The sequence below is a fragment of the Ricinus communis genome, chromosome 10, assembly GCF_019578655.1.
Source record: "Ricinus communis isolate WT05 ecotype wild-type chromosome 10, ASM1957865v1, whole genome shotgun sequence".
Taxonomy (NCBI): domain Eukaryota; kingdom Viridiplantae; phylum Streptophyta; class Magnoliopsida; order Malpighiales; family Euphorbiaceae; genus Ricinus; species Ricinus communis.
The window spans coordinates 17,053,385-17,196,757 of NC_063265.1; the positions used below are offsets into that span (position 1 = coordinate 17,053,385).

Consider the following 143,373-nt stretch of genomic DNA (forward strand, 5'->3'; position numbering starts at 1 on the left):
TTCTAAAAATAATTATTTTTAGAACACTTAATACTTTTTTCTTTCTTCTCTTATAGTTTTAAGGTGAAAGAATATATTTTATTTTTAATTTTTAAGATAGATGCAAGAAAATAAGAAAAATAAATAAATGCAATTTAATTTTTCAATTTTTGTTTGAATGAATGAGAAAAAAAATAATCTTTTGAGAAACAAATAAAAAATTTTAAAAAAGAAAGTAGTACAGAAAATAGATAAAAATAAGGCTAAAAATAAAAAAAATGATATTATTTTATAAAAATGGTATTTAAATTAATATATTATTTAAAATAAGTCTAATAAGTATTTTATTATATTAGAGACAATATATTAAATATTTTTAACAGGTCTAACTACTTAATTGAAAAAAAAAATTATATACTAAAATAAAAAAAAATGAAAAAGTTAAACCACCAAATCCATAATTTTTATTTTTTTAGTTTTATATACGCATTATCATAGATCAATATATTTAGTTTCTAAAAAGAAAAATATTAAATATATTCTATTAATAGAATTGTTACAGTATTATTAATTTTACTAACACAATACAGTTTTGTTGATGTGGTATTTTTATTTATACTGATATTGACTACCTTTCGCTTTTGAATAGAATAGATTATAGCAAATAGTATTATGAATTATATGGATTATTACGAGAATTATAACTATATTAATTTTTGATTCTTGAGTTTAAAAAAAATCTCGATTGAGCTGCATATGACATCTACGTCCCTTGATCAAAGAAGAAAATTATGTTCTTTTTTTATATAATAAATTCTTTTATTAACTATTAATTAAAAATGAGGAAAAATATAATACCGCAAATCAAACTACAAATGCTAACAGGCTTACCTAATATCAAAGCCAACAGGCTTACCTAATTACGTCACATAATATTATGCGAACAAACCCCAAAATCTCTTTACACAATTGATAATATAAAACTAAGTTTTAATAAAAATATCTAGCCACAACATAAAAATTAGGTTCTTTACCTACTCAGAGGATTATGTGGAATTTAAAAAGAAAGATCATGATGGATAAAATAAGTTTAAGTTAATTATATTACTAATAGATATTTGATTAATGTTGATGCATTTAAAATCTTCGCAATGATATCAGATTAATCTTGTTCGGAAATTCTACCATGTCCCAAGAATTCATTTCTCATTAATTCTACTTCACCAGTCTCTTATGTAAGAATATCCCAATTTCTGATCTTTTCAACTTAGGAAAAAAAATTCTAAAGAAGAAATACTAATGAATTCCCTAAAACCACTCTCCCATGCTACTGATATAAGCCTTTGCCTCTGCCCATTCCACCTCAAGCATCTCAGGTATTCTTTTTGTAGCCAAAACCATCACCTGTCTTTATGAGTTTCGAATTATAATTCTTAATCAAGTTTTCCCAACGCAAGAGCAAAATATAGTTTCATTATCTCATTAGTAGAACCTTTCCTATAACAGCCTGGTCCGGAGAAACATAGATGATGAAAGAAAGTGGATGCCAAAATAAAAATAGAATGCTTGAACAATGAGCCGTTTCAGGCAAATTTCTAAAATAGCAACACTCTAGAATATATGAGTGTATAAATAAAATGAATTGCACACTAAAACAAGATAAAGAATAAATATAAAGTTGAAATTAATCATATAAGGTGTCTTTTTATTGTTTGACTATAGAATTATAGAAACTTTAAAGTTAAATATGTTGGATTCAAATAAATTTCAAGATGGATAATCTTCTGAAAAGTTTTTGAATCCACTAAAAGAATAAAACTGTGAGACTAATAGAAACTAATAAAGCGAGTAATCACATTGTTGAATAGACCAAACCAATTAATTTCAATTTTACAAAGTAGCCTTTCAATCAAGATAATTTTTCAATTCCATAAGCTTATTAATGAAATTCTTTCATGGAAATCTTTATCAAATATCATGCCATGCTTGGTTTGCCATCAAAGCCAATGTTTATGATTGAAGCAAAACAGTCCTTATAGTTCTTGAATGTCTTAATAAACATAAGTTCATCATGTTTTAGAAAATAATGTTTGCAAAGAAACCGATAAGTAAGGAAGGAAGATCATGAGACATGCAATATGTTTGCTCTCAAAATTTATTACAAGATTAGATACTTATAAAATGTAACTTCGACCTGTTTTTCGCTAATGAGGTTTGTCCAATCCTTCTTCACAAATGGGTGTTTTTTGGGTTTTGCTTGCTAAACTAACTATTTCTTAGGCTATAATATCATAATCTCCTCTTCAAAATAATCTTTATGCCCTAAATTTAATGTCAAATTGCAAGGCACTAAGAACTTTTTTTCTTTCTTGTTCTTTAATTTTTTTTTTTTTTTGTCTGATTTCATCATTGGAGTGGAGAGGATATAAAAAGAGGAATCCATAATTCACTCTTTAGGGATAGTTTTAGCCTTATAATCAATTAGTTAAAAGAAAATATAGAAAAGAACTTCACAATAAAATGAATAGATAGTGTGTGTATATATATGTTTGTGTGTGTGTGTGTGTGTGTGTGTGTGTGTCTCCCACATGAAACACATAGTTGAAAAAGGAATCTCTGGTGTTAAGGCCCTCTTTTAGTTGGTATGACGGCCCGTATAAGTAGATAACTTTTGGCAAACAGTTTACAGGAGTGGAGCCCCTTGGCCTTGTCGAGGTGAAGAAGACGTCAAGTTATAATTCTTCAATTCAAGCATTGTCTCAACTCTCAGCAAAAGGTCTATACGTCATTTATGGGGCCTATAACTTGAGTCACAAGCTTGATGGAATAACAGACATACTCATTAGGGCAACCATATCGTTTCATTTCTTTATTCAACCCAATGCCTTAGCTTTTCTTCTTCTTCTTCCTTTTCTTTTTTTTGGGTATTTTCCATATTCTTTTCCTTTCTTTTATCCTTTCTTTAATTTTCTTTTCCTTTTCCCTTTCTTTAAGAGCCATTTTGTTTTAACTTTGGAAACCTTTTGTATCCAAAAATTGAAATACCTAAATAACTTTTTGCCAACTCTCTAATCATATATCTTTCTCAAGATATGGGTTTTTATTCTTTTCTATTCTTTTCCAGTAATGGTGCTCTTTTCTTGCTTTTATGTTTTATCTGATCTAGAGCCCTTTCTTTCTTTGTGAAGCTTTTTCAATCTTCTTCTTGGACTATGAAGCATTTTCGCTTAATTAGGCACAATTTCTTTTCATTGAAAATTTTGAGGAATAAAATAATAAAATATAATTTAATTTTGTCTGATAAATGTGTTTAATTATCTGGCTACCTTTAATATATCTCCATGAATAACATTTATCTTATAGGATTCGACTATAAAAGTTTAATTCAAGATAAAATAAATTATATTCTGTTAAAAAACGCATAATTTGCAAAGCTTAATGGCCATAGGCTACACAATAGGGGTCACTTTTTACCTTCATTGTAAAAGTGAAAATTTACTTAGTACAGAAGTGAATACTTGAACTCAAAATCTTCACTCTCAAAAACATACGTTTTTGCTACTTGATTTAGATCTCAAGTGTATAGAAATTATCTTTGATGATATTAAGAATTGTGCAAATTGAGATCCTTTCATATTCAACTCACTCACATGATAGATTGTATTTGTAATCTTTACTTTTAATATTAAATCAAATGGCTGAATTTTTATTAAAATTTAATTTTAATTTTAAAAAGTGGATAGTTATTAATTGATAAATAAATTTAAACCATTGATTTTGAAATGATCAAGATTTATAAACATATTTTATGAATTTTAATCCGAATTTTGGCTAAAGTAAAACCAAGTTAGATAACGCAAATGAAAGGTAATAAGTTCGATAGTGCTTGCCTTTCTTGACAGTGTCCACTGATCCAACGCCATGAAAAGGATGCTTCCAAATTCAAATCCTTTACCAAATTAAAATCAAAATAATGAAAAGGACTAGAAACTACTTGTTGTACAATTTTTATACTAATTGCCTGTTATTGGTTTTCTGGGTGGCCATATATATATATATGCCTTTGCTCCTCCAAATGCTGCTTCAAAAATATTTCGTAGCTTCTCATTGTGATATATCATTCTAAAATAGCTGGATTTATTTGATTTTATTTTTACATATAAAAGCTTTAACGTTCAAAAGTTATGAAATAAATGTTTGAGCAAAATTGAACTACTAGAAAAATTAATATCTATTCTATTATAATATCAATATCGAATAACAAAAGATATGGATGCAAAGAATGGAGTCTTGTATATCACACTATGAGATTGATAGAACAAAACAAAAACATGAAAAGAAACTTACGAAATTCTTTTCAGTTTCTAATCAGTGTTCAAAGAATTATAAGTTAGTACACCAAGTTCACATCCTTTTGTTGCTTTCTTCCTTTTTTTTTTTTCTTTTTTTTTTTTTTTTGAGGTTTTGTTGAATGCACAAGACAAAAGTAATTAGCTAGAGACATAAATCTTTCACTTACCTTGATCACGTCCTCCAAAAAGACCCACCAAAAAAGAAGGATATATATATATATACATATGGCATCTACGAAAGACAGCATAAGCATGAAGACAAAGTTTCCACACACCTTAACCTCCTTTTGCAGACTTTAAGAAAAGGGCAGCTAACAAATGGTTCTTTTCCATAAGGTCACTGTCTATTCTTTTTCTTTTTTGATCTTTTCTTTAGTTCTGCTTGTGAATGAATAATATTATTAGATTGTTTTTCCTCTTCTTCTTTTTTTTTCTTTTCTAGGATGTTGCATGAAAGTAAGGGAAATATGCTGGGATCATGAAAGGTAAGGTATTCACATTACAATCTATATAGATAGATGTTGTGGTCTATATATAAAAATCAATTCCAGTTATTGAAGATTGAATCATAACCCTCTTTTTGAGGTTTGTGTGTATACATATATATGTACACGCTGCTTTTTATGGATTTATATCATTTGAAAGTGATGACTGATAGAGTGAAGGATCCAAGGAGAGAATAATAGAGAGAGAGAGAGGGAGAGTACTTTCATGTGCTGCTGTTTCAGTTATTTGAGAAAGAAAGAAGAAGAGAAAAAAAAAAGAGAAAGAAAAAAAAGAGAAAGAGAGAAAGGGATAGGAGATGGTACCCACCAAGCAGTCCACACTGTACTGTTTTATGAATCTTTGGTATATAAGTATATAATAATAAGGAGGAGGAGAAGGAATATTATGTATATGTAGAATAGATGGGAAGACCTGGTCAAAAAGAGAGGTGGGAGAGAAGAGCACACGCGAATAAACCAGCAGAAAAACGTTAGTGATGATTTGATTTTTGGGAGATCGGATTGATGCTGCTTTTGATGATTGATGCGTCATTTTCCTGTAATACCCAATTCTTGTTTTTTGAGTGATGGAGAAGTGAGAATGGAGAGACTCCACCTCCACCACTTTTCCAACACCAATTTCCATAAAATTCTTACTTATTACTCTACCCTTATCATCCCCCTCCATCGCCGAAGGGACGAAACACCACTGTATACTAAAACACAAAAATAATTTATACATATTTATTATTTTTAAATAATTAAATATATATATTAATTTTTTTCTATTATCATATATCTATTAAATTTAAATAAAAATATTTAATATAAATATTACTGGTCTACTGCCTAAAGTGAAGACATGTAAAAAAGAAAAAAAGAAGTAATAGAGTATATAGAGAGATGAAATGTTATTATCCTGAATCAAACTCAGATTGGACAATCATTCATACTTAACCCAACTATCTATTTTTAATTTTGAAATACCATTAGCAACTCTTAATATATTAATCCACTGGTAATTGCAAAATTTACCATCTGGAAAGCACTAACTGCGAAGCTTAATCCTTTTGTAAGAAAGGGAGGTGCTAAAGACAGGAAGGAAAAGAGACGATCGTGGTTTCTCTATTTAGGATCTCTTGCAGGGGCACCACCTTTGTGTTTTTTGTTTTGTTTTTTGACTTGAGGTGAAGTGGTAATTCGATGTCTTGGCGGTTGTGGTGGGTTGATTCATCGGATTGCAGCCTCCCTTATTGGTGGTGCTTTCAAAGAGAAAGGCGGATGCTTTTAGCAGCAAGGGTAACAGGAAGGACTTATTTTTGGAAACTTTTTAAGAATATTTTAGAACTAATAGAAAATATTATTTTTACTGATAATTTTTTAACATTTTTATTTTAAATTTACAGTATGATATTTTCAGTTTTTATTTTATTTTATTGAAAAATTAATCGAAAAGTGTAAATAAAAAATACTATAAGTTTAATAAAAATATAAGTAAAGATAGATATTTCTGATTTTTATTTTTTTTTCATATGATGGTGTAAGGCGATTTTATCTTGAGCTTTCATTCAGCCCGGTCCTTTGGATAGAAACCCCTCGTTTTTAAACCCGTTCCATAAGTACTGTCTTTTTGGGCCTTTGACCCTCGTATCTGAACTCCTTTTTCTAATTTCTTTCAGCTTTTGGACTCTTTAATTCAGCATTCTCTTTTAAAATAATAATTTCATTATTATTATTATTAAAGTTCTGCATCTCTTTTGGTGCAATTAGAACTTGAAATTTGAAAATGAAGTTGTTGTTTGTATGAGCCCAATAGAGACTGTGACTTGGGATCAGGCAGTGTATTGGCCCTGAAATCATGGACCAAGCGGCGTGTTCAGTGTTTTCTATCCGTTTTTCTTTTATTAATTTGAACATGTTTCAAAGGCCGCATCGCCGAAGTTACTGACGAGAAGAGTAAAACAATTCCTTTTCCAAAAATAGTTCCATATATATATATACGACGCTGGCACGTATCTAATTTATTTTAGTGAGAACCTTGCTAATGTGTCATAAAACTAGTTTCTATTCATATATAAAATAATTATTATAATAGCATATGTATTATATTTTTTAATATTAATTTTTTATAAAATATAGCTAGTATTTATATAAACTGAAATATAATGAAATTCTTATATGTACTAATAATATTTTTATACATAAGCATAGTGATTTTTATATATATTACTAATTTTGAAATATTGACAACCGTGATAATGTATAAATTTGTATGTTTATTGTAAGACATTATAAATAATAAATATATTAACTGGTACATATTTTTAAAATAATTACTATACTTATTATATTAACTGAAATTTAAGATTTTAAAATTTTACTAATAAAAACATTTAAAATTATCTTAAATAATTATTATTTTATAAAATATAAAAAATAATTTTAGAATATACAAATTATTTTTATGTTTTTATTTATAATCAAAACATAACAATAACATTTGAACCGGTAAATAGCTAGTTAATATATTAATTAATATATTTAATTAAATAGTGAAATCTAATTTTAAAAATGAAATATAAAATTATTTTTAGAATTATTTATATAAAAATATACATTAAAATAAATTATCAAAATCTATTTTAAATTATTATTTGAACAAACTAGATCTATATTTCTATATAACACTGATTTTTGAGGTTCTATTTGATGATAAATAATTATTCTATATATACTTTTATTTTTAATGCTATAAAATAGATAAAGAGTATTATATTTTTTAAAAATAAAATATTAAAAAAATCATTTTTTACTTTTTTAATTTCTAAAACGTTTATTGAAAAAAATTTCAAATAAAAAATTAAATCAATGCATAACTATTATTTTATTTATCAATTGATATCATCTGTTATCACATATTTCCTGTTAACTACTTCAACAAATATAAAGATTAACTCTTTCCTTGATATTATTTTCTAAATAAAGTAAAAATGTTATGCTTTTTAAAAATTGTAAAAATCATTTTTCACATAATTTTCTTTTTATTAGCATTCATTTGGATCGCAACTAAAAATAAAAACAGCCATTCTATATATTTCATCATAAGATTCAATAAATTACTAATTACATATTAAAAGTAATTATTATATTAAATCCGACATAAAAGAATAATAAATACTTATAGACTCAAATCAAAAGGTTGTGTTTGATCAAAAAGATAGGCACAAGTGTTTTCTCGGAAAATAAGTGGAAGGTCTACACTAGAAAACGACAAGAGATGAGATTTAAGGTAACATTCACGAGATGAAACGAGTTTTACAGAGACATTCAACCTAATTGACGTGGACCCTTTACTTTTCCCGTGGATCCCTTCTCTCGTTATCTGACTCAAATTCCTAAGCTAAGCTATCAAATAACCTCATCCTTTTCCAAACAGATTTATTATTAGGAATTAAAGGCGAATTTAAGCCCTCAACTTATCGTTAAAATCCAAATAGACCATTTTAACTTTTTTTTTAGACATTTTAGCACTGTAATTGATCATTTTAGAACCATTTAACTCCTCATTTGCAAGTGCAGTGCCTGAATTACAACATTTATACATGAATAAATGAATTATTTTAATAGTAAAGTTTTTCTTCAATTCTTTTTAAAGAAAACATTATAATCATTTAAACAATAAATATTTTTTCTCCTAATAATTGAAAACCAAGCATAATACGCCAAATAGACTATGTCAAAATAAATTGAACTTGACTAAGCTCACATTCTACTATAATTATATATCTAAACTGAAGACTAATCCTAGTTAAATTTCGGAAAGGAAATCATATTGTAAAATATCTCTGGAATAAAATCATATTGGTAAATCTGATTTTTATATGATTTAGAGTTCCTTATATATATTATCCCACTATGTTTAGGATTATAAATATTATTATAAGACTCACATATATATAATATTTTTATAACTTAAAATCCTCTTAGATTTTTTTACTCATTTAATCGTCGAAGTAATATCTAATATCTTATAGGAATTCAGTATAGTTTATGTGAATGGACAATGACCCGTTATCAATAATATATACAGAAACTTATTTCCACATTCACTGCTTTCATTTTCTCTAACGCATGCCCAACTTCTAAAACCAGCACTGCCACCAATAAATTTCTGGCCAAACACTACTCTTCCAATGCACGACTAACTCAAGAGCCTATATATCAGATCAATATTCGACTTAGCAGCCCAACAACTTATTAGAAAAAGTGAACAGAATCAATTTCTGTAGTTCTATGTTAATGAGCAGGTTGGGAATAACTAAGAATTTCTATGAGCTGTTGAACTAAATACGAAGTTGAGAGTTAAATTAAATTGAATCGCCTAAAGTAATAAATCGCCAAACAACCTTAATCCAATATTTTTATAAATTTTGCTGACTTAGTTTTTTATTTTTTTTTATTTTTTAAATAATATTGGCCGAATGAGTATTAGCATTTGTTGAGCTGATCTGGGGGATAGTTTGACTCCTTTCTCATTAGAGACTGGAGATTTTGGGTCCTTCAAGCACCAATTCTTCTGTACCATCTCGACAGTATCAACAAATGGGCTGCGAAACAGAATAAATGAATGGTTTTGGATCGGTTGAAATTCAATTTATAAAACAAACTTTTTTTAATTATTAACCATAATTTAAATATTTCCTTAAAAATAAAAGATAAATTATATATATGTTTATTTATTTATTTTGAGTTAAGTCAAAATATATATATATATTAGAAATGAACTTTGATTATTCAGTGAGACAACTAAAAGAGATTTTAAATATTGCATCCAAACAACCTTAACTAGTTCAGACATCTACATCAACTGAATGAGATGAAATTATAAAGGTGAAGTGGGGCTAATTGCCCCCCACATAAATATCATTACCATAAATACTTATTCTATTAAATGCCATTAAGAGTAATTTTCTCGTTTTTAAAAGTTTGTTTTATAAGAGCACCAACTACTGAAGTTTAGACAGAGATTAGATGGTCCCCAAGAAAAACATGACTTAGATTGTGGGATGGGATCCATATGTTGTATCTGAACCAAGGAAATGTACAACCAAATCTGCCACTAACATATTCACTTCTCTAAGATTCTTTCATGCGATACATTCCACAATTTTATTTATGCAATATAATCAACACAATTTGTTTTCTTCCATTAACCTTTTTTTTTTATATATATAAAAAAAGAAAAAGAAAAAACAAGATACAAATTTCACCCAACCTTACTATTAAATTATTTTTAAAATGTATTTATGTCATCTACTTTTACCAACCTGTTATATCAAGAATATTCTTTTCCCCTTTCATCTCTGTTTTATGCCAATTTTAAACGTTAACTCAAGACATATTAACTTCTAAGTGAAATTCATCTATGGTTTCAACTTCAAATGATTGATATTTTATTTCTTCAAAGTTTTGCTTATATTTCCCTTTAAAGCAATTAGAATAAGTGGATGATGTAACAACAATGTTTTATTAGTCTAAAGTTTCAAACATTTTTATCAATTCCAGTATAGTATCCACCATTGCTTTTTTTTTTTTTCTTTTGGCCTATTATAAATTCATAATTAATGTCAGATAATAACATTTTGAGATTGTATATAATTATTCTATCCCTTGCAATTATGGATTCATTGAATACTTTCAGCCTTTTTTCAATAATGGCAAAGTATCTACTATCTAATAAATATTTATGTCGATTGTGAAATTCATTAATAATGGCAAAGTTTCTTTCAAAATTATAATTTATTTATTTTATTTTTTTGTAATACCACTTTAGCACCTACCTTTTATTTTAATTTTTATTTAATGTATAGATACTTTTATTAATAATTAAAATTGTATCTATGATCTCTAAGTGTTTACACAAGTTCTAGCTAACCCTAGAAGTAAATTTCTACAGAATAGCTTTAATAATGAATAATTAGAATCATAACAATGAGAGGACATGTGTAATACAGCAAAAAGGAACAAAGTAAAGATGCCAAGCCTGAAAAAACAAAATTCAACATATAACATTGAAAACGGACAACAAACAAGAATTATAACGATGATAAATATAGAAGAGAAAGCAAGTCCACACGCTACTTCTATCCTCTTCATTTGGATCAGTTGGCATTTAGTAACACTCTATTGTCTAAATTTACCATCGAAAAGTTTTTAAATGAACACAACATATTTATAATTGTTCATTTAATAATTAAATATCAACACAGTAATATCAAATACAATTAATTTTTTTACATTTTATATTTTAAAATGATACCTTTTATTGAAAAGTTTAATAAGAATATTTTTAAAAATATTAATAAAAATTGATGATATTAATTAAAAATTTAATTTCTTAATCTACTAATAAATTCAAAGTAACGGAATGAGTAATATAGTCAATATTTAGGGGTCTTGTGATTTCATTAAACAATGGTTCACATAAAAATAAAAAAACAAAAAAAATTCCGTATACTCCATTCTTAAGGTGGATTTACCAAATGGTCATTTTAATCTTGCTTACCACAACGAGACAGCAACTTCTCATCCGCCTAACTAATTCAAATTTTAAATTAAAGCAAGTCCACGTCACCTTCTCTCTCGACATCCACGTCGTATCACCCCCTCGCTCACTCACTCATCTTCTTCCTTTTCTTTTCTTTTCCTTCTACATTCACGTTTCCAAGAAACCAAGCAACAAAATTCATCTCTTCTCTAAATTTATTTTCATAGAGAACCAAACACTGATACCTTTTTCATTTATTTACGTTTTTCTTAATAAATTTCCTTATCATGTGATAACAAGCTTATTATTGCTGTGATTTTGTTATTAGTCATGAACACCTTAAACAAGATATGTACAGCACTTACAATTATCTTCGCCGTTTCTCTAGTAGTTCTCATAGCCGAAGTTCTCTACGTTTTATATCGCCGAAGAAGATTTCACAACCGAACTGGTGACTTGGAATTCAGTAGCGAGACGTCGTCGTTCTATCCAACAACTCCGTCGAAAGAACTGCTCTACTTCTTCTGCTGGAAAAACCAGACCAGTACTCGCATCGAACCTGACGCAGAAACAGCAGCATCAGATGCTGCTGCTACCGCCGCTCCCCCAACGACGACATCGGATGATGCTGACGTGGACGAGATGTTAAAACGGCACGTACTGTACGGACCGTCTAGGGCTTTGTTTACGATAAGAGAAGAAGAGAGAGAAGAGATAGAGACGGATTTATCTTCTGTAGAGAGAGAAGAGAATAATAAGAAAAAGAACAGGAAAAAGAAGCTGATAAGGAGTCTTTCTTCAGAAGAGGTTTCATCTATTGCTATTGCTACTGCTACTGCTACTGATGTGATGATTGCTGTTGATGATACGACGCCATTTTCTACTCCTTGTGCTTCTCCTCCTTATTACACTCCGTCGCCTTCTCCTCCTCGTGAAAGAAATTAATTTTAACGGTGTCGTTTACACAGTGCATATTAAATTTATGCAGTGATGATTCGCCGGCGCTTTCATCGACGGTTTTGGTCATGTACGTATGTATATTTTTTTTAACTTTTAACTTTTTTTCTTTTTTCTTTTTTGGCATTTGAAATTTGATTTGACTTTAGGAAGTGAGGAGGTTTCGTTAACGAGTTGTGATGTTGCCACGTTAGCGTCAGACAACTAATTTGGTGGGTTCGAGGGGACGTGGCAAGATCAGACTGTCCTGTTACAGTGAAATAGGAATTGGAAATTACCATTTAACTTGGATGGAACAATAGATGGCTGTAACTGTACGGAAGTAGTAGTAAATTCTAATGGCCGTTGGCGTAACGTAACTGTAATAAATTCTCACAACCATTACTATAATTTTCGTTCTTCATTATTGGGATTAGGATTTAGGAGTATTAATGGGGCCTGATTATTGTCCCTATTTTATGGGTCCTTTCTGCTAGTTATTGCTTCAGTGTATCTTTCATTTTTTTTTTCTTACAATGAGTGGACAGCAGAGTTAGTTAGATAAAGGTACTTTAAATCTAAACATATAGAGGTCACTTTGTTTTTACCAAACTGATACTCCCAACAAAGTGATTTAAAAAAAAATAAAGTGAAAATAAATATAAGAGAAATAATAATATAATATATTTTTAAAAATAAAATAAAAAAGAAAGAAAACAATTAGTGATAGCAATTACTATTTTAAACATAAAATACGGATTGTATTTCATTGTGAAATGTTTAGAAAGTTATAACTTAATTTGAAATGGATTCTCCGTATATCACCACAGTACTAATCTTGGAGTCAAATAGAAGATACTCAATCAACAGGTGCCGCGAATGGTCTTGTAAGAGGACCCCAAAAAACAGTAAAGGCCTCAGTAACAAGAAAATTCCTTAGAAACTGTGATGACTCTGGAGCATTTTTTCATGAGCTTTCCAACATGATCACGCCCCACTAAGCAATAGCACCAAGGTCTTTAACCGCATCAGTATTACATTTGATCAGAACAGACACAAAAAGAGACCGGGAAACCTCTGGGATTCCGCCCTAGGACAATTCCTAGTAGCTTCAAAATGTTTCGGAGAAACCTTAAAGTTAGTAGCCCTACAAACAGTCATTATTAGGAATCCCCTTCAAACATATAACTATTCCTCGATTTCCAAATGCTCCGACCGACGGAGGCAACCAACACAAACAGCAAAACTAATTCTAAAGCAGACCATTCATGTTCAACCACCATGACACAGACTCAACAGATTTTTTTCTTTTTATCCTTATTCTTACAAGAGAGAAATTTTGATTTTAAGATGCAAAGAGAGTTTCTGATTGAAATGTGAATGCGTCCATCCCAAACTGAATTAACTGAAGTGTGCATAAAATAGACCTTAACACCATTTGAACATTGGTTTCAAAAATTAAAAATAAAACAAAAAGCTTCTAGCCTGCATGAGCTTTAAGTTGGGCCTGCCCTCCACTTATTAGTTGGACCAGTACTTCTGTCTGCTCATTAAAGAGTTAAAGCCATAGTATAAGAAACTTTACCTCTAACCGCTTAGCTTTCAAAATTAAGGATTAATTAAGGGCTTAGGCTAGATAGCAATCAAATTTAAGAAGAAGGTAAAGTTTGCAGTCTTACATTGAAAAAAAAATGAAGCTTAGATTTGAATTTGCATTTGCTTTGAATATAAGGATTTCAATTAATATATGGTTAGAGTTGTCTTAGTTTCTCCTTATACAATCCATGGGGTTATAAGATAAAGATTTATTATTTTCTGAAGTATGGCTTTTAACGGGGCTGATTTAATTCTATTTCCCAAATTTGAAAAGCCAATCAACCATTCTTATATGCATCTAATAGAAGGTCTTTGCGCGGTCGTGGGTTTCTTGGACCAATGTGTCCTAATTCAATATTCATTATTCCAAAGCTAGCCCAATCAGAACATTGTTTTTCTTGACAAATCATATACTCCTGCAAATTTTCTGGGTACAAAAGTCTCCACATCTCTTTTTTACTAAAAATCTGAGTGTAATTTGGTTCGTACTAAGTCGTTTTTAATGTTATATAAATTTTAAACTTATCAATAAAGTAATTTTTGCAGCTTTAAGCATTCAAAGTTGTGCGATTTGAAAAAAAGAAAAGAAAAGAAAAGAAACAAGCAGAGAATTTCTATGATAGCATGAACCTTGAAATGTTTCGTTTAAGTATAGAATTGATAATGGAAAAATTATAGATGAAGGTTTAAAAAATTGAAAGATTAGCTTTTAGTACGTAACTATATCGCCCAATTGTTGAAAAAAGATAATAAAAAGGATGGCTTTTGACTCGATCAAAGGTCTATGGCAAAGGAAGTTTCCATCTTGAAAGGAGCCAACAATGTCATTTTCATATTCTCAAAAGCAGGCCACATATGCTGAAATTGGCGAGCTTTTACACTGTTTTTATATAATATATGTCTACCAATTCAACTCTTCCTTATTATTCAATCAATTCCTTATCCATCATTAAGCTTTCTTTTTTCCTATAATGACACTTCAATGCCTAATTAATAAAAGAATTGTTCAACACAACCTAAGGCCAATTCAAAAGCCGTACTTTGATAATAATAATAATAATAATATCATTCTTCATGGCCAATTTGATCAAGTTGCTTCCACAGAAACAACTCCATTTAGCAGTGGGCGAACAATAGTAATCAAACAGTAGATAATTATCTAAATAACACGTACATTAAAGAAGACTAAAAAAGTAACATGTTAGTTATTTATATGCATCAATAACATAACTCCATAGCAGGAAGTAATAATAATAATAATAATAATAATAATAATAAATGTGTACATGTAAGAAGTAAAATCAAGAAGGCAGAGGAAAAAAAAAACTAAAGAATAACCATAAAAATAAAGAAATGATCAACTGATGGAAGACTCAAAAATCCAACAAGAAAAAGAATAGAAGTGTATAGAGACAATGATCAATAATCCCAATCACACTCGGTTCTCTGAAAAGGCACAGCACTGGAATTGGAAGGAACCTTCAACTCGCACTGAATCTTGGGCTTGAACTTGCCAATCTTAAGGTCACCAATCTTGAATCTAATCTTCAAATACAACGTGACATCAATACTGTAAACCCCAGAAACCCTTTCTTCATTAAAGTCAGTCAATTCATCACCAGAAAGAAGCATCAGTTGCTGTCCTTGAAATGCAGGCGTCAAGATACTAGTGTTCTTGTGTCCTTGATAAAATGGAGTCAAGAATTGAGAGCCAAACCTTTGGTCCTCATACTTCCCTCTTGCCTCTATCCTGTCATAGTAGATGCCAATCTTCTTGTTAGGGTTACGTACTGTGATGTTGAGAGCCAGGTTATAGTGGAGAGTGTTGTTGTTGATGTTGAACTCGGAGAGATTAGCCTCTGTGACGTGGAACTTGACTTTGTTAGGACGAACTACGAGCCAGAAAATGAGCACGGCAAGGCCAAGAACCACTGCGATGGTGATGATAATTTTGAGGAGGCAACTCAAGAGGCAACAGCCACATCCACAGCCTGATCGGCCGGGACGATGGTAGCTTTGTGGCGGTGGGATTGCTGGGCCGTAATAGGCTCCATTCAGCTGAGCTTGTTTTTCTGCCATGAGAGAGGAGATGTTCGAAGAATCAAGAATCAAGAAAGCTAAAAGAAAAAGAAAGTGTGATATGGAAGAAGAGAGGGCAGTGAATTGGGTTTTATAGAAGGAGAGGGGGTGTGTGAAGAATTTAAGCGAGGAAGAGAAGAAAACACGGGAATTGGCCGCGTCAATACACGCGGTTACTTTGTGGGATTGGCTTGTGTTTTAAGTTTGCAATGAAAATGAAATGGAAATGGGATGGAAGGCTGTATTTTCCCATGGATACGTAGGGATTAGTTGCCATTGTTGATAGAGATAGACCGATGGTAACTTCTATTCACTGCCATTGACTTATTATGCCATGCTTTCCTTTTCAATTTTGTACTTATACTTTTCTTGATTATATTACATATTGTTTTTCTTTTGTGACATATTTAAATATTACATAAGAGCTAATTATTATTATTATTTTTTTTATATTATAATGATTATTTTTAATATTAAGAAATTATAATATTTTATTTTTTTATTTTATATTTTCAAATAAAATTTTATTTTTATCCGAGTTTTTATTAAATAATCATTAACTAGTTTTGGTTTTATATTATTTGTCTCGTGATCTTTGTAGTAATATATAACTTGCTCTTGATAATTTATTTATTACACTTTTACCCTTTGTACAAAATTAATTAACTAGTGTTTTTAATTACTCTAAATTTCAGCACAATTAAATTCTAGTAAATTTAAGTATCTTAAAAGTACTTAAATTTATCAGAATATTAAAAAATTATATAATTTAACTTTAAATTATTAAAATAAAATAGATATTATTTTTATTATTCATTTTGTTATACTAGAATTGTAATTTTGATAAAAAGTTTGAAGATCAAATTATATTTTCTTATCAATTTAATCCTTTAATTGCATTGACTTTCAAAGCGTAAGAAAATTTTAGTGCAATAAAAAAGAGCAATTCTTATATATTACACTAAAACTAAGGGATAAATAGTATAAAATTAAATATAATTAATATTTTTTTAATGAAAATTTTGATGAAATAAATTTTTAGTATAAAATTATAAAATAGAAGAATGAAAAAATAGTCTTTAAATATTAAGAGGCGATAGTATAATATAAAAAAAAAAACATGAGATATATAGAAATTATGAAAAAAATAAATAAATTTATCAGTTATTTATTTATGTTTTATTTTGTGAAAGATATTGATGCTATAAAAATACTATATGCTAATCAGTAAATAGTGTAAAACACTAATATAACTGTAAAGTTTACTACAAGATTACACTCTAATCAATATGTAGACTCGTAAAAGAAAATTGTGAAATGAAAAAGAAATTGGAAATTCTTATCTGTATGGCATCTAATAATTAAACAAGTTATATAAAAAATTAAAATTATGTAATAAACTTAGTTACTTATTTTAGCGGTGGATTGCCAGCTTAAGTTAACGGAAGACACATAATATCATGGGAATAGGAGTTTAAGATAAGGAAATAATTAGTAGTTTATCGTTTCCTTACTTCTGTTGATTATATAAATGGATTGGAAACTGAAAAGGTTTATTGTTAAATGCTCAGCTTTCAACTTATTCAGAATTTCTTGGGTTTATTTACTTCTAAGAAGTTTTCTTCCTTGTGTTTGCTTTCCACTATATGATCGATTCTTCCCTGTGTTTGGCTTGATTATTTTGGCTTTAAGCACTTTAATATATTGTCGATGGCGATCTTTCGAAAGATCAACAGGGTTTAATTGAAAAAAAGAACACTACATTTTTGTCTTTTTTCTCTATTATATTTATAATTATGTTAATCAAACATAACCTACTGACTTGAGTGCAAAGGAAAGAATTAAGACAAGTTTAGTACGCCGTACGAACCAAATGAAAAATCAATCAATAAAAGTTGCGGAAAGCGCGTGGGTGATGTACGTTTGGTAGCTTTTTCTTATTGGTTCAGAAGAATATATAATTTTGCATACTTACTAAAAATGTTAATATTTTGATAATTTTAAAATTAGCTAACGTATATCATGTGATATTACATATGATGGAATTAGTATTTAATATGTAAGGAGTTCACTTCTGTCACCTCTGTCACAAAAAATAGTTATTTAAATAAAAATTTACATCTATAAACCATTCTTAATCTATTTGTAAGTAACGGTTTTAGATTTAATAAATTAGTGTATTGACATAATTGTTATAATTAAATTAAAAAAATTAAACCAATTTGATTAAGATTTAATTGATATGGTAAATGAGGTGTCATACAAATTCCATATATTTTAAATACTAATGCTAATAGATGTTTCGTGTCATATTATAAGAATTACGACAACTAATTTGGGTCAATTAATTTTGACCAGTCTAATAAAATGATATATATATATATCAGAAGAATTAAAGAATTAAAAAAGATAAACTATATTTTAAGACAAATGAGAAAAGAAAAAAGAATTATTAATTTAGGATGGAGGGAATAATAAATTTTAATTGCAATAAATTCAAATTATTAAAATATAAGAATCCAATAAAGAAAAAACAAAGAATTGATGTCTTTGTCAACTAAATAGAAAATTGTAATATAATTTCTGCCGGAATACTATTTATCACTTCTGAAACGTATCAAGAGTACCCTTAATTCATCCACACAGTTTCACATTTTTGGTTCGACTATAATTATTTATTTCCAACCGAAGTTAGTCATTTTGTGTGCATACGTGACAACAATTGTCAATGCATACAGAATTGGATCTGTTAATAAGAAGGAAGTTCAAAGCCAGACTTCTTAAGTGTTTAGACCTGATTTTTAGTTTTGGTATGGGTTAGGTGAAATGTTGAATTGGTCCAACAAAAGAACAAATTGAACTTTTGCCCTTTTTTCTGAAGAAGATAATATTGAAAATGTGATTGAAGTTGTGCTTGTGATGTAGTTATGAGGAATTATTTTGTAAATTGCCTAGGATATCCATCTTCTTTAGCTAAGATGTGCAGCCAGCAACCCTAGAACATACAAGCTATCTAAAATAATTAATCATTCTTTCAAATGAAATTTAGATAAATCAAAATCCACTTATACATTTTCTTTTTCCATAAAACACATCTTTAAATTAAAATTCTCTCAAATCATTAATATGATTCTTAATGAGTTAATTATTCTCTCTTTAGTTGTTCTAGGATTGTACTTTAGGCGATTGTTGAGGGCTCATGCTACTAAGAGTCTCTCTAGTGGCCTTATTGGGCTTTCTTTAATAAAGTTTATATCAATTATCTTTATTTGAGTTTTAGTTTTAATATTAGTCTAAATTGTTAAGATTGTTTATTTTTTCTTTATAAGATTACTCTTTCTGTTTTTTTGCATGGTTTGAAAGTGAGTTATCGTCTGCCTTTCAAGCACGCCAATGTCCGGTAGGAGTTCGTTGTTTAGTGGATATGGATAAAGGAGAAGGAAAGTTGTTGGATCTTTTACAAAATTTGGGTAATTGTCGATCATTTCCATATTGATATTTACTCTGATTCATCATAATTAGAAGGTTTGAGAGGACTAAATCATCAATAGTGTGTTAGATTATTTCTGTCGATTCCATTAGGTTATAGGGGTTGTGCATCAATGGTTTAATCCTTATGATTTTGGCGTTATGGTTGGGGGCTAGTGGTGTTTAAGTGCTAGGGTGTTATAGGAGGATTGGAGTCGTGGTTCTAGTTTACTATGTTGGTAGTGCTTCGTGCTTATGAGGAAGAAGAAAGGCACATTCCGATACAAGGGATTAAGTCAGGGACCAATTAACATTTTTTCAAAAATTTGTAGGCATCTGAGCCAATTTGGTAGAGGGCTTTAGCCTCTGTTTAATGGGTTATATCCCTTTTCTTTAAACCCGTTCAATTGTGAATTGTATTTGAGCCTTTTTCCTTTGTAGGTTAGGGTGGTGTAAATCATTCTTATGCACTCAATTACCACTTGTATTATCTCTAGGCTCTTGAGCCTTTCAATCGAGCAAGTTATTTAATTGTTAAAAAACATTTAAACTCCTCTTGTCAAACAAAGAGAAGTTTTAGAAATTCATGAATTTTGGTGTAATTAACAATTTAAATGTTATAGTAATTCATGATTCTTAGTCTTCAATTTTTTAATAATTATTTATTCTTTGATCCAACTCTTAAAAATAATGCAACTTCAACTCAGGTTAGTTGTAATAATATTTTTACTGATAATATTAACAATAATAGTACCCCTCAAGACAACTAACCGTGATAATATGAGACTACCTGAAAAGTGGACATTAGATTTAAATCTCATTTTCTTGGAGGATAATTATTAAATTGATAATTAAAATAAATTTTGTTAGAAGAGGTCTAAACCCTGTCCCTGACCAAGTGTGACCCAAGTAGACAATTTGCAAAGCCCAAGATGACCAAAGTGAAAACTCTTAACCCCAACTGGTTCGGGTTTGGGTTCGGATTCAGATGATGGTGCTGGCTTTGCATGTCTTTTCCTTTTTCCTGAGATAGGATGTATTTTCTTTAATAACTGGGTTATCGTATCACTAGCTATAATATATTTGGAAAAATAGGTAATCTTTTTTTTCATTGTTTACTGTATGAAAATATTAAAAATATGATTTTTCATTTTTTATTAAGTTTTACAGTATTGGTGAAAAACAATCAAAAAATAACCACACCATAATTAAAAAAAATTAAAAATAATATTTCTAATGAATTTACACAGTAAAAATAATATATTTCGTTAATTTTAGAATATTTCTGAAAAGCTGCCAATATATTTATCTTATTTTTAAAAAAAAATTATTTTACTGTGAACTCATTTATGATTCATATGTGCTATTTTTTCTCATATTTTTTGGCCTGGTGATATTTGGATCTAGTATTATATTTTTCTGATTGTTTTAAATTAGCAGTGATTATCGATCATTAGTAATAATAGAAAAAGAATCCATATGATTATCTCCAATTAATATAAGATGGGTAAGTTGTCTGAATTAATCGTTAGGAATTAGTTAATAGTTGTTTGTCTTCTAACAATCAGCTTTCTCCATATTTGGTAAATAAATAAAAATCAATAGTCAGTAGTTGATTAGTTACCTATCAGCGTATTTATTCCTGTTAAACCTTTTTTTCCATCGATTGACAGTTTATTCAATCTTTTAATTATATTAAATTTTTATTATAAATAATTTATCTAAAATTAATTTTTATAATTAATTTCTTATAATTCATATAATAAATATCATTTAAAATTGTAATTTCTATTTCTTTAATTAGAATAATATTTAAAAGAAATTTTATATCGATAAAAAATTTAAATTTTATTGAACAGTTTATATTTATCAGTGACTAACAATAATTATTAATTGTCGAATACAATGACAGCTAAGCTCTAAGAATTAGTTGAGGTTTTCTTTGTTTTTTGTTTTTTTTAACTGAAGAATTAGTTTGAGGTCGGGTAGTGCTTGGTAACCACTTTTGAATTTAGGGTCACATCTGGACCAACACAAGCTGAGGAGTTTGATTATAATGGTATAGATCAGGCCAAGTAAAAACAGGCCCAAATATAAAGGTCAGTCCAACCAGTAAAAGAAACATTATAAATAGTTTAGACCAATTGCCAAAACTTGACAAAGAAAAAAGTGAAATAGTTCTTAGGCTCAATCGACCAGAATCCCCTAATTCTTGACTTGTTGGAGGATGCCATTCCACCTACCATAATCAGCAATGCATCCTCATTTGCATGTACGAATCATATCATCTTAATCAAACCTTATTATCAATTATATATCAGTCGGCTACAAATCTAAAATATCGATAAACCAACCAAATCAATGCACATGTCTATACGTATAAGTATATTTAGTAGATACTGAGAACCTTCTCTCGGAGTAATGAGCAAGAAGTAGACGGCCTCATATCACTACTGCTACTATTTTAAGTAATTAATTAATCTTATCAATACATGTGGTGGTAGAAATGCTTCTTTTTAAGAATTGAGGCTTTAGATATAAGTTCTTTTCTCTCTTTTAGATGAATTATTATTTTACTTACTGTGAAATTTTTGATTTGTTTAATTTTCTAAACAAAATAAAAATAAAAAATATTTATACGAATAAAAATAAATATTTTCTTGAATTTGTTGAGCTTTGTGATATATTGCTATAGACTATTATGATGATAATTAAATAAAAAGGAAGATAAGGACCATTTTTATAGAATAGACATGATCAAAGTCCCTTCCTATCACGACATTATCATTAATTAGTAGGTGAAGGCTGGTGAGGAATGAAAAGGACTGCCACTATACTGTCAACTGTGTGCTACATTTTACAATACCAAAAACCATCAAAACTCTAGATTAAACTTCTACTGGTAAGTGAGCTCTTTCTAAGTAAATGTTAGGTAGCCTCTTTTTCTTCTTTTTTCTTTCTCTCTCTTTCGTTTTTAAATTTTTTAACAATTCTAACATCGACTGCAGGACCAGATAATTGGATATTTTTCCCTTTGTGCAAGTCCATATACATATGTGTTTACACATGGCTGGTGTGGCGGGCCAACTCAAAGAAGAGGGAGTTTCGTCTCCATGCAATATAGCTAACCTAGGGTGTGCATTTTACTTCTTGGTTAGATGGCTGTTAGGTCATGGCTCTGTATGTTACAAGGGTTTTAACCTTTTCTATCTGTTTCTTGTATTCATATTGCAAAATGGTCGTGTCATGGATATGGATACTTCTTACCACAAAAACAAACAAACAAACCAAACCCTCCCCAGTTATGTACTACTCGATGAAAAGGCAAATCATATCCAATTCACTCTCCACAAATTAAGTACAATATAATAATTTCTTTATCCACATATAAAAATATTGGCACAATAATTTCTTTATATACCACTAAAACCCCGATGAAAGGTATCATCACTAATTATATAGTTGACTAAATATATATATCTTATTAACATGTAGACGTTTAAAGATCCAAGAAAAAGAAAAAAGAAAAGTGTAAAGAATAAGTAAACATCAATAGAATAATGTGTGTATGCGAGTGAGTGTATACAAAATGAACGACAATGACTCCACAACCTCCGCTATACACTCATTTGTTATCTTTCAATCACAATTATTAGTCCATATTTTAATTAATTACTAGTAAATAACCCCATAAATAAAATTAATTAGATGTATCTCATATTTAAAATTATAAAATATTGAGTTTTTTCTTTTTGAAAATGAAATTTTGAATTTTAATTCTAATTAGAACCCATTAACTTAAGAAAAAAATGAAAGAAAGAATTCAAATTTAAAGCCAACAGGAATCATTAACCAAAAATAAAATTGTAGGTAATCGATCTGTCTCGTTATCTTTCTTCTGCGGTTTATTTACTTTAGAAAAATGTACACTTGAAAGCCTTTATAACATAATATATATTTAAATCTAAAACAGACGGCCATCAATTTCATATAATAACATAAAAATTTTAAGGGGGAAAAGAAAAAGAAAAACTTAAACGGCGTTACATGTCATAAATAATCTTTCTTTCTTTCTATGCATCTTCAAAGACTTACACTGCAGCTGACTAGAAGTGAATACTTAACGGAGTTTTCACCGACAATAATTCCGGCAGTTCTGCTACCGAATTGGATATAAGCAGGACATTTAACATACAGATGATATCGTCCAGAAACAAAAGTACCAACTTTAAATCTCACCCGTCCATCCATTTTAATCATCATAAGAACAGCACCCGCGTTCTGATCTTGTGCTAGAGAGGCAGCGTTGTACGGTGCAACAGGAACAGCAGTACCATAGATGTTAGGAGACCAGACATTGATTTCCTCGTGTCCTTGATAATTTGTAGGGATTGCTGATCGGAGAGTGATCTGTTGGTTACGATAAGTAGCGTACACATCCAGCTTGTCGTAGTAGATACCCACTTTGTCGTTTGGGTTTCGTGTAGAGAATGTGATTTGGAAGTTGGAAGTTAGGTAATTGGGAGTGGAAGCGTTGAAGGCGAAAACGGTGACGTCCTGGAGGACAAATTTTGGTTTGCTTGGACGGAGTACGGCCCAGACTATGAGGATTGTGACGAGGACTAAGAAGAGGAAGATTAGTATGCCGGCGAATATTCTCCTGAAGAGTTTTCGCCGCTTGTGGCCGTGGTTTCCACAGTCTTTGGCAGACATGGTTGTGGAGACGGTGGTGAAGAAGAAGAAGAAGAACAGAAGAGTTTAATTGTGATAAAAGAGAGATAGAGTTGAGGCTTGGTATATAGCGAGAGAGAGAGAGAGAGAGGGAGAGAGAGAGAGAGGTGGGTAGGGTGAGTGTGGAGCCCTTTGCTTTTTGGAATACAACTGTGTGGAAACGCTGCCGTGTAATGGACGCCTTATTTTGTAGCTCGGACTCTTAAACACATGATTGCCCTTTTCAAAAAGCCTGATAACTAAATTACTGATCCGCAATATAAATCCTGTATTTCAACAAGCACACGCTCATGGTGAATTTCGTTAATTACAAAATTGACAATAAAATCAAATAATCTTTCTATATATAAAATTAAGCTAGAGTTAATATGAGATGCATATTCCATATCAAAAATTGCCCGACATTTTAATTTTAATTTTAATTTTACTTAATTTAATTAGATTTCAATAGATAACGAACGATCACTTATTATTTTTATTTACTAATAAAATTACGATACTGAAATATATTATATAAAAAAATTTAAATTTAATATTTTATTAATTTTTATAAATAAAAATACCGATCGGATCATTTCTTATTCATCTTTTTAAGTCTATTTTTTAGGTGATTATCTCCAAATTTACAAAGTTGTGGCAATAATGCAAGAAAGGAAAAAGAAAAAAGGCATAAGAAGCTTTTTGTCTAGTCAAGAAAGGGCAGTGGCCTTTTTAGTAGTTAATCAAAAACCATATAAAAAGATTGAAAAATAGACTAATGTAAGCGAATACAATTAAACAAATAAAGCAAAATCCCAAACAGTTAGAATTTGGTAAACATTAACAACTTTCATGTAATTATCGTCATATCCTAAATCCTTAAATACATAGAAAGTACTACTGTATATACCAAATAATTCAGTTGCTTTATTGATCACCACTGGATGTTGATTGGAGATGAAGAGATGTATGGACACGTGTACATGTATATACTTGGGCCCACTTATCATGGCAGGAAAGAGTATACCAGCTCATCCATATGGCCGGCCGACCTTTTTGAAGTTGTGGAATATATATACTACGATACACCCAAAAAAGCAAACGTGGCGCAAGCGAAGATTATATGCTACAAATGTTTATTTATTTATTTTCTCTTTTCTATTACAGATTAAAAAGCTCAAAACCTTTTTCAAAATGAAAAAATAAAATAAAATAAAAATCTCAAAACCTTTTCCATTCTTTCTTGACTAAGTTTATTACAACTTTTATCATTATGCTATTATCTAGCATAAATGGAAAAAAATAATTAATATTCATAAATAAGTATATGTGATATAATATCAGTAAATTTTATGATGTTAATTAAAAATTATCTATTAAAGTAATTTTTAAAATTATAAAATCTCAAATTCAAACTTTAAAAACGATAAAATTTGGAAGCAAATTATAATATAAGACAAATTTTAATTTATTGACTTTAGACTTTGGTGAAATTGGGTTAATCAATAACCCCACCACACACACACACACACACAAAGAAAAACAAAATAAAAGGAATAGAGATAGTTGCCCACCATCCTATGTTCTTAACATAAACTTGGATATTTCGTTTTTTTTTTTTCTTTTTTCGTAAATAACTATTTTTAATATCATATTTTTTATCCTAAAGAAGACTTATAGACGGTAAACTACATAATAAAAAAACAATCAATTTCTTATACTATGCAAAAAAGAAATTTTGAATATAAACTATAATTCCTTGTATAGATGATACCCTTTACTTATTACATCTTAATTAGTGAAAAGAGAAGTGGAATTGGTTGGTTGCTAAAAGTTACAGGTTTAAAATATAAGAAATTAACTAATCGCAAGTGCCATTATCATAGTCCAAAATGAAAACAACTTTTCTATAACTTTCTCAATCTTGATTGTACCTTTAACTTGTTGATGTTCTACCTACCAATATTTCCACATACCACACACACTTCATACTTCTCCTCTTTCATTTCTTTGTGTTTTTTTTTTCCCTCTTTTAAATTAATATTTTCTTATTATGATAGCTCCATGATTGATTGATAGGTGGTCTCCTATTTAAAAAATAAAATAAAATTAGACACACTCGAGTTTTATGACCCTTTTTGTTATAATTATTTTAGGAGCATTAAGAGAAAGGAAAACAACTAGGCTCCGGTTATTTTGAGGAAACAAAAATATTTAATTCTTTTATATATTATTAGGTGTGTACAAAATATATATAAGAAAGTAAGTTTATGATGTCTGAAGTATGGTAGAAAAATACTAGTTAAAAAACTCCTTAAATCTTATAAAGAGTAATTTAAATTAAACTAAAATGTTTGTAGAAGAACTATAGAGAAAATAATGGTTGACAAATGCAGAGAGCTCTCCTCCTCTCTAAAATTAAGTTTTTGCAGAGAAATATATATAGAGAAGAGTTATCTTCTAAATAAGTCTCCCTAGAAATGTATACCTAATATAAATATATCTAATAGATAAAATTTTAAGTATTTTTATATCCACCAAATATTATTTTATAAATAACTCTTAATATAAATTCTAATAATTATATAAAATGACTAAAAAATTCTTTGGGCTTTATAATCTTTGGTCAGGTCTTGCAAATAGTAGTCCATGCGTCTTAATCTTGGGCCTTACACAAAAGTGTCCAATTAAATTTTTTTTTGAGTATTTGGCTCAATTTTTTTTTCTTTTAGCCAATATTATCTGAAAATAGACAATTAAATTTAAGTGAAGTAAAAACACATATTTTTACTATATTATATACATAAATATATCATTGAATTCTAAAATATCTTTATATAATTTAGACCGACTAGTTGTACTAAGGTGATGATCAAATCAGCATACATTTAGCTAACTTTGTATAAATTCTTTTCTTTATCATAAGTGTGTAAATATTTGAAATTCAACCTAATTAATTTTTTTCCTAAGAGAATATTTTCCATAAACTTATTTTTCTCGAATGCACCAAACCCAGAACAAAAAGCAGAAAATAATATTTCTATAAAATGAAAGGAGCCTTAAGTTAAGTGACTAGCTAGGTAACTATATATATATATATGTTTAATATTGCACTGAATTTGTACACATGTTTAGGTACACACAGTACTTGCAATACTATTCAAAGGAGTCAATAAATTGTTGCGTGGAATTTTCAAAATGTATGCACCCATGTGAACTATAATATTTTACTCTTACTCATTATTAATCTTCATATCTTGTCTCTTCTAATCATCCAATATATCCAGCAAACTGTCCATTGCAATTAATTTCAAAATTCAGATTAAAAATTATGGTTAGGAACCAGTAGTCTTAGGCTAAGCATTTAATTGTTTTAACTGTTTAATAAAATATTAGGGTGCAAACAGTTTGTATTTTATGTTTATATTCATTAATGGTGTAATTTATAATAACTTTTCTTTAAAAAAAAAAAAACTCTAACAGCTGCAATTAAAGGAGAATTAATAAGAAACAGTGGCAACATATATAAAAACAAATGTCAGTATAGAAGATCTCCCCAAGACTTTGGTTTATTAATACTTTTATTCAATTAGATATTTTTTTTGGTTACTGCATGTGATGCTTTGACCCTTCATATATGGTTTTGCCAAATTGAAGATTTGTTAACTTGAAAGGAAAAGATATAGAAAAATTAATCCTTGGAGAGCAGCTACAGGGCCAGTAGATATCATATAATGTTATATCTTTTATAGATTGATTCTTATGTTATGGTTGATCGAAGTTTAATAAGAAATTTATTCCATTTGATAATAAAATATGATAGAGAAAGTAAAATAGAAATAATAAAAATGAAAAAAATATTTTTGTATTATGAAATACATTAACTTACAAAAGGCGTAGGCAAAAGGCATCGTTGCACCATTTTACCGACAGATTTTTGCCGCCGGTAAACTTTATCATATTTATTTTTTTTATATTAGGAGGTTATCGCTAATCTGTCACTATTTTTCAATATTATAAATTATTTATTTATAGCCATCACTAATCCATTATTGAACGCATGAAATACTTTTCTAAAAAATAATTAGTATTTTTAAATTGTAAATTAATTAACATATTTGAAAATTTAAAATAGAAATAAGAAATTAAAATTAGAAAATAAAAATAATAATATACAAAAAATGCAAAGTCAAAATATTGTACAAAACAATAATAAAGTAAAGTATAAACGGAAAAGTCTCTAATCGGAAGCAGTTGACGAGAAGGAGGAGTCCTTGAGCCAAAGGAGGAGTTGTGGTCTTGAGCCGAAGGATCCGGGGTAGTATTCGCAGATGCACCGGCTGGAGTAGGTGCAACTGGTGGAACAAAGTCAGCACCAAACATGTGAACCATGTGTTGCATCGTCCGCTCGAGATCTGCTATGCAGGTGTTGTACTCCTGATCTAGCTTCGCTCGTATATCACATCTGAGTGCCTCCTCCGAGCGATCAGAGGCAGTGTTGTTGGAGCTGCAGGGTTGGGTGAAGGTGGGCGCCTCTGAGCCCAGGCAGTATATGTGTTGTTTCTTCTCCCCGTTGACGACGTCGACAAACAGCTGCGACATGTCAATCGGTGGAGGATTGAAAGAACCCTCCCCGGGCTGAGATACAATAGCTGGTCATGCCTCAACAGTATCTTTTAATAGACAAACATTAATTAACTATCATATTAAATTGAAACGATAGGAATATTAATTGAAATTTTTTAATATGTTATAAGTAACTTACAACGATATGTTGAGACTTGTTGTCGATGAACTGGTTGTCGATCTTGTTGTGCAACCGGCGAAACAACTCAAAGGCGGTAGGCTCGCAGCCCAACTCCCTAGTGTGAACAAAAGAAGATGGTTAGATTAAACATCATTATTATCTGTTATAAATTTAATTAACTCTTGTAAATAAAGTACATAATTTCCATTCTTACCAGTGCCCTCGGTGGTCAATGACCGTCCTAGATCCAGCAGTGTGACGAGCAGGGCTTGTACCAGGGCTGACAACCTCGTTGAGACGTTATTGCTGTGTGTCTTAGTGGCTGCCTTCACCTAGGACCTCTTCTAGTAGCCTGTTAAGTGGGCCCAGGTGTCCTCCATGACACATCGAGGCCGTTTCCTACTCCTTTTCTAGTGGATACCATATCACGGTATCTCTCGGCTACCTGCCTATCTCATATAGGTTGGAGCTGGTCCTCGTACCTTCAGTTCCAGGTGAAAATTTCTAAAAAAAAAAAAATATTAATATTAATCACTTAAAAATAAAAGAATAAATAATCATAATATTTATTACCTTCAACTCTGTGAAGTACGAGTACTTTGTCTCCTTAGGCACGAATCACCATGCATAGCCCCCACGCTCTATGACGTTCTTGAAGATCTCGCCGAGCAATAATGAGAGTATACCAGCCTGTTTACAAGGAATTTAATGCAGTTAGTTTAGATAAGAAATTTGAATGTAGTTACAGTAATTATCAATATTAAAAAAATAATAAATTTTATTACCTATCATTCTCAATCTACATTTAGGGCTTTGAACTCTTCAATGATGATCCGACAAGTGAGGTCTCCTCAGGTGTTGGCACGAATGTAGTGGGAGGTGGAGCAGCAGTGGATGGTAAAGTTATGGCGGGTGGTGGAATACTAATAAAAGGTGTATAAATAGGTGTAGTGGAGAGTAGTAAAGGCAACAGAGGCCTCGATGAGGGTGTATAGGTAGGTGTAAAGGTAGGTGTAGAAGAATGTGTCTAAGATGTCTCCATAATAGGGGGTAAGGGTGGTGGTGTAGGCGTCCACGATGGTCCTTACGAGGATATTTGTCTGCCATCTTAATAATTTTATACAGATGAAACTATTTGTAAGAAGATTACTTTATAAAATAAAATAAAAACTATTAAGTATTATTTTCTATTTCTTTAGATATAAAATAAAATATTAGTTTGACTTTCTATATTTACTTGTCTGATCTTTTTTTTTCTCCATTCTAATTTTGATTAATATATTTAACATTATTAATTGTAGTTCTATTGAATTAAGTCTTACAAATTAAAATAATTAATTTTTAAATAAAATTAGAATAAAAAGGAAATATACAATAAATTTTGTTAAGTTTATGTGCTTTTTTACTATTTAAATTTTAACTAAAAAGGTATTTATTATGTTACTATTATGGTGATGTTCTCAAATGATTTATATTTATAATTTTGTGAAAAATGCAATCGTAAAGGACATTAATCAATAATTAAAAAAAAAAAAAAGCAAAGCCAGAGAAGACGACTTGCATAGCTAGTGGTTCTGTAACTAAAGCTAGCTATAATTTTCATTTGTCAGAAATAAAAAAAAGATTTAAAAGAATTTTTCTAAAAAAAAAGAAAAAATTACTAAGTTAGTTATTAATTATAGTCTTATACAAACTTTAATTTTTAATTTTTGAAATATTCTTTTACCCTTAAAGTTCTACCAAAATTTTGATAAAATCTCCCCTATAATATGGATATATCCCTGTAAATGGGTCCAATTTCTAAGTAAAAAATATTCCAAATATAGTAACAAACACAATACATAAACATAATAAATTTAACATGTCCATCACTAGTTAAACATACATATAAACTTTAATTATATAGCCACAAACACAATAAAAAAATTTCAATTGAGCATACTAATTTATTTATTAACTTATTGGATAAATTAAAAAAAATGAATATACATAATGCTTGCTAATTTTCGTACTCATCTTTTATCGAAAAAATCCGAAAAAAATAAATAAATACATTTGTATATAAAAAAATTAAAACTAAAAAATTATAATTAAAACTAATAAAATATAATATTAATATAAACATAAAATTAAAAATTTACCTTCACCTAATATTTTTGATCTAATATTTAAATTAAATTATACAGAGATTAATATAATTTTTTTATATTTCATTTTTAACTTTACAATTAAATAATTAAAATTTAACTAAAATTACATAATTAAAATAATAAAAAAATATAACGATTTAATAGAAAAAATTAAAGCTTATCTCTCACTGGAGAAAGAGGAGAGGACGCTGGCGACGGAGGGGCTGGGAAAGCGGCAGCGGAGCTGGGATAGCAGCAATGCTGAACGCAAAAATAATTTTAAAAAATAAGGAAAAAACCTACCCAGGCGAGGGCGTCGGCCCTAGGGGAGGGAGAATAGGAGGATGAGGATGGCCACAGAAGAGGGAGAGAGGGAGGAAGAGAGAAAAGAGAGAAAGGGCTGAGGTTGTGCTGTTTTAAAATCTTTAAACTTAGCGATGGGTGCTATCCGTCACTAAATTTTAGGTTTTAACAAAAACCATAACAAAATGCCAACGTTTCGTTAAACATAATTTCCGACGGAAGCTATCGGTCGCTAAAAGTTAGCATAACGGAAAACATGGTCATTTAGGATTAGTGACGATCGCCAGCCGTCACTATCTTATAAGGTGGCAATTAAGAATTCTAAGATATTGTTAGTGACGGCAACAATTGTCATTATTTGCTGCTTATAATGACGGGTAGAAAGATCGTCGCTATCTCTACTAGCTTAGCGACGGCTCCGTCGCTAACTAAAAGGAGGGGCGCGCCAAACTTTTGTGCCAGTTTAGCACTAATATCTTAGCGACAACACGCCCTTCATCGTTATACTTTGTCGCAGAGTCGTTGCCAAATTATGCACCAAAATTTGGCTCCATCTCCAGTGACGGCATAATTTTCGTCGCTAAATAATCGTCCTTAAGTCGTCACTAAGTTGTCACCAAATTGATATCTACACACCATGTCACTAATATGCTGTTATCTTGTCGCTAATATCCGTCACTAAATGTAGAAATTCTTGTTGTGCATTTTATGGTACAAGTCCTATGATAAATAGAAGTCATTATTATTATTTTTATTAATGAAAGAAATATACATATTCCTTATATGAAAAATTAAGAAAAATTCAAAATAACAAAAAGAAAAGGGAAGAACTCAAACCAACTAAATATAATAGAAAAAGTTCAAAATATAAGCGTCAAGGTATTGTGAATAAATTTGATGTTTTATTTTATTTCTTCATACAAATTGAGGACTTGTTTGGTATTAATTTTTCGTCTGATTTTTTTATCCTTATTCTTTAGGTTTCAAAATAAAATAAAAACTTAGTCCTTTTAATTTTTAAGATAAAATAGATTTCAAAGGAAAACCATTGAAAAAAAAAGTGATTGTTCTAGTTTTTACAACTTATGTTTCCAAAATAGATATTTGGAATTTGAAAGAAAAAAACTAAATTTTTTTTATTTAAAAAAGATGGCAAAATACCCGAATTTTGTTGTTTCTTTTTGTGTCAGATATAGATGGAAAAGAATCCTCTTTGAGTAAATAGTACATGGCAACTGCAAAAGAGCCCTATCCAAAAATTAAAAAATAAAATAAAATAAATTATTGATTCTAAGAAAAGAAAAAGAAAAGGTTAAGAAGAATAAAAGAGAAGAAAGAAGGGAAGGACATTCCTTCTATATTCATTTAGATTTGGTGGGGTGATCTCATTTGTCCCTAAGGTTAGAATCTCTTACAGAAAGAGAAAGGGAACACTTTTTTACTTTCTTGCACTGACATTTAAGATGATTCCTATCCCCACTTCATTACTTATTGTTCCTCTTGTAAAAGTCCCTGCACCATATCTTCTTCGAACCTCTAAATTTTACAATAACAAACTACATTAAATTAATTTATGCCCCATTTTCACCAGCCCCTTCATTATAAATTTTCGAAGTTTTCTAGACAATGTTGACACTAGTGTAAGCACTTGATTTGTGCGTGGAATACACTTGCTTTGATTTTCAGGTTCTTGACTAGTTGTAGGGTATGGCATGACCTTAGCTTAGCTTTGTTTGTCTACAATGGCTACTTGACTAGTGAAATAGACAAGAAAATAAACCAAAAAGGCCATTGAAGAATAAAGGGCCATGTAATGTGGGGAAGGGAAGAGAGAACACTTGATCGGTGGGGAATTCTCATGGCAGAAAACTCCAAACTAGAAAAGTTTAAGAAAAGATTGAAGATTAAAGAAAGGAATTTTGAGGAATTATTTATTTTTGTTTATTTATTTACTATTAGGGTTCTTAAATCTAAGTGAAAGTAATAAAATTCTTATGTCATGCTTTGATTTGATAACTTCTTGACCCTTAAATTTAATAAAGTGAGGCAGAATAGTGGTGTGTAGTAGGAGAGATGTAGAATCATTGGATGTCTCATTATCCTTTTGATTATATAAATGGAAAAGTAGCTAATGAGATATTAAAAAAATTTATTTATATAAATTTTACTAAATTATTTACAAACATACTTAATAAAATGGAGTTACATAATTATTTATTTTCGCTGATTATGTCTATGAATGATAAAATAGGTATTATCTATTTAAATTTTTTTTATTTAAATTTTTTTCTTAGACGGCTGAAAATTTATGAGAGTTTTTAAGAAAAAAAATATATAAAAGAATAAGATAATTTTCTTCTCCTTTTACCATAAACTTTCCCTGAGCTAAAGGAGAAAATAAGAGAAATTGTAGGTGACTACATTTTATTCTTGGCTTCTTGCATGGGCCAATAGACTTAGAATTTGTGAAATAGACAAAGAAATTATAGACATAAAGCATGTGCAACGGTCTCTCTCTAGCCAACCCATATTTATTTTTTTGCCTTTTCTCAAGTCTCGTATTCTCTCATTGTACACACTTTGCTTGTGTCTTTTGGCCATAAGATTTTATGATTACTTGTCCTTCGAATGACATTTTCTCCCCCAAACATGTTTTAAGACCCCATCACTTATTAGATTTGAAGTAGAAGTCATGGCAGACTTCCCATCTCTCTCTCTCTCTCTCTCTCTCTCTCTCTTTTATTCCTTGTTAACTCTTTCATGTGTGAACATGGTTGGTGTGCATTTCCCTACAGAAAACTTTGAACCATGAGCTTCGTAGGCCCCGTTTGGACTATAGGGATGATGCTACTTTTGTATCACAGGTAGAATTTTGTTTAAGATAACTTATAATTATTTCCTTCCAATTGGAAAACGAAATTTAATTAGAAACATTTATATTTATTCAAAAGACAAAAAAACATTTAAATTTGCAGTCGGGTTGCTGTGTTCTCATGATTTTAAACTTTTCCAGGATATTCTGGAATCAGGGGCTGTTTCGTGTAGTTTCTTCTAATGTCTTTTGGTTCCAATTTGCATAATTATTGGTGTACTATATATTGAAATCCACTTAGAAAGAGTTGGAAGTTTCCTAACAAACACTCATCGTAGTAGAATCAAATGGTCAAAAAACAACAAAGAAATTTAGTGTTAAACCTCTCACATACGCACACAGACCAAAATTAAAATAAATAAATAAATAAAAGACCCAACAAAGTCTTAATCATTTGTCCATCTGAGTGGATGTTGATGCGGTCCCTCGGACCGGTGATGGGAATCTTATAATGTTTAATTTAAATATGGATTTAGAAGAACTAACAAGCCAGATCAATTAGGTTAGGCAAGCCAAGACAGGATCCCACTACTCACCAGAGTTGCTGCTGCCTACTCTTAGTTGCTAATTTCTTATTGCCGGATTTTTTTAATTTTTTGTTTCTGGACGTTCAGCTTCTAATATCACAATTTATAAGAATTAATATTTGGATGTTAAGTTTCTAATATAGTATCAGAAATAAAAACAATAAATAAGAGCTAACGTTGAATCAATTAAAAAAATAATTAGTTTTAATTATTTTGATATTAACTGAATTGAAATTCAAATTTTATTAATATCTATATTTCATTCATCCACCTAACCGGCACATTAATCAATTAATTCGGGACCAAATATGCGAAACCTTAAAAAAAAGTGAGGATAGAATTGAGAAGTATGGATTAGAATCTAATAAACTGAACTCCCAAACAACCTTGAATCTTTGAACACCAGAAAATTTCACAGTGAGCTTGATATGAGATGCAGGAAGTCTGTTTATAAATCATATATACATGTTGTGTTCGTGTCATTCATTAAAAACTCATATTATGTTAGGGTTGAAATAAATTAACACGATTACTAAATGGATAGTGTTTTTGTTGACTCTAATCGTATCACATGAATAAGGCAATTTGACACAAATGCGACCCACGCACCCATAGCCAAGACTGAGTTAACCAACCAAGAAAATACCATTTCTTCTTGGCTTGTCCTGTAACGGGGGGCATCCAGTTGAGTAATGTGCGCTAGTACATCGATGCAAAGAACGCAAATGGATAAGAGGGAGAACAATGTATGGCCATTTTCTTGAAAATTGTAAAATTGCAGCTTTATGAACCAGGGAATTCCACATTGTTCAAGGGTATAAAACCTCAAAATAAAAAGAATTCTTACTGGTTTCCAACATGATTTACAGATAATAAGGCTATAATCACATGTCACAATGCAGTATCTGAATAGCATTATTTATAAATAAGAATTTTAAGAAATGTTTAAATATAAAAGTAAAAGAAATTATTTAAATCTGTGTATTTTTAATATAATTTAAATCTCCAAATATAAAATATCAAATCAACTTTCTATTTTATATTTAAAGATTAAAAAAATTAATAGAAATCTTATTTTATAGAATATTTTTTTATAACATATATAACAAATTCAACTTTACATCATGGTACTTTATACTATATTGTAAATTATTTTTTAGAAATTAATACGATATTGTTAATAAGGGAAGGATTTGGATAGTTAATTGTAATAATAAATTTATTTTTGAGAAAAATAGAACTATTAATGCTAATCAGCTATGGTTAGCTAGTCTGGCGGAAGCCCATTTTACGCCATGAAATTCTCTGATGGTAAACTTGTGCAAAATACGAGATTGATATCGGTTGAGAAATTTGGGCCTAAGCCCATGTTTAGTTTGATGCAATTTTTAAACCTCCTCTCACCAAATAAAAATTACTTCATAATTTTCATAAGCAGCTTATTAATTATTTTCGAGCCGAGCCTTAGAAAAATCATATCTTTAGATCCCTCGAGACATTACTCAGGTCTTTTTAAGTTTAGACTCGAGCTAGAAAGAAAAAAAAAAAAAAAGGCATGATTCTAATACCGAGGTGCTTGAGAAAGTCTAATGTGTAAAAACACATTATCAAGATATATTGTGTATATATATAAATAAACTACTTTTACTTTTATTTTTAAGTATTTTGCACTTCGAAAAAAATAAATTAATATAAATACTATATGCAAACTTTAGTGATAACCATTAAGAATACAATCCATTACAAATAACATTTACTAAAAAGAAAAGGGTTCACTGGGCAAAAAAGGTTCCTATCTTGGCATGACACATGGACCTCAAATGTTTTTTCATTAGGGGGTTCATTAAGGACTCCCCACACTATAACATCACAAGAAAAAGATTAAAAGAAAAAAGTTTTATGGATGCTCTACTAAAATAAATCAGCCTGATGAATTAAAAGGTAATTATACTAAGCAAAAACTAAGCAATCTTTAGACTTGCCATTGGCAAAATTTGCAGTACCTGAATTACCCATAAAAGAAACCACCAAGTCTTCACAATAAACTCTTATAGTAACATGCCTTGCCCACCATGATCCTGATTTAAACGTACTCCAAAGAGCCATCCTTATATCAAATGTTACATTTCCTGTAGTGCTTTTATCTTTAGCCATCTTATCCACCACCCAACTCCCTACACCTGCCTGTTTCCGATCAGCATTATTCGCCTCTAATTTCGCCTGCACTACACTATTTCCCCCCGTCTCCAAGAAAAATGGATTGGAGAAAGATGTTGCAAGAAGATCATCTTCGTTATAGTATATGAATACCTCTATCTGATCAAAATATACTTTAAGTTTCGTATTAGGGTTCCCAACTGTTATGTTAGCATCCCAGTTAGCGTGAAAAGTAGGGCTTGATGATAGGTTAAAGTTTGAGACAGATAAGTTGTTAACATGGAAAACAGGAATTACAGGACGCAAGATTATCCACATGAATATGCTGATTGCACATGTAAGGATAAGCAAGAAAACTAACCCTCCAATAATTCCACGTAGAAAACCATTGATCCGACATTCTGGTTGTGTTTGATACATTTGAGTGTTGTAATAGGCGGTTGGTGGTGCTTGTGCATAAGGGTAGTTGTTGTTGTATCCATTGTTGTAGTTAGGGTACCCTACTGGTTGCCCAGCTGGAGGAGGGTATGGATATTGCCCTGGTGGTGGATACATCATAGGAGGTGCATACCCCATTGGTGGAGGATAACCCGTTGCTCGAGATGGACCACCAGGCGGCGGAGAGTCACTGCCGTCGGAGGAGGATTGACCTGGTTCTTTCTTGGGTTGGTGATGATCATGAGTATAATCATCAGATTGTGACGAAGCCATATTGCTTGGTGATGAATGATGATGATGATCTCTCTCTCTCAATAACCCGACAAAAAGAGAGAGAGAGAGATTTTGTTTCTTTGTTTGGAAAAGAAGAAGAATTAACAGAAAGGAAAGATGGAAAAGGAAAAAGAAAAAAGGGTTGGGAAAAGACAGGTAAAGGCTAGTGAATTAGCTATAGATTTGAGACAATTGAGAAAAAAGAAAAAGTTATTTGTCGGATGCTAAATTTAGAGACAAGTAGATGAATGGAATAGGTTGTCTTGTTGTCTTGGCTGGTTGATGGTATTTAATCATTTTGACCATAATAAGTCAATGAATCCAATGGTCTTTACTAAGTAATAAAAATCAGGGTATTGAATTGCCTCTAGTATCTGGAATAATAATGGGTTATAATTTGTATAAAGAGAAGATTTAAGATCTCAGCTCATCATGCTTGTTTTCAAATTTAATTTTTTTTTAAAAGCAAAGAGGTAATAATGGCATATGTAAAGTTGCTTCCATATGACAAGTAGAGATGGGTGAGATAAATACTTTTCTTGGAAGGAAGGGACTATGGAGTAGCAATAGCAACTACCTTTGCGGAAGTTAGTAGTTACCAAAATTCACAAGGCTGACAATAGAACCATGTGCCCATCTTGAATTGTTCAATTTTAGAAGTTGTCTTGTCTAGTCCTTCTGCCATTTGGGCTTTATTTTGTAATGGATAGGTTTATTGGACTTGGACCCTTTATAGGCTTTCTAAACAATCTTAATTTACGTCAGTGTATTGCTTGGCAACAACATATGCCTCGTGCAAAAATTATAGACAAAATTCTGTTTTCATTTTCAAATTTACCTAGTGTTGTTTTTAATCCGATTATGTTTTGTTTATTCCATTTTTACTTTTTTTTTAGTTTTTAACCATCTTTCTTCATTTTCTTCGTTGGTTCTTAGATCAAACAACAACGGCAAGTGCTACCGTGGTTTCCCAAAAAGATTTAGGGATGAAAAATAGGCTGGCAAATAGCTAAACGAACGGTGGTAGCGAGAGATAAAGAAGGGTTGAATCTCTGCATCGTCGATTCACTAAATCTAGGCTATTTTCGGTGAAACAAAAGACGGAAGGAAACTGGCGACGTCGGGAAGACTTGATGGTAGGAGTTTTAGAGGCTAAGATAGCCAAACGAGAAATAAGATAAGATAGAGAAATGACAACGAGAAAAGAGAAAAATAAAGAGAGAAAGGTATATACAGGAAATAAAATGCAATTTTCTGCGTAAAGTGAAAATTAATTTTAAATACTTTACAAGTATCTAATGTATACCATATTTTAGTAAACATATACCTTTTGTTATTGAACGTTACATTCTTTTTCATTTTAAAAACTTTAGATACTTAAGATATACTATTATTTGAAAAACATATATATTTTGTTATTGAATTTTATTTAGTTTGCATTATGTTTTATTTGAAAAAGTTTGAAATACCTAACATATACGTTTTGTTGTTATTTGTTTTTTTCTATATTTTTTAAATGTTTTTATTCACGTTCTTTTTAGCTTTTTATAAAATCTTTGCATATACAGTAAATATTAACTAAATTATTCATTTAAAATTTTAATATTGAAAAAAATTGATATTTCATGTCATTAATATTTAAACATACATATAATTAAAGATTAATATATATTTTATTTAGTTTCTATTAAAAATATATCATATTTTTTTTCTTCAATATATACTCAACATATAATTTCTTTTCACCTTGTAACGATTTGTCCACTTTTTTAGATTTGATATTCTTAACACATCTCAAAATCTTTAAATTAGCAAAATAACTTTTAGATTTATTTATTTATTCATAACTAATATCATGAAATTAACAAAAATGCAACAATATTTTATAAAAGGTAATGTGATTTAGATTCAAATTTTCTTAAAGTTATACCAAACATATACTTTTCTTCACTTTGTTGCGATTTTTTTCTTTTAGATGTGATATTAAAAGCATATCTCTAAATTCTTAAATTAGTAAAATAATATCTAAATTTATATTTATTCATCAATTGTATCTCAAAATCAATCAAAACGCAATAATATTTTACAAAAACTAAATCTATAGCGTTTGAGTCTAGAGATTATTTAGATATAAAGTTTACCTATATTTTTTATATTTCTTTTCTGTCAATAATGTTGATATTGAATCACTTTTGAAATCAATGTTGTCGGCTTCTTGAGTTAATTGATTTTTACAACTAATTTTCAGTATTTAATATGAGAATCTTACATTTTATACTTAATTTTGGTTGTTTTTGTTTTTTGTTCTTGGTTTCCTTTGAGAAAACTAAATCTGTGTATCTTTGTAAATAAAACAAATTATGTTTTGAGGTACTTTTTATGTCAACAATTTTTACAGATATTTTTGTAAATATTTGATGTTTTTTAAGCATTTATGAAAAGACTCAAAACTATAAGACCAATCTGTATTCTCTCATCATCTCATATTGTTTTCTATGACTCATATGAAACAAGAGAATAATGTCTGAGTACAAAACGAAATAGTTGTTCTTTTTCTTCTTAGTAAATGAAAAATGGAAGAGCAGTAACAATAAAAAGGATTTTTCCTTTCTTAGTTTCTTATTTTATATTTTTATCGACTTTGACATACTTCATCTTAGTGTTTGATTCGCTCTTCTTCTCGAAGTTGTGTCGTGCTACTATATATAAAGAGAGTCGGTTATTGCCGCATATAAAAATATTTGGTTTGTAATTTTATTAGATATATGCCACATTATCAAATGAATTAAAAATATAAAAAATTTACATATACAGTATGCAATTTCATCATTTTGGTAGTTTTTGATTGGATATTTTGACTAAAGTTATGAATTTCGTTTTAGTTGTTATTGGAATGAGATATTTCGATATCGGATAATTTCGACATCTCCCGTTTTAAACTGTTTCAAATTATATATATGATATAATATATTATATTATATATTAATTTTAAACCATTGAAATAAAACATATCAAATTCACTAATAGTATTTTTTTATCCTTAATTTCTTATCTTTATAGCAAAGTAACGAAAGGTTTGTGCTGATAGATTTGCTAAATTATTATCGATAATCTATGACATTTGGAGCCCTTTCGTTGGCGCATCGGACAGGCTTCAGCTGGGGGTTTAGTTCGGAAATCTAACGGAGAATGGGTGGGTGGTTCTGTTGCTAATATTTGATATGTGTAGAGTGATGATGGTTGAGTTTTGGTGTTCTGCATGGCTTCAGACTTGCTTGGCATATGGGACGTTATAGTGGAAGCTAATAATAAAGGGATGATTGAGCTGCTGCTGATACTATTATTAAGAATTCTATGCTGGCGAAGGATATTAGGAGGTTAGTTCATCATGCTTGGGAAGTGGTGTTCTTGCATATCACCGGGAAGGGGAGCAGGTGTCCTGACTACCTGGTGGATTTTCTTTTACAGCTAGACGGAATTTTTCTTAATTTAAGGTCTTTTTAAATAAAAAAAAATTATTCTCATTTTATGGCGAAATTTTACATAATTCCAACTTTAGAATAATTCTTTATAATCAAAATGTGTGTGTTGAATATATAATTTTGCAAGCTCTGTCCACCACTCTTTTAGGCATACAGAGTGCTCAATATATAGTTTTGCTTTTTTATTTTATTTTTTTTTTATCTTTTTTGTATTTCTTTTAGTGTTGATTTATTTGTTTTAAATTTTTTACAATTGTAAAAAATTTTAAAAATTAATTTGATTGTATGATAAATACACATGTCAAAATAAAAATCAACAGTTAATCATTTTAGCTGATAAAGAAAATTATGACTTTTGATATTTTTGAGATGAATTAGTATTATATAGACTCAATTGGTTCATAGGATTCCATATTCAATAAGGATTGAATTTTACATGCTTGATGGAGCTGTAATTAAGGTCCATAGTTCATACTCCAATATGTAATATGAATATTATTTTTGGGACGAATTACATCTATAAATTAGTTATTAAACTTGAAATATTGATAGCTCTCATTTTTATTGAAGTACTCGGCTACATTTTATACATCCAATGATTTGGTGAAAAGACGAAACTGTTGCTTTAACAAGATAAACTCAGGCTTTGAGTTTATTAACATTCTCAAGTAAAGTGGAATCGAAAAGGGACCCAAAGAGATGAGCAAAAAGAAACAGAATTTCCAAAATTAATAATTATTGAACCGTTGTATTTATACATTGAACTCTAGTTGCCAGTTAAAAAAATATATATATATAATTTATTATAATATATTACAGATTCTTCAGGTGTTTATCGTTTTGGTTCATTCCATGTCTTACCCTCAAAGAATTCATTCATCATTCTATCAAGATCCTCAGGAGAGTATCTGATGTACTTTTGAGGGTTTTTGCCACCCTCAATCATAGGCCTGTGACATGTTAGACATGTATCAGCATAAGAAAGAAGAAGCAAAAACAAGACTGGGATACAAGGATGAGAAAGTGTACCCAAAGCGTTTCAAGAAGGATCTGTACGCAGGCAAGAGGACTTCAGCAACAGCCAGCCTCAAAGATTCACGCAATTCGCTGTCAGGTACTGTCCACTGAGATTGTCTTTGATGGATCTCCTCAAATTGCACATTGAAAGTCTTGAACCTATCTTTTACCGCTGCTCTTGAGATGTTGCTGGCAGTACTGCCACCATCCATCATTCCACCGCTACTACCTGAAGGACCCATGCCTTGAACAGACAGACACTGCAGAATCTGCACTTATAAGATGCAATCCGATTCAGTATGATCTGTAACTGATCTAACAAAAGAAAAATGTAAAGAGTGAATAATCAAATCAAAATTTGGATGACTGCTACCAAATGCAACAAAACAAAATTGGCAATCCTAAGCAAGTGCAGCCCTGAACCATCCAATTGGAAGTGAGTTTCAGAATGTACATCTGATCTCTCCAAGGCCACAATGCTAGAAACCTCAAGCATTAGGACACCTTTAGTTTGTCTTAAATAATGATTAAGCAAATAAGAAACAGATATTACATTCTGGAGTCTAGGCCATTCCATTTTAGATTAGCCATGGATCTTTAACGGTTACCAAACTTTTCAAGAATATGAAAATGTCTACAAGCAAGGGCTACTGTGAACCTTCCATATGTCAACATAGGCTGTAAACCACTGGCAGAGCATGTAGCAAGTTTATTGCTCCGTGTGACAGTAATCCAAATTCTTGGAAAGAATTGATAATGGTTTATACTTGGGCACAAACTAAAATTTGTAAGAGTAATCCTGATTTCTCACCACTAGACAAAGATTTAAAAGGAAAACAATGGCACATTGAAGAAATAATTTCAAGCATCCTCATCACCGGGAAAAATTAAAAAGAATGGTGTAGAAAGTACAGGTCATGGAAGATCACCTTTGCCCAAGAAACTCTCTTATACTGATTAGCATGCTGTTGTACAATCCTCCGGTGTATTTGCACCCAGTCATCTCCCAACAAATCCTTTGCTTCTGACCTGTAGTCAACGTAATAGAAGTTGAAATTAGCAAGAATAGAGCACAAGTCTTCAAAATAACACACTAAATTTGCAACAAACCTCCTCACAGATCTCACAATATAGTGAATGTTGTTCATAAGAAATAATTGAGTGAGTGCAGGGTCTTTATACTGCTTGGATTTTCCATCTAAGTTATTTTGAAGAGCCATCATAATCCTTGTAGTTACAGATGCTAACTGATCATCTGGATCACTTGCATCAAACTCTTGAAAGAGTTGCTTCAATGTGGATTGGTAACTGTGTATTGAAGGAAAAGTAATCAGATGCATGTTTTTAAAGAGAGAAGAAACTGCAATAGAATCAAGGAAGGTAGAGGAGCATGAGCATTGAAAGGAAATTCCAGTTATCCAAACTTAAGAACATAAAGTAGTTGGGATTGAACAAAGTTCAGATAAGTTGGCAGACAATTAAAGCATAACACAATGCTACTTAAAAGCAGTAATCAAACCTTCAATTTAGCAATAGAGAGACACCATCATATCATAGTAGTAACAAACAAACTAATACTATGAAATACTCGGCCTATTATCTCAGCAAACTAGTCAGAGCTTATGAAAGTGAGATTCAGAACCACATATAATTTCATAAAGCTTCTATCCTCAAAAAAGAAGGAAAACCCAAAATTATTACTTACTCAAACAGAAACTTCACGTAATTTATCACATAGCTGGTCAAAGGATGGACAGTTCCATCAAGAACAGCAGTTTTGGTAGCATCTTTTTCAACTGCTTCTTCAAAATCACCAAAAGTCTCTTGAGCTGTCTGAGCTAGCCGCTTTGTCAAACTCGTTGCAGCTTCCCGCATTTCAGTGCAAGCTTTACTACCAAAAAGTAATTCAATCTGCACTCCAGGAAAAAAAAAATTATAATAATAATTGAACTATAATAAAATTCAACAATTATAGACCAAATCAACTGAGGGAAGCACAGCTGAGGCTCCATTCTAAAGATTACAAATGTTTCAGAACTCTTAACTTACAGAAGAATTACTTTTATCTTTCCTACCTCCCATCCCCAATCCCATGAATAGTTCAAATAATGTCTCATTCATATATCAAAAGCAACAAAGTAAGGACGTGCCAGATGATTTTAGTAATAAGAACTTCTGCAGAATTAATAATATTTATCATACCTCAGAGTGAAGTTCCCTCATTATCTCATACATGTCCAATAAAACAAACAACTTCTCGGGCGATCTCTTGCTTTTTGCTATAGCCTCTCCAAAACTAAGAAGCACAGATACACTGTTTACAGTGACTTCAGAAAAACATTGATCCCTGAGAGAATCGACACCGTCAAGAATTTGGTCACAAATTTTCTTTTCTCCGGCAAATAGAAGCTTCACCTGTTCCAAGCATTAAAACTTAGTTGAGAAATCAAAAGAAAGAAGATAGAATATACACGCATACACAAAGAAAGAAAAGTATCCCATTTCATTTAAATACTAACAGCAATCCGCATATAATGTATCCAATTCCCAATCTTGGCCTCCAGAACCTCCCATTGCATTTTCTGAACATCATCTTTGCTGAGCCTTTCAACACCCAATTTCCTGATGCTCTGTTCTAAAACTGAAGCCCGAGTGTCCCTAGCATTTATAAGCAGCACGATTGGCCATTAAATCTTTCCCAAGTACAAGGAAAATAAATTACACACGAACATAAAGACCATAATGAGATTTTTCTTGTCATCCTTTCATAAAACCAGCATACTCTGCTTTCTGTAATTTACAAGATCATATCTGATAGACTTTGTGAAAAGCTAAAAATCCACTTTGCTTTTAAGGTTTTGCATTAAACTATTTCCACCAAATGAAGCACAAATCCAGAGGGGATCTTCCTAAATTATATGCATAAACAACTTCATCAATTGCATTGAAGGTTATCACAACTCAACACTAATGAAATTTTATCCATTAAAGAATCACCAACTACGAAATTGTTTCCAACTTTGTTGCCTTCAACTCAAATATTAGTTATTCACATTTGCATTGCAGATTCTTTTTCATGTATTTCATGCTTCCAACTTATTCTAATAGTACTGAGTTTGGAAAGTCTAAACTAGGCCTAAAAGACAATTAGAGAAGGGAACATAAGAAGGCATGTTCCGTTATATATTTTGCAAACACAAAAGAACTTGTAAGATCGAACATGACTTGTATTACTATTAGATAAGATGATGGCAACAAAGAAAAAAAAAAAAACACCTGTAAATTCTAAAGAGTTGCTGTTGGTGGCCAGCTAGAACCATTTGTTGAGCTAAATCATGCAATAAAGGAAGAACCCTAGGTGGAATAAGAGTTGGAATAGTGTAAATAGCAGCTTCCAAGCTCTTAGTAGGACTCTTTGCATTATTATTAGTAGTATCACCATGTAGCTTAGGTGATCCTGTTGCTCCTGCTGATGGTCGTAATGCATTCGGAAGGCATTCAAATAGACGATCAGGTTCCACAGGCTTACTGCATTCCAAAATTGTTATTAAAAAAGAAATGAATAAATAAAAAAAAAAAGTCACATTGTTACTAAATTGAAATAGACCAACCTGTAGTTGGTTAGTAGCTGTCTAAATTCATCTTCTAACTTAGAAATAGCTTTAGCAAGCAATTGATTAGCATGATTAAGCACACCATCACTACTCTTAAAGTTTTTATTGCTGCTAAAAAACTTCACATTGCTTCTCAGCTGATCAATTGCTTCTAAATAGCTCTCTAAATCCTCATGTGGTCCTCTCAATATCTTAGCCTCCGCCTAAACAATTAAAATCAATTAGAAAACATGTCTGCTTGGATTTTCTCAAAATTTTAATCAGAACAAATGGAAAAATAAACAACCTTTCGGGTGAGGTCGAATTGAGCCAAAATAACCTCAGCAGCTTTCAGGGACTTATCAATATTTTCATGTGCTCTCCTAATGGAATGTGTTCTTATCTACAAATAAAGAACATCGTTTGTCATTCAGCGTTAATTGATTTAATATGATACAATCAGGCAATTTTCAATTGATATTAAATAATAAACCTGAGTAGGACGCATGGCGGTTTCGAGAGCGGAGAGACGTTGATCGAAAGAACCGAGAATGGATACCATGCTGTCGGTTATTGTTTGGCTCTTTTGTAATGATTCTTTCATGAATGCTGCTCTTTCTTGCAGCGCTATCATCGTCTGTGGTACTCCCATTTCTTTTTCTCTATGGTGGATTGAATTTTGATTACAGAGAATGTGAGAAGGAGAGATGATGATCTTGTGTTTTAACCATTTGTTTTTGTGAGCTGCAGGTGGGGACAAAATATGAAGTAGTTATGAAGGAATATGGATTTCTTTTGGTAGGTCCATTTATAGCCGTTCAGTTGGTGGGCCCCGGTTCTCTTTGACTACTGTATCTCTTTTTTATTTTATTTTATTTTAAATTAAAATCTGAAAAAGTATTTTATCGAGATGTAGAGATTTTTTTTTTTATATTTTTTTTTACAAAATAATTCGCTTGTGAAGAGATTTTGAGCTTTTGCAAAACTATATTGAAACAATAAGAAATTGAAAACTCTTTTAAGGATTATTGGAAATAAGAATATATATCAAATCTGATGCTCTAATTTAATTTTTTTGACACCGTTATATTGATATTGTAACTCATTCATTTAATATAAATTTAGTTTTTATTTAAAATTAGTTATGTTAAATATGTGAAATTTAAAAAAAAAACAATTAATTCTTTTTAAATTTTAATCAATTCTAGCAAAAATTTTGGTTTGCTTCGTGACAGAACCGATTTTTCAGCAAAGTTTTATCAACTAAAATTGTTATCCCATGACTTCTTTTATCAACGTTTTAATAAATCTGTGAGAGTCCGAAACCTAACTTCTTAATGGTTTTATTTTTCTAACAAAAGATATTTTATGTTAATTAATATTTTTAGATGCACCAAATAATATGAAGAAAAGTTTTAGCAAAACAAACAGATCCCTAGTTGGTTGCTAGAGAGGACCACACCGCCGTGTTGTCTGCTGGGCGCAAGGATGCCAGGTCGCCATCCTCAGGATTCAGGAGCTACAAAGACTGGAAACTTCAACAAATAATTTCAAAAAGTAAAAACTAATGTCAAATTCTTTTGAATATGGTTTTATAACTGTACGTATTCTTGAGGATTTTTCTTTTATATTATAACACATGCACTAAAATTTTCACCAAATCTTAGTAAATTAATTAATTTAAATTGATTGATTTTTAATTTTTATTTTACATACAGTTTGAAAAAAATATATCAAAATACCTACTGGAAAAAAACTTTTTAACATGCTTTTTTTACAATAAACATAATTAAGTTAAAATATAAAATTTTGTGACTGCATTCTTCAAAATAATAAATTTGACTAACAATTGTAAAATAATAAGCTTTTCAGTTTTCTACTTTTTTTTTTTCACAAAAAATAACTTTTGGGTTTCGATATTTTCTTAATATTACTTTTTATTGTTATAGACTAAAATATCTACCTTCTATTTGTAAAAAGGAATTCTAGTAAAGTTAATTTAGTGCATAGTAGTCCAAAAACCAATTTTACGGTATTTAAAACTAGATCCCTTTTAGGAGAATTAAGATCCAAATCTAAAATAAATGAAAGTTAGAAACCTCAATTTGTGCTTAGACCCACTAATATATTCAATATTTTCCATTTTATATAGCAAATAACAGGTCATATTTAGTCTTCAAAATACTCAACAATAACACCAAATTCGAAGAGCTAAAAAATGCTATCACATAATTAAAAAGAATAAGAAATAAATGAAGTAATAAATTTTGCATGCAATCATGATTCCTGTGATAACATAGGATTCTAAATGGAACTTGGGAAGAAATTCAACCAGAGGGATAGAAGTAGTATGATATTGTACAAAAGCATGTGAACTAAGAAGAAAAGAAAAGGTATTTTTCTTATGGCAGAGAGGGGTCATAAATGTTTTCCTGTTTTGTCTTGCACCAAAGACTGGAAAAACCAACAGAAAAGGCAAAAGTGCTTTGAGGTATGCTGCCACATCCAGTCACAAAGCATTAAATGCTTCACAAAAGAAAAACCACCACAACCAAACAAAGTAAGTGTCTTCCAAGAAACTTAATAGAAAATATTATTCTTCTATCCATTTTTAATATAATAATAGTCTAGTCATTTTGGTAATTGATTTCAACCCAAAAACTTACACAAAATAACACTTTTATTTATTTCCATAAACCATATAATAAGCTAATTTGGTAGCTCAGACAGACACATAATTCTAAGCACGGCTATCTCCCTACCTAACTACTATTTTCTCTCTAGTCCCACTGCACAAAACCCTAAAAGATTATGAACTTGTATTTAGTCTTCTCCTATAGGTCTTATTCTATTACTATCATCACCTTACTTGGACCACTTGTACAACTAAAATTAGAGTCTGGAGAAGAGAGGAGCTCAATAAGTCCAGTCTTGAGGCAAACCCATTTCTGGAGGAAGATGATAGTAGCAATCTTCCTGATTGTTAACAACTACCTTTCTCATGGTGGAATTCCTCAGTGGAGTCACCTGATCAATCTCAGGGTGTTGTCTGCTTCTCCCACCTGCAAAAATGATAATAATGAAGGAGGTACACAGGAGTGAAAAGAGAAATTCAAAAAAAAAGGGAGGATTAAAGAACTAACACAGGATAATCATAAAATGATCAGAATCACTTAATACAAATGGTCTTGTATTCTCTTTTCTTCTCCTTTTATTATTTTTAATGTATGTATGCCCTTTTCAATTGCCTGGTGACCAAACAGGGCATTCTGCATTATGCAACTGACAACTACCAAAAAAGCAACATAACTTTTACAATTTTTTTCCATTTATGTTTTTAGACAATGCCATAAAATAGACCTCATAAAATATTAAGGCCACATTTTTTTATTTTATTTCGGTCTATCCATGAACAGAACATTTGATTAGAGAAAGAGCAAGATTATACATCAAATCCCAAAATTGAAAACCACCATAACCTAAGTCAGTATTTTATCATTCAAAAAGTTTACTACCACCAATCTTTGGTTTTACTACCAAATCCAGACAAAAGAACCTCATGAACTCATATCAGTAAAAAAAAATGCAAACTTTGATAATGACAAACAACACAAATTGCGAGAAAAATGTGAAAAAAACACAGGTAATTAGTCAAGTTATAATAACATTAACAAATGTAAAAGGTAAAGTATATCATCAAAAATTACATCTCCCAAGTATCCTTGAATCTCTACTGGAATACATAATTTCTTCAAACAAAAACAAAAAGTTGCTGGTGTATTTATAATATCTTGTCCGAAAACTATTTTAGTACTACACTTGGCCCCAGTTGAAGAAAAGCAAATGAAAGAACGAAATACCCATATCAAGAAACTTATATTAAGAGAAGAAAAAAAAGCACCAAGATTATCAAGAAATGGTGATAAAAGCCAACTCACTTTGCTTTCTTTTAACATCAGCACCACCAGAAGAAGCAATTCTGGGGTTCACAATGCGAGGATGAAAAACACCAGTACCTGCTGACTCTCTCAAACCACCGCCACCAAACCCACTTCCCTGAAATGGGTAAACCCGATCCTGAAGATAGTGTCTTTGCCTTTGCAAAAACCTAGACCTTGTTTTTTCCAGGTAGCTGTCAACCTAAAACAAGACACAATGTTCTAGACCGCTGTAAATACCATCATGATCATTATTATTAAGGCTGCCACAAAGTGGAGACCTTTGATAGGACATCCCATTAAAAAAAAAAAAAACAGGTTTTCTTCTTTTACCTGCTGTGGTTGGACTTGAAAATCATAAAGCGGTTCAGACCGGGATAAAAAGGGACCGGTAGCGTACCCATAACACCTTTGACTAAGTTCACCAGCACCGCCATCAAAACCAAGATACCCAGTTGGCAAATGGTCTCGAACCGCCATTTTAACTCTCTGTATTTAGAAAAGCCCATAAACAAATAAAACCAAAACAACTAGTTAAAACAGCCATGCAAAACTACTCACTACCCAGAAAAGGAAAAAGAATGTAAAAACAAAAAAAATTGAAAATGAAATAAATAACCTGAGAACATAATGATGGATTTGGAATGGGTCTTGAAGGAGTTAAACTTGTTAAAGAATGGTGATTCTTGAGTAAAGAAAGAGTAGCGAAATGGGCAGCAAGATCTTCCATGCAAGAAAAGCGATTTGGGTTATTACTATTGTTGTTGTATTTAGCGGGTAACACTACTTCATTCAGTAAAATATCAGATGGAAGCCAGTGTTCTCCGTCGTCTAAATTTGGAGGAAACTGATGAGCCATTTCACTTCACCAAAAAATAAAATAGGGAAACAAAGAAACAACAAAGGGTCTTTTTAAAAGAAAGAGGGTTTTAGTTTTCAAGAATTGGAAGCGGGACTTTTCTTTTTTTTTCTTTTTTCACTCTTTTTTAGAGAAAACAGAACAGTAGTAGTGAGCATAAAGAGAATGAGGGAGGGCTCTTTATTCAAAATGACGTTACAAGTTTCTCTCTTTATACAAAATAAATGGATTTTAGAAAGCCATGGAGAGAGAGAGAGATGTAAAGGATTGTTTGGCTTTAGATATTTAGGCTCCTCAGTATTTTCTTTTTCTTTTTCTGAGGAAGGCTCCTGGATTATGTCAAGAATTGGTTTCTGGAAATTATTAGGTGGAGTTAATTTATCTTGTTATCCGCGAAATAAATTTAATTAGGTTTTTAACGTAATTTGTTAAAATTAATATTTTAGAAAATAATTATCCCTAATTAAAATCTTTATAAATATAAATAGTAAATAGTATTAATATTATATTATGTAACGACTTTCTCTATAAATAAAATAACAGACTAAATTTAATTTAAATTTTTTATATATATTTAGCAGATTACTTCATAGTTTACACAACATAAAATATTAATTATAAAACTAATAATAAATAAAAATATAAAAAATTGAATTTAAATCTTTTTCCAAAAAATAAAAACAGCAATAAAATCACACATAATTAACATTATATTTATTTATTCATTTATTAGTATCATAAAAAAAAAGAATTTAAAACATGCAAATCTTAATAATGTATTTATACTAAAGGACAACTTCTTGAGAATAATATGTTTTTGCTATTATTTATTAACCTCTTGTGATAATTAACATGTAATTTTAAATCGTTATAAACAAATAGGTATTATATTTGGAAAGGAAAAGGATATTTTTGAATTCAACTTAATCTATAAATTAAATTAAGTGATAATAAAATTCAACAAAATCTTAAGAATGGGAAAGTCATGAATACATTATTTTAGAGAAAGTAGATAACTGACAAAATAGAAATTTGTGGTCCTTTCAATAATAATATGCTAATTTTGTAAATCTAATCAAGCATGATTCTTTTCCCATAAAGATAAAATTATTGTCTCATATCAATAAAAAATTTATTTTTATCAAATATAATTTGATATTTTATTATTTTAATAAAAATAATTATTTATTATTTTATTAGTAAATTTATTATTTAATAGTCATAATTAATTTAACAAATTTAGATAATTTAAAATATACATAATATGGATATTATATAAGATTTCTTTTTTTCTCTCTGATAAAATTATCTTGGATTAACTAGTTATTTTACAAAATTACCATTTTAGTTTCAGTTATTTGTCATTTATTTTGAGTGAGAAGAATAAATATAGGAAATGACATCTCAATAATTGTATTTGCATTTATATTCATATCATTATTTATCTTTATTGTACAAAAGTAAGAAAAAAACAAAAATAAGCATCATTTTGAAACTTACACAAAGACTGTAATCATTATGATTGACTGGATTAATACCATTATCATGCTATATTACTAATTCATTTTTATCCTTTTATAATTTAATCAACCAATGCAAATTATAGTTTGAAATATCTGAATTTCACGTGTTCCTTTTATAAATAGGAAGATTTTATTATATTTTTATTAATAATGATAGATGATATCTATATAATTTTGATAATTAAATTTTAATAATTGATTAGTTTATAAAATTTAAAATTTTAATAAAAAGGATTTTATAAAATTTGAAATCTTAAATTTAAATTTAAATCTTTATTATCTATATACTTAAAAAAAACTGTTAAATTTAAGAAATATAATAAAATTACTAAATATATAAAAATATTAATAAACTGAGCCGTACTGAAAAATATTAAATATATATAAAAATAAGTCATAGCCCAAATTTTTTCTATTTTAATAAAATGAACTGGTTTTAATTACATTAAAACAAGTTATCCATATCTGAATACAAAAAGAATGCACTATATAAATAAAAAGTTTTAATAAACTATTATTTAACTCTAAACAGAACTATAAAACCATTTTCAAAAGAAAATCAGATTATATAAAACCAGTTGCTTTTTTATTCTTATTTATAACAGTTCATTCCTTTAGAAAATAATGAGAGAGAAGAAAATTCAACGGATAAAAAAAGAAAGAACTCCAAACAGGGCCTCAGTACATAGGTCACGTGACCCACATCCGAACTCCTATAAGGAAGTCAGGGCCGTATCGCTCGCTTCCTCACTATCCACTTTCTCAACCCGTTTCGGGTTTGTCCTTTTACCTCCTTCATTCCTATCCACGTGCTAGTGCGTATATTTTGATACTACTCCCTCTATTATATTGACGTCTGTCCAATTCGTCACGTGGTGGTCCGATGAAGCGAGTTCAGTACCTTATATACGGCCGGCTATATGGGAGTGGCTGATATGTCGCAGAGAGAAAATCAACCCCAACGGATGTGCATCTGCTATCAGTCTGTCCTCTACAGCGCCACGTGTCAGCGTAGTGTTTATTGTAGAGAAAAATACTACGTAGATTCTTCTCCACTCACCTTACTGTGAGGTGCACTTAAGAATGGCATGAAGGCCACAGTTCTTAATGGCTTTTTCACACTTGGAGAACAATTTTTTAAATTTGATAAATACATTGCAAGCTTTTATAAATAATTAATTAGTATTTTCACCTTTAAAAGAAATTAATATTTTTCTGTCCAATTTTATAATTATTATAAAAAAATTAAAAAAAATTTCTTTATTAATATCATTATTTTTAATTATTTATTTACTAAAATACATTTAATAATCTTTTAATATTTACACATCGATTTAAATATTAATTATCAATCTATCTATAATCTATAATTTTTAATATTTGAATAAAAAATATTGTGGAACTCAACAAAAATATTGTTTAACAATTAAATACAGAATATAAATATTTAATAACAATAAAGCGATTTACTTTATTATCGATAGTTATATTTTTTAAAATAAATTATATTTACTTTTAATCAATTATAATCGATATGTCTTTTAACCATTTTTAATTTTATAGTTTTTTTATATATATTAAAATTTTGTAATGATGCTATATATAAATTGAAAAGTTAAAAACTATTTTTTTGAAGTCAATTATTAATAACATATATTAACATTTATTCTCTATTCAGTTTCGATTGCTATTTAATTAGTGAAAAAATTATTATTTTTTTATTTCTTAAGAAATTTAATTTTTTTTCTAATTAATTCTATTATTTTCTATTATTTATCTCAATTTTTATCCACCTTTTATGATTTATAATTTTATTAGAATGTCTCATAATATTTAAAATTAATAAGAAAATATAATAAAAATATTATCACACCATATAAATTAAATAATAGTATATTATGTAATAGTATTCTTACTTTTAATTATTTTTTACTAGAAAATTCTTAAAATATTTTTAAATGGCTCTTTATACAAGTTAATTTTTTTGTTATAAAAAATCATTTAATAAAATAAAATCTCAAAATTAATACACTATAAGTTTTTTTAATAATACCTACAAAATAAAACAACACAATATAGAAAACTATTGAACTTAATAAAATTTTATCCTCTTAATATTTAAATATAAGTAAAGATACTCTCTATTAAATAAAAGGTCACTAATTTTTTTAATAAATAGACCTTTTAAGACATTTTAAATAATAAAAAGTAGTTTAAAAATTGATCGACTTATCAATTTTTCAAATTAAAACTAATTTATAATTTTAATATTAAAACAATAAAAATTAATTATAAATATTGATATTTACATTAATTAATAAAAAATGTTTTAAATATTTAATTAAATTAATAATTAAAAGAAAAAAATGGCTTGTCCTTTTCAGACCAACTTAAGCGATCAAAATTAGTCCAACAAAGTATATTTTTTAGGTTAATCTTCTTTCTTTGATAAATATATTAAAAGAGATTGCCCTATAATTTGGCATTTCTCAAAGGGAATAAGAAATTGAGCAACTTCGATTCAAGATTGGGAATAAGAAACTTGAATGCAACCTTTCCATTGGAAATACAAATTAAAGCTAGTAGTAGCTTAACTTCACAAACCCAAATAGAAAAGGGCTAAAAAAGAAAGAGAGAGAGAAAGCAAGCAAGAAAGAATTGGTACTTCTCATTCCTATCAAAGCATCAATTATGCCCCTAAAACATTCCAATTTGGACACTAGTTTGATGCCCATATGGCCATATCCTTTAGCAAAAAAACTTGAAAAGCTTAACCAAAAACAAAAGCACCTAACCCATTATTGATTATTTCATTTACCATTCCCCACTCTCCTTCCTTCATTTAGAAGCCAAATACCCACAAAGATAAACCAAGAAAACAAAATATAAACAGCCCAAAACCTTAATTTCCATTGCACAAAGTCACCATCACAATTCACCATTTTTTTTCTAACAAATTTTGTGTTTGTTATATCAAACCCTGCTTCCTTAGAAGCACAAAATGTGTTTTGTCCTGACATGCCCATATGGTAAGTATATAAACACTTTCCCAAGTAGTACTCTATCCTAGCTTAAATCAAATCATCACAGTAAGTAAGGTGTATCATTCTTACCGCACACCCATCCACACCATATCATATCATCTCTATTCACAAAAAGAAAAAAGAAGGCCACGAACAACCCATCAACCAGAACCTTTAGCGGGTCGGGCAATCGGACCCGCAGGTGACTTGAACCCAAAAGTAACAGCATCATAAACACACCAGTGAAACCCGACTTCTAACCCCACTTCCTTAGCCCTCAAGCATTCTTCACACACTACTCTTTCTTGAGGCGAACTCAGTCCTTCAAAACCCAGACCCATATTCATCAAGTACCGTTCTTTCTCCATTTGCAGTTCCCTGACCCGTTTCTCAAACCCGGACCGATCCAAATCAACATTAATAGCAACACTATTACCATCACGTCTCAAAAGCATCATATTCGCCGGCGGCGGATCATATCGGCCCTGCAACATCTCCGCAGCCGAAACCTCGCGAGTTTTACGCCTCCTATCACGTCTCGATCTTTTAAGCACAACAAGAAAGATGCAATCTTTTTCACGCGAGATAGTCGAGAAATCGATCTTTCCGGTGACCGGAATTCTCATTCCATTCTTTTTGGTGTCAGTAAGATAGATAGAAAACTGGTGAGGAGAAAGAACCAATTTCTCACTGATAATTGATTGTAAAACCTTGAAATTCAACGAAGGTGAAATCAAAATGTTCCCAAGGCTTGTTTCTTGCTCGCCATCAAACAAAACCGCCGGAAAAGACATCATTAAAAATCAAAAATCAGGGAATTTCAGGTAAAAAGGTTTAGGGTTTTTAAATCAAAAATCAAGAGGAAAGGATTAAACTCGTAGGGTTTTAATCAAGAAACAAGAAACAAGAAACAGAGAATAGCGAGAGGGGGTTTTTATATGTAAATGGCGGGTTTTAGTTTTATTAGGCAATAAAGAAAGGGGTAGAAAGGTAAATATGGAAAGGCGGTGATGGTATTTTAGGAATAAAAAATAAAAATTACGAGAAGAGGAATGATATTTTTGTTTTAAAAGACTTGGGGACCAAGTTTCATTTCAAGAAAGGGGTAAAAGAACGACGATATTATGGGGTCGTGTGAGTTTCCACGAAATCTCCAAGTTTATCGTTCTACAAGACGAAATTACCCTTCAAGGATTGGTGAATTTTCGGGTGTGTCATTGGTGACGTGGAGGAATATACCTGTGAAGTTGTCTGTTTCGTTATCTTTAACAGTTTTATCAGTGGAAACGCCTCCTCAAGGATATAGAAAGAATGTTGGGATTTGTTTGGTTAATCCCTCGAAAAAGGTTTCAACTTTTTAGCTTTAATTGTGTTAATGGAAGTATAATTAATGATAATTGTCAGCTGGGTCTGTTAATTCTGGAGTTAATTTTGTAGATCTTTGCTGCTTCAAGGATTCATATACCAGATACATGGCAAATGCCTCAGGTAAGATTCATTTATTTTCTGGATTTTGTTCCATACTTGCAAAGTTTGTTTCTTTGGATCGATGGGCAATTCAACGGTTAATATTTTAAAGAATTGACTTTTGAGTTGTTTTAGGATTTGATTGTTGTGCTTTTTAATTTGAATTTTACAGTGTTCTTTTTGGTTAATGCAGTAATAATCAGTGAACTGGAGCTTTGTCAACAATTCTTTCATATTCTTGTCTATACCAAAATTAGGGTAAAAAAAACACTGATGAGCTTGGGTTTGACAGGGTGGTGCTGACGAAGGTGAGGATCTTAGACATGCGGCAATGAGAGAATTGAGGGAAGAAACAGGTGTTACTTCTGCTGAATTTCTCGCAGAGGTAGAATTGAGTAAATTTTCTTTTTTCAGAGTTGTGTTAGCTAATTGTTGATTATCTAACTTGCATTGTTTAGGGTCATATATTGTATTACAAGTTGGGGGATGGGAAGGGATGTTCTGCTTGCATGTATTATTGAACTAAGTTTTGAAATTGGATGTGCAGGCTCCATATTGGATGACTTATGACTTCCCAGATCAAGTTCGCCAGAGACTTAATAGACGATGGGGTACTAATTATAAAGGTCAAGCACAGAAGTGGTAAGCATGCTATGTTTCACAAACACTTTGAAATGCATTGAACAGACTTTTTTTAATACTACAAAAATGTTATTGATCTTACCTGATATCAGTTCAAGCTGCCTTAGTGATCCTTAGCTAATGTTTGTAAATGGTTGTGATATCATGTAATGCAATGCGCAGAACCTCAAGTTGAAGGAAATGGTCTCTATGAGACTCTTTTGTTGTTATGAAAGGTGGTTATTTGTGCCTAATTTGATGGCTGTCTTCAGTTCTAGCCTTAGAATATTCCTTATTCTCCATGGTTTTGTACCTTCTGCTTATACTAAATTTTGCATCTTTTCCTTTTAATTTTCCCGAGGCATAGTTCAATTATTGATCATGAAATAAAATGTATAAAGTCAGACTTGGTTCTGTATGCATTTTGCTTCAAACGCCTATTAGTTAGATATTTGTGATGTCAATGAAGGAAGAATCATGGTTGCCTTTTTTTCTTCTTTCTCTAGCCACTTTTTTCTTCATGTTCTGCAGTGCCCTTGATTAACAAAGTTTTATGCAAAAATAGGTTTCTTTTGAAGTTTACTGGTAAGGAGGAAGAGATCAACCTTTTGGGAGATGGATCTGAAAAGCCAGAATTCAAGAATTGGTCGTGGATGTTACCTGAAAGGGTGGTGGAGCTTGTGAGTATACCTTGCTGGATAAAGTATTCAATTGAGACTACATTTACTGAGCCTGATGTTTATTGTGTTCAATTGTCCAGGCCGTGGATTTCAAGAAGCCTGTCTACGAACAGGTTATGAAGTTATTTAGTCCTTATCTCCAGGCAGATGCAGATGAAGGAAATTATTCGGCAGAAAACGAAACTAATGCCAAGGTATGCATGGAGTCAACTCCACCGTGAAATAGCCTGAAATGTTAATTAGGGTAGTCATTGATTTTAACAAGACTATTTCTGGTGTTATGCCAAGTTTTGTCCTAAAGTTATCCACATCAATAAGAATCTTTAACATGAGCTCTTTCAGTGGATAATAAAGATTACTGGTTTTAATTTTAAGTGACAATTGCATGCAAAAACACAATATTCTCTTAAATTTTTCAATAATGGTGGACTTTATGGTTTATAGCAATTCTACCATACTGGGTTATCTAAAGAAAATAGTTATTGGGAAGTCTATGGTTTCAGAATTGTTCAACTTTTTTGTTTTGAGTTTTCAATTTTAATAAACACAAACACAAAGGAAATGCCTTGAAATCATTTCATCAGTATAAATTCTAATAAAGAAACTGCAACAATCTCTTTGTATCATAGGCTATACGACAGTTCACATTGCTACATTTCTAGCATGAACGACTCTGGTACAAGTTAAGAGTAAAATGATTGCCGTACACAATTTATTAACAGGGGTAACAAGTCAGCAAGCGTGGAAATGAGCATGCGTTAAATCATGTCTGACCCAAGAACAGCAATAACTCATACATACATCACACAACATGGTCAGATTGTGCAGTCATGAGCACTTTTTACTTTTATAAATTGGGTTGGTGCCCAAATTCTCAATAGTGAAACCTTGGCTGTGGACTGAAATGAATTCCATCATTATTCATCATATCATCATGGAAATATTCATCAAACAATCAAATCAAATTGTTAAATCTTCGATAAAGTGTTGCATTTGACTGTCCACTGTTTTAGGCTTGTACACCAGGAATGATGAAGTGCCAGTATAACTTGATGCCAATGCCTTTCCAGCTGCGGTTGGTGGGGAGAATGCTAATTGAGATGGTTCAAGGGTAGAATCCATGCAAAAATTTATCCTGCATGCCAGATTCCAAAGAAAACACGAGCGAACTGATTCAACTTGAACTAAATTGCAAGAGTAAAGCAACTAAAATAGTTTTATGCTTCAGCTTATTAAGATAAATGTACCAAAATATCCGCCTTATTAGGTAGAATGCCTTCCGCCCTGGGTTATCAACCTACCCTTACTACCAAAATGGGTTTACAAAAGAAGAGTAAAAAAACTTATATTCAAGCACCCACGGACGATTTGATATAATAATGGATTTGAAATTGTAACCAAGCATCAAGCCCATTGACTCTATTCCCGATTCATAACTAGAAAGTTTCTCTAGAAAGTTTCTCCGGTCCTTTGCTAATTGGGGGATAAAATTTCAGAAATTAAAAATGCTAAAATAGAATCTTTCATAAACTTGCTCCTAATTGCTTTGTTATACGCGTAACAGAGGAAATGCTAAAGTACGCTAACTCATTTGAGCTTCAATTAGATGATGGTGCATATCTTAAGAAAAAGGATGTAGATAGTGATTTCATATTAACAGCTTTCTCACATATAACCATGACTAGAGGTTGATTAAACAGGACTCAGGCATGTCTTACTAGAGTTCTATGTGGAAGTGTAATCATAAACATAATCACATTTGAAATAAACAGAACCACAATAGACCTCAGAAGGATGCAAATTTACCTCACAGCATCCAGCAGCTGGCTGGCAATGTGTTTTCTTCTGTTAGAGGGGGTGACCCATATTGCTCTAATGCCACATATTGCAGGCACAGCTACCTCTTCACCGATGATAGCTCCGTTATGGTTCCCATCCAATAGATCAAGGGAATCAATAGTGCGGGCTTTCTTTGTGGTTTCTCTATGCAAGATAATATCACCAAATTGAAGAGTGCTTGAGTTTAATTTTGAATCCTTCGTAGTGGCAATACCGGATCTTCTATCCACTGAACAAGGTAGGATTTTGAATGCTTCTTTTATTGGTTCAGCAACTAGACAACCAGTAATTCTCTGAGAAAAAATAAATAGATAAACCTGCAAAAACAATGATGAATCAAGATTTGCTCTACTTTCAGATCACAGTAAAATGATAAGAAGTGAGCTCTTACAAAGAAAATAATAAAATTTCAGACTACGATTAGCACTTCTGAACGCATGCGAGGACATTCAAAATGAAATTTTCTGATTCAAAGCATAAAAGACATCCGAGAACATATAAATTGATTATCATAGCTTGAGAATGCTGAAACAAACTTTACCTTACACAGCTTATGAAAAATCCATCCACCTCCAAGCTCAATTTCCATCATCTTTATAACCTCCTGCACCTGCCAAGAATAGATATAACCCAATTAACATGTCTGATGACTCACTGAAACACGGGTATGAGGTACTTAAAAACTGAATTACACAAATACGCTTCATAGTCCAATTCAAGAATTCAAAACTACAAACCTTATTTCTTTGAGCAGAAGGATCACAATCTAACACCAATGTAATACGGCCCCCTTCAGTACCGGGCATATGAAGAACCCTTTCATTCCGGAAACCCTATAAAATTCACAGCATTTAAACAATAATCAAATATGCATCGAATAGAAACGAACTACCCTCATAAATATCAAGAAATATACCCTGAATTGAACTCCACAAGTATAATTCTTGTGAAATGTCTTGTGTTCTTTCTCATCTCCTGCTTCTCCTGGAGCATATTTAACTCCACATATAGAACATGTTTTGAGATTGAAATCAGTTTGACCTAAGTCCAAATGCAACTGCGCATAGCTTCTCTTCTTGTTTATCATTTGCCCAGAACTCAAAGATTCTTGTTTCAAACACATGTTCTTTGAAATGGGTTCTTTTAATACACTACTTGCTTGTCCTTTATTAGCTTCAATTCTCTTATCCCTAACCAAAAACCCAGAATTCAATAAATAAGAAAGAAAAAACAAAAATTCAAACAGATGCAGATTGTTGGCTTAATCCGCTTAAAGTATTACTTTTCGTTTACTTGGTATTTCTCATCAATCAAACAAAACCCAGAACAATAAATATATAACAAACCCATTAAAAACAACGAGGGTGAACATTAGCTTTACGTCACTTTCTTCGATAAAAATAAAAGAAGAACCCAGATCAAATAAAAAAAAACTGAAATATATAAATCAAAACCATTAAAAAGCGCAACTACCTAATAATTACCCATTAACGAGAACATTAGATCAAAAAAAGAAATGGTACCCATTTTCTGATTTTGGAGGTCTGCGCTCGTAAGTGTTAAGAAACTGGTGTCTAGTGTTTTCCCAAACAATCAAATCATCGTCACCGTCGTTAGGAATAGGAGGAGAGATTGTCGGTTTAGATTGTGTAAAGGAAGAAGAAGATGGCTTGAAGAAAGAACTTATTTTGAATTGCATTTTGATCGATGATCATTCTCTGTAGATCCTCAGTTTTCTTTGTTTGTCTTTTTTGGAATTTATTTTTTTGCGCTAAACTTGTTTCTTCAAACTTTGATTTCCCGCCTATTTATTTGCTGTCAGTAAATTTGTTCCACTACATAACAGAGAGATGTTATTGGCAGCATTTATGGCACTCCCATTAGTCTTTTATTTTTATGGAAACCTTCTTCAACTTTAATTTTCTTTTTTCTTCTTTTTCGTCTGTATTTCTCTTTCTTTTCTTTTTTCCATTGCATACTGCAATAAATATACATATTGAAATCTAAAAAAGTAGATCAGTTAAGCACATCAACAGCTAAATACAAACAATTGCTAAATAGTTTTTAAAATGATTTACAAAAGTATGTTTTTCTCCTTTTCTCTAAAAACCAGTGAAGGAAAGCTTTCCCTACAATTGGAAAAATCTCCTCTTGAATAAAAAACCTTTTATTAAAAAGTATTGGTAAACAAATAAAAAAAAACATTATTCTCATCAATTAATCGACCTGAAAACTTAATAAGACAGAGAGAAAATTACCATTAGAAAGAGTTTAAGGAGGAGGTTACATTTTATTGCCAAAATTAAGAATAATATTATAGCCATAAAGAATTTAAGTGTTGAATTAACAGCGAATTTAGCTACATTAGGAGTAAAATAAGATCATAATTATTGACTAAAACAGAAGACTCATTAGCTACGAGCACGACTTCCTTAATTTTATCATTAAACACAATCTTTTTGTCTAGAAAACTTAATATTGCAAGCTTGTTAATATTAATAAAATACGAAAAGAAAACTACAAATCAGCCAAAAAGAACAAAATATACATCATTCAAATCAACTCATGGACTAAAAAAGAATAAATCATGTCATGTTGAATCAATCCTCTTTTGCAAATCATCTTTAGATGGGTAGCTAGATCAACATATTTTTATTCAATCATTTTAAACTTCAGTGAATCTTCTGGCTAGATTGCAATATATATGTTTTTGTGATTTTTTTAAGTGTATTTTCATAAACTTAGTGTCGGCATAAGGGTGTAATTTTTATGTTTTATGAACTTTAAGGGTCTAATTAAGCTGCTTTAAAGTTTATAAATTTAATTGGATTTAATCTAAAGTTTAGGGGTTCATAAACGTCTTTTGCCTATGTTTCTTTCACCAATACGCCGCCGTATAGCTGTCAGACTACAAAACAGAAGCCAAAGGAGGAAGGCATAGGCAGCCGACACAGTGCGGATTATAACTCTGCTCGCCTCTCGCCTCTGTCAAACTGTTTGCTGAAGTGATTTTTCGGTTCTCTTTTCCCCTTAATTTTTTTGTCGAATTTGAGCTTCAAAACAGAAGCTTAAGCTACTTAAAGGAGTATCGGTAATCAATTGAAAGGCATATAATTATTTTTAGTTTGGAATTTGAAACCTTTTCCATTGCGGCTTGAAATTGTTTTAAAGCCTCTTATATTTAATTGCATATGCAGGTTCCGTTGTGTAATTCGAGGTGAAAATGGCAAAGACTAAAGCTTCCTCAAAGAAGCAGCAAAAGCGTGGTGTTGATTTCAAGGTGTGTGAGTTACCTATCCACAGCACAACCCCCTTTTTTCTTTCTTTTTCTTATATGTTAAACGTGTTTTCAAAATTTTTTATGACTTAAATTGTTTGTTTTGCTAGAAAATTAAGCGAAAGCTCGGAAGAAAATTGCCACCTCCTAAGAATGCTACAAACACTGAAATTAAATCCAAAGGTAAAGACTATAATATATGTGTCATGTCTGCTCAGTTGATTTGTATGTGTATGTTGTTCAAATAAATTCTTTTAAAAAGCTATAAGTTAAATTGCATTACTCCGAATGGGAGCTTAGTTAGTATGTTGAAGAAGAAGGCAACCCCTAGGAATAGATGCCTTAGGTGTTTTTTCTTTTTCAAGTTGTTCATCATTATTGATGTTTGCTTGTCTGTATTATGAGCAGCAATTGTTCTTCCTGAGCAGAGTGTGGCCTCTGATAAAGCTGGTTTAGCTGTTAGCAAAAAAGGCTTGACTTTGAAAGAGCTTCTTCAACAAACTTCCCATCACAATGCAAAAGTCCGCAAAGGTATTTCTTCATTACTATCATAATTTTGCAGTAGTGTTATAGGCCTTTTTTAAGGGTTCAACCTTGTAAATAGGGCCTCTATATATATTTACTAAGTCATTTCCTTTTATTAATTTTATTTTATATTTTTTAGTCTCTGAGTTCATGTTTTTTATTCATTGGTGATTTCGATGTTGACTAAGGTTTTTTTTTTTTTTTTTGGTTCCATTCCTGTCAAAGATGCATTGAATGGTATGAGAGATTTATTTCTGAAGTATCCAGAAGAATTGACAATGCACAGATATGCAGTTATGGAAAAACTACGAGAGCGCATCAGTGATGATGATAAAATGGTTCGGGAAACCCTTTATCAACTTCTTAAGTCAGTGGTTTTACCTGGCTGTAAAGAGGTATTCCTACATTTTTTTGCCTGCTTGAAAGCTCATATTTGTTGTGGGTGTTTAATTGGACACCTACAATCTACAAGGATAAACTTATTATGGTACCAACAGTACAGTTGGTGTCTAGCAACTTAATTTATTATTTCATCAATGCTTTTTTGGGTTTGCTTTTGGGAAGCATACTGATAGAATACAAATTTAGGAGGATTCTGGTGCTGTATTATTTATGTGGGTGTGACTCTGCACGGCATATCTATACCTCATGCACCCAAAGGAAAAGAATAATTTTCATGCTTGAGTCTTACCAATGACCACCTCAGGTTGACACCTTGACTACACCTAATGATCCTGAAATTACTCTTGCATGATACTTTTCAAGATAACAAAGAATCACACTTTAGAAGGTTAAAACATCAAGAAATAGGTGATCCAACTAATTGTTTTCTGTATCTTCTAAAGTGTATCTTTCAACCCACTGGTAAATATTCTGTTGTTCAGCTGTTTGCATTAGTAAATACTTAGCTACTATTATTTCAAGTGTTGGGTTTTGGTGCTCTTTGGAGAGTGAACTTGCGAGGAGAGTTTTAGACTATTTGATGAAGTACCTATATTATGCCTTTCTGTTTAACAAATGTGATAGGACTTCATTTGAGAATAAAGGTATATAGTTTCTTTTCAATTCTATATATCTCATTCATTGAAGTAAAACTAGATGATATCTGATAGTTTATGTTACCCTTTTTCTTATGGTTACAATTTCACATTTCTCAGTGCATAACTTCTTTCATTCTTAATGAACCATCCTAGGATTATTTGTTCTTATAGTACTCTTATCATTTTAAGCTATCCTTTCATTTGACAGTTGTTCTCTGCTGTACTTGTTCAGGATAATCAAGTGCCTTTCATTTCTTTAATGATGGCGTACATTTTTAATGCAATGACACATTTAGCAGTTGAAGTTCGGCTTGCAGCTTTTAAGTTTTTCGATCTTGTTCTGCAGCATCATCCACTTGCATTTTCCCTATATGCTGAAAAGGTATCTCAATTAAAATTATACTAGTTAGATTTTGGAGTGCAAGATTGATGCTTTATGTCTGAGAATCCATTTTATTGGTATTTTTTTTTTTTTTGTAAATTTGACTAGTACTATTAATATTTCTAGCTGATGGTGGAAGTTGTTTAATGTTTTAGATCCAAATGTCAAACTTCTATAGTTAATTCTTCATTTTGTTATAAAGATACAGTATTGAAAGGGCATTATGTTGTTGAAATAAATAGAAAGGAAATGGAGAATTCTATACATGGTACATGCATTGTTATAGTCACTTGATGGACATTTTTCTTGTCCTTTTAAATCTTTGGTATAATAACTTGGTTTCCTTACATTAATGTTTAAAGTATAAGTTAAAGCATTGTGTTGGTGCACATATTTTAGTTTATTTGTAGTAAAAATTGGGTACTTCATAGTAGTCAAAATAACCTCATAGATAATCAATATTATGAAAGTACTGGTGCATCGAAACCCTCTACTGCTGTTCATTTAATGTGATGATCTTCAGTTGATATAATATATGCAAATCATGTTCTTTCATTTTCCATGCATTGACAGGTTCTTCAAAATTATGGGGATATTCTGCGGAAGAACCCATTTTATTTGGAAGACAAGGGCAAGCTGAAGAACGTGCTTGCTGGTTTGCAGCGATGCTTGTCTTTGTTGCCATCAAATAAAACAGGATCTGATTCATCTGAGAAGGTGCCTTTTAGCAATCAATTGCGAAACAAAAGTTTTTAAGCTTTTTGGCTGATTAATTATCTTATCATGTTCTAATCATCTCTTCAATTTGGTAGAAAGTTATTGGCCAAGATTTGTTGTATGCTTTTGAGCCTGACACGCCTACAGAATCTGCTGGTAATTGCCAAGTGCCTTTGACTTATTTCTTTATGGTTCTGTAAAGTTGCATGCTTCACAATGTCATCATACTGTTTCTGCATTCTAGTGTAGGTAGCTACTACTAGTTTATTTTGTTTGTTATCTCGTTTTCCATGGCTTCACCATTGTTTAGGAGTGATATTTTCATATCTGATAATTATAATTGATAGAATATTGTCTGCATTCGTAATAAAACATAACTAACTTCAGTTGCTTTCTTTGCTATGCCATGCTCCAAATTTTCTAGACAAATTTGACAAAACTTACGTTCTTTCTCTTTGTTTGTAGAGTTATCTGTCATCTTCAATAAACTAAAGGACTTGCTTCCAATTTTAGTCAATTGCTTCCAAGATTTCATTCCATTATTTCATAGCATGCCGGTGTTGGATGCACAATCATTTGATTGCATGCGGAGCATACTTCAAAGCATTGACCTTGTAATCAGGCTTTTTGTTTATGAGACTGTAAGGAGTAATACAGAATCACATGCTTCTTTATGGGATGAAAATATCTTGTTTCTTACACTGAAGAAAATATTAGCCGTATTCCCGCTCTACCCAATGCATCACCTTTCAGAGAAGGTATGACCTTAGTATTACTTTCATTATCTCTCTCCACCAGTTTGTTATATTGAGAACAACTGAAGACTTCTTTATTTGGAACAAGAAAAGGACTAAGTAGGTCGAAATATACAAGGATAAAACTTTGCTACCATGCTCAACTTGTCCTCCAATCTTTACCATTTATCACTGGATAAGGATAAGATTGGTGTGGCTTTAGGATAAATAAGTATTTATGTCTTCACTTTCGTTTTCTCTTTCAGCTGAACAATTGGAAACATAGTTCTTCCCTTGCTTACATCTGCTGCCTGTTCTCCTCCTTTTCACACTTAACAAAGTTCTCTAACTGTTCTTGCTGTCATTGTAACTGACTTTTTTTTCCAACTGCTTGGCAGGATGATGAGAGATATTTTACCTTGAACATTATGATCACTGAAACATTTTTGCACTTGAGCGAGTGCATCTGCCCTCCCGCTGACTTGCTAGAGAAATTTCTTGCGTTTATAGAGTGTGCGCTGCTTGGAAAGGTCTGACTTCTGCACTGATTTTGCCCAGAACTTTTAGGAAATAACAATGCAGTTTACATCTTGGGCCAATTAATTAGTAACAATATGGTATCTTGTGCCTTCTTAAGTGTACTTAAGATTTTTCTTGCGGTTATACTTCTTTTAGGAGCATATATTGCTCTTATGACTTGCAATACAATAGTGAGATGTATTATGCCTGGATCTCATTTTAAGGTTCATGCTGTACATGTTGAATTATTGGGATTGAGTAGAAACTGGAGTAGGGATTTGGGAACCATCTCATGGTTGACTGGATAAGATAATGAAGATCACTAAGAAAAAAACTCTCATTTCAACAAGGAAGTTTAAATTATGAAGATGGAAATCTCAATAAAATTATATCACATTGAAGATATAGTTATAAGGTTCATTTAGAAATGTGTGTATCTCTCAGTTTGTTGATAGAATTTTTGAAATGAACTAGTTAAACTGTAATTTGAATAATGCCCTGCTTAATTAACAAGGTGGGAAACTATAAGCCAAATAATTTCAATACTATTTTAATGAAGGATTTGTTTTATTCTTTCTAATAATTTCACATTGTTTTCTTAGAAGGAAAATACTGATGTTTTTCTGCAACATGCCTATTTGCTTTATATGTTTGAGTTAAGTTAAATATCAAAGTGTGTAAAGATTTATTTTATTATTTTTCCTGCAGATCTGCAGTGACACAAGGTCTGGCAGAATAGTGAGAGAAAAGCAGATACTTACACTGATTCCTTTTATCCCGAAACTTGTAGCACCTGTTACAAGGAATTGGAAATCTCACCTTCTACAGGTTTAAATTTTTCTTTCAATAATTAATGGGTTTCTAGTGTCAGCAAATTATGTTTCTGCTCACCATGTTGGTTTTTGGTTAATAGTTTGAGATTCTTCAGTTGCTGTTAACTTGAGGATTAGGATGTTAAATAATCAATTCTTAATTGCAGGCATTTACAAAGACATTCCTCGAGTGCAATCCAGAGTCCCCAGTAAAGATGGCTTGCCTTACTGCAATAGAAGAAATGCTCTTCTCTGTAAGCCAACCTTATGTTCCTTAGAGTGGCATCTTCCTTTCTCCCATACAAGTCATTCTTGTTGCTTGCATCTTGGCTTGGCATATTACAATGTGAACCACCTAATGTCTGTCTCATTACTTAATATGTTCTTTATAATTTTTAGGGAGAAGGTGTGCTTTACCCTGATGTAAGTGATTCAGAAATTTTGGACCATCAAGTCACGTGGATCAGAGAGCTGCCTCTATTATTAATCCTCTTGGGCAATAAACATGCTTCCTCTTCTCAGGTATTTTAGTTGAAGATGAAAATCTTAGCAATTTAGCTTTTACCAATATTAAAATGTTGCTTTTACTGTAAATTGGCCTCCTGCAACATTACTTGGCAACACTTAGGTAGCCTTCTTTTGTAAAATTGTGTTCTTTATAGATTGTGCTGCATCTTCTGCTTCGGCTGGGTCAATGTTCTATCTTGAACTCCTTCCTCGCATTGGAATATGACAACATCCAATACTCACTGCAAGAATTTTACAGCACATGTGCGGAAGGTTAGTGCTGATTTACTAACAATTTCATGCTGGTTACATGCCCATCTGAGCTCAATTAATTGTTTACTTATCATGTTCTTTTCTGTTTAACAGGGGATTTGTGCTATGGTCCTTTCATAAAGCTTCCTAGGGAATCTCAAGAACTCTCTATCTGCTGTCTTTATTATTTCTCTCACTTGGATTCATTTTTGCTGAAGGCAATAGCTTCTTGTTGCTTTTGTGAGTATTACTTGTCCATGTTCTTCATGTTGCATAACTTGTTTTACTTCTCTATGATTAATGCTTTTATGAAGGAACCAGATAAAATAACTGAATGAGGTTCATTTTTACAAAGTGTTCAGCTGTTATGTCATTTAACTTTATATTTGAGGGTCATTACTGGTATGTACAGTGAAAAATCCTTATTTGAGTTTGCATCTTTTCCTCACTTATGAAGCATAAATCTCTATGTGATGCAGAAGTTCTCATTTTGCAGATAATAAAATGTTCCTGCTGTCAAACAGGAACAAAAATTGTCCTTTTCTGATTCAACTAAAATATCAATGAATAGTTTTGGCAGTTAAAATCATATGACAACTATGAATAAAATTTTCTCCTTGAGGATAAGATTACTCCTGAAGTAGAAAACAGGATTACTAATTTTTTTCCATGGCGAGGTTGTTAGTCATTTGTTTAGAATTGTCTGAGCTATACATTGTAGTGTTATTTGCTTTCTTACTGGTTTAAAGTACGTTGTGGATGTTGAAGTATGCAATGATTTAGTAGAGGACAAAATTATGCTTTTTCTATTGAATTTCATGGATCTTATTGTTGTCCTATTTTTCTTATTGTCGCAGGTCCTGAGTTGGATACATCAGTATTGTTTCAGATGATAGAGGTTTTGCATTCAGCTTATAAAGCTGGTCATATTCAGATAACTGATCACATTAGCTTCTTCATTACTTTGGTCTCCTGTTTCAAAGCTATGCCAGGTAAGGAATAAGCTCTTCCTTAGAAGCAAGGTTAATGAATGATAATTACTAATTTCTATCTGCAATTACATTCATGTCTGCAGAAAATTTGTCTCCTTCAGTGGAGGAAGGCGTGAAGACCTCAAGCTGTAGAACTTTTAAGACATTGGGCAGGGTTCTTTGCTCATGTTTGTCAGAGATGGGTGATAATTCTCTAGTTTTTCTGATACTGGAGAGAATAATAATTGAGCAGATCGTAAGTTGAATGAATTGATATCATTTTGTGCTTGTCGTTCTCTTTTTGCTTTATCTTATGTTCAGACAATTTGTCATATATATATATATATATCCTTAAAAAATTTCCCTGCAACCTTGACGCCTTATGTGGATGTCATTGTTTGTTTTGCAGTTATTAACGCCACCTGTAGTCAATGCCTGTGCTATGCTGAGAATGCTTGTTGTGCTAGACTCCAAACCCACAAGACTTTCTGAAGAAAGCATCACTGCTTTAAGCAATTTCCTTCCGAAGTATCTGATTGATGTGGTCCATGTAAGTACTGATTATTCTTTTTTAACTTGTGCTCTCAAATTCTTTTCCTTTTCGTTTTCTTCTGGAATAGTTGCCTTTCTATTTCATGTAATGCTATTCATAATAATTCCTGCTCTCTTTGAAAGATCCCTTTCGTTATGCTTTTCTTTTGAAAAAAACCTTTCATCATAGGATGATTGAGTGCATTTTAGAATGCGCTAAGCTAATAAAAAATTATCCAGTAATTCCAAAAGGGAGGGGAAGTCGATGACCAAAATTGAATGAAGAATATAGTTAGTTGTTCTGTCTGAACCATTCAGAATGAAAACAATATTTTCTGCGAGTTCTGATTTTTTTCAAATTGACCAGTTCTTTAATGACCAGGCCGGTTGTTGGCCCTTTCTGTTATCCTGATTTAACCAGAATATTTTTTTCCTCCCAAGCTTTTTGCCCATCAATTTGCCAGTTCGGTGCATATCTGATTCAAGATGAATCTGTTCACTTCTTTTGCAGTATCCTCTGGGAGAAGCTGACGAGTCCAGACAACGTTATTATATTCTTCCTTGCTTTTTCTTGTTTGATAGAAGCCATAAACTTCTACGTCTTGTGTTGAACGCGATGAGTTCACTGATAACCGACAGTACTCCACTTTCATCTGGTGATCATGGCCACTCGAGCAGGATAACGGCTGTTGTTTCTGTCCTACTTCTGATGCATAAAGATTCAAAGATTGAGCAACTCCTTTCTTTATTGAGGGCTGAGGTCGACCTCATCTCGCAAAACATCTGCTCTGTGCAGGTAATGGTTTTACTCAAGCATAAAATTCATGTTCTTAAAGTGATACAGATACCAAGCCTATGCATACTATTGCTTTCTTTCACTGGTTTTTTCAGTCATCAGCGGGAAGCAGTCTGAGTGTTGGGGAAAGGCATAAAATACAATGCGCATTAGATCAACTAAAGACTATAACAAGTTCGTTGCCTCAGGAGATGAAAAATGCCTAGCGGGATTTTCCTTTTGTTTTGTTGGCCTTAATTTAGAGCACAACTATTCCTGTTAAGTTAAAAATGGCAGATATGCCTACAATTTTGAGTTTGAAATATAACAGTTGATAGTTATAGGGAAATATTTATTCATTTCTTATTGTACATATAGTGGAAATAGAATATAATTGGTCGTTATTTATAACAACTTGTCAAAACCTGGAAAGGTTGAGCTCTTTGTTTCTGTCTTAGCAGTATTTGTTCTTTATTTCAAATGCTTTTGTGTGTTCAATGCACGAATCAATTTTATTTTTTTAATTGGTTCATTAGAAGTCTAGCAAGAGAGAGGGTTATGTTTCGTAATCAGTAAAGAGAGTAATTAATATGCTTAATACAGATAATTAAATTTCTTATGAGGAGAAATTATTTAATTAAATTTTTTGTGGGAGGATCTTTATTAAAAGAGATGAGAATAAAATTTAAACTTTAACGGTAAAGTGTTTTCAAATAGTAAAACTGCAAAAAAATTTATAATTTAAGAAAGATACGAAAAAAATTATCATTTTTTATAATTTAGTAATAAATTCTATAATTATAGAAAAGATATTATTTAATAAATTTTTAATTTTTTATATATTATTAAATCTTATAAAATAATTATATTAGGTTTAATAAAATAAAATTGTAAAAGAATTTAATTATATTATTTAATAATTTTCGATTGCGTTCTGCAATGTTTGATTTGACAGAGAAAACTCTAATGAATATTGATAAATCTGTATCATAAAGTCAATCTGTCCTACCGAGAAAAACGGAGTTGATCAGAGATTGCGTCGCACTAGCAAAGGAACTCTAAGAGATCGTGTCTTAGGTGGATTGTAGTCATAAAGTCCCACCTGACCTAAAACTCTGCTAATAAACAAGAATATAAATCCTAATAAGATTGGGACGGTCTACAAAAGTTGAGTTTCTCTTCTAAAATGATTAGAAAACTTTCAACGTCTATACAAAAGATGGGGGTACCACACTTGCAGGTATATACTATTTTACACCTTTATATACTTTAGCCACTCTTTTATAAATTACTGACTTTATTATCGGAGAGAAGTTAGACAACTCCGTCAGACATCCTTGCAGGTATTTCAAAAATTAAGGTCAATCTTTGAAAATCTTTATTGATAGCTCACCCTTGTTGACTGACTTATCAAATATGATGTTGGAAGGCAAATAATATTAGAAAATGGAATGCCAACAATTCTAGTGCCCTTTTGGAGAGTTGCATGTATTTGATGAGGCATAAACCACCACCTTTGTGATTTTATCCCATCCCAATCTTTTTGGGGCTTTGTCTCTTGCTGCAGAGTAAGGTGTAAATTATATAGCCTTGCAAGTGCTTCCATGCAAGACACCACCTCCATTTCCCGAGAAAAGAAATGAGGATGGGAGTTTCAACAAATTTGCCATCCAATTCACGATAGGAGATTCAAGCTCCGTGGCAGCAGGAGATGAAATCCAGTTGAAGCCAACAATATTCAATCCTAATGAAAGCATCTCTCCAAGAAAACCGGCATTGCTAGCATTTGCTTGGAAGTAGGCAAGAAGTTGGGGCTCTGCCAGTGAGTCAGACCTGATATAATGCTATTAGAAATATCTTTCAGGATATCTTCTATTGACTCAGGGCAATATGGTGCAGATTTAGGCAACTTAGTCGAGAGGTATTGAAGTTGAACTTGGCTTCGAACTGGGTATTTTTCTATGTTCTTATTATACTCAACAATGAAATCTATTACTATTTTGTATTCATCAGAAAAGGCATTTGTGTCCAATGTGTTTAGAGAGAGATTACCCACTTCAGATTTTAGGATATAAGCAGGGTGACAGGTAGTGAGAGATTCTAATCAAGGAAGATGGATTTTGAAAAGCTTCTTTCTACGAGAGGTTTGTGTTACCTCTAGCATTGAGCAAGTGGGCTTAATTATAGCAAAATTGACAGTATAGTACTGATGGTTGGATACATATATGAAGTCACATTAGGTTGGATACAAATACGAAGTTATATTAGCTAGCAGCGTATAGATTATATGGTAGGAATCTCTTTTAGCTTAATTAAAGTTTAAGTTTGAATCTTAAATATACTAAATCTCTTGAAAGAGTGCTTTGCCACTCCTAAACCCGTAAAAGAAAAATAGTCATAAGACTATTATTAAATGAATGTTTACTAAACACAATTTTTTTATCTCGTCTCACGTGACATCACACCAGTATCATATTAAATTATAATAATTAGATTGATACCATAAATATCAATCATAAAATTCATTTATCTAATAATTGATTGAAAAAAAACCTTAGTTCTTATATGCATATCTTATCTTCTTTTGAACAAAACACCTATTCAATAATCCGATTATTATGATATATATACTTCAAAATATAAATAAGAATATTACATCTAGAAAACTAGTTATCAAAATTAATTATTATTTTTACAAGAAAATTTTGAGATTATAAAAAAATTTAATATTTTTTATAAATTTATCAATTTTTCTATAAATCATTAAATTTTATAAATATAATTTTTTTATTAGTAATATTTTAAAAGATTAGTCTAATTTATAAAAATATAAAATTATTGTCAAACTTTATAATTTAACAATAAATTTTATAATTATCTAAAATTTCATACTTTTTATAATTTATTTATTTTTTATAATATTATTTATTTTCTTACGAATAGTACAGAAAAAATATAAAAATAATGTTATTTTTATAATTTAATGATAAATTCTATGATTATAAGACAGTTTAGTTTTTGTATTAATTTTATAATTTTTTATAAATTATTAAATTTTATATAAATATTATTAATTTCATAATATTATTTATTCTTTCGTAAATAGTTTAATAAAAGTAAGATTTTAGGAAGGATCAAAATGGTTAATAGTCACCTTTATATATAAATATTAATGAATAAGATATAATATAATTATATACATACAGTGTTTAAAAGAAAGTTAAATTAGACAAAAGTAGCTATCAATTTTTGTTGTCGCTGAACCGATCGAGGTAGGGATTAATTACCGGAGCTCAATCAAAACCCTAAACTCAGTGCGCTACAGTTAGCGCGACGCTTCCTTATGGCGACTAAACTTAACGCTCTAATGCAGCCGCAACCGCAACCGCAACCGCAGCAGCAACAGCAACCGCAACCGCCGCAAGAGACTCCTCCGGCGGACGATGCCCCGCCGAAGCAAGTGGCAATGGCGATGGACAGGCTGTCACAAGCGGCTCGCTTAATCGCTGATGTAAGACTCGGAGCTGATCGCCTTCTCGAAGCATTGTTCATGTCGGCACAGCCTCATCAGAGTAAGAAACCATTGCTATTGTTTATCAAAGAAGACGCTGCCATGCGCCAGCACCTACAGGATCTTCGTTCCGTTGGTATGTTTTCCCGTTTTACTTCTCCTGTTATTTCAAGATTAGGTTTGCATGAATAAATAGAAAATGATGCTGATAATAACTAGAAATCATTTGACGTGTAATTAGTGTTCTTTGCAATTCAATAAAGAAATTAGAAAAAAAAGTGGCACATAATCTAGTGCATTGGATGCTATATTTATGCATTTTGTTAATTTTGCTAGAAATTAGGTTTTTATGGTTAAATAAAAAATGATGATATATTTGCATAAAATTTGAAGTGAAATAAATGTAATGTAGCAGCTAATTTTAATAAATGGAAATAATGAAATGAACATAGTGTCTTTACGTTTGGTGCTATTGTTTATAAATTTTGTTAATTTTGCTAGAAATGTTTTCTGGCTTTCTTTAAGAAATTGGAGATGAAAGAACAATTTTCCTTTTCATTTGATGCTATTGCCCATGAATTTTGTTAATTTGCTAGAATTAGGTTTTTGCGGTTAAATAGCATATTCTGATAATTAAGTGCAAATTATTTGAAGCCAAAGTAATTTGATTTCTCACTTAATATATTGGAGAAAGAAAAGGTAAATATTTTGTGTTTAGTGATATTTGGTTATAAATTTTGTTAATTTTGGTAGGAAGGCAGCTAGAAGAGTCTGGGGTTCTTAATGATTCTTTAAGGTCAAGAAGTAATTCATGGGGTCTACACATGCCATTAGTGTGTCCAGATGGTGCAGTTGTGGCCTATGCTTGGAAACGACAACTTGCAGGTCAGGCTGGTGCTTCAGCAGTTGATAGAACCAGGTTGGTCTTAAGATCTTTAACACACACACACACACACACACACACACACACACACACACACACACACACATATATATATACATGTAGGTATTGTTTAATAATGTGTGTTATAAATCTTTTTAGGTTAGCTCTTAAGGCATTTACGGATCAGAAAAGGCGATTCTTTCCTCACTTAGATGATGGAGTAGATGGTCAAAATACTGAATCAGTGTCTAAGAAACAATGCAGTCTGCAAGTAGTACCACCGGTGACTCTTCTCGTTGAAGAACTTAGTGATTGCAAAACACTATCAGATGTTTTAACGCGTTTGGAGAAAGAAATTCCAAATGTGAAAATCTCCACTTTTGAGCGACTAGATTGGTTGAAAAGAGCTTCTTCTTTGCCAGCTCCAGTTAGTGAGAATCCTATAGAAACATCAAAAGAACATACATTTCACACTTTAAATAAGCTGAGAACTGGATCACAGAGCGCTGTCAGTGTTCCCACAGATAAGGTTGCTGTAATTGAGTTGTTGTCTCCATCTGTCTTTAGAGCTCTAGTGTCCTTGCATCCGGCTGGTTCTATTGACCCTGATGCGGTAGCTTTCTTCTCTCCTGATGAGGTAATTTTGTTTATGAGATACACATTATTCTGAATTCTAATTCTTCAAATTGATATGGTTGATTAATTTTCCTGCTCAATTTTGACAATATTGCCTCTGACTATAGAAGTTGCATCACTTCAACATCCATGTTGTTTTGCAATTGAGAATTGAAAATTTTACTTTTGTAGTTGGAGCGTATATGCTAGATATGTGGCGATAAAATAGAGGGTTGCTTTTAAGTGCTTGTTTGCATATGTTCTCACAACTCCTACTATGTCCTGTCTGTATTTTAGGTTAAGTTACCAGTTTGAAGGATATATACTGAGCCAATCCCAGCAGCAGCACATAGTCTTAAAAGTAATGAAGTTACTTGCTCAAATTTAATTGGCAAGTTCTGGTTTCAATCCTTGTTTAATTGATCTGTCCTTGCTGTTAGCAACTTAGCATTGAACCAGTTTTAAGTTTAGACTAAATTTTGTTTGGAAAATGAACAAATATCATATATTTGGCGAAAAAAAAGGAAATGTGGAAGTTCCAGCTGAACAGGGGTTGGTCCGCATGTTAGATGACAGCTTTCACTGCTTGTTTCCCAAGAACCAAGTACCTGCTTCTTTTGGCTCCTTGGCAAAGAAGATTACTCAAATGAGATAAATTGAAATAGACCCAAGTAATGGTTTTAAAAATGAAACTGTGTTTTTCAATAATTAAATACTAGTTTTATTGAAATAGACCCTAGTTATGGTTTTTAAGCATTAAACTGTAATTTACTTGATATCGATTTTTATCAAATATAGGGGCATAGTTAGAATTGGGGCTGAGTAGAAGAGGAGAGAGGTTTTCATATACAAGTTAACTAATTCTTAGCAGCAAAGTTCACCTGGTAGTTTGAACTTGGAATTCCTACACCAGGGGTTCAATTCCTTTAGGATTCAAGCAGGAGCTTCTGTAGGTGGGAAAGTTGTCTCCCATTGTGTAATACAGGTACTTATGGTTCACTAACCAATGGATTGGAGCCAGAATGTTGTGATTGAAAGGAACTACAAAGAATGAGGACTTTTGAAACTGGAATTTCATGTCCTACACGAGGTTTGAGAAGACCTTGTGTAGTATATGTACAAATAGGGCTCTCTTTTCTTTTCTTTTCTTTTTCTTTTCTTATTTCAACTTTTGGATTCAGTAGTAAACTGAAACGATATAACATTTGAGTATATCAAGTAAGTTACGATTGTTGGATTCAGAGTTCTGCATATGAGTGGTATTAAATAATCTCATATTGGTCATTTATGAAGTTATGAAGTTATCTGAATACTGACAACTCAGTAAACACTAAAATAGTGTATTTTATTTTGAATTGCTCTGTCTGACATGGTTAAAATTTTTTAAGGCTTTTGAGTTGTTATTTCCTTTTCCTGGCATGTTTAAATTTCAATGCTTTTGAGTTTGCTACTTCATTTTCTTCTAAGCTTATACTCGACCTTAAATCAACTTGGTTTTCTCTTTTGCTTTCCTTTGTTATCAACTTTGCTTTTCTTAACAACTAGCTGTGCTACACTGACAATTTATTCACCTTTTACACTATCATCAGGGAGGCAGCTACATACATGCAAGAGGTTTTTCAGTTCATCATGTATTTAGACAAATAACGGTAATTATCAAATCATGCTCATCTCTGATTATTTCTCTTGTTGGGGTGCTGGCCGGTGTGTTTGAATCTTTCAGTTCAAACTATTTTTTCCTAAAACTTTTGCAGGAGCATGCGGCTATGGCTCTGCAACATTTTCTTGGGATCAAGGCTGAAATAGCTCTGTTTACTCTTTTGGTATGCTCCTGAATATATGGAATTTACTTTGATTTAATTGCTTATACCTTATGAGGTAAATAAGTTGCTGTTCAGCACATTCATATTGTTCTTTTGATGCTGTTATTTTCATGAAGCACTGGATCTGCAGCTACCAAACACTGTTTAGCAAAGTTTGCAGGTGAAGGTCACTTCTTTTTAAGTTGATGGGTTTATACAATTGCATAGGGTTATGAACTGTTTAGTTGTGGTGCAGCAAGTGCGGACGGCTACTGGCAATGGACCGAAAATCATCATTGTTGCTACCTCCAGTTCACCGGCCTTATCGACATTTTTCTCCTCTGGAATCTCCATCAACCCAACCCATTTCCTCAACCAAGGACCAGGGTTTGGATTTCCCAGGGGCTTATCACACTGGCTGCTTTTCAGAGGATTTTTAGTGTTGCAGGTTATACCTAACGTTAGGAGTAAATTCATAAATTTTATATGTCAATCAACATGCAATATTTCTAGTTCACTTGAAAGAATAGACGGAGGCTGTATTTTCTCTCAGTCGAATGTAATGTCAATGTGGAATTGATACATGTAAAGAAATTTTTACCTGTTCTGTTTTCCTTTTTTAACACTTATTATTTATCTTGTACTCCTTAATACATCAGCAATGGCTAGAAATCAAATCATATAATCACAGAGGATTTTCTGACGTCCAAGCTCAACTGTCCAAAATTCATCACAAAAATGTAGCAGAACCTGGGGAGAATTTCCTAGGGCTGGGAAGCTGCCAAGTCTACACTACTCAATCATCAAGCACCCTCCTGACCTTTGCCGTGTTAATTCATTTGATTGGTTGCTGAAAGCAGCTTTTCCTTGTACCATTGGCTAATGAGACTAAGACCCAGTAAGTATCCTCCAGCTATCTTAGAAAAGGAACAAGAGGCCACCCACATGGGCAAGTATCAATCAAAGTAATTTTCTAGCTAGAAGTTCACGCCACAGCTCTCCTGCTATCACATCTGTTCTGTTATGCTTTTTTTTTTTTTTATGCATATAATGTAATGTAATAATGGAGTAGCAGTGACAATGATGGGGATAAAAGCATGCCAATGCCATTACATAAACTGAAAAGGACTTCCACCTTCCCATCAGATTGTCCCACTCTACTACACGCAAACACAAGCAGAATAAAAGACCAAGCTCTCGGCACTCTCTAATGTTTGGCAAGTGCCATTGTTCCTTTTGGATCAGGGAACACCATGGCCATTGTGGCCATTGCTAACCTGCCACTGTATTTGACATTGAAATCAATTTGATCAGTAAGATGGACCCACTTGACTGAAAGGCATGTGGCGGTTCCATCCCATCAATGAATGGGTGCTAAGCTCCATATTTGCACTTGATCATATGCTGCTAGGTCTGGTGCTGGTGTCAGCGTCAAGAGTTAACTCGGTTGGGATATGGGTCTGCTCCCATCTTATTCAAACTAATTATAGTGGGATCAAGTTACAAAATATACAGTCCTTTCATCCCTAAGTGTAGTAAGCTTTGCAAAAGCGGCATGTGATAGTTGACCATTAGACTAAAACAACTGTTTTGTAGGTTACTTCTTAATCTTAAACATTTAGAGATGTTGGCCTATAATTGATAACATCCATAAAGTCAACATAATAATTGTTCTTAGAAAAAGATAAATTGCTAAACACCTTATTCATCTGAATTAATGAGTTCTGACCAGAAATGTACCAGACCAAACAAAATTTTCAAAATAGGTGGTCACTCTAGGAAATGGTCATATTGATCAAAGCCAAATAGGTATCATCGCTCCTAGTTATCTCATTAGAGAGAGATATACATGTTAGGTGATTCATAAATGGTGAAGGGTACATTTTAACAGATGCAATTAAATATTAGGCTAAATGCACTGGAATTCAGTTCATTGGAGCTCAAACAAGAAGTAGCAGGCAGCAATGTTGACAGGATGCAGTAGGAATCGGGAAACTCATGGATAGGAATCAAAAAATAATTGGCAACAAGTTTGCATTCATAATTTCCTATATCTACAACACCAACAGCACATCAAACAAAACTTCACAGCCTACATGAGACCTTTTAGAAATATGGAATGCAGAGTCCATCACAAAAATCATTGACAGGTACAGCATATTGACATTGAATTTTAAAAAAGAAAAAAGAAAAAAAGAAAAAAAACACAACATATCTACACCTATGAAAAGAACACCTCTTGAATAAAGGGAATGAAGAACCTCTTTTATCGACCATCTGCAGAAGTGAAAGACTCTGCAAAGCCCGTTGGCCTTGCTGGGATGCTACCCTTGCTGTCTTCTAAGTCCACATAACTGAAGTCTTTTCCTTCTGCTTCTTGCCAGCCCTTCACCATCTGGTTAAGGGGAAGGCTATAATCAATGCCACAATATTCTTCCGTATCATCACCCGAAGGTTTCCATTTTTCGACTAGAGGGGCTAGTACATTCACAGCATGGCTCATATCCGGCCTTTGGTTAGGCTCTCTTGCTGTGCAATGTCCAGCCAGTTCAGCAATGATGGAAATACTCTCAAATGTTTCATCTTTCACATCAAGTGCAGGGTCAATAGCAGCCCTGAGTTTCTGCTTATCTGAACTGATATGCCAGAACCATGCAGCCAAGTATTGAGTTTCCTCTGGCCTGTCTTCATCAAGTGCCACCAACCCGGTTAATAGTTCCATTAACACAACCCCAAAACTGAAGACATCAGCCTTGGTTGTGATTTTCCCTGTCACTATAAGATTGGAATGATAAAGTCAGTATCACTAGGATAATACAGAGCTCAGGGAGAATAAAAGAAGTTGTGAGTTAGGTGATTTATTTGAGTTCCTGCCATTTTCTTTCAATCCAGACTAGACATCTTAACTTAGGCATTGCAACCAACTTTAAAAGATTCTTTTCAACTTTTAGAAAACTTTGAGCCAAAAAGCAACATTTTGACTAACACTAAACTTTAAATCCTTATGTTAAATCCAAAACAGATGATTCAATTATCTCCCAAAATCATGGCATCAGCCAGAATAACTATAATGAAGCAGTATGCTCATCACATTATACACTAAATCCAAAAAATCCAATATGAGGTCAACTAAATTTATTATCCCCATTCAACTCCAAATTAAAAGTCATTAGAGATTTCGAAGGAAAAAATGGGAAAATAAATTATGTTTTGATAAAGTAGTAGATTAGTTCAGCTATTAATTTAGTAACAGCAGAAACTGCAGAATAGGATGCTTACCAGCATATTCTGGCGCCAAGTATCCAAAAGTCCCAGCAAGCCTGGTAACCACAGATTTGTCTCCATCCGGAGCAAGTTTCACCAATCCGAAATCTGAAACTTTTGCCCTGAAATCATCACCAAGCAAGATGTTTGATGATTTAAGATCTCTGTGTATGAAGCTTCTATGAGCTAGATTATGAAGATATTCCATTCCTCTAGCAACATCCAAGGCAATGTTTAGCCTCCGTTTCCATGAAAGAGGCTCCAATTCGAAGCTCTTCCAGTGGAAAAGATGCTTACTGAGAGCTCCTTGAGGCATATATTCATAAACAAGAATCCTCTCATTCCCTTCAATTGAATAACCCAAAAGTGATACTAAATGACGATGCCGGACCTTTGAAAGAACAGCAATCTCAGCCTGGAATTCATCCAAGGCTTTGCTGCTAATCACACCAGACTCCATTCTTTTTACTGCTATTTTTGTTCCATCATCCAATTCTCCTTTATAAACCACTCCAAAGCCACCACGGCCGAGCTCATTGTCTGGGGCAAAATTTTTTGTCACATTTCGAAGAACTTGAACTGATATGACCAGACTTCCTGCTTCAATTACATGAGACTCACCAATACCACTACTGTTTATGCTTGCAGAATCACTTCCTGTTCTTGTAGACGTGCTTCCATTGGTATGATGGGCAACAACAATTTTAACGTTATTAGAATCAGATGGATCCCTCGGGTGAATGACTAGAGAACTTGGAGCCTGGATGGTGTCTCTCCTCTTCTTACAGAAGTAAATGGATAAAGGAATTATCAAAATAGCAACAACAGCAACACTTGCAAGAGGTGCTATAACTGCAACTAAAGTAGACCTCTTGGGGCTTTTCTGTGTAATTGATTCCGCAGAAGAACCAGCAGGAGAAGACTGTGTACCTTTGGCTTGTGACGAGGGCGAATCTCTACTTCCAGATGGTGGATACTTATCAGGAGATGGGGCTGTTTGACCACCATTTAACATAGGATTCCCAGCAATGACAACATTCACAGTGCTAGAAAATTTTGGAAATGGAGGGAGAATATTGTTATTACTGAGATCTAAAGTTTCCAAAGATGCCAAGTTAGTCCAATTTGTTGGAACTTGACCACTAAGATTGTTACCCCCAAGTTTAATTTGATGAAGTGAACCTAAATTTGCAACTGAAGGACTCAAGGTGCCACTAAGATTCTGATTAGGCAAAGCAATGGAATAAACCTTATTGGAAACGCATTCGACACCCATCCATGATGAACATGGGTCATTACTAGTCCAGGAAGAAACAAGTCTTGGAGGATAACTCAACCCATCAAGAAATTCTAAAAGTGCCATAACTTCTGGGGCACAAGAAACCCCTGCAGTGGATTGACAAAAGGGATTTGAAGTACAAGACACTTTAGTTGCTTTAAATTTTGGAATTGGACCCATTAACTGATTATTGTTCAAATCTAAATGCTCTAAAGGCAAATTTGCCAAGCTATCAGGAACTAATCCAACAAGCTTATTACCATTAAGATTGAGATCCTTTAACTGAGTCAATCTACCAATGCTCTCTGGAATTTTACCTGTAAACTGGTTCCCATGAAGCCATAGAACAGTTACTGACTCCATTGTTGCCACCAGATCAATAGTACCACTCAAGCCACCGCCTTTCTGATTATTTAGCCATAGATTCTGTAAAGACATGCCTCCCTTAAAGCTAGGTGGGATTTCACCAGATAAATTATTGCCTGAAAGTTTCAAGTTTTGCAGAGATACCAAACTCCCTAGAAAATCAGGTAATGGACCGACCAAATTACAGGACATACAAGAGAGATTGGTCAATTGCGAAGAATCTTGCAAATCCTTAGAGAATGTCCACCCAGTAGTGGCATTAAAAGGGTTACCATCCAATGCCAAGACTTGCAAATTCACTAAACCAGTAAAAAAATCAGAAGGGATAGAATCAAACTGATTATAATCCAAATAAGCAAACTGTAGATTAGACAACCCACTAAAGGATGGTAAAGGACCAGTAAATTGATTCCTCTGGAGGCCCAAGTTTACAAGCATGGTAAGCTGGTTTAGATTTTCAGGCAAAGGACCCTTCAACCTCATATTTTCAACCTGAATCTGAGTGACCCTTGAATCAACACAATGAACATGCTTCCAAGATTGGCCACACGGATCCTCATCGCCACTAGCTGGCCACTCCAATAACTCTGGATTCTCCAGTCCATCTCTGAATGCTTTGAGAATAGCTAAGTCATTGGGATCTGTGTCACTATAAACCACAGCAGCAAGATATAGCAGAACTGCTAAAACTAAGACAAGCTGCTTTATGTGGTTGTTTCTCATGGCAATAGATCTATAGAGTTGCATTTTTCTTCATTTGAAGCTTTCTTCAAATACCCATCTCAAATCTTGCATACAAGAGACCAAGAACACAGAAAAGACTCAAACTTCAGACTGCATGGAGTCTAAACACTGTAGTGACCAATAATGGCCGAACAGTGGAAAACAGAAAATGGAACGAAAAGATTGAAGCTTTCGAGCCAAGAAGACAGCAGCAAAGTTGGGATCTTTGAGGAACGAAGAGAAACATTCAATTAAACAAAAAAAAACAAGATTAAAAATGTGGGCAAAAATTCAATATAAGAGATAAAAATTGGTTAATTAAAACCGTACCATATATCATTCTGGAAAGTAGTTTGCCACACATGATAACACTTGACATTTACTCTTTTTTTTTTTTTTTTCTTCTTGTTATGCTCTCTCCTAAGATCATTAATACACTAAATTCTCTCATGCAAAAGGGTACTTTTGTCTTTTGGAATGTAGTTGCTATTACATGCTGAGTTTTTCTTCTTTTTCTTTAATTGATTTTTAGGTTAAAAATTTTATATCTTAAGGCGGACAAAACAAAATAATTACTTTCTCAATTTTATATTAATTGATTTTTGGATTAAAAGTTTTATATCTTAGGCGGCAAAACAAAATAATTACTTTGTCAATATTTATATAAATTGATTTTTTCTAAGATTATAAAAATTTATTATATTTATTGTTTTTATATATTTAATAAATATTTCATTCCAATTTTATCCTTATTAATCTTATCTATAATAATTTTAAAATTCTATGAACTTTTTAAAAATATCTATAAAAGATAATCTAATTTAATTTAATTATTTTAATAAATTAAATTTATTAAATATTTTAAATCTAAATAAAATATTAAAAAATCAATTAATATAAATATAAACAGTATTAAATAAATAATTTATGTTAAAATAACAAACAATTTTATGTTTCTTTAGTCATTACAATTTTGTGCTTTGAGTCAGTCAGTTGAGTGCTTCCATGCGTGGTTGCCTTTCCTAACCTGTCTTTACTCTTCTTCTAGGTCAAATTTTTTTTATAAATTAATATTTTATAAGGAGCATCACGTAGAATTTTAATAAAAAATATATATATAATTTTAATATAATTATGTAATAATTTATTATACTATTAAATATTTAATTAAATAATATAATATAATTAAATATCTATTAAAATAAAATAATATTTAAATATAATTAAAAAATTAGTAATTATATAATACCATAAATTTACTATATATATCTATTTTTATTAAATTTTAAATTTATTAAAATAAAATGATAATATTTAATAATTATTAAAATCAATTATAGCTAAATATAATTATTTTTTATATTATATAATAAATTTATATATATATATATGAAAACAATGTTGTTACTTTTTTTTATGAGAATTTTGTTATAATTTTTAAATTATTTATTTAAATTGTGCTGAGTTTAAAAGTTTATATAAGAAAAAAATACTAAAAAATAATAATTGTATAAATATTAAAAAATGCACTAACTATTCTATGAGCATATATATTAATTAATATTAAAAGTGTTAAAATAAAATATTCAATTATTGAATTGCTTTAAATTATTTTTCTCATCCTATCATAATAAAAATTATTTTAAACTTTTTAATCCATTTCTTAGAATTATAAATTTAATCTAATTTTTGTAAAAAAATCTTTATAATTTTTCTCTCATTTATTTAATTACTTTGAAGTCTTTTTGTTATTCTCTTTTATAAGAACTATACTAAAGTATTTAATTTATTTTTTAAATTTAATTTTATATATTTTTTGTTCAATTTCATATAAAAAACTATAATTTCATATTCTAATGTAAAGATTTGTATATGTATCTAAATAACTTATATTAATAAACCACTGCATCCATATTAATGTCTAATTCACATAAATACTAGGATAAATAAATAAATGAATCCTTCAACATGTTCCATTATTGCAATTACATGTCCGAACTCAATTTTAATTCAATTGGACTTTTTAACTTTACAAGTTATTATTTTTAACTCCTCCACTAGGTAATAATAAAAATTAAAATTCGCATCAACGACGAAATATATAATAGGTAAAATACATAATTAAACTATTAAACTTCTCTTATTTTCATAATTAGCCCTCTAAGCACAACATTGATTCAATTGCGCATATGAACTTCATGAGGTGTTATATTTAAATTTGTTACTGCAGAAAGTTAAGCGCTTTAGATTAACCTATTGTGAAAAGTGTGTTCCATTAATTCTAATATATTGTTTATTGTATATTAAAATTATTTTATAAATTTTATTAAATAAAATAAAAATATATTTTAAAATGACTAAAATAAATAAAATAAAAATATATTTTAAAATGACTAAAATAAATCATTATAATCCTTCAACTTTTCTGTTATCAAGTTATTTTTTTTATTCTCACAGGCTATGCCTGCACCAATAAGCAATGAAATATTTAACAGATATCTAAATACGATAAATTTTGTTTGAGAACTAAAACTCATTGGTTTACTTATTTTATTTTATTTGTTTATTTTATATTTTAAATATATTGTTATTTATTCAAACTTATGTGTTTTTTAGATGATGTAAAACACATGGCCTTAATGTCTATGATTGAAGGATTTAAAAATAACAACAAGTAAAGTTGAGAGATCCAATTGAATCAAAGTTGAGTTAGGAAGGAAACTGTAAAAATGAGACAAGTTCAAGAGGCTATTTATGTATTTAGATATTATTTTATATTTTTAATATTATTATTTTATTCAAACTTACATGTTTTTATATGTAAAACATACGCGTATAACATCTATGATTTAAGGGTTTAAAACTAACAACCCATAAAATTAAGAAATCCAATTGAATTAAAGTTGAGATTGTGGGACCAATTGCAAAAACGAGACAAATTTCTATTTATATAACAACCCATAAAATTGAAAAGTCCAATTGAATTATGAGATCGTGGGATCAATTGCAAAAACAAGACAAATTCCTATTTATATATTTAGCCTATTTTATTCGTATAAAATAACTTCCACCTAAAGAACGAGCAGTAGACTATTTTATACTGTAATAAATTTATTAATGACTATTTTTTCTTTATGTGTTCTACTTTTATCTTCAAATATAATTAAAATACAAGTAAGAAAATTTTAAAAGAATTATTTCTAAAATTATATTATAAAATTTATAATTCTTAAATAATGGAACTTCTAATTTGTAAAATAATTCATAATTAAATACTTATTCCGACTAAAAATTTAATATTTTTTATATATTAAACAAATTCAATTTTATATTCTTACATATATTTATATTTATATCTAAATAATTTATTTTTAATAATACTTCAAATGTTCATATTAATTTTAATTTATATAAAAAATTTATTTATGTAAAATAATTGCGGTCCAAAGGATGGGTATTGAGCTAGTTTATAATTAAAATAAAATACTTTAGATTAAAAATTTAAATTATAAGATTATTAATAATTATGCATTAGTACAAGTAAATAAAATGATATTACTAAATATTTATTAAAATAAAATAGTAGTTAAATATAATAAAAATTAGTAATTATATAATGACACTAATTTATTATATATCGATCATGAATTATTTAATTATTTTTTATAACTATTAAATTTTAAAATTATATAAATAAAATAATAATATTATGTGGTATTAAAATAAAATAATTACTAAATAAGATTATCTTTTATAATATAATATTTTTTATAAAATAAAATATTTCAAATTATAAATTTATATTATAAACTTCTGAATAATTATGCATTAACACAAACATATTGCTAGTATGTATATATTTTTCTCAATAAATTATTATAGTTATTAAGAAACTTTAGTGTGCAATATTATGAAACTTACATCTCCCTATTACAATAATCACATAAATGAGTTGCAATATCATTAAATTCAGAGTGCAACTTTAGTTTGATTTCCTTTTAATCCCGCAATAACTCTCTTAATTTTATGTATTATTTATAATTAAAGTTATAATTTTTTCATTATATTTGTTATGAATTCATTTGCTCAAGTTAAGAAATTTTTCTTCAAATTAATAATTTAGTAATTTCACTTAGCTCGTTGGAAAGAATTATTACATAAAATATATCACATGGAAAGGCAATTAATTAAGATAAAAAAAAACTCTTAAAGCTTCGTGGCAAAGAAATTAATTAAGATAAATAAAAAAGACTTTCAAAGCTTCAAACTTAGCCAAATAAAAAACAGTCTAATAGCGAGCATAAATATAGGAGAGTTTTTAAAAATATCTTAGAATTAACAAAATATATCAGTTTTATTGTGTAAATATTTATTATTATTTTTTACTTTTTAAAATTTACAGTGTGGCTTTTTTTTATATTATTTTTCAGTTATTTTCTGATTGTTTTATCCAAAAATAACTAAAATTATAATTTAAAAAAATTAAAAAATCATATTTTTTAATATTTTAACACAATATAAATAAAAAAATACAGTAAATTTGAGAAAAATATATATAAAAAAAATCCTAAATATAAGTGAATGGGGGGGCATACATCCTAGCTAGCAACATAATAAAAGCCTTTATACACAACCCCCATGATTATAATTATAGCTACCAACTCCCTTCTGCCTCAGGCTTTCAATGTATTGCCCAAATATATATTACATAATAATATATACAACAAATCACACATTCATGCAGTTAAAATACTTCAACCACCAATAATATTTTACATAATAGTATATTTATGAATTTCATGATAGATTATTAGATAATATATTATTTATAAAATTATATTTTAATTGTAATTTATGTTATATGTGTGTAAAATAAAATTATTCAAATAATAGTTCATCTGCAAACTCAACAAAGGTCATTGTTATTTTTTATTTAACTATATTATTATTATTATTATTATCATTATTATATTTCTCCTACTAATTGTAATATGCAAATATTTATTTTCCCTGATTCATAAAAAAGTACCATTGAGATTCACTTGAGAAAGAGAGAATTATAAGAATTGATCATCTATGACAATATCCAGTGGTAGTTGCTTTTTGAGAGGTTCTGAATATATATTCAGCCGTCTGATTTTAGATTTAATTTTTTTAGTTTTAATATAATTTAATAGATTTTTTTTATTTAAATTTTTAAATTTTTTATATATATCATTATTATATATATATAAGTGGTTTGCTTAATGAAGGAAAAGGAAGAATATGGACTGTTGATAAGGATTAGAGCACTAATATGTAAAAAGCAACTAATTAAGTAATTTAAGTAAGTAGACAGGTAGTGGAGAGGAAGAGTGTTTTACATCAAAAGAACCTTTTCTAAGTCTTTGTTTTTTTTCTTGTCGGTGTAGAAATTCGGGGTACAGATAAACCACTGAATTCATTGCATGGAGCACAAATATCAGTGTGCTTCTGAATTAGGTAATTTTCTGTTGAAATTGAAGCACAAATTAAATAGTCCGGACTTCTTTTGTAAGATAATGGATGCTGTTTTAAATGCAACCTTCTTTGGTAACATTGAACATCAAATCAAATCATCTTTTCAAAAGATTCTTGTTTATGTCAGTGTTATGGACATAAGATTGCATACTTCACCAAATAATAGCATTTGATTAATAGTTTTAAGTGAGAGAGTAAAACATCATCATTTTATCAAGAAAATAATAATAAAGTGCGGTTGTATTCGACTTAAATATGTACTTTTTTAATAAATCAGTAATGTATAACTTATTTTGTTACTAAAATTAGATATATTGTTAACCTTTTTCTACATTGTGTGATTGTTATTGTTTAATTAAAATATGCTAATTCTTTAGATTTGAACTCATTATCTAATTAGAATAGTAATATATAAATTAGTAGTCTAAATAAAAAATACTAATTCATAAAAATAAAACTATACATAAATATATGCATATATCAAAATTAGGTACACACATAATGAAACGTTTTTTTTTTTTTAAAAACTTTTATATTTCAATATATTATCATAAAAACTTTTATTAAAATAGTATATTTTTATTTGTATGCCACTGGAGTATCATAAATTCTTATACGCACACTCTTCTTTACTATCATATAAATATTATATTAGTAAATTAATAATATTATAATAATATATTCTATTTTAATAATAGAATAAATTATTCTTTCAAAAAAGAATAAATTATATAAACCGAATCATTAAAAATTATGTTATATATATTATTATTTATAGATCATTTGTATGTTTATAAATATTAATTTTTAAAATTATTTGATATAAATATTATTTTTATAGTTTTTTATTAATTTATTGATTAATAAATTAAATTTATAATTAAATATAATTTTAATTTTAAAAAAATTATATATTAATAATAAATGAGTTTTCTAATTAAATAATAAATATTTTAAGAAAATAAAACTAATTATATTTTAATATTATATTAACTGATAAATTAATTTTTTAATTAGATAATATTCTAATTCTGAAAAACATTATTTAAAATAATATATTTACTAATAAATTAATTTTAATCATATAATAATTTCTAATTCTAGAAATATATATATATATATATATATATATATATATATAATTAATTTCTGAGATTTAAAATTTCTTTGGCATGTTTCTCTTTTCTAATATATAAGCTTTTTATTATGACATATGTATTTATTTTTGATATATGAAATTCAAGTTTATATTTAATTTTATAATTTTTATTAATTTATTAATTAATAAGTTATATTTCTAATTGGACAATAATTTTATTTTTAAGAACTAACAAATTAATAATAAATTAATTTTCTAATTAGATAATGATTAGTTTTCTAATTAGATAATAATTATCCTAAAAAAATACATCAATTATATTTTAATATTATATTAACTAAAAATTAAATTTCTAATTAAATTATGATTCTATCTAGAATAATACTATAAATATTATATACTAATTATTTAATAATTTTAATTCTATAAAATAATAATCAATTTTATTGATAGCAGTAATTTATATAATATTGGCATTAATTAATAATATTTTTAAAATAATTTTCATATTAGCACACTAATAAAATTTTAAAATATTAAAAAAATTAAGAATAAAAATTAAAAATATATAATTTATTTTTTATTTTTAGAATATTGACGAATAAATATTAAATATCAAATTTTTTATTAAACTTTATTTATAAACTTGATTTTAAAATTTTGATTTCAAAAACATATAATAATAATGGTCATATTACACAAGAGTAAATAATAAATATATTAATTTTTGAGACTTGAATTTAATTTGAGACATTTGTATTTATTTTTTACACATAAAATACAAATTTATATGTAATTTTATGATTTTTTTAAAATGTATTAATTAATAAATTATATTTCTAATTGAATACTGATTATAATCCTAAGAATAATATATTATTTATAAATTAGTTTCTAATTAGATAATGAATAATTTTTTAAATAATAATTATTCTAAAAAATAGTATATTAATTATATTTTAATATTATATTAACTAATAAATTATTTTTAATTAGATAATAATTCTAATTTTAAATAATAACATTTCAAATACTATATTACTAATAAATTGTTTTTAGTCATTTAATAATTTTTAATTTTAAAAAATAATAATATCAACTATATTGATAATATTAATTTATAAAATATTAAAATTAATTAATTAATTAATATTTGAAATTATTTTTATACCAGTATACTACTTAAATTTTAAAATATTAAAAGAAATTAAAAATATTTAATTCAATAGTTATTTTTAAAATATACTAAAATAAAATATTAAATTTATTTATAAATTTAAAAAACAGTTTTATAACGTATAAATAAACAACTAATTATCATAATTGGAAATCTCATATTGTATTGAATTGCTTAATTGAGCTTAAACTAAATTGAACTAAATTGAAGTGTGAGATGATAACTTATCATTTCAAGTTCCAAATGTATATAATCAAAGAGTAAAATCTTTATATTTTATCTTTACATGAATAATTGATATACAAAATTATAATTTATCTACAAAATTAAGATAATATAAAAAACTATAAACCATGTACTATTCTTGAAACAAACTAAAGATAAAACTAAATTAAAAATTAATGAGCCAATATATTAAATATAAAGTTAGATAATATTTGTTGAGTTGTAAGATAAAATATTTATACATGTCAGCCTCTAATTTAAGATAAAGTTATTATTATTATAATAAAATAAAAACTAATAACTAAAATAAAAATAAATATAAAAATAATTATTTTTAATATTATTACCCTATAAAGAAAAAAAAATCAGTTTTTTATAATAAAAAACCTTCTCGTCTTAAATGATAAAAAAATCGATTCGAATTTTAGGAAGACAGCTCCATATCCACTGAAGTTGAGTTTATGTGGGAACATGTAGATTCGTATATTATTTCAATTTTTAAAAAAATTATATTTTATTTTTCAATTATAGTATCATTAACATAATCAAAATTCCAGTTACTTGACTTACAAGTAACGATGTCTTGTCTTCATACCTTTTTTTTTAAAGGAAAATAGGGTAATAAACTCTTCGACAGACTCTGGATAATTTCTCCATCTCAAATAATTAATAGAGGACAAGAATATTTTATTAAAAATTACATTATATAAATTGGATGCATTGGACCAATCATAGGATTTTAGCTAACACACCGGCAAAAGTGGGGCTCACGTACTTTATTCCTATTATTATTTTATTTCTTTTGTCAACACACTAAATACTTTACTAAATAATTTTATGAGAAAGAGTAGATTAAATGACATATTTTTACTGCATAATAAATAATGAATTATGCAATTTAAGTATTTATTTCTTCATAGATTTTTCACTAAAAAGATAATAAACTTTTACTAATAATAAATGAAGAATAAAGAGACAATGAAAACAATAAATTTCATTGATGAAAATATAGACTTTTAAAGGAACTTGACCTAATTATAGACTTTTAAAGCTTTAGCTAATTCTTTCTAAATTTATAAAATTATTACCTAAGCCTAAGTGTTTCTTTTTGAAAAACCACTATTGACAGTTAATAGAATATTAAAATAAATTTAAAATTTATTGATTCGCAATTTGATTCTTCTAACATTCTTAATTAAAAAAATCTATTTTTTTCTACTACTATTTTCTTTTATTTTTTTCAAAAAACATAAAGTAAAATTGAAAACAACAACAACAAAGAAATCAAACCAACAGTATCAGAAAAAATAATCAATAACTTCAACTATAAATTGAAAGAACATAAATGGATAGAGAATTGTTTTTGGTACATTTATTTATTTGTTAAAAAATAGGTCTAAAGTATTTTTAATATAACTTATTTATTTATTAGAAAAGTGAGTTAAAAGAGCTCTTTGAAGAAAATAGATCTCATTATAAAGAAATAAGAAACTTTTTTTTAATTACATCAAGTTTAGAGAAAAAAAAAATCTTTTTGTTGAAAGTTGTTTTAGAAAATTAAGTAAATTATTAAAATCTTAATTCTAATTTTAATATTTTATTAATTTCGGATGCTATATCAGTGTTTCACTATCTGACAGTAATTTAAAAAAATATTTAAATCTAATATAATTTTGTAAATTCTAAAAAATATTTAACCAAAATCATTCAAAAATAAAATAAAATTATGCGGTGTTTGATTGGGAAGTTTCTGGTGTGAGGTTGTGGCGGTGGAAAGGTCGCTTTCTGGGCTTAAAGCAACAGACAAAAATGGGGTCCCATATCTTGTGTTAAGCTTTTTGTTTGTTATTGAAATTAAATGAACAGTGGCAGAAGAGAAGAAAGGAGAAAGAGAGCTTAAATCCAAAGGGTCAAAAAGTTTGAGCCCACCTTCACTTTTATTATAAATTTTTATTTCCTTTAAATTATATTTTTTTTAATGATGTTTTATCATCAATTGGATTGTAGAATAATATTATTTTGTTGAAATAATTTAGAATAATATTATTAAAATCCTCAAAATGAGGGTTGCTATGATTAGGATCTATCATTATATGATTTCAGGATCTATGGTTTATGTTCTCCTGTTTCCTAACTAAAAACTATGGGGTCGGTGCTAGAATTACCCTTGTATTATCACTTTATTTACATACATATTATTTATTATATGACATTCTACTTTGTAAGAAACTAAATTCCTAAAAGAATAATTTCTCAAAAAAAAAAAAAGACATCAAATTAGTTTAATATATTTACTTTCCCAAAAGATAAAATTTAATTACTAAAATTTTATATTTTGAAAAATAATAAAAGTAGCAAATATAATTTATACATCATCATTTAGTATGTAAATGATCTTAAATATTTAATAGCTAACAAAAAATTCAACATATAGTCTTCCTTCAAATAAAATTACAATATAAGAAATAAATTAAAAAATATAAAAATTTATTATTATCTTAAAATATAACTAATTATTGATTTATATATTTTATTTCTAATGCATATTTAAAGTTTAATTTTAAGCTATGAAAATATGAGGGATAAAAAAAAATATAATACATAATTATTTAATTAGTGCTTTTAACTTTCAATATTAATTGGTCGAAAAAACTCGTGTTGGCTTTAGGGACTTAAATAAGGATAATTTGCTATTTAACTAAGGGATTTCTACCTATTTAGTGTTATGTTGGTATTTCTTTTGGGAAAAGTACAATAAAGTGATATTATTTTTTTGTGATAAAGAAATAGTTTGTGATTTAATTTTTTTATATTTTTACTATTTTATAAATTAATTTTTTAAAATTTTTATTATTTAATATTAATTCATTATCACTTATTAAATGATTTAACATATACTTAAAAATAAAATTAATTTATATTTTTTAAAATTTTATTGGAAATAAAATAAGATTATTTTTATAATAAAATTATAATAACTTTAGACAGTCAATTGGTAAATTATTTATAAAATAATTCTATTATATTAATATTAAATCATAAAAATCTAAGATATTAATTTATAAGTAGTAAAAATATAAAATATTTAAACCACCGATATTTCATTGTCACGAAAAAACTACAGTTATTTAGGCGTAAAAACGATTAACCATAAGGTATTCTTTTCTACTTTTCTTTTTCTCTTTTTCACCTGCTTTTTTTTTCACCTATTAGTCTTTTTTTTTTACTTTTCTTTTAAGGACAATTTCGTATTAATTAATTAATAGTAGGTGCTAACTTAACCATATGGTTATACATTCTTTAAATGAAATCTATTTTCTGAAATATTTTGGCTAATAAACGTTATTAATATTTAATAAACAAAGTGCGAAAAAATAATAAATAATTAAACTATAAGGTTCAAAAATTTATTTATTTTTCTAAGTAATTAACTGAAAGTGCTTGTGAGGTGGGTGACATTCTTGAACGATAATCTAGATTAAGGTTCACTTTAAGGTTAATTAAATGGAAAATTTAGACAAAAATATTCCTGGAATGGAGGGAGTTTCAGCTTTTGTTTGTAAAAGGGAATAGAGAGGATGAATTAAAAGGGTAATATTGACATCAAAAGAACCGAAAGCATGTGCAGTCAAAGTCTAGTTATGTTAGCTTTTTATTTTTGTCTCTTCTTTTGTTTTCTTTAATAATGCCAATTATCTTCCTTTAATTGGGGATCAAATCTTTGACCCAACTAACATTCCATTTACTGAATGTTAAAAAAAAAAGATGAATTTGATGTTAGTTTTAAGATGAGAAAGAAAATTACTGAGATTTGTTATTTAAAAATAATTCTTTATTTTTAAAATTTTAGATTTAATTTTTTAAAATAATTTTAACTATTTAATTTAAAATAAAAATTAAAAATTATTAATATAACAAGTTATGTTCATATTAACATAAAGATGTCAATTCAAAAAATAATAAAAATTTAGATTGATGGATTTCAATGCAACATATTTTACAAAACATATGATTTAAGTGAAATTTATTATTTGATAAAATAAAGGGGCTCAAAATTCATAAATTTTAAAAATTTATTACTCCCTAAATTATTTATTTGAATCAAATTACTCTCTAAGTTTTTCGTTATTATGATACTCTGTTATTATAAGATTATCTTACTAAGATTTTTTAATATCCCCGACACTATTATTAATCCAAAGATTATGATGTTAATGCACATATTGTGTAACAATTTATTTCATATTAATAACACAATTAGTATAATTAGAGCTCAATTAGTATTAACTAAAATTATGAATCTTTTTACTTTCAGCTAACTTATATTTTCTTTAGTATTGAATAAATAAGTACTTAATATACATGTTTTTACTTAATGGTTTATAAAATATTATACGATTAAACTTATACTATTTTTAATAAATAATTATTTAAAATGCATAATTTTGATTCAGTACTTCTCACCATTAAGAGTGAAATTAAAAACTACTTATCAAATTCATGGATTACAATAACTCAACCAAACATGAATATCTTTTCTTAAAATTATTAATACGTTGATTATATATTCAAATCGAATACTATAAAATTTTAAAATTCACAAATCTTTTCTTGTTTCATAGATTTAAAATCTATTAATTTTGATTAAAAATATGGATTTCACATTTCTCCATAAAAAATGAGACATTAGTTGATTCATTGATATATAGAAAAATGGGGAGGTTAAACACTTTATATGTTTGAAAGTATTAAAATTTAGGATAAATATATATTTATATCATAAATATTTATAGTAATTAGTCAGTTTAACATTTTAACTTTTAATTTAACTTATCAGACTAATATATAGCTGAATTTTATTTTTTTAGTATTTTATAAATACCTTTATGCAATACAAGTGAACGTATTGAATGAAGACACATGTTAAAAGATATTTAAATATCATAAAAAAATAAATTTAGATGTCTTAAATTAAAAGTTAAATTATTTAACTAACTGTACGCTCAAAATTCAAAAACATAAATATGCATTTAGCTTAATATTTAAGATAAAAAAAGGAATTAGGGCTTAATTATTATTATTATTATTATTATATGCAGAAGGGTGTTATAATAAAATGGTATGATGAAATAACTTTTATATAGTTAGTATAAAAATTTTGAGTTTAACACGTGCATATATTTCACTTTAAAAATTTTTAACCTAAAATTTATTTTACCATTTTATTTATATGTTATTGGGTACTTTATTTCTATTTTAATCCATAATATTTTAATTCTAATATAGATATATTTTATTTTCATAGAATTATTGGCTTGGTTGGTTATTAGTTATAGTTGACTTCCAACGTTGAGTATGTTCCAAGAGAAAAGAAAAAAAAAAAAGAAAGAAAGGAAACTTGCCAAGCTGAGTGAGCAAGATTCTCGCCAAATTGAGACCATTAGCAGTCGCTGTATATTTTTGGGCCAGTACCACTATTCAAAGGGAAAATATGGATAAGTATCTCTTCCCGATAACACACAATTCTCAGAATATTACAGACCTCTATTTCCACAATTCCATTACACATGCAATAATAATGTGTGTACATCCTGTCCTGTCCACGCTTCTTGGTAAATATCAAGCCTATGCATGACAACCATGATAGAAGTAGAAGGGAAGATATTTTAAAATGAAAGAAAAAGAATAATACTATTGTATTGTATTTGGTTATATGAATTTTTTTAATTAAACTGAAGAGAAGAACGGAAATTAACTAATTTTGGATAATTTTTATTACAATTATACAGATAAAAAGAATAATTAATTATATTTTAACTTTTTAATGAGTTGAAAATTTTACATTTACAATTAGAATATAATTAATTTTGATATTTATAAAGAAAATAAAGAGATATTATTTCTTTTAATTTTTTTTAAATTTTATTTGTTAAACACAATTACAACTAATTATCCATTTATTCACCTCTCATTTTTTTAAAATCATCTTTCATCCATCTATATTGTAAAAGACAAAGCCAAGTGCACATGGTAGATAAAGAATCATTGATGCAAACACATGCACCTGCATTATGCATCCGCTGCTCTTTTGTTGATGATGTGGTAAAGATATTTTATTCTTGAATATACATCTCTTTTACATACAAAATTGTTCAAAAATTTTTTACTAGATATTTAATCGGATATGACTATTGAAAAAATTGACATTTTCTTGTTTGAATTTTAAACTTTGTTTACCAAAATAAAAAAATACACCTTAGCAAAGGACTCTCACTTAAAAAAAAAAGAAAAAAAAAGAAAAAGAAAAAGAAAAACAAACTTGGAAAGGAAATGAAGTACCCAGCATAACACTAATACTATATTTTATTAAAATTTATTAAAAAATTATTTTATTTAACATGACACAGAAAGTAAAATGGGTGAAATTTATTTAAAAATTATATATATTTTATTAAAATTTAATTTAAATATGATTAATTTTATAAATATTTAATTATTTAAAATTCTAAATTAACTTTTGCTTCAATCAAATCATATAGAGTTTGAATTTATAATTAAATTTTAATAAAATAAAATATAAAAGATAATTTACTGTATCATTTATAGCAAACCAACTAATAAAATGATGTTAAATCCATATTTGAGGCTTAGCTTAAGAGGGAAGAACGTTTACTCTTGAGAATGAAAAGTCTAAAGTTCGAATCCTCTCCTTTTCAATAGGTGAGTTTTCGCTTTTATAACGAATGTAAGAGAATGACTATCTCATGTTATGTAGTCCACAGTCTATTGGAATCCTATGAATAAAAAAAAAAAAGCTCACTATACGAGATAAACTCAGAAAAAGAAGAGAATCTTACACTTTTTAAATATTAAACGATGGTTAGTTAATTTTTTTAACCAGAATTTGTTTATACCCGTCTAACATCATTCTAGGGCACGCATATATACTCATTCAGCTACATTTTCGAGAAAAAAGACAAATGATATAAGCTGTTAGATGATTGGCGCCAAGAGAAGTCTAGAGAGTATATAAAATGGCAGTTTGGCAAAACAATCTGGAGACAAAATAATGGCATAATGACCAACAACATGCAAAAATGGGAACATTTTTCATATGATTGGGCATGAGTTTGCATGTGCATTTTCACTCATTTTTGAAAGCTTGCAGACAAACTTCCAAATTGTGTTTAGACAAACACATACTCTCCATTCTCATCTTCTCTTGCTCTCAAAAGCGCATGCACTGATTGATTTTCATGTCTTCTATTAGTTGTGTTCAAATTATTATCCTCCTTCCTGTTGCTGCATTATTATTATTTCCACATTACAATGCTTAATTTCAAAATTTTATATTCAAATTTTTCATGTAAGTCTGGCGGACACAAATTAATTATTAGATGGTTGAAGAAAAATGAAAAATACAAAGCTGGACTAACTAGATAGTTGTCCCAAACCAAAAAAGGAATGGTTTTCAAGAAAGTAAAAAAGAAAAAAAAAATGTAATGTATTTACCATTAAAAAAAGGTGATAATGAATTAAAAGATAAATTGAATCTGATTTTTCATATCACCATCTGCCAACAAATAATAATTTAATAAGAGAATAATATATAGAAAAAGAATAGGATAAGAAAAATTATAAGAATCCATTAACTATTCGCTAAATAAAAAAAAAATAACTAATAATTAATTATTTACTTTTTATATTGTTAATGTCTTATTGAATTATTGTTTTATATCAGACATAAAAAAAAAACTCTAATTGAAACTACAGTTTTTTTAAATTAGGATATTTTAAAATATTAAAACAGAAAAACACAAGACCTGTCGAGCAGCAAACCACATAATATTATTTTTGAACTTTTCCATTAATTTTTCTTTCTTTCTAAGAACTACTTGTTGAATTCCTGAATTTATAAAAATAACTAAACTCAATCACTTTCTGTAAAAGTAATTTCAGATTTAATAAAAACCAAGGGAGCTATCCAATTGTATCAAAAACCGGGCTCAAACCGAGATAAATAAAAATGTCTAATGGGTTTCTATATTTATTTATCTAAAAAGTAAAGAAGCCCAATAGAACTTAAATCCGATAAGGCCCGTCATGCACCGAGTGATACCGATCCAGCCTATTGTCAGATCCGCACCGACCCGAGTTCTGGAAAACCCACCTCCTCCACCTGAAAATTTAAGAAAAAGACAGAAGAAGAAAAAAGCAAACCCCTAAATTAGGGTTTCTCTCTTTACACAAAAACAGTGTCGCTCTCTCTCTCTCTGATTCTCACTCATTCGCTCTGCAAACTTATCTGATAATCAAATCAAAGTCGCCATGGTTTGTCCTATGCCTTAATCTCAAATTAACAACCTTCTCTTTAATTGATTAAGTAAGAACTGATTTATGATCTTTGTTTACTCTTTTGATTAAATGTTGAATTTGATTGATAATAGCCGCAAGGAGATTACATAGAGCTGCACAGAAAGAGGCATGGATACCGCCTCGATCACTTTGAGCGCAAACGCAAGAAGGAGGCGCGTGAAGTTCACAAGCGCTCTGAGAGAGCTCAAAAAGTTCGCTTCCTTTTCTCTCTTTTTTTATTTTGATTTTCTTTTTGGGATATTGGTTTTATTGAATTTGGATTTTAATTTTGTGCATTTTTTTCGTGACAGACATTGGGTATTAAGGGTAAAATGATTGCCAAGAAAAATTATGCTGAGAAGGCACTCATGAAGAAAACGTTAGTACCTTTTATCAGTATTAATTAATTATTTTTTTAATGTCTTATTAATTTGTTAATCAAAATGCCAACCTGATTTTGAAATGATCATGTGTCCCTTAATTAGATTTCAAATGCTTTTCTTTGGTAAAACGTTGTTCTTATTTCAAATTTTCTTTTCATTGTTGTTTATGTTATTCTATGTATCATCTAGTTGAAGCAGATGATGTTGGTGCGTGTGGGAGGTAGTTTTGTTGCAATGTGGAGCTGATAGTTTAGTCAGTTTAATAGGGTGGTATCTCTGTGTTAAAACCCTGATCCTAGTCTTTATCTTATGAGGACTGTTGCTAGAATGTGAAGAAAGATCAATGAGAAAGGTTTATTCCAATTTTTACTTATTATTGTAGCTGTAACATAATGTTGAGTAGGTTCTTCCTGATTAATTACTCTTCTTAGCTGAAAAAATCAATTTGAAATATAGTCCTCTTGTAGTTAATCATGCTATGATTTGCTAGCCTCGTCTCAATTACACAATTTACAGCGTGAAATAATGTCAACAACTTTTAATTTGTTTGGTACATCTTATGAGGCTTTCTTTTGGTCATGCGTGATCTCAGTGTCATCTTAATCTCTCATTCTGTAGTGTGTAGCTAGATTTTTTCTCCTCCTGTTTGAATTTATATTTTTTTTAATGTATTTTTCATCTATTAGCTTGTGTATATGCAGTTATAATGCATTAAGATATGGTATTCTCACTGGCTATTTATGTGTCCTGCTTGGTAGATCAGTGATTATTGACCTTTTGGCTTTGGATAAATTTTTTGTCAATAGCTTGGCCATGCATGAGGAATCATCATCTAGGCGCAAGGTGGACGATGATGTTCATGAAGGGGCTGTTCCTGCCTATCTGCTAGATCGTGAAAACACAACACGAGCAAAGGTTAGCATGTGATGCATATTTGGTAAATGAGGGTGTTTATGTATCTTATGCTGGTGCATGCACATATACTTGTATATCTAAATGCATAAATATGACATGCAGATTTTGAGCAACACTGTGAAGCAAAAGAGGAAAGAAAAGGCTGGGAAATGGGAGGTCCCTCTACCCAAGGTTAGATGCGCTCATAATTTTGTAGCATATCGTTTGTGTACTTACCTTAATGTATATCCTCTGGGAGTTCTCATGTGGTGCTATTCGTTAACATTATATTTTCTTTCCCAATTCAATTCTCGCGTGCTTGTATGGTTAATGGTGTGTGACTGGATCTCTTCTTCCTTCTTCAGGTTAGGCCTGTTGCGGAAGATGAAATGTTTAAAGTGATTAGATCTGGCAAGCGAAGAAGTAAGCATTTTGTAAATTGTTTTTCATTTGATGAGAAGCGCTGCCCTAAATGTTGGTTCTCATAATATACTGCTCTCCAATTTTGCAGCCAAGCAATGGAAGAGGATGGTCACCAAAGTCACATTTGTGGGACCAGGTTTTACAAGGAAACCGCCCAAGTATGAGCGTTTTATCCGTCCTTCAGGATTGCGTTTTACAAAGGCCCATGTGACACACCCTGAACTCAAGTGCACCTTCAACCTTGAGATCATTGGAGTGAAGAAAAATCCCAATGGTCCAATGTATACATCTCTTGGTGTTATAACCAAAGGAAGTATCATTGAGGTAGTATACTTGCATATTCTTTGGTATGCTATGACATTTATGAAAATATGATTTCTATTTTCTTATAAAACATTGTTCATGTGAATGTCAGGTGAATGTCAGTGAATTAGGCCTAGTTACACCAGCTGGCAAAGTTGTATGGGGTAAGTCCTATCCGTTTTATCCTTTGTTGCATGATTTGAAGACCCCTATCTTCCTCTCCCTTCCCTCCCTCTTTGGGTTCTTCTTTACTTTATTACATGTAATAACTTTTGTTTGTTTCCTTGTGTAGGGAAATATGCTCAAGTAACAAATAATCCAGAGAATGATGGCTGTATAAATGCAGTTCTTTTGGTCTAGTAGACCAATAACACAGAAGATACGAATCAATTTTCTGACTAATTTATTTTCTAGTCTTGCTCCATCTCAATACTGTAGTTTCTAGTTTTTACATGATGTCGTTGTTGCAGGGGATATGTCCTTGTATAAATATGCCAGTTTTGTCTATGTTTACCGAGTTTTGTGGACATCATGATGCCTAATTGTTTTTCCAGTGCCCGGGCTGGTGTTATAGTTTTGCGATTTGATTTGATGGGGTCATTCTGTTTGACATAATTTCTGCACTACTTTTTTTTGGTAGATTTAGCGTTTGTTTAGAAATGATGCACAGGCACTGGCACTTTGTCTCTTGCATCAAAAGTTAATGTTTGAATGCCTAATCCAGTTATCCTATTAGGAAAAGAATACAAAAGTGTACACGCTATTATCTTCTCTCAATTTCTCTCTCGGTGGCCATGCAAAGAAAAAGTATAAAGGGGATAGAGGATAGGAGCGACAAGAAGGGTGATAGAGGAGGTATAAAATGTATTTTTCAGATAAAATACTTAATCGAACGAAGATTTGAATTTTATTTATATCAATTTAAGGCTAAAATCTAAAATTTAAAACAATGAGTTTCCAAGTATAAAATTTAAAAAAATAGGGAAAACTTGAAAATACCATCACAGATATGGATTGATCACTACACCAACCTGTTTATATCAAGAATGGCATATTCTGAATTGCTTATTTGGGAATCGAGTGCATGGAGTAATTATAGCACACTTACATAGAGACGTATAACAGGAGCGTTTTTACACAGCTGGATTTGATTAAGCTGAACCAGATCATACATGCAAAAATTGAACAAGCTTGATTACCCTGAGTCGGTATTAAACATGCGTATTGCCATCTGCTTGGACAGGCACCAAACATGCTATAAAATTTAAAGCATCTGCAATTGCAAATATGTTTCTGGTTCATAGCCATAGACACAATTTAGAACTTAGTGATCGATTCTCTTAACGAGTTAAAAACACCATAAAACAAGTAAAGTTGGAACATTATACGTTAAACCGAAGCTGCAACTTGTGTGCTGGGAATCATAGTCAAATCAATAATCCATTAAAGAAAAAAAGAGTAGCTTCAAGTGACCATTGGTGCAGCTAAAGTTTGAGCTTCGACCACCTGAAGTGAACTGGCCAGTCTTCTAGTCAGATTCTCCACTGAGACCTTCACCACATCCTTCCTCATGCCAATATCAGTAGCATATCTGCTAACACAATAGACTCCTACAGCTGTTAACGCCATTCCATAAACATTGGTCGTTATAAGGCGCAATGGTGTAGATAGAACAGCTGCAAGAGGACCCCCTATAATGGATGCAGCTTGGCCACTCTGTCCCATTGTCCCTTGATCCACAACGAGTAGTCCAGTTTTGCAATAAATGGCAAAGTCTTCACAATTGTTCTTGAACAAGTTGTAACATCCAAAGCCATTCTCAAGCAGGTATTTTGCTCGATGGACAACAACATCATTTCGGTCTGAAACTGCAAGTGTACAAGTTCCACCACGTGCTTTTGCAAGAAAGAGAGCAGGGTTGACATCATACTCGAAACGATACAAGACGCCCCCAGCAAGGAAGCAGTTCAGGCATGACAGGACAACCCCATGTCCCCCTTCCTGCATGGTGCATTCAGGGCAAGGCACATGAGATTTGGCTGGTCCTGAGCTAACCAAGAGGAAATCCAACACTGTCCCTGTTCCCACTTCTTGGCCACGTCTAGTAAAATGAATTACTTTATCATCCCCAATATAGATTCCTGAATGTAGCAATAAAGGAAAGAATAAAATGAGGAACAAAATAAAAAAAATGCATTGACAACAATAGTCAATGCTCAATTTCATATATTTCTTACTCAGATTATTAAAACAAAATTAGAAAAAAATGAAAAGCTTAATTTCAGGGGAATGAAACAGCAAAAAGCAATTTTAGGAACATAAGCATCAACTTAAAAAGAAACTCCACTTATCTGCCTATTAGCACTATAACTCTATTGACATTTTTACATAGTGGATAACACTTAACATCACAGATTCTACATAATCAGAGATAATCACGCTCATTAGGCAATGAGGCATTGGGTCCAGGGGAAATTCTTGATCCCAGTCAACTGGCCAATGATTCAGCCCCAAGGCAGAAACAGGTGTCATGTAATCTTTAATATACATGTGCCGAGTAGGATATTAAACCAAAAGGACAAGTATGATGAGTTGGTAGTCATGACACAGTGACTATAAGATATGTTTGGGCAGGGGAAGAATAGAAGGAATATGAGATCCGTGACCCTGAAATTTGTCCATCGCCATGTGAGTTCCTCATCCAATGTTCCTTCTTTTTATCTCTCATTCCCTTTCTGCAATTTCCTCCCTCTCCTAAACAAAGTGAAAGAGTATATAAACCTAAAGGGCAAAGGCAACAATGATGATGCCTCTAGCCTAAGAGATTTAGACAAAAGAACCAACACCATTATTTTTTATTTAGAAAAAAAAAAAAAAAAATGCTAATCTATCACTGTAATGACTGAACCACCAGCAACACCATATGATATTTCATAACACAATTACACAAGGGCCAAACTTTAAATCTGCTACAATACAATATTGCATGGGATTATTCAACAACTACTAAAATTCAGTGTGATTAAAAACAAAAACATCCACGTATTTCCACAGTATAGTGCAGAGACCTCTACTAAATTCCGATCGTAATTGCTTCAAGTGCACAAAATCCATGATCACACTTTTTCATTTGATCCCAAAAATAAAAAAGATGGCAACTGATCACTACAATTACAAATACATTGCACTCATAATAATGCAACATTTATCAAAAATAGCAAACAAACACAAAAATAGATTTAAAAAATCACTAAATTAAACCAAAAACAGAGAGAGAGAGAGAGAGAGAGAGAGAGAGAGAGGACCGTGATGTGCATATACATACGCAGCCCTCCATGAGTATATATGATCCCCTGGTTTCAAGCTCTCCCTGCTAATCCTGTAACCAATAAAAGAAACAAAGAAAATAGAGAAAACTGTAATTTATGTAAGTGGGTATAAATTAAATATTGAAAAGGAAAAAAAATCAGGACCTATTAGAGAGCAGCCCCATGAAGCTTTCTCTTTGTCTCTGTGTGTGTTTCTTCTCTAAAATTTAGATTTCTAAAGGAATTTGATTCCCAGTCTTAAAACTATGGGATCAAAAAGAAGAAAATGGCATCGTAAAAGGCTGTTCTTCTTCTTTTGCTTTCTAATATTTAGATAAAATGACTATCTGGCCCTTTACCTTACAATAAAGGTAAATTACCATGAAGTCCCTGAGATTAGGTCATACTTGTATGCAGGACCCTTCTTTTTAAGATCAAATTAGTACGTCCATATATTTTAATTTCATTGGATTTGGTTCTAAATTAGATAGTGGAAGAGTAAGATCGTCCTAATGAGTTCTTAAATTATGAGTATATATAAAAATTAAAATTTTAGAAAGTTTTTAAATTTTTTTAAATTTTTAAAAATTTATACTCTTTAAATTTAAGAAGAAAAACAATAAATTTTATTTTCTTTCTTAATTTTTTTTACTTACTTTAGATAATAACTTTATTCTTTCTCTTTATTCATTTTTTATTAATAAAAAATTAAATAGAAAAGTAAATATAAAATATTATTAAAATAAATAAATATCTTAAAATATATTTATAATTTAGTAGAAAGACATATATAAAATATTACTAAAAATATTCTAAGAGTTGAGACTGTTAGAAAATAGTAAAAAATATTTGTATTTAGATGCCTTATACTAAAATAATGGGAAAATGTATAAAAATAAAGAGAGACTTAAGTATTCATAGACATGAATATTGGCGATATACTAATGCAATTACTGATAAAAAAAGACCTGTTTATGATTATGACATGCTCTAGGGACTTTATAGTAATTTACCATATAAAAAACAGAAACCTTACTTGTTAAGTTAAGAGAGAGAGCAGGAGCAGACAGCTTGCTTGTGCCTTTTCTGCCGTAGGTGATAGTTTATCTTATCCCTAGGCCCTATGTCTGTATGGGTCTCTAGCCCTGGCCTGTGTTCTTAGCCCATTCTATTCTAGTTAACAGGCCCAGATCCCACCCCTTATCAGACTTTAAGACTTGAGCCCATTAAAACTTGATCAAATTTTGATTAAATTAGTTTTATTGTCATTTATTATGCCAGCGTTGGATTCTCATTTTATATATAAATTTTTATGGTTCTCTGTTATATAATTTTTTAGTTATCTCTATATAGGAATAGTGAAGAAAAAAAAAATATTCAATCCGACATTCAAACAACCGAATTTGTTAAAAGACACCTATAAAATCGATACGTAGCTTAGTGTCATTAAATTGAGCATTTTTTCTGGAATATTACAACATATTTCTGTCAGTATGTTTAATTACTGTTAGAAGTAAATTTTATATATATATTTATATTTAATATTTATTTTTTACTTCTATAATAAAATGGTTAATCTTTTTAATAAAATGTTCATGTTTTTTTTTTTAAATAACTGAGCCGGACATTGGGCTATTATAAAGTTCCTCTAAATTTAACTTTGCTATGAATAAAGAAAAAAAAGAAAAGAAAAGAATCAGCACCAAAGTGATGGTTGCGAATAATTAACTACAAAACAAACATATATATAGTATTGCCAAAATTGATAATTTTTCTTGTACGATTTCATTTCTCTCATCATCATATACGTACCCATTCTCTCTATTTAATTTGGTACCCGCAATCTCAACCCTCATGTCTTTGGCATGGCTATTAGAGCTTAGGCCATACTAATAATTAAATAAATAAGAGTTGCAGATGGATACCAATTTTATTATATTATCATTAAATTAATCATACTGAATATTTTATTTATGCACATTTTAAAGGCCACAATAATTGGGCATACTTTAATTTCAATCATCATCGTTATAGTAGTTGTTTATTATTAAGAGTATTGTTATATATCACCATTAGTAGAATACATATAGCATGCACAAGGCATGATAATTGATAGACATGCTTAACTATCCTTCCTATTTGCATGCATCACTGATTATAATGATTTTTATTTATTTCTTATTTTATATGATTATATAATAAAATTAAATATTATTCATATAACGAGAATGATATAATATAATTATTTTATTATTTATTGTAATATTTAAAATAATTTATTGTGAATGATATGAGTTTAAAATGTAATTTAATAGGATGAAATACTAATATGCTCGATTTATTATTTTTTAACTTATTGCATTTATTATTTGCAATTTGTTATAGGTGTATTAATTTAGTGGCAAAAGATAATAAAAGCTAATGGAAGATGTAATCATCTTGTCAATTATTTGATGGAACATTCAAAGATCCTAATTAAAGTAAAGACTCTCATTTAAGTCATGGAATCCACACTTAAAATGATTAAACTCTAGATTAACGTTGTGCGTTTTATAGGGGTAGATTCATAAGAAAAATACGTACATAGTGATGTAGGCAATAGCAATAGAGATCATGACGTGTAGGGTGAAAAAAGGAAAAAGGACAAAAGAAAGAAGAATAAAATGGTGGGATCATATTCATATGTGAATGTGCCCACAAAAAGGCATTGGAATACAGGAAGCCACCTGTGTGTATCAATGTGAAAATGAATGGGCACAATGAAATTAGGGGATCTAGAGTCTCTATTTTAATTGGTGTACTAACTGATCATTTTTTGTCTTCTTTGTGAAAACCAAATACAAGTGGTTGCAGTCTTATATTTAGACCTTCTGAGTGTCTGGTTTGGACATGGAATGGGAACCACTTTGGCTCCCTTTACCACACAAGCAATCTTTGGAAAAATCCATAGCATTTTCTTGGACAACATTTGTTTAGTGTTGTTGCTGTCAAACAAGGCCATATTGTGTTTTCCTTCACATGTTCTCTAATTGTTATTAACTTTGTTTTGCATTGTAAATATATGTTTAAATATTAAAATAAATAGTAAATCATAATCTATAGTTTTGATGAGAAATATATTATATTCATTACGTCCAATAAATTAACTTATGGATAAGGTCTAACTACGGTGAGAGTAGAAACTTTGGATTACAAAAGGAAATTTGAGATATAATCAAGGCATGGGACGTCACCATAATTAATGGCAAAAATACAAAAAGGGAGTAACTAAAGCGGATCAATTTGTCTTTTAATAAATTAAGTGAGATTGTCATTTTTAATATCAAAGGAATATAATTTATTAGTTCAATCAATAAAAAAGAAACTTTCTTCAAATTATTTATTTAAACTAGATTTCAAATTTCTAAAGATTATTTTAAGAGTTTATTTTTGAATGAATTTGTCAATGTATCTAAAATTATCATGATAGAAATATAAGTTTTATTAATACATACACTGGTATGAAATAATCAAATGGATTGAAGATAATGTATTTTTATTAGAAAAAGAATTTGATTCTTTTGCTAAACATAAAATTATTCATGATAAAATTACCTAAAGTCAAATGAAAAAATATAAAAAAAACTGCTAAATCTTAAAGTAAAATAACATAGCAAAACAAAAATAATAAAACTTTGCATGAAACTCTTGAAATGCTTTTTATAAATTATTTTATTAAAAGTCGATTTATTAAATCTAAAATTTATATTTTTGTTGTCCAAAAAATAGTCAAAGACGTCAAGGCAGACATTTCTTAATTATAAAGTATGTTATTATATAGCCAACCATTATTTTCCACGTGACCTCGATCACATGAACCTCCATAGAAACTCACACCAGGCAATCAAAATGTGCACGGCGGTATCCCATCATCTCCACATCTTTGGATCTTTCCCAGCATTGCAGCAAGCAACAACAGCATATCCTCAGGCCTCAAATCCAGAATATTCACTATAATCAGAACTTTGCATATCCAATCATATCATGCCACCTCATCAAACAGCCAACTCGGCACCCGCCAAGATTTCCCATAACTCTACGTGTCACTCCACCTGTACTTTTCGAGAAACGTATGGAACAAAAAAAAAAAAAAGTAAAATAAAATTATAAAGCCCCCTTCCTTCGCCATCATGCTCATTTTTATTTTATCAGAATCAAGCAACTGAAACCCTAATTTCTACAAATCCGCCATGAACGGCGAATCATCACAACCGTCAACGTCAGCTTTCTCGTTCATATCCAAAGGTTGGAGAGAGGTTCGAGATTCAGCTGATGCTGATCTCCAATTAATGCGAGCTCGAGCTAATTCATTCAAAAATCTAGCCAATTCATTCGACCGAGAGCTCGAGAATTTCTTTAATTCCTCATTTCCTGTAGGCTCCTTCAATTCTGCAAGGACTCCAACGGAAATCGATTTTGTGAAGAAGTTACAGCCGAAAATATCGGAGTTTCGGAGGACTTATTCGGCGCCTGAGATAAGTAAGAGAGTCTTGCAGAAGCTGGGCCCGAGAGCGAAGTTAGGGATTGATTTGTCAGCTATAAGGAATGCGATTGTGGCGGATGTGGAAGTGGAGGATGATGATGGCGAGGGTAAAATTGGAATTGTGGAATTTGATAGGGTTAGGAGAAGGAGGAGGAGGAGTGTTAGATTTAGTGAGTTTTGGGGAGAGAGTAGTAAAGTGGAAGGAGGACAAGGGCAGTTTGGGGAATGGGAACCAATTAGGGCTCTCAAAAAGAGATTGAGAGAGTTGGAGAAGAAAAGTGAATCCGTTGAGATTTTTGGCAGTTTTAAGAATAATGAGTTTGTTGAGAAACTGAAATCCAGTTTGGTATGTTTCTTTTATCCTTTTGCTTTATTGATGTTTTTATAAAGATTTCTGTTTTTTCTTTTACTTTTTTTAAAAAGAAACTTTCGATTGACGCTTATTTGCTTGTAATTTAAAACTTAGGAATTGAAGTGTTTTGAAATTACTTTTCAATTCAAACTAAAAAGGTATATGATTATCAATATGCATAAGTGCTGTTTAGCTTGGAGTTTTTTTTTTTTTGGTTAAAGGAGATGAAACCTTGTTCACATTTTAGCTAAAAAATATAAAGGAATGAAGGGATTTATTTGGTCTTTTACTTAGTTATATGTATCGTCAGAAGAAGCAAACAAATAAAATATGTAATTATGTATGCATGTTTCCGTGTTTGTGAATAGTCTTCTGTTTTCATTACATAAATCGCTATTTTTTCTCAGAAACATACCAGTCTAATCTATTGCATTTTTTTTTTTTTTATTTGGTATACTTAACCATGCCATCTGAATTGGAAAAGGGTGGAACTTCGTTCAGATTTCTTCCCTAGTTATTTTGCGATGGTGTTTGGTTTGGTGTTGAAAAGCTAGCTTGTAAAGTTGAATAATGGTATCAATTAAAATTGTTGATGCTCCTTTTCTTTTTAAAAAATCGGTATTCATCTTTATGATTACAAACTGAAAACATCCTATTAATAAAGGATATATCTATCTTTTGCAGAAAGCAATCCGCGAGCCTCAAGAGTCAAAGGTTAGCTGTCTGAACATTCAGACTTTGATCATAAATATAATTCATGATATGTACCTCATTCCTATATTTGATGCATGTAATGTTTTCTTCTACAGTCAGGTGCCCCAGAAACTGTTTGTTTCTTGCATTAGGTGCATTATCATATTTGCCAGGTGCAACATCATGTCTTAAGTAGCACGCACGCTAGCTATTAAGTATTGAAGCTGTTTATACAATTGACAATCTAATGGCACTGCCTCCAATTTTTGGTACTGTTAGTCTGAGGGTTGGAATATTGTTGCTATTATGTTTTAATTTTGCAACACGTAACCATTGTGGTTTAATATCGAGTTGAATTTGATTACAAGATATGTACCTCCTTGAAATGTCTTGACACCTTGATTTATGTTGGAAAAATTTGAAAGTTATGTGCATCTCTGATAATAAATGGTAATAACTGCATATGATGCTATGATCATCTCTCGAGTTAGCAATTGGTATGTTAGCACGTGGGCATATATTAGTAGGAGATGCTATTAAGCTAGGCTATTGATGCAGATACGATAACAGGATCCCGAATTCTATCTTCATTTCATGTTCTATTTGTTCCAATCACATTTATACAGTTTTGTAGCTTAAGTTGTTTCTATATTTGGGTATAATAGCTCTTTCATTTCATTCGAGTCATGGGTGCATTTGCAAATAGGTTCCTTTGAAGAAGGCAATTTTTGCTAGTTAATTTTGCATTCTTCTAGGATTCGAATGTATCATGTTTATTTGGTCGCCAAACTAATAAAAAGAAATTAAACCTTTTAATTTTTGTCATCGTGATTAAGTGGAATATGCTTAATGCTGATTGTTGCTCGTCTTTTGCTGATACAGGAAGTGCCACCACTGGATGTTCCAGAATTGTTGGCATATTTTGTTAGGCAATCTGAGCCATTTTTGGATCAACTTGGTGTTAGAAAAGGCAAGTAATTTGCATTGTAGTTGTTATTCTTTTTATTTTCAATTTCGCATCATAATTATTATCACAGTCACCATCACGACGAGTAGCAGCAGCAGTACTAATACTACTGCCACCCCTAAAACACCAGAACTTGAGCTTAACAGCCATCAGATTATAATGCTTGGATGTATGCCTTGCTTTAGACAGCTCATGCTTTAGCCTATGTTCAACATCTGCAGTATGCGCAGATGCATTTGAATATTAGGAAAAGAGGCAGACTGTTATGTTTTGTCAGAGTAAAAATAGGAAAATTATGTTCGATGCATTTCTGATGTTACTGACTCTGATTTATTTGGTCATGGAAATAAAGTTTGTGTTTTCCTGTATTTAGATAGGAATTTTAATGCGGCATACTAACAGTACTGTTTATGTATCTATAGCAATTTATAAGTCTATAAGTCTTCCGTCCATGTGTTTTCTATAACTGTGGTATTGTTGGTGATGGAGATTAGACCTTTTATTAAGGAGCTAGATCTGTTTCTTATTGCATTTGTTAATTAGTTTTGAAGTTCCCCTGCTTTAAGTAATTTATTCCATGCATACACTTTTTTTATGATTATTTGTTTTATGCAATAGGTTTTCTCTTTATTGAAAATGTGCTTACTGTAAATTGGTTGATAGTCTCCACTTCTGAATTTTATTTGTGTGTTTTCTATTATGTTTTCAGATATATGTGACAAGATAGTTGAAAGCTTGTGTAGTAAACGCAAGAATCAACTTTTACTGCGCACGCTTTCTACTGGAGAATCATCTTTATTTGATAGTGAAAATGTGAATGATGAACTGGATGTAAGGATAGCAAGTGTGCTTCAAAGTACAGGGCATTGTTATGAGGGAGGCTTTTGGACTGACGTGTCAAAGCATAGTCTGTCAGATGGTAAGAGGCATGTTGCCATTGTCACAACTGCTAGTCTTCCGTGGATGACCGGCACAGCTGTAAATCCACTTTTTCGAGCAGCATATTTAGCCAAGTCTGAAAAACAAAAGGTCACACTGTTGGTTCCATGGCTCTGCAAGTCGGATCAAGAACTAGTTTATCCCAGCAATCTCACCTTTAGTTCACCACAAGAGCAGGAGAGTTATATACGCAACTGGCTGGAGGATAGGATTGGCTTTAAGGCTGATTTTAAAATCTCCTTCTATCCGGGAAAGGTAGTAAACTGATAATTAAGTATGCAGTCTTTATATAGAGATATGTATGTATGTATGTATATAAACTTTGTGTAATATGTGACAATTTCTTTCTCATTGTTCTCTAGTTCTCAAAAGAGAGGAGAAGTATAATTCCTGCCGGAGATACTTCTCAGTTCATTCCTTCTAAGGACGCTGACATTGCAATCTTGGAAGAACCAGAACATTTGAATTGGTATCACCATGGTAAACGCTGGACTGATAAGTTCAACCATGTTGTTGGTGTTGTCCACACAAATTACCTAGAATACATAAAGAGGGAAAAGAATGGGGCTCTTCAATCTTTCCTCGTCAAACATATAAACAATTGGGTTACCCGGGCATACTGTCACAAGGTAAGTTGTCTGATTTGTGGTATATCCTAATTTTTTTACTGACCTTTCTTCATTTTTAAGTTGTGTGCTTGAGTGGCTTATGCTAAATGGTTGGCTGCAAGGAAGATGCTTTTCTGCAGTTCTTTTCAACCGTTTGAATGTTTATCTAGTATATGAGCTAAATGAGTGTTCTTCATTCAGGTTCTTCGTCTATCTGGTGCCACTCAGGATTTACCTAAGTCTGTGATTTGCAATGTTCACGGTGTGAATCCAAAGTTTTTGAAAATTGGAGAAAAAGTTACTGCAGACAGAGAACTTGGGCAACAAGCCTTTTCGAAGGGAGCATATTTTTTGGGCAAGATGGTCTGGGCCAAGGGATACAAGGAGTTGATAGATTTGTTAGCAAAGCACAAAAATGAGCTTGATGGATTTAAGCTGGATGTGTTTGGCAATGGAGAGGATGCACATGAAGTTCAGATTGCAGCTAAAAGGTTGGATTTGAATGTCAACTTTCTGAAAGGCAGAGACCATGCAGATGATTCTCTTCATGGGTAAGTCTCTGATTGGAGCTGAAGGCTTTTATTGGACCTATGCAAATTGTTTCAAGAGGGTATGATAGTATTTTGGAAAGCTTATAATTTTCATCCTTAATTTTTTGAGGAATTTTTTCATTAAAAGGAAAGAAAACTAAATCAGGATTCATCCTAAGCTTTTGCTGAGCTGGCCTACTTAAATGTACTCTTTTCTGGAATGTATTAAGGATTTAACTGGTGAATACCATGTGTTGACATCTTGCTTAGACTATCGTTTTTCATTTCATATTTTCTTCTATTCTTGAGGACAGTTTTTGTAAATTCTTTTGTTTGTAGTACTATTTACGATGTATATGTTTTCTAATTATACTTCTAAGAATTATTTTTGACATCTTTTCGGTGTGCAGGTACAAAGTTTTCATAAATCCTAGTGTCAGTGATGTGCTCTGCACGGCTACTGCTGAGGCACTCGCAATGGGAAAGTTTGTTGTATGTGCAGACCACCCATCAAATGAGTTTTTCAGGTCATTTCCGAACTGTTCGACTTACAGGACATCGGAGGATTTTGTAGCAAAAGTGAGGGAAGCATTAGAAAACGAGCCTCAACCTCTTACACCAGAACAAAGATATAATCTCTCATGGGAGGCTGCCACCCAAAGATTTATGCAATATTCTGATCTCGACAAAGTCTTGAACGATGATCAGGGTGATGCAAAATTGAGCAGAGCTAGCGGAAAGAGCATTGTGAAATCAGTTTCACTGCCTAATATGTCGGGGATGGTTGATGGAGGGTTGGCATTTGCCCATTATTGTCTCACGGGAAATGAGTTCCTTAGACTCTGTACTGGAGCAATACCTGGGACACGGGACTATGACAAACAGCACTGTAAAGACCTGCATCTCTTGCCTCCACACGTAGAGAATCCCATCTATGGCTGGTGAGCAGATTAAAACTGCTGCAATCAACAGCCCTGTGTATAATAATCATGTACTGTATGTAGATGCTCGCTAGGCTTGTTAGCTGGAAGTAATTCTTTTTTTCTTTTTTCTTCACTGATGTATTTAGACAGCTTGATCCAAATTTTTGTCTCTGTTATTGTTAATAAATATACGAGTCAATGCCAAAGCTTAATAACTTAATAGTAAAACTGAAATAAGATTTATGCAACAAGGATATGATAGAAGACCATGTCAACCGAAGTTATTGCATTTCATCTTATGTTTTTATATTCCATTTGATTTTGCCTTAATCAAATAGTGTTTCTAAAGCACAACCTGGGAGAGTGGATTAAGAATCCACAAAGTAAGTGGTTTTCCTTTCAGGAATTTATCAAGCTTGGAGGAGATCAATGAAATTGATAATATTTTGAAGTTTCAGCCAATGGTTACTAAGGGTGTATAATAATGCATTCCTGAAATATATGTATGAGCAAGAGATTAAAGCATTTATCTTTGGCATGTGTGAAACCAAAGCTCTAGGACCTGATAGTTTTCCAATCTTTTCTTATCAGAAGTTTTGACCATACATTTAAGATAGGATGTGGTCACAATTTTCCCAAAAAGGATATCTATTGAAACCATCTAATTGGACTAATTTAGTCCATATCCCAAAGGTAAGAAGCCCTACCTTTTTATTTATGCAATTTTAGTTATAAAAGAAAAATTATAAAAATGATTTTTAATCGCTTAAGACCCTATCCTGAACACGTTGGTTGACAAGAATCAGCTTTTTTTTTTTTTTTTTCCTATTCTTATTACTCATGAATTCCTCCATTCATTAAGAAGGGAATGCCATCCTCAGAATGCAAATCTTGCGCTTAAAATTTGTTCCTGTTCATTTGATGATGCATTTTCATTGCTACTTATATTGTAAGCTTTTTAATAATGGATCCAATACTAAATGCTGGAAGTCTTAGAAAAGGAATCTGTTATTATTATTATTTTTTTGTTTGTCTCTTCCTCTATTATTTCTAATGTCTCTTTCTGCTTATATTAAATTAAGGAGGATCAGTGGATAATTAAAAATAGTTAAGAGAGAGTGAAGGTAAATAGAAGGTGTTCAATGCTTCTCCATATTTTATTTGCTTATGACACTATTGTTGTTGCAAAGGCAAGACTGGAGGAAAATCACTGGAGTAAAGAATTTGCTTTCCTCTTATAAATTCTCTAAATTAGGAATTGTTTTGGAAAATTTGTTAATCAGGATTGCAAGAATTAGACCAAGTCATTTCTTGGGGTTAAACAACTAAAAAGAGGAAAATAAATATTTAGGAACTCCTGCTATTTCAGGAAGAAGCAAAAAACACACTCTTCGAATCCTGAAATAAGAAGTCTTCAAAGAAAAGCATCTTTTTCTAACTCAGCCTTTTGTCCAAGCAAACAAGGAATCTTCCTATTCATATTGATCCTTAATGGATAAGAATTATGAAAGCTATCTATTCTTCGGATGGGAATATTTTTATACGGAGACTGTCTGAAGAGTTTCTTATGTACTGATGTAAGTCCTGATGCTGACATGAGTATTTTCCGGGGCAATCTAAACTTCAACCTTAAAGCCATCATCCTGTGAGAATCACCTAATTTTAATGTGTATTTTAGTGTCAAATGGTAAAAGAATTCAGAGTAAAGCTAATATTGCTATCATTTGCAGGAATTTAATAGAGGCAAGAATTGTGGATGGATTAAAATGTAGTAAGTTGGCTATTTCAAAATCATCAGCAATAGCCCAAGCTGCCTGTATAGCTAGGGATTAGCATACGACTGGTCTAATCGTACTAAATTTTAATTTTTCTTTTAAAATTTAAAATACTAGTACCGTATTAAATATAAATAGTACCATATCGTATTGAGCCAAATTTTTTCAATTCAATACAATTTGGTTCGTTGCTATTTTCAGGTCTAACATTTAAAGAGAATATAACTTTAAATCTTACCTTTAATTAAATATATATAAAAAATACGATTGACATCCAAATGAAACTAGTATAAGAGTTGGAATTAGATAGAATTGCAATCACATTCTTGAACAACTTGTTTTGCTATTTAGTCCATTTGCAAATATAACAATTTAATGTTGGAATATAAACTATTAAAATATCTGCTGTTGTTAGCATAATAATATTTTGATGGCTAACATTAAAATAAAAAATTATAATTATATAGCACTAAAATATAAGTCTAATTTTATGTGTGAGAGATGCGGTTGATTTAGGGTCTGTAAATCAAGAATTTAAGTATGAGAGAACGAACTTATGACTTGAGATTTGAGACATCCAGCTGGTTGTTGTAGTAGATGGTATTAGTGAAAAGAAATTAAAGTTTAAGTATATAATAAATTAGTAATATAATATACATTATACAATAAATATTCTATATATATATATATATATATATATATATGATATGTTTTTATAGAATACAAAGTATATTGTAATATAGTTAATATTTATAGGTATTATTTATATAATATATATAATTATTAATAAATATATATAAAAAATTTAGTTTTTACGGTTTGATCCGGATCGGTAAAAAATAGTTCGGTTATGGTACGGTTATTACTAAAGAACTGGTACCATACCGTAATAGTAAAATATTTTTGGATCAGTTTAGTTCGGTTATAAAAAATTTTGGTTACTTCGGATCTGGTACTTTTCGGTACGGTTATTTGATTCAGGCAGAAATCACCGAGATCCATACTCAATCCTGTATATAGCTATACATATGAGTTTGGATCGCTTTGTCATTTATCTCGAAATTAGAAACATCATTTCATTTGTTCATAATTTTGAAGCTCAGGTTCCTTGGGAGATTTCTCAACGGATTCATCAAGCAAGGGATACGCCTTCCTTCTCTTTTTTTTTTCCTTTTCTTTTGGGTCAAATGGTTATTTGTTCACTGGAGCACGAAGATACCTACTAGATGACTTGCTTCTCTGCTAGGAAGTTTCCCCTTTGCTTGGGTAACATCTTCTTTCCCTCAAGACTAATTCTTAGTTACCAACATTAATTGTACATGCTATAACAAATATAGCAACGAAACATATTTAATATTAAATGATTAACACATGTTCAATTATTTAAAATTAATAAATACATTTATCGATTTAGTTTATAGATGAATACATGCATCTAGACTAGGTATGAATTTCTTTTCTAAATTTAGTATGATTGTAGAAAATGAATATTTTATTTGATGAAATAATTTATTATTTGATCATAAAATAAAAAGAATTTGTCAAAAATAATTTTTATTTAGCGATATTATTTTATAAATACCAGAACTTAAATATTATTTATTTAATGTAAGAATAAGGCTCAATTTGGCTCTCAAACTTTACAGTCAGGTTCAGTTTAGCTCTTTGTAATGTTTATGGTCAATTTAAACTTTGAACTTCTCAAATAGGTTCAGTTTAGCCCTTTTTTTAAGCGCGTTTGTTGTACGTGCTGTAACAAGAGTGTGAAAAAATGACCAAATTGAACTTTGACTGCAAAGTATGAAGGCCAAATTGAACTCGAGCAACAAATTGAAGGGCCAAATTGAATTTTATTCTTTTTCTAAGTTAAAAACTAAAAAAATAAATATAAATTTTTTAAATTAACACAATTCAATAAAACATCAAAACCAACTCACTATCGCCGCCATTACTTTTCTATCACGGTCACTAATACTTTTTAAATAAAATATTACCAATATTATCATTATAAAAAATTAAAGCACAAATGAGATTTTATAATCCGACGCCGTTATCGTCACCTCCTTATTAGCTTCTACATGACTTCCACTAACTAATTCAAAATCTAAAATATATAATAAAATTTAATATATAAATTCAATTATATAATTAAATTAGTTGTAATTCAAATTATCTTTTAAAGGGTTAAATTGAGCGACACAAAATTAAGTGGACAAATTGAGTCTGTATTAAAAGTTGAGTCGCCAAATTTAGCACAATATTTTACTTTCTTAGAAAAGAGCTATATTGAAGTGTTTAAGAGTTAAACGGACCATAAAAATTAAAAATGGTAAAAAAGAACCTTATTCTTTTAACGCATATTGTGATGCAATATTATATGTTATACGTTTTAGTTCTTACGCACATCTTTCCTGCAATGTATAAGGAATTTTAATATTAAAAATTTTAGTTGGGTGAAATTGATGTTTATATATAAAATCAGATTCTATATATGAATATAAATCTTATTTATGCTGAATGTACTCTTTTCATTTTTTTGGCTTGTCGGAGGAGCATGGATTCAATGAGATTGATGTAGAACATCTCAAGGTGATAATCACAAACGTTGAAAAGGTAAAACTATTAAAGAAACAAATTAATCTTCACTTAGTTAGGAGGACAAATGTATGGCTACCCACTTACTGTTTCTTTGTGTGCTTCATGTGCGACCTAACTAGCTATATATATATATATATATATATATATATATATATATATATATATATATATAAATATATAGATTTTATGATTGTAATTACGAAATGAGAAAAAGGAAGTTGGTTCCCATAATGACTCATATTATGCATGTGATCCCCATTTACCGCCTGTTATTGACTCTTCGACTGAAACAAGAGCTCCCTTATTAGACGAAAAAAGGAAAACTAATAATTAATTAGGTCGACTTTAATCCTTTGTTGAAGTACTAATTCCGAATTTTGTAGGCAATGTATAGGAATCCAAATTGTGCCCATAATTCTTCTGAACTAAAAGTTCTTGAAGCATCAACCACCAAATAAAATAAAATACTTATTTGATAAATGGCATGGCATGGCATCATCTAGGATACCCTTTATCCGTTTTTCTCTTACAAACAAGTTTTAGCAGATAATTCCCTCCATTAATTGCACCCGATATTTCTCTCAGATGTTCTAACTGTAATTAGCCAGTGAAGGATAATCGTTTCAATTGCAACATTTCCATGAAAACTCATGAAGAATTTTATCTGAAGTTATTTTAGCTTCTATTTTTAGTTAATTGGATTTCGCTTGGAGTTTGAGTTGGTAAAATTTATGGTAACATATTTATTTAATGTATTATATTTTGACCGAAAAGTATCTAAGTAATACTATTAATAAATAATGCCTTAGCTAAAATTGCAATTGTAAATAAGAACTTTATTACTTTTCTGCTGTCTCTTCTTATATATTATCATGCTGCATCGATGGTCATGCATGAACCCTAATATATAGATGAATATATGACTGTGCAAAGGTGATAATTCTCAGCTTTACAGTGTTACTTTGATACGGGATTGGAGTCACTCCACATTCTGATATTGACCATATTGCGAGACAGATAGAAAAGATCAGCAGAAAGAAAAAAAGAAAAGCCAACCTTTTGATGGGAGTCTGTATATATTGAGTTTTAAGTATGCAGATCTGATCTGAGAATCCTTCTTCAGCAACTACCCTAATGCAGAGGAATTTTCAGCTTTCTGATCATATTTAGTAGGTTTTAAGTCTGGGGATTGCTGCAGCCACTATTGATGGTTCTCCAAGCATCCTACTCGCATGCTGTGTGCAGTAATTATTTTAAGAGCAAATGACACTTACCTCCCCAAGGTATGTTTTGACCCTATATGTAGTTACATCCCTCTTATTTAAAAATCTAACAGTTACATCCTTGGATTTTAATTTTGTGAATACTTAAGTCCTTCTGTTAATAAAAAGAAAAATTCTCGCCTAGTTTAAGTATGCAGTGAACAGGATATGGGTAGGGTAGTATTATATCTAGAGCTGAGCATGGATCTCGGTGATTCCCGCCTGAACCAAATAACCATACCGAAAAATACCAGCACCGAAATAACCAAGATTTTTTATAACCGAATTGAACTGATTCAATTTTTTTTTCTATTACGGTATGGTACTGGTTCTTTAGTAAAAACCATATCATAACCATACCAAAACCGATCCGTCTTGCCCTGATCCGGACCAAACCGTAGAACCGAATTTTTTACATATATTTATTAATAATTATTTATATTATATAAATAATACCTATTAAAAATAACTATAATATTATAAAATACTTTATACTCTATAAAAAAATTATTTTATATTTATCATTTTATATAATTCAAGCAATTATTATCGAAATAAGAAAAAAATACTACATATTAAAAAATAACTATAATATTATAATGTACTTTATACTCTATAAAAAAATATAAGTTATATATTAATATATCATATAGTATACTGATACTAATATACATATTCTAATACTAAATTTATAATTTACTATCTACTAACTTAATTCTAATACCTTTTCTTACCACATACTACAAGCTTACACCTAACAATTTGAACACACTGTCTTCCTCTTTAGAACACATCGCCGCACTTCCCATTTTGCAATTTAGAAAGACAAAATTCCTAAGGCAAATTTCTGGATAGAAAATCAAAAGGAAGAAGGAAGAAATTCTCTCTCGTAGACATCTTCCTCTTTAGAACACACCGCCGCACCTCTTAATTTTCAATTCAAAAAGATAAAATTCCTAAGGCAAATTTCTAGACAGAAAATCAAAAGGAAGAAGAAAGAAATTGGCTCGTCTAGACGTCTTTCTCTTTAAGGCCATGCATAATTGGCTCACAGAAAGGCAGAAGCAAGAATTGGCTCGCGTAGACATCTTTCTCTTTATCGCTTTCTCTTCCCATAACTGTGTCGTCGTTGCTCAGTCCCGAATATTTTTTTTTATATATTTTTATTTTTATTTTTGATGGATAGATTGTTGGCTGCAGTTGTGAAAGTATTTTATTTTAATGATTGCCATCTGCAAAATATTTTTATGCTAGCAATAACATATATTTTAATGGTTTGTTTTTTTAATATTGAATGAATTGTTATACTTGCAAGTGACTGAATTGCAAAACAGGTTGTTCAAGAATGTAATTGCAATTTTAATTCAGATTTTCATGCTATTTTCTTTAGGTTGGTAATCATATTTTCTCTAAATGTATTTGATTAAATATGAGATTAAAGTTGTATTTTTTAAATTTTTTAGAACCGAAAATAGCATCGAACCGAACTGTATTTAACCGTAAAAATTGGTACAATACAGTACGGATCCTTTTATGTTTGGTACGGTACTGGTACCTTCAATTTTAAAAGAACCGAGGTTTGGTATGGTATTGATGATTTATAGATAACCGAATTGAACCGATCCATGCTCAGCCCTAATTATATCCCCACCCATGTCCAAAAAGCTATATGTCTACCCATACTCTATCTATACCCATTTGAGTAATAAATACTAAACCCGTCTCCATACCCATAGGGTTTCGGGTAAACCGTGGATAATTCAATATCCAAATAGTTATCAAAATATAATAAAATTTCTACAAGATAATATTATAGTGACTAAAAAATATTATTTTTTATAGAGATTATTTATTTATTAATTATTAATTTATCGAGAAATAAATATTTGATTAATTTTTAAAAAATATATTCAATTAATTGTTTATGTATTTTTATCACGATTTATATATGAGTTATAAATTAAAAAGAATATATGCTCAAAAGTTAGTGTGTATATACTAGAATTTAAAGTTAACATTTATATACATAAATAATAGAGGTTATATACATATAGGCTAAATAAATTTATAATTTTATGCATTAAGCGAGGCTAGCATTTAGTACATTGACTCGAGTCGAAATCGAAAGATTTTATTACTTAGTTGAAGTTATTAATTTATTAATAATTTATTTATCAAGATTTCAATACATATTTTAAAAATCTAAATAAACTACAAGCACATGATTTTTTAACTTATAATTTCATTTAACTAAAATTATATAAAATATATTCAAATAATAGAATGAAGAAATTAATAAATTATTAAGGAAATATTAAATAATTAAATAGTTTGTCTAATTTTCTAAATATAACATATTAGATAATCAAAATTATAAATTCAATTATAAAATTTATAATATTCTATATCCAATTTAAAAAGAAATATTACGGATAGAATATGGGCATGGGTATAAAATCTTTTTAGGTATATACCCATTACCTAGTCAACTCAAATATTACCCAGTTTGACTGAGTAGGGTTCGGGTGAGTATCCACGGGTAGGGTGATTGACACGTATTCACTAGCTTTAAATAATGAAATATAAATTAATTATCTAATATTAAAATATAAAATACTCATATATATGTGGCACTTTTCTATTTATGATGTAAATACCTAATTCAGGTAAAAAAAATTCAATTAAAAAAAGCGCTAGTCAATCCATAAAAGAGAAGCCAAAATCATATTAAAAAAATCACAAAAATTTCATAAATATATTTTAACTATTAAATATACAACAAGCAACTCATTTAACTCAAAGAGTTATAGTTGGGCTCAATTTTTAACTCTGTAGCTCATTCTCCTCCTTCGTAACAAACAATTGTATGCAAAAGTGGATTCTTGAATCAAATAATGAAAATAAAAATTAATCTCAAAATCGGTAACACATGAAAATAAACTTCAATTTCCAAAAGCTAATGGTTTTGCAAAATGTAGACATCAAATTAAATGGCGATATATTGTGAACAACAACAATGCAAATAAATACATCGAATAAGCTGATTTAAAAAATTTTCAACAACAATAACAGAACTGCCAAATAATATAATTAAAAAGACATTAGTAACAAACTTTTCAATCCAAAATAATTCTGAGAAAAAAAAAATCTTAAATGGAGACAAAGAAGACAACCTTTAATAACACTGAAATTTCCAATATATTTGAAAAGTAAATTATATGGTCACCAAACTTTGCATTTTGTAATAAAAAATAATCAATTTTGATATGTATAATTATTAAAATTTAATTTTAATAAAACTGTTAGATTTTTTTTAGCATATCTAGATGATGTGAAATTTGAAAGAGAATATTTTAAGAATATTCCTTTTCTAACTCCAAACTATTAACTATACATGTAAAAATTAACTTATATTATTAAATTTAATCAGTAATTGAATACATAAGTATTATTATAAATATTAAAACTAATTTATATGTGTAAATTAGTTTAGTAAATTCATTTTAGAGATTACAATAATGTCTGTGTGTCCAATTGCTTTTTAAATTTAATGACGTACGCTATATTTATGATGTGGAGTCAAGATATATTCTTCGAATACTATTTTTTAAATGCCACATTTAAATATATATAAAAAAATTCATTGTATTAAAATTAAGTTAAGTTACTTCATAGATACAAATCAAAATTTTATTATACATGTGTTACAAAACGCAAAATTTAATGGTTGTCCGTATAATTTACTCACATTCTAGCTAAAAACATTCACTAGTATTATTAAAATTAAAGTCTTAATAAAGGTTTGATATCTTTTTATAGTTACTATAAAGTTTGTTGACGGTCCATGATATCTTAATAGTGCAACAACAGTGCACCATAAACCGCGGCTACTGCCATTTTATGATGGGCAGAGGAGGGATAATAATGGCATGAGGAAAGGAAAGGCACTGCTATAACAAGTAGCGGAGGAGAGGCAAGGCATTGTAGAGGGTGGCTGCGGTAGCCATTGTAAGGTGGGATTTATGGGGTTTTCTTTTTCTTTTTTCAGACACACAGAGAAATGATATTCAAAGTAACTGTTAGGAGCAGTTGTTTCTTTTCATTCTTAAGTTAATGATTAATAAAAATATATATGTTGATAATATATATCAAATCTTAGGGTAAAAATGTAATTTGCTCTTATTAAAATGTGGTTTTTGGGGGTATATTCTATATGATTCTGTATCGGGCACTTGATTCTTTAATCATTTTAAAATATTATTTAAAAAAAAAGGACATTTCTTAGTACAAAGTCTGGCCATGAATGGTGGTGGAAGCTTCATGTTTCTACGAGGCCTAGAAATTAATAAATATTGAAAAAAGTATAATATATAGTATTGTACGGAATTAATTTATATATTTACTTACAGGGGAAGTAAATGAAAGAAGGAGACAAGTTGAGAGATCCAAGGATGGTGGGATTGTTAGGCACTGATAATAATTAAATAAATATTTTAGTTACATACAAATAAATTGCTAAACGGAATCTCTTAATTAAAACAAATGGAACGAAGCACTTACCTTAGTCTACATTTGCTGCACGTGCATGTTGTTTTACCTAATTTAGGTATGTTCTTTTTACTATTTACAACTCACTCTTTGTTATTTACTTATAAATATTTGCTAGGTGTAGATATTCTAATTACAATAATGAATAAGAAATGAATCTATAATTATTTATCATATTTTAAAAATTATAATAAACTAAAATATTTTTAATCATCTTTTTAAATAATTTTAAAATTTCATTAATATTATATATGTAAACTATTATGAAATATCTGTTTATTGATTATTAGTAATATATTAGACTGAAATTAAAAATATTATCGGTATATTATTTTCAAAATAAAAGAATATTGTATATACATATTTTTTTCATATAATAATAACAATACTATTTTTTAAAATTAAATTATTATATAACTTATTAGTTACTATATTAGTTATCAATTAAATAAAAAAGTTATACATCATAATGCTTATACATTATAAATAAATATGGATGTTAAAAAATTTATATATTAGAAATAAAAATATAAATAAAAATTGCATCCTAATTTATTAATTATATGAAATGGATATTTTATTTTTAAATTATAAAATTATTATATAATTATAAAATTAAGTAATTAGTTACTATATTACAATATTATGTCAAGAATTAAAATTATTGATTAATTAAAAAATAATTTATTAATTAATAAATTATTACTAAGAGGTTGATCTCTAAATATTAAGAAGAGAGCCAAATGCATATATGCATATCAACAGTTGACTATTCAGTCTGTTTAACACTCTAATTTTTTATATAATTTAAAAAACATGCATTACTTTTTTTTATGATATTTTAATATTTTTTGACATGTACCTTTATTCAATATCCATATGTGTTGTATGAAAGTGTTTAAATATTATTAAAAAAATACAATTCAGGTATATGTTATGTTAACTTAAAAGTTAAAAGTGTTTAAATATTAAAAAGAATAAAGTTCAAATATCAATTAAGTCACAAGAATTAAATTGACTATTCAATATAATTTTAGAAATATAAATAAGAAAAATAGAATATCTTCCTTATTTAATTAATATACCATATGAATTAGTAACTTTGGTTAATTATTATAAAATCTTAAATTTTTTTATTCAGCTTTTATTATTATTCTTTATAAGAGTTAATGGAAGAATGCTATTGTGTTTAATTCTTGAACTCTTGAGTTAGATTTTGACATGCATATATGTGAACTCATGAATTTAGATGCACTTAGATGATCAAATATGCATTCATTGCATATCAACATGATAAGTAACTTGACAAGTTTGAGTCGTGTATAATTACAAATGTATGATTTACATTATCATTTTCTTGTTATTAAATTAGCTTGTCTATGTTTATGAGATGGAAAAGTAAAGGCTTTAAATTTAGTGATTCTATTTCACTAATTTTAGTTACTTAATAACCGAAAATCTCCATAACTAATATTGATTTTCATGTAAAAAGACAATTAAAATTATGAGTATGCAAAATATCTTGATGTATGTTGTGTTGAGTAGCTAGGAATATTCATTACTTTTGTTTGTATTTGTATTAAAAGACATAACATTTTAAGAAAGAAAGAAATACCAAGTATCAAGTTTAAATCCAAAAGATTTAAAGAAAAAAAAAGAGCTTGAAAAATAAGTATTATGAAAATAAATGCCTATTGATCTTATTATGAATGAATATTTTACCATTTGAAGTTATAATGATTTGGATTATGCATCGTAGTTGTATTCTTTGAAAATTATTTAGATTATTTGTTGTGAAATATATCTGAATGATTGGATGCTTAAATCTTTTGTTAACAATGATTGAGTTTATATTTCTAAAGAAATTTTTATGATTTAAGTTGTTCTTGGGTTGACATGATTAGAGCATTTGTGAGATTTTTTTTAATAATATCTTGAAGTTGAATATAAATGTTCTTCAAGATTTTTGCAAAAGTTAATTTCTAAGTTGCTATTTACTTAAGGACAAGTAAGGGTTTAAGTGTGGGGTATTTGATAGGTTCAAATTATATATAGTTATTTAGGATATTTTAGAACTTTAATGATATATTTTCTATATATAAAATAGTAAAAATATGTACTTTTATCTCACTTAAACTTAATTGTCTATTTTCAAGTAATATTAACCGAGAGAAAAATATAGAGAAAAATACTTGCTACATCTCCATTTGTATCTGTCAACCATCCTTGTTGCTGCAATTCTCTACAGTTCTTCATAAATACTTATGTCTTTGTTTTTAGTTATTCTTTTAAGATCTAATAAGCTTTTCAAGAAGTAGATCATCTTATTACTTAAAGGATTTTAAATTTCAAGAGAGTTTTTATTTTTTAATTTTTATGTCTTTTTATTTAATATCATGATCATTGAGTTAATATGTTAGTCTAATTTTCTTAAGTATTTAGTTTAACATTTTTTACTTATGTATGAATTTTGTTATTTATTTATTTAATGAGTGATTTCTTTACTTTCATATCTTTATTAGTTTCAATTATCATTGTTGGTTGACCGTCATATCAACTTAATAATAATATTTTTTATAATAATATTTAAGTTATATATATTAGAGAAACCATCTTTACTTCAATTTATATTGCTAGAAGAAACTTTAGTTGTATCATTAATTTGGGTGGCTAAAGGAAAAAACACATCACCATCTCATCATTAAATATAGGTTTAAAGTAAAATAAGTGGATTACTAAGTAATTGGCTAGGCTAAATACTGTCTTTAACATATAGTTTTTTAAATTATAAACATTTGTATGGTATATTTATTTATAGTTTATTGTATTTATTTTATCAATAATTTTATTTTTTCAAAATATTGGTTTAAAGTATTTAGATTTATTTTTATTATTTTGTATTGATAATTAATTTATATAATAAATAGTATAATAGTTTCTTAAGAGATCGATCTCCTAATGAATTTACCGTTCTAATATAAAAACGGTTCGTACACATACAAGTACTAACTTAGACACATTAATCAATATGTGTTTAACTTAAAAAGTAATACACATATTAAAAAGAAATTTATAACATGTGAAAAGTTTTTATATTTCAGAATATATATAGAGAGACAGATTAGAAATCAAGTTATGATGCCAAACTTTTTGAATTCTGAAGTAAAAAAGTCAAACTCAAAAAGAAAAGAAAAAGAGATGGAAAAAGAAATGAATGATGTGTTGGAAAATAATAGGATGGGACTGGACAGACGTAAACCTTAAACCCTTATTTGCCACCTCCGAATTCAAATTAAGATTGCGACTGACAAATTACTTTTGAGGATATTACAACTTTCTTTTTTTGAAGAAATTGCACCGAAAAATGAGTCTACACACGTCAGATTATGATTTGTAGATGCCGAGTATGTCAAGTAAACGTCAAAAAAGTATTCACTTTGTGTTCCATTTGATCAATTCTTATTATGCTTCTTTACAAATCTTTCTCTTTTCTTTTCTGCTGCGGGACAAAACAAAATGAAGTTCCACACATGCAATAAAAGAAAAGAAAAGAAAACGATTTATGATTCCGACAAGAAATGTTTCTTAGTATGATATAGTGTTCACTCGTTAGAAAAATTACCGTCTAGAAATCTTATCGGTAATTTCGTCTATTGTCGATATCATATATAATATTTATTATATTTTGCGTGACATTGTGTTGTAATTGATATAATTCACATAATAGATGAGGTGCGGTCAGCTCAAAGAAATCACATATAAATTCAGCTGGCAGCTAATAGAACAAATGGGAGGCTATAGTCGAATCTGTAGATAGCTTTGTCCATAAGATATATAATAGAGCTATTTCTGTCCAAACTTATAAATACTACATTTTGTATTTGATCCTGGAAAGTCCCAAGTACTCATGATTGCTGAACAGGAAGGAACATCCACTTGAATAGGGAAATAAGTGGATAACACCTCAAACAAGTATCTAACAAAATCCAAATGTTTTTCTTTTTTCCTTATTGCTCACTTCCCATTACTGTGGTAGGATAACCCTTTGGACTCATTGCTCTTATTAGTACCCAAAATGCTCTTCAGCTGCACCACTGCCTTCTTCCTTCTTCTTTCTTATCCATACAACACTATAAAACTACCCTACCTATATATATGTACATATATATGTTCAGTTTACTTTTATGAATAAGTTAAGGAATATATATTTGGATTTAAATATCTCATGTTCTGATGTTTAGATCTAATGTCAATTATAAAATTCTTACGCAAAAAAAATTACTTACACGAAAATTTACCACACCAAGCAAATGCAAAAATTAAAAGAAAAACTGAAATCTAATGGGTTCTATTTATTTATAAACCAAGCCAATTCTCGTAACTGGACACAGTTTCTTATGTCTATTATATAGTTAATTAGTCATATGCAGAAGATACATATTCTATTTTGAAATATTTTACACCAGCTTTGAAATGCCTTTTGTTTGTATTTTTTTTAACACGCGAGTTTCTATATGAACTATGACATATGAATATTAAATGAACTGAACCAATAACCTTGGGTTAAAATATCACATTGAAATTCTATTCTTAGATAGTAATTCTTTTTTATATATTTTAAATTTCGACATTTGCTAGAACATTGTATTCTGGTTTCATGTTACAATCAACGTTGAAATCAGAAAAAGTCATCACAATACTTTATTATAAAGGGTTAAGTTGTGGAGGTGAAAGTCAAAGACAAGGTTACAAGTACCTCTTACTCACATCTACCTACAAATGCTGGCCACTGCAACACATACTTTTAACTTTTTATTGTCCTAAAGTATTTCTTTTGGGTTTACTAATGTTTTTCTATGCACCTATTCACTTTTTTCCCATCAAATACATTGATAAACAAAACCCCACTGCATTTCTTTCTTTTCTTTTCTTTTTTCCCCTCCTGATCCATAGATTGATTTGCTTCCCAAAACTGACTGAAATTTGGATTCTTTCTTGAAGTACTAATAGATACCAAAAGAAAACATCAAACTAAATTCATGTATTTCCAAATTACATAAGCAACCCCTTATAATGATTTAGCTTCAAAATCTAATCCTCTTCCAATGTTTTCATATAATATTTCGTTAAAATTAGTCGTGCGATATCTCAATGTTCTATTAATATACATATTGTTTACTTAAATGTTTTGGTCATAATCCACTTACTATTTCGTTGTAGTTACTTCCATACATTTGAATGTCAAAATGCCGTACCAACTTTTTTAGTGCTCCATCAACAAGGGAAAGCATATATGTCAAGTTGAATGTTACTTTTGGTTCAACAATCTTGAGGTGGACAATTTTTGAAATATAAAATATAGCAATAGAAATAGGTTATTTTGTAATCTTAGGGTATGAACATAAATTCGACATTTTCCATTAACCCAGAAAAAAAATAAAAGCAACATTGAATATTCATCAAGAGGAAGAGCACTTCCTTCAAAATATTACAAGAACTTGTTACGAGAAACACATAAAAACAATGGGGAAAACTTTTCACTAATATCTAATTTTTCCCTCTTCAATATCTCACAGATGTTGTGAAACTAAACTAGAGTTAATTAATGTTACTCAACAGTGAACTATAATAAATGAAAAAATAATCTAGTCCACATGTTAAAGTAAATATTAATTAACAAGATATTTACACTTGTATATGTTCTCGGGTAGGCATTTTTGGTGGGTGATTCTTTTCATGATTTTCTGGTGAATCTGTAGGGTTTCCATCTATTACAATGACAACATGATCATCACTTTCGCCATCAAGGACCGGATTTATCGTACCACGGTGAAGTAGTTTTTCCGGTGAGACGGTAGCTTCAACAGTCTTGAAATGAGCTTGATTGGCAAGTTCATGGACCGACTCGGATAATTTGTCGACACATTTGACAATCTCAGTTAGGGTTGATGCAACTGTTGCAGCTGGTACTATTACTAGTAGGTCTTCATAATCTAATGAACAAGATTTCAGAGCAACTTTAAGTTCATTAATGGCAGTTTTTGAGTTCTCTACATGGGTGTTTGCAGGAGATGGATGAGTCATTGTTTTGATGGCTGAAGATAGTAATTTTAATGCCTTTCCTGATTCTTCACTCATTTTTGTGCATGATTCTTGAATTTTATTCTTGAATTCTTCTGGTACCTACAAAGATTAGTAGCACAAACGTTTAATAAAAAAATTAATAATAGTAATATAAAGAAAGAAACTACAAGATCATTGCTTCTTTTATTTTTGTTCTCTTCCAATCTTTTTATTTACAGAATATACCTTTAAAAGCAGCTTTTATTAGGGTGATTTCATCAAAACACTTTGTATGGTGCATATGCTTTTGAGATTGCATTAAATAGAAAGGAAACTGATGCACAAACAAGAAAGTTAAAACATCATCATAGACCAAAGGCAGTCTGAATTCTAAATGGAATCATGAGCTGTTAGTTGATTTTTGTCTTTGTTGTGATAATATAATATGATCAATTCAAGGGTTACTGAAACTTTGGAATATTGATTTTTCTTTTAAATTATATGCTAGATAATAATATTAATAAATGGGTGAATTTATGATGGATATATTACTTGGATATTAGAGTTGATGCAGCCATTAAGAACTTCAATATGATAAGCACATTTCCTAGAGATTGCTCCAATCTTCAGGTATTGCTTCCATGGATGCCTGAAACCGAATCGGCCATGTCTAGGTTCCCATCTTGCAAGATTTGCCTGCAATTTATATCACCCCCAAAAAATTATTAGCTTATGTAGCTGTAAATAATAATGTGTACGGTGGAGGAAAGCTCAACAAAAGTGCATGCAGAAGTTAGTGGCAATCATGCAAAGACAAAAACAAAAGAAAATAAAAAGTGTAGGGCTAGTGGAGAGTTCTTTTAATTACCATGGAATCTTCAGAGGATTTTGAATTTAGTACGGTCTTATATCCTTGAAGAAACGATTTGTCATTATTGCTGGAAACCTTATTACCCTTCCCTCCATCTTCTGAACACTGAAAATATTCATCTCCAAAACCTGCAATTAATTAAGTTTATTGTTAGTTCTTGTTGGTGATCTTAATTTCAAGATATATCATACAAAAGCGAAGTAAAAAGAATTCATGTTGCTAGATTATGAAAGCTTTACCTTCAAGGTAGTTTCCAAGCTTTTCTATGTTGGAAGCGACTAACTTATGAAGATCTTCACCAGCCCAAACTGGACAAATACATATTGATATGACTATGCAGGCTGCTCCACCTACTATTATTGTTGATAGCCTTTGATGAGCTAGTACTAAGAGTTCATCAACTCGAATTCCGGATACAGAAACCAAACTGAATGTCAGTATAAAAATCAAGACTCCATAGTCATATCTCGCCTTGATTCTTGGAAAGAATCTACTGAATGTAGATGCTGCAGCTGCATACACCAATTAACACAAGTACTTGATGTTAGTTTACTAATTTAACTATATACAATTAGAAGAATTTAATGACATAGGTAATCTTTTAGTTATTTTGATAGATTGAGAAATTCTTAACAGAGAATGCAACATCTAATATTATTTAATATGAGACGGACACTCAACTATAAGAATATATTCAGATTAAATGTCCAAGGTTTCATTTATATTGCATTTACATCTTGGTCACCAAGTGTAGAATTAAGGATATATGTATCGTATGCGTAAAGGCAATTTTGATCTTTACTGCTTTTTGTTTATACCTAAAATGAAAACAAGGAATCCAATAACTATAGGCTGTCCTTTCTCCCCAAAGAGACCTGCTAAGTGTTGAGCTCCGACCCCTAAAGCACCAGCTAACAATGTTGCGAAACCTCTATTCAAACTCTTGCTCAGGGTTCCACCTACACAAACAAAAAGGAAGAAAAAGTACATTATTCAACTGAAATGCATATTTTACCTATTGCACCACGTCAGGCTAGTAGTGAATAAAAAATGAACCCTCCAAGAGCGTTCCGTTAGATAGGAACAGATTTAATAAATACTGATAACTCTCGGAACAAATTCCCAAATCTTGAAATTAACTTACCTACAGTGAATTCAAAGACTACTACCACAGTTAGCACAGCCCACATTCCAGCAACCCCGAAACTATCATAAAGGGTTCTTGAATAATACAGTAAGGACACCAGTGTAAGAGCAAGTCCCACTTTTAGAGAATGAGTGATTCTTCTGGGGTCATCTCGTCCAAGCTTCTGTATGCTTTTTGCAGTCCCGACCACCTTGCACTTGAACTTATCAAGCAAGGCCTTGAACCAACCCCATGCACGTGAGAAAGGCCCAGCCTTCTTCTCCTCACTTGATGGCTCGATCTCCATGGCTAAAGATTGGCAACTTTGCATGAACCAAAGAAAGGAAACTCTAGATTATTACCAAGGTAAAAACAAAAAGAACCTAAGGCTTAAACCCTTTCTTGAGCTAGTTTTCCTTTACTTCTAACTTAGAAAAAGAGAGGAAAAGAAAAGGGGGAGATGCTACAGGGAATGAAATGCCTTGAGAAAGGTCTCTAACTAGTCCCATATTTATAATAGTAGAAAGAGAGATACAATAATATTAAATTGGTACACATGTGTTGGTGTCTTTTGTATGGTGAAGGACAAATATTTTCTTTGAGTAAAGAAATTCTTTCTAACAATGTGGCTGACTAGGCTTTTACCTTCCATATTTCTCTTTTGTTTAATGTAAAATAAAATATCTTTAAAGGTTAGATCTTTAATTAGTGTTTTTTTTTTTATTAAGATACAAACAAACAGCAGCCCACTATTGATCATTTACCTAAGTTTTAAGGAGTCTTAGCCCACTGTAGATAGAACAAAAGAAACAAAGAGTCTTGGGCCACTAGCTAGGATTTTTAGTCCTTAATAGCAGCTTAACTAGAGATTTTCTTGATATGGTTGAGAATTTTGGGATAGCTAGCATTACCAATAGGCTTATTTGGCGCTCTTTCTCTTCTAAGACCCACTTGCCCACGTAGATAGCCACCACCAAGAAGCCATTTCTCTTTTTCATATGGTCAGTGTTTATACTTTATACCTAGATAAATACTAGACCCATAGCCAAGAAAATACCACTGTAAAGATGATGACATCCACTGTATCCCACTACTTCAGACATTGCAATTTCATCTGAAACTTCTGATCAAGTGAATACTTGAGTTTTATTTTATTTTTATTTTATTTCAAAACATCATCTTAGATCTATCCCTCACTTTCTTATAACCCTAGTTTAACTAGGTTTTGCTTCATTGACTTTGTTAGGCAAAAGGGAAAAATAATAATAAAAATCAACTCAAAGCAGACTACTTTCTGCTAGCTGCTTGGCAGCATATGCTTTAAAATCTACCCTCACTAGAATTAAATTCCCTCAAAAACATGCATGCATTAACCATTATAATTAGTGGAAGGCATTCATCGAGCTTATTAAACCATCAGTTACTTACTGACTTTGTGAATAATTAATACCTCAACTTGATGAAAAATAAACAAGTTAGTACTTATAGTACTGAGTTAAATTTATGAATTTTAACTCAGTTTAAAGAAAAGGCTGAATCACTGTTGAGGAATATTCATTAAAATAATTGGTAAGGAAGTCCAACAATACTTAGTGTAGTACCTAACAAGAAAAAAGAAAAAAAAGAAAGAAAGAAAAAGAAGGTAAGAAATATACATATAGGTCACCACTATCCAATGCTACCAGTTTCAGATTGAATATTGCATCACTAAATTGGATATAGTGACAGCAGGATGACAATGAAACAAGGCAAAAAGCAAAAAGAAAATGAAAAGAAATATGAATCCTAATTTAGCAGACATAATTAAAATTTGTTGCTCAGAATCTCCCATGTTATCTTTTATCCCATCTACTTATTAATTAGTTAATTAAATAATTAAGAAAAATCACTTACATTCTGATGTACACTAATATGTCTTAAACACCAATTTGGGTTTTGATTAATTTAACTTACAATCCTTTTATATTTTTATCATTCTCTCTTTTTTTTTTTATTCATGTTTGATAATGTACAGACTTATGAATTGTCATCAGTTTAGCTAAGTCAGCAATTCACTAGTGAGTAGTATCTGACACGATCATATGATTCCTTTTCGTTTTCCTGTTCCAATAGCCAAATAAATGGTGATAACCAAATTCAACACTAGGTAATAAGTATGGATTAGTGAGAATTTTTTATTTATTTATCAGTGTTAGTATTAATATTTCACTAATTATAAGTTATCGCATATATTAATTTCAAAAAATTAAAATGATGGTCATATCAAGCAGGACAAATCAAAAAAATTTCTTTGCTAAAAGCAATTGAGTTAAATATGAAAAAGAATAGTATTTTCGAGATGATGATTCGATTTCACCTTTATAAGTTGTTTGCCAAATTTTCAAACAAGTTGACAAGGCATATATGGATGAATCAATAGATGATGGAAAAGGAAAGGCCTCATTATAAGAGGGGAACAGCAAAGCAAGAGCTATCTATAAAGCTTGAATTCTTCTATAGTTGTGTTTCTCATACTATGATCCTAATATATATTGTAACTTTATTTCCTTTTCTACACTGAAGTTTGATTGATGGAGAATGCATTGAGAGCTTCACATATATACTGATAGACAGTTAGAATATTTTCATTCTCATTTTGTTTGGAATTATTCTCATATTCATACATGTCTACTTTTCTATTTTCCTTCATGCTTGCTGCCTACCCACTTTTATGCTAATTCATTCTTGTTTTACGACACAATATTCTCATTTTTCTTATTATGCTATATCTAGGCTTGTTATATACACTACAACTAATAGAAGAGTTTGGTACTGAATGATTGACACATACTCATCAGTTTACAATTATTAAATACGTATCAATTATCTATTCGTTTGGTGTACAAATTGAAACATACACCAATCCTAAACAAAAAATTCTTTATATAAAAATAATTTTTATGGTTACTGTAATATTTAGCTTTTGATGGTGTTGCTCTTCGAAATCAGACGGTTCTAATTAATTTATAATCTATGACAATTTAATAGTTTGAGTGTTTAACTATACAATAATTTTGACTTCCTGAAACTTCCTTAGCTTAATTAAATCAATTAGAATAACAATAATTTTACCTCAAAACTCCTTTTCTTAAAGGATTATTATCAAAAGAGTTGGCTAAACTTTTTCTTCTAGATTTTTTATCTTTTGAATTTATGATCTATTTCCAATGCAACAATTAATTTGAGGCTTTAGAACCCTTGGTTTCGAATTCGAGAACACAAAAAAGTGAAATAGCTTGAGATGAAAATATGTTCCAATAGAATATGATACCCATTTCTTTTCTTTGTATTTTGCATCTTAATAGATACATAAAGTAATTGATCAGAAATGCTAAAGAAAAATGAACCACAAATAAAATATGAGCTTGATATAATGAAGAAATACATATATAATTAGAATATCCAGTGGTGGATAAGGCAAAATCTCTATATGCTATGGCTCGATTCTTGAATTGAATGGATGTAAAAACAAGGCATATTCTTCTAATTTATTCTGTACTTCAGGCTAAATAGTCCATCAAATAAGAGAATTTGATTTGACTTTTTTTTATTTTGTTTAAAGAAATCTTGCTGAGAGTATCTGTGGTTTGCTTGCAATCTTTGTAACCCATTTATGTGCATTAACTTGTACGAATTAGATAAGCATCATATCGATGTCGCATTAATTTGTCATATACATATATTTAATGCACTTTTACGGTTCATGCCTCTCCAACCCTTTCCCTTTGTTGTTTTTCTTTGACAGTATGGGCAAGCAACCATAAGCAAAACATGCCATTAATTTGAAAAAGAAAACAAAAACCTAGTTCAATGGTAATATAATTCAATGGTCGAATCTTTATATTTTATTAAGTTATAATAATTTGAAAGCTGGTAGTTATTTTTTTAGTTTCAGTTTATTAAAGAACGATACTAGAATCTGATCAAATAAACAGTACGGATAATAATAATAATAATAGTAAATGTATACCACTCCATACTACTGCTTTATTTTTAAAAGTATTATTCATATTATTAATGTCCTGTGGAATAATTAGGCACATGTATATTTTAATCTGTCTCAATTGTGAAATTAATCAGTTAAAAATGCATAATCTGCCTGTTTATAAAAGGCATAACCGCGTATAAAAAAGTTTGACTTTTATCAAATGCGGGACTCATTTAATTTATAACAATTAAAAACCAGCCAAATATGTGACATTACTCCTTGAATGCACATTTGTCTCAATTTTGTGGTAAATTTATTAATTTTTTATACCTAAATTTTTTTTGATACATGTGCTTAATTTTTGACACATTATTTTGATATGTAATGAAAATCAAGTTTATGTGTAATTTTATAATTTTTTCTATTAATTTATTAATTAATTTATTACATTTCTAATTAAATACTGACTCTAATCCTAAGAAATAAGATATTAATTATATTTATTAATAAATAATTTTTAAATTTCTATCCTAAAAATAACATATTAATTATATTTTAATATTATATTTATTCATAAATAATTTTCGAATTTCTATCCTAGAAAATAACATATTAATTATATTTTAATATTAATATTAATTAATAAATTATTTTCTAATTAGATAATAATTCTAATTCTAAAAAATTATATTTAAATTTTTTAAAATATTATATTCAATAATAAATTAATTTTTAAGTTATATAATAAATTTGTAATCTTAAAACATAGTAATATCAATTATATTGATAGTATTAATTTATATATTATTAAAATTAATTAATAAATATTTTTAAAATTATTTTTATTTTATTATACTAATAAAAATTTTAAAGTTTTAAAAAATTTAAGAAGAATATTTAAATATAGTTAGTTTGCTATTATTTTTTAAAAATATTATAGATTAATATCAAATATTAAAAAATTATTAAATTGTATTTATCAACTTAATTTTGTAATCGAAATAATAATAACATCCGTGCAACGTGGGTGCACTACTAGTAATTACTAATTACTCCCCGTATACATTTTTAAAACTACATAGAAAGACAAATTTGACGAGTAAATTATTAGAAATGCTTAAAGCAATTATATTGTATTATTGAAAATTGAACATTTTTTTATACAACTAGAGTTTTATATATATATTATAGAGGTGGAAAATTTTACCATACCCACATCCAATCCATATCCACTCAAACCCATCACACTAATTGTGCTAACATTCCTTGTCAATTTTACAGTGCTATTGCAAAAAGATTCTTCATTTTATATTCATGAGAAATATAATATTGAATTGAAAAAAGAATAATAGAATTCAAAAGTGTATAAATGAGATAGCAAGAGTATTGTCTAGTTTAACTTAGGGTTTAAGTACGAGCCTTATATACAGCTATGTTAAAACTCTTAGAACAATACTAATTAATCATTTGTAAAAGTTTTACACAACATATTTTAGATTAGCTAAATTAACTTTAAATATTAGATAGATGTTATATCGGGCAATATTAAACTGAAAAACCGATACCAAATAGACAAATGATGTTATAAAAAAGAAACTGATACTAAACATGTAGAAGACATGAGATTAGATTTGATCCAAACTGAATACCGACACTGAAATAATCAAATTACAAATGAAGATACATAATGAGGTGAAAGTAGAGATTGAAAAGAAAGACAGAAATATATGGACAAAGGATTAAAAACAAAGACAAGTTAAAAATATATAGAAAGATAATTAGGTCAGATTTGAATGATTTATTTATCTTTTCATTGAATACCGTAAAATCATTTGCTATACTAAATTCTCTCTTTTTCTTCTTGAAAGTATTCCCGCAGGCTTCTTTCGTTTTTGAAAATCAACACGTTATTTCAGTGGCACCAAGAAGTAGCAAAGATAATGTTTGTTCCAATTACTAACTAATTATATTTTATCTTTTTATAATCTTAATTAAGAAGTGAGTTAGCTAGGATTAATTGTCATGCACGAACTATTTATTAATATAACATGATCCTTCATTTTCTTGTGCAAGACACCTACTTATTGAGGATCTCTCTTCCACTTCCATATCATGTATTATTATTATTATTATTATTAACCAATAATACATAATTATTCTGGAGATTCTGAAAATTTGATTATGTGAATAAGTTATTTTCTATAAATATTATATTGTTATTATTTTTTATATAATTATTTGTAAGAAATGTAATAGTGGCATAATATTTATTTATTTTTAATAACAGAAATACAATACACAGATAGTCGACTAATTAATATAATATTATATCAAATATTTTGAGAGGATATTAAGTTATTGAGAATCTTCTACTAATTAAGAAATGATTATTAGTGCGTTCGTTTTCAGTGGGTGAAACTCTTTTCAGCTCAAACCCATCTCTTCTTGCATTATTAATTTGTTGTTAAACCATTAATCTGTTAGAAAAGGACAGCCAACTAAGCACAAGAGTCCCTTCTTTAATTAGCTTAATCTGCACTACAAAGGACATGGTTTTGTACTTTGAAAGGTCATTATCATCATTTCCTATTTCAAAGCAATTCAATTCTCGTCCTTATTTTAACTTTGTTGATTAATTAGGTAGTTTTATATAATATAGCATTATGAAGATATTTAATAGATATAATCGAGATTTAGATTTTATAATTTTTTTGATTTGTGAGAAATTCAATAGATTGTAAACTATATAATAGAGAGGCAGTCGTTTTATCACGTCCGCTATAAAAATAAACTCTTTTAATATAAAAAAGAAAACTTAATCTAAAATTTTTCATTTTTAAAAACAAAGGCTACATATATATATTAATTTCTGATATCTAAATTTTTTTTGACATGTGTTTAATTTTTGGTATATGAAACTCAAACTTATGTGTAATTTTATGGTTTTTTCTATTAATTTATTGATTAATAAAATCACATTCCTAATTAAACACTCATTTTAATCCTAAAAAATAATATATGGATAATAAATTAGTTTTCTGATTAGATAATGATTAGTTTTCTAATTAAATAATGATTATTCTAAAATATAGCATATTAATTATTATATTAACTAATAAATTAGTTCTCTAATTAGATAATAATTTTAGTTATAGAAAATAATATTTTTAAATATTATGTTCACTAATAAATTAAATTTTAATTATTATAATAATTTTTAATTTTAAAAAGATATTAATGTCAATTATACTGATAGCTCCGATCATCCATAGCTCGTCGGAGCTCGCCGGAAAAGTCCGGAGACGCCGCTGCCTATACCTCGCCGGAACTCCCTCCACCGGCCATCAAAGCTGACGCCACCACCGCCAAAAGGTAGCTCTCTCCAAGGGGAGCCGATTGCCACCGAGATTGGCCAAAAATCGCTCCAGATGGTCGGGAGTCGGATCAGAAAATTGGAAGCGAGGATCGCCATCAGCATGTCGTTTCAAGTTCGATGGTGTGTTCGGATCGTCAATCAGACTCCGGCGGCTGGAAGGGAGTCGACCGAGTGATCAAGCGTCTCAGTAATTTTCTCTGACCCGTTAATTTTGAAATTCTTTGATGTAATTTATGCTTATTGATTGTGTTGAGTATTAGATGTTATTTTTTGAGTCAAAAATAATTGTCTGTCGGTTGGCCTGCCCTTGTGTTTTGTGTTTTGTGTTGTGTGGCGGAGTCGGAAAAATAGTGAAGTCTGGGGACTCGACTCCCGTTGTTTTGAATTGTTAGATATTTGTAGTGTTTTTTCTGGCAGGTCCTGGACCCGTTTTACGGAGGGTAAATGTCCTTAAATTATGGGAAGTTCTGCCGAATTTCCGACAGATTTCTCGAGTCTAATTTAATTTTAGGCAGTCTACTTTGGGGTCTAAGTTTAGGAAAAATCTACGAATGTCTATTAATTATATATCTTTTGTTACTAGATAATTCAGCCTTCCCGCCAGCTCCACCCGAGGCGTAGGAGCGGACTGCGGGACGCATTAGATCTGTGAGTTAAAGTCACATAATCTCTACACTGTTATCAAACCTAATCTGATATGCTATCTTAAAATTCATATTTAATATGATTATTAGTATCACAATATAAATAATTTCATTCAATTATTATTTACTGAGATTAATTTTAATATTGTTACTAGTAATATTATATCGCTATTTTGATAGTTAATGTTGTATTCACACAATTGTTATTATTATTTTTCCACATAAATTGCACGTTGTTTCTTCGAAATTCTAGGACCTGCCAGAAAAACACTACAAATATCCGATAATTCAAAACAACGGGAGTCCAGTCCCCAGACTTCACTATTTTTCCGACTCCGCCACACAGCACAAAACACAAGGATAGGCAAACCGACATACAATTATTTTTGACTCACAAATATCATCTAATACTCAATAATATAATATTAAAAATTAATAAATAAATATTTAAAAAATAATTTTTATATTATTACATTAATAAAATTTAAAAAAATTAAAAATATATAAAAAAATTAATTTATTATTATTTTTTAAAATATTATTAAATCAATATTAAATATTAAAATATTTATTAAATTATATCTATAAATTTGATTTTATAATTAAAATAATAATAACCGCCATGCGTGGGAACTAACTAGTTTGATATAATTATCGAAAATGTTGAATTCATAACCTTTTACCCATGAATTAGAAATCGATAGCAACATTTTGAATTTCATGGTGAAGCGTTACCCGTTTAACTTGGACTACAAGGGTGAAAGTTCAAGCAAATACGAAAGTAAACATAAACCACACTTTAACAATAAAAATTATTTATTATCTTGAAAGGCACAACTAACAAATTTTTTATTTACATTTTATTTTTAATACATATTTAAAGTTTAATTTCTTATTTATCAAATTGTTAGGATAAGAAATAAATATACTAAATAATTTCATATAATTAATTCTTAGCTATTAATATCAATTGGTGAGAAAGAACAGTATTAGATTTTTAAATATTCAAATGGGAGTATATTAGTCGATTGAGTTTCACTTAATCAAAGAAGTTCTACTTACTTAGTATTCCCTAAATAAATTACTTCCTCGATGGTTTAAGAAGTTGAATTGTCTACTTTGTAAGAATTTATTTTGATCATGCAATGTCACAACCAAATTTATTTACTTCTTTTTATTAATAATTAATATTCATTAGCATGTCATTAAACATGTCATTTGCATCATGATTATATATGATCTTGAAGCTGAAATTTCTGGGCAGATTTTTCACTTATGATTTCGTGACCTTAGAGGCTTTATCTCGAAAATTTTCAAACATGAAAGTTGTAGGTATATGTCTCAAGAATATCTCTGTAAAATGGTTTTGCAGATTGTTGAGTGAGTAGGAACTTATGAGGTTCGATTTTGCTGCTGCTCTGTTTTTGGTTCAGCAGGTGACCTGGTTTTTGTGCTGACATTTTGAGGCATTTAGAGGCTGAACCAAGCAGAGAGTTAAACATGAAAGTTGTTCATTTATATATGTAGTATATGTCTGAAAATTTCATAATTTTTGGTTGAGTATAACGTGAGATATGTTGAACTTAATATGGCCTGCCCGAAACTATTTTAAGCAGAAATCGGGCTTAGGATTCAGAAATTTGTTGCTAATTTTGTGTTTCACAACTTGAGCTAGAAAAGTCCAAATTGAGTAAAATTAGTGTCTATAGAAACTTTAGAATGTTAACTTTATATCTGGAGAGTTTCATCAGAAAATTCATTTGTTTGATTGGTCATTTAATAGGAAACTTTTTTCTGTTCTGTTTAGATGGAAATTTGAGCAGCTGTATAGAAAATGCCATAACTATTTCTATACCAATGATTTTGAGGTGATTCTTTCTGCTATGGTTTCTATAAAAATGGAAGTGTAATTCTGGAAAATATGAGATTTTTATTAATTGTACATAAGTTTTGGTGTAATTTCTAAGTCAGTACCTACAAGCTGCCTTCATCAACAAATATGTTGATTTGTTGTCATTCATCTCATGCATCATATTAATATCTAGAATATATGTTATTTTGTTGAAATGTGATATTTTATTGATAGTAAATATATATATATATATATATATATATATTTATGCCTTGTGATTGAATTGTATTTGTATTGAATATGTGAATAGGTTCATCCAAAGGCAAGGAAGTGGTAAGAGAAAAAGAATAGGATTACTTTGTTATCCTATAACTTCTGGTAAGTATTTAATAGACTAAACTTTGTGTATATTGAGTAGGGACTGCTGTTTGATTACTTGATAATTTCTTGGTTGACTGAGTTGATATTAGTTATGTTTTTGGCTTGTTATAAAGTGAATTGATTGTGATGTGTTGTGAAGTGAATTGATTGTGATGTGTTGTGAAGTGAAATGATTGTGATTAAGGATTGATGACTTTTGTATGGATATTGTGTGATCGGGAAAGCTGAGCCGGGCGGATAGCTACCCGAGTATGTGAGATGGCAAGACCGAGCCGGATAGTCTTGTCAAGTGGTTACCGAAATTTAAAAATGTGAGGAAATGTAAGGATGAGTCATCTGATCCTAATTTGATAGAAATAATGTGGAATTGAATTATTTGACTTGGTTGAGTTTGAGATTATTTGCATTACGTGAGATGAAATTATATGTTTATGAGAATAACTGAAATGGTTGATTTTGTGATTGTTAGTTAAGTGTTGGTATAATTTTCTGTATTGATAAAGATTTGATAATTCTAGCCTAATATACTATAGTTTAGTAAATTAAATGCTTATTGAGTCGCTAGCTCATTCCTTAGCAATTTTT

The 143,373-nt window shown here is 29.9% G+C and overlaps 16 protein-coding genes and 1 long non-coding RNA gene across 24 annotated transcripts; 6 read left to right on the forward strand and 11 right to left on the reverse strand.

The window, feature by feature from the left end:
• The first annotated feature begins 11,441 nt into the window (after positions 1-11,441).
• On the forward strand, positions 11,442-12,807 carry LOC8275748. 2 transcript variants are annotated; one of them, XM_015727464.3, is made up of 2 exons: positions 11,442-12,390; positions 12,470-12,807. In XM_015727464.3, the coding sequence occupies exon 1, from the start codon at positions 11,694-11,696 to the stop codon at positions 12,306-12,308; it is 615 nt and encodes a 204-aa protein (XP_015582950.1). In that variant the 5' UTR covers positions 11,442-11,693; the 3' UTR covers positions 12,309-12,390; positions 12,470-12,807. The 2 variants fall into 2 exon arrangements, with proteins under 2 accessions (XP_015582950.1, XP_015582951.1); XM_015727465.3 differs by having other exon boundaries at positions 12,474-12,807.
• Positions 12,808-15,130: 2,323 nt separating this feature from the next.
• LOC8275745 (NDR1/HIN1-like protein 3) lies at positions 15,131-16,081 on the reverse strand. Its single transcript, XM_002532494.4, has one exon. It carries the CDS (start codon positions 15,972-15,974, stop codon positions 15,315-15,317), a length of 660 nt encoding a protein of 219 aa, XP_002532540.1. The 5' UTR covers positions 15,975-16,081; the 3' UTR covers positions 15,131-15,314.
• A 7,286-nt stretch (positions 16,082-23,367) lies between these two features.
• Positions 23,368-24,261, reverse strand: LOC8275746 (NDR1/HIN1-like protein 1). Its single transcript, XM_002532495.4, has one exon. The coding sequence runs from the start codon at positions 24,153-24,155 to the stop codon at positions 23,526-23,528; it is 630 nt and encodes a 209-aa protein (XP_002532541.1). The 5' UTR covers positions 24,156-24,261; the 3' UTR covers positions 23,368-23,525.
• A 4,029-nt stretch (positions 24,262-28,290) lies between these two features.
• LOC125368672 lies at positions 28,291-29,854 on the reverse strand. Its single transcript, XR_007214426.1, has 4 exons — positions 29,473-29,854; positions 29,114-29,403; positions 28,918-29,014; positions 28,291-28,790 (listed from the first exon to the last, which is right to left on the reverse strand). It is a non-coding gene; the product is annotated as an uncharacterized LOC125368672 (long non-coding RNA).
• Positions 29,855-35,993: 6,139 nt separating this feature from the next.
• LOC8275747 (NDR1/HIN1-like protein 10) lies at positions 35,994-37,725 on the reverse strand. Its single transcript, XM_002532496.4, has one exon. It carries the CDS (start codon positions 37,596-37,598, stop codon positions 36,681-36,683), a length of 918 nt encoding a protein of 305 aa, XP_002532542.1. The 5' UTR covers positions 37,599-37,725; the 3' UTR covers positions 35,994-36,680.
• A 4,055-nt stretch (positions 37,726-41,780) lies between these two features.
• LOC8275749 (exocyst complex component EXO70A1) lies at positions 41,781-46,732 on the reverse strand. Of its 2 annotated transcripts, XM_048380166.1 has the most exons (11): positions 46,184-46,732; positions 45,998-46,093; positions 45,709-45,914; positions 45,374-45,625; positions 44,617-44,755; positions 44,300-44,512; positions 43,803-44,008; positions 43,208-43,405; positions 43,027-43,126; positions 42,110-42,366; positions 41,781-42,030 (listed from the first exon to the last, which is right to left on the reverse strand). In XM_048380166.1, the coding sequence occupies exons 1-11, from the start codon at positions 46,340-46,342 to the stop codon at positions 41,913-41,915; spliced, it is 1,944 nt and encodes a 647-aa protein (XP_048236123.1). In that variant the 5' UTR covers positions 46,343-46,732; the 3' UTR covers positions 41,781-41,912. The 2 variants fall into 2 exon arrangements, with proteins under 2 accessions (XP_048236123.1, XP_048236124.1); XM_048380167.1 differs by lacking the exon at positions 41,781-42,030 and having other exon boundaries at positions 42,311-42,412.
• A 1,523-nt stretch (positions 46,733-48,255) lies between these two features.
• LOC8275750 lies at positions 48,256-50,789 on the reverse strand. Its single transcript, XM_002532498.3, has 4 exons — positions 50,248-50,789; positions 49,962-50,117; positions 49,629-49,830; positions 48,256-48,752 (listed from the first exon to the last, which is right to left on the reverse strand). The coding sequence occupies exons 1-4, from the start codon at positions 50,485-50,487 to the stop codon at positions 48,607-48,609; spliced, it is 744 nt and encodes a 247-aa protein (XP_002532544.1). The 5' UTR covers positions 50,488-50,789; the 3' UTR covers positions 48,256-48,606.
• A 3,865-nt stretch (positions 50,790-54,654) lies between these two features.
• On the reverse strand, positions 54,655-55,981 carry LOC8275751. Its single transcript, XM_002532499.4, has one exon. The coding sequence runs from the start codon at positions 55,828-55,830 to the stop codon at positions 55,195-55,197; it is 636 nt and encodes a 211-aa protein (XP_002532545.1). The 5' UTR covers positions 55,831-55,981; the 3' UTR covers positions 54,655-55,194.
• A 22-nt stretch (positions 55,982-56,003) lies between these two features.
• Positions 56,004-59,157, forward strand: LOC8275752 (nudix hydrolase 27, chloroplastic). 3 transcript variants are annotated; one of them, XM_002532500.4, is made up of 7 exons: positions 56,004-56,379; positions 56,471-56,521; positions 56,793-56,885; positions 57,048-57,142; positions 57,687-57,801; positions 57,882-57,995; positions 58,815-59,157. In XM_002532500.4, exons 1-7 carry the CDS (start codon positions 56,158-56,160, stop codon positions 58,914-58,916), a joined length of 792 nt encoding a protein of 263 aa, XP_002532546.2. In that variant the 5' UTR covers positions 56,004-56,157; the 3' UTR covers positions 58,917-59,157. The 3 variants fall into 3 exon arrangements, with proteins under 3 accessions (XP_002532546.2, XP_015582952.1, XP_025015472.1); XM_015727466.3 differs by lacking the exon at positions 58,815-59,157 and adding an exon at positions 58,431-58,761; XM_025159704.2 differs by lacking the exon at positions 58,815-59,157 and adding an exon at positions 58,524-58,761.
• A 446-nt stretch (positions 59,158-59,603) lies between these two features.
• LOC8275753 (protein CHROMOSOME TRANSMISSION FIDELITY 7) lies at positions 59,604-61,339 on the reverse strand. The gene is made up of 5 exons (XM_015727463.2): positions 61,164-61,339; positions 60,557-60,830; positions 60,378-60,473; positions 60,182-60,250; positions 59,604-59,957 (listed from the first exon to the last, which is right to left on the reverse strand). Exons 1-5 carry the CDS (start codon positions 61,337-61,339, stop codon positions 59,604-59,606), a joined length of 969 nt encoding a protein of 322 aa, XP_015582949.1.
• A 1,225-nt stretch (positions 61,340-62,564) lies between these two features.
• Positions 62,565-71,139, forward strand: LOC8275754. Of its 3 annotated transcripts, none has more exons than XM_015727469.3 (20): positions 62,565-62,746; positions 62,838-62,920; positions 63,028-63,100; positions 63,326-63,448; positions 63,668-63,837; positions 64,715-64,864; positions 65,438-65,581; positions 65,677-65,737; positions 66,047-66,339; positions 66,714-66,845; positions 67,543-67,662; positions 67,814-67,900; positions 68,046-68,168; positions 68,309-68,426; positions 68,520-68,645; positions 69,263-69,397; positions 69,481-69,632; positions 69,786-69,926; positions 70,419-70,703; positions 70,799-71,139. In XM_015727469.3, exons 2-20 carry the CDS (start codon positions 62,864-62,866, stop codon positions 70,907-70,909), a joined length of 2,601 nt encoding a protein of 866 aa, XP_015582955.2. In that variant the 5' UTR covers positions 62,565-62,746; positions 62,838-62,863; the 3' UTR covers positions 70,910-71,139. The 3 variants fall into 3 exon arrangements, with proteins under 3 accessions (XP_015582955.2, XP_015582954.2, XP_048225817.1); XM_015727468.3 differs by having other exon boundaries at positions 62,565-62,731; XM_048369860.1 differs by having other exon boundaries at positions 62,603-62,645.
• Positions 71,140-73,883: 2,744 nt separating this feature from the next.
• LOC8275756 (mediator of RNA polymerase II transcription subunit 27) lies at positions 73,884-78,107 on the forward strand. The gene is made up of 7 exons (XM_002532504.3): positions 73,884-74,329; positions 74,947-75,112; positions 75,236-75,713; positions 77,281-77,340; positions 77,446-77,514; positions 77,631-77,674; positions 77,750-78,107. Exons 1-7 carry the CDS (start codon positions 74,026-74,028, stop codon positions 77,931-77,933), a joined length of 1,305 nt encoding a protein of 434 aa, XP_002532550.2. The 5' UTR covers positions 73,884-74,025; the 3' UTR covers positions 77,934-78,107.
• Positions 78,108-79,496: 1,389 nt separating this feature from the next.
• On the reverse strand, positions 79,497-83,595 carry LOC8275838 (receptor-like kinase TMK3). Of its 2 annotated transcripts, XM_015727467.3 has the most exons (3): positions 83,456-83,595; positions 80,773-83,349; positions 79,497-80,268 (listed from the first exon to the last, which is right to left on the reverse strand). In XM_015727467.3, the coding sequence occupies exons 2-3, from the start codon at positions 83,147-83,149 to the stop codon at positions 79,760-79,762; spliced, it is 2,886 nt and encodes a 961-aa protein (XP_015582953.2). In that variant the 5' UTR covers positions 83,150-83,349; positions 83,456-83,595; the 3' UTR covers positions 79,497-79,759. The 2 variants fall into 2 exon arrangements, with proteins under 2 accessions (XP_015582953.2, XP_002532551.2); XM_002532505.4 differs by having other exon boundaries at positions 80,773-83,521.
• Positions 83,596-99,295: 15,700 nt separating this feature from the next.
• Positions 99,296-102,083, forward strand: LOC8263558 (ribosome biogenesis protein NSA2 homolog). Its single transcript, XM_002533853.4, has 9 exons — positions 99,296-99,456; positions 99,573-99,692; positions 99,792-99,859; positions 100,670-100,778; positions 100,881-100,949; positions 101,123-101,180; positions 101,269-101,504; positions 101,596-101,647; positions 101,776-102,083. The coding sequence occupies exons 1-9, from the start codon at positions 99,454-99,456 to the stop codon at positions 101,841-101,843; spliced, it is 783 nt and encodes a 260-aa protein (XP_002533899.1). The 5' UTR covers positions 99,296-99,453; the 3' UTR covers positions 101,844-102,083.
• A 642-nt stretch (positions 102,084-102,725) lies between these two features.
• On the reverse strand, positions 102,726-105,117 carry LOC8263555 (protein LEAD-SENSITIVE 1). Its single transcript, XM_002533854.4, has 3 exons — positions 104,957-105,117; positions 104,789-104,862; positions 102,726-103,624 (listed from the first exon to the last, which is right to left on the reverse strand). The coding sequence occupies exons 1-3, from the start codon at positions 104,974-104,976 to the stop codon at positions 102,948-102,950; spliced, it is 771 nt and encodes a 256-aa protein (XP_002533900.1). The 5' UTR covers positions 104,977-105,117; the 3' UTR covers positions 102,726-102,947.
• Positions 105,118-108,800: 3,683 nt separating this feature from the next.
• LOC8263556 (digalactosyldiacylglycerol synthase 1, chloroplastic) lies at positions 108,801-114,531 on the forward strand. Its single transcript, XM_002533855.4, has 7 exons — positions 108,801-109,659; positions 110,350-110,379; positions 111,241-111,328; positions 112,035-112,519; positions 112,627-112,893; positions 113,074-113,423; positions 113,813-114,531. The coding sequence occupies exons 1-7, from the start codon at positions 109,021-109,023 to the stop codon at positions 114,345-114,347; spliced, it is 2,394 nt and encodes a 797-aa protein (XP_002533901.1). The 5' UTR covers positions 108,801-109,020; the 3' UTR covers positions 114,348-114,531.
• Positions 114,532-129,941: 15,410 nt separating this feature from the next.
• On the reverse strand, positions 129,942-133,036 carry LOC8263557 (aluminum-activated malate transporter 8). The gene is made up of 6 exons (XM_002533856.4): positions 132,587-133,036; positions 132,261-132,401; positions 131,682-131,954; positions 131,440-131,570; positions 131,124-131,267; positions 129,942-130,691 (listed from the first exon to the last, which is right to left on the reverse strand). The coding sequence occupies exons 1-6, from the start codon at positions 132,897-132,899 to the stop codon at positions 130,194-130,196; spliced, it is 1,500 nt and encodes a 499-aa protein (XP_002533902.2). The 5' UTR covers positions 132,900-133,036; the 3' UTR covers positions 129,942-130,193.
• Between the last annotated feature and the right edge of the window lie 10,337 nt (positions 133,037-143,373).

Bases quoted from the DNA above. Each gene is read 5' to 3' on its own strand.
- LOC8263555 (XM_002533854.4), bottom strand. From the start codon at position 104,976: ATGGGGCTGCTCTCTAATAG. The intron at 104,863-104,956 runs GTCCTGATTTTT...TATTGGTTACAG, and splicing joins ATGGGGCTGCTCTCTAATAG to GATTAGCAGGGAGAGCTTGA. The intron at 103,625-104,788 runs GTCCTCTCTCTC...TGCTACATTCAG, and splicing joins GTATGTATATGCACATCACG to GAATCTATATTGGGGATGAT.
- LOC8275838 (XM_015727467.3), bottom strand. From the start codon at position 83,149: ATGCAACTCTATAGATCTATTGCCATGAGAAACAACCACATAAAGCAG. The intron at 80,269-80,772 runs GTAAGCATCCTA...CCAATCTTATAG, and splicing joins CTTGGCGCCAGAATATGCTG to TGACAGGGAAAATCACAACC.
- LOC8263557 (XM_002533856.4), bottom strand. From the start codon at position 132,899: ATGCAAAGTTGCCAATCTTTAGCCATGGAGATCGAGCCATCAAGTGAG. The intron at 132,402-132,586 runs GTAAGTTAATTT...TTGTTTGTGTAG, and splicing joins AGTCTTTGAATTCACTGTAG to GTGGAACCCTGAGCAAGAGT. The intron at 131,268-131,439 runs GTAATTAAAAGA...TATAAATTGCAG, and splicing joins AATCCTCTGAAGATTCCATG to GCAAATCTTGCAAGATGGGA.
- LOC8275748 (XM_015727464.3), top strand. From the start codon at position 11,694: ATGAACACCTTAAACAAGATATGTACAGCACTTACAATTATCTTCGCC.
- LOC8275754 (XM_015727469.3), top strand. From the start codon at position 62,864: ATGGCAAAGACTAAAGCTTCCTCAAAGAAGCAGCAAAAGCGTGGTGTT. The intron at 68,646-69,262 runs GTGAGTATTACT...TTATTGTCGCAG, and splicing joins AATAGCTTCTTGTTGCTTTT to GTCCTGAGTTGGATACATCA. The intron at 69,633-69,785 runs GTAAGTTGAATG...TTTGTTTTGCAG, and splicing joins GAATAATAATTGAGCAGATC to TTATTAACGCCACCTGTAGT.
- LOC8275750 (XM_002532498.3), bottom strand. From the start codon at position 50,487: ATGGCTCATCAGTTTCCTCCAAATTTAGACGACGGAGAACACTGGCTT. The intron at 50,118-50,247 runs GTTATTTATTTC...TTCTAAATACAG, and splicing joins ATCCATCATTATGTTCTCAG to AGAGTTAAAATGGCGGTTCG. The intron at 49,831-49,961 runs GTAAAAGAAGAA...GTCTTGTTTTAG, and splicing joins TTCAAGTCCAACCACAGCAG to GTTGACAGCTACCTGGAAAA.
- LOC8275751 (XM_002532499.4), bottom strand. From the start codon at position 55,830: ATGATGTCTTTTCCGGCGGTTTTGTTTGATGGCGAGCAAGAAACAAGC.
- LOC8275753 (XM_015727463.2), bottom strand. From the start codon at position 61,339: ATGCAATTCAAAATAAGTTCTTTCTTCAAGCCATCTTCTTCTTCCTTT. The intron at 60,831-61,163 runs GTACCATTTCTT...GTTTTTGGTTAG, and splicing joins CCTCCAAAATCAGAAAATGG to GGATAAGAGAATTGAAGCTA. The intron at 59,958-60,181 runs GTAAAGTTTGTT...TTGTTTTTGCAG, and splicing joins TTTTTCATAAGCTGTGTAAG to GTTTATCTATTTATTTTTTC.
- LOC8275746 (XM_002532495.4), bottom strand. From the start codon at position 24,155: ATGTCTGCCAAAGACTGTGGAAACCACGGCCACAAGCGGCGAAAACTC.
- LOC8275745 (XM_002532494.4), bottom strand. From the start codon at position 15,974: ATGGCAGAAAAACAAGCTCAGCTGAATGGAGCCTATTACGGCCCAGCA.
- LOC8263556 (XM_002533855.4), top strand. From the start codon at position 109,021: ATGAACGGCGAATCATCACAACCGTCAACGTCAGCTTTCTCGTTCATA. The intron at 109,660-110,349 runs GTATGTTTCTTT...TATCTTTTGCAG, and splicing joins AGAAACTGAAATCCAGTTTG to AAAGCAATCCGCGAGCCTCA. The intron at 112,520-112,626 runs GTAGTAAACTGA...ATTGTTCTCTAG, and splicing joins TCTCCTTCTATCCGGGAAAG to TTCTCAAAAGAGAGGAGAAG.
- LOC8275752 (XM_002532500.4), top strand. From the start codon at position 56,158: ATGGGGTCGTGTGAGTTTCCACGAAATCTCCAAGTTTATCGTTCTACA. The intron at 57,802-57,881 runs GTGAGTATACCT...TCAATTGTCCAG, and splicing joins CTGAAAGGGTGGTGGAGCTT to GCCGTGGATTTCAAGAAGCC. The intron at 57,996-58,814 runs GTATGCATGGAG...CCACTGTTTTAG, and splicing joins AAAACGAAACTAATGCCAAG to GCTTGTACACCAGGAATGAT.
- LOC8275747 (XM_002532496.4), bottom strand. From the start codon at position 37,598: ATGGCTTCGTCACAATCTGATGATTATACTCATGATCATCACCAACCC.
- LOC8263558 (XM_002533853.4), top strand. The intron at 100,779-100,880 runs GTTAGCATGTGA...TATGACATGCAG, and splicing joins AAAACACAACACGAGCAAAG to ATTTTGAGCAACACTGTGAA. The intron at 101,505-101,595 runs GTAGTATACTTG...TGTGAATGTCAG, and splicing joins CCAAAGGAAGTATCATTGAG to GTGAATGTCAGTGAATTAGG.
- LOC8275749 (XM_048380166.1), bottom strand. From the start codon at position 46,342: ATGGGAGTACCACAGACGATGATAGCGCTGCAAGAAAGAGCAGCATTC. The intron at 45,915-45,997 runs GTTGTTTATTTT...TTAATTGTTTAG, and splicing joins AATTCGACCTCACCCGAAAG to GCGGAGGCTAAGATATTGAG. The intron at 43,127-43,207 runs GTTTGTTGCAAA...CGTTGACTACAG, and splicing joins ATTGTGAGATCTGTGAGGAG to GTCAGAAGCAAAGGATTTGT.
- LOC8275756 (XM_002532504.3), top strand. From the start codon at position 74,026: ATGGCGACTAAACTTAACGCTCTAATGCAGCCGCAACCGCAACCGCAA. The intron at 74,330-74,946 runs GTATGTTTTCCC...TAATTTTGGTAG, and splicing joins ACAGGATCTTCGTTCCGTTG to GAAGGCAGCTAGAAGAGTCT. The intron at 75,714-77,280 runs GTAATTTTGTTT...CACTATCATCAG, and splicing joins CTTTCTTCTCTCCTGATGAG to GGAGGCAGCTACATACATGC.